Source organism: Lethenteron reissneri, chromosome 5 (assembly GCF_015708825.2).
Source record: "Lethenteron reissneri isolate LAM-NWPU_2019-01 chromosome 5, ASM1570882v1, whole genome shotgun sequence".
NCBI classification, from domain to species: domain Eukaryota; kingdom Metazoa; phylum Chordata; class Hyperoartia; order Petromyzontiformes; family Petromyzontidae; genus Lethenteron; species Lethenteron reissneri.
Window position 1 is genome coordinate 4854579 of NC_083783.1, and position 144179 is coordinate 4998757.

At 50.3% G+C, this 144179-nt stretch overlaps 1 protein-coding gene across 3 annotated transcripts; it reads right to left on the reverse strand.

The window, feature by feature from the left end:
• Positions 1 to 27309: 27309 nt before the first annotated feature.
• LOC133351532 (transcription cofactor vestigial-like protein 2) lies at positions 27310 to 90435 on the reverse strand. Of its 3 annotated transcripts, none has more exons than XM_061566833.1 (4): positions 89063 to 90435; positions 57459 to 57906; positions 34383 to 34949; positions 27310 to 32208 (listed from the first exon to the last, which is right to left on the reverse strand). In XM_061566833.1, exons 1-4 carry the CDS (start codon positions 89162 to 89164, stop codon positions 32168 to 32170), a joined length of 1158 nt encoding a protein of 385 aa, XP_061422817.1. In that variant the 5' UTR covers positions 89165 to 90435; the 3' UTR covers positions 27310 to 32167. The 3 variants fall into 3 exon arrangements, with proteins under 3 accessions (XP_061422817.1, XP_061422807.1, XP_061422824.1); XM_061566823.1 differs by having other exon boundaries at positions 27311 to 32208; positions 57438 to 57906; XM_061566840.1 differs by lacking the exon at positions 89063 to 90435 and adding an exon at positions 66029 to 66170 and having other exon boundaries at positions 27311 to 32208; positions 57438 to 57906.
• Positions 90436 to 144179: the final 53744 nt, after the last annotated feature.

Below are 144179 nucleotides of genomic sequence, written 5' to 3' on the forward strand. Positions count from 1 at the left end.
ACTCAACCACCACCACTCAACCACCACTTAACCACCACCACCACTCAACCACCACTCAACCACCACTCAACCACCACCACCACACAACCACCACAACCACCACCACCACGCTCCCTCTTTCCGCGTTTACCAACTTACTTCTCCCCATTCAACTACAAATGAACTCGTCCCACGCTGCACGCGCCGATGATTGTTAAACACGTCCCACGTGACGCGCTCAGCACATATCGCTGTCTGCGTTAATATCTAGCAGCCGAAACAAATTCATATTGATATCTCAGTGTGCGTGTACACGTGTTCTGTGTGTGTGGTGTGTACACGCATGTTCTCTGTCTGTATGCACATGTGTTCTCTGTCTGTGTGTGTACACGCTTTCCGTGTGTGTGTGTACACGTGTTCTCTGTCTGTGTGTACACGTGTTCTCTGTCTGTGGTGTGTACACGTGTTCTCAGTCTGTGTGTGTACACGTTTCTCTGTGTGTGTGTACACGTGTTCTCTGTCTGTCTGTCTGTGGTACACGTGTTCTCTGTCTGTGTGTGTACACGTGTTCTCTGTCTGTGTGTACACGCGTGTTCTCTGTCTGTTTGTGTACACGTGTTCTCTGTCTGTGTGTGTACACGTGTTCTCTGTCTGTGTGTGTACACGTGTTCTCTGTCTGTGTGTACACGCGTGTTCTCTGTCTGTTTGTGTACACGTGTTCTCTGTCTGTGTGTGTACACGTGTTCTCTGTCTGTGTGTGTTTACACGTGTTCTCTGTCTGTGTGTACACGCGTTCTCTGTCTGTGTGTGTACACGTGTTCTCTGTCTGTGTGTGTACACGTGTTCTCTGTCTGTGTGTGTGTACACGTGTTCTCTGTGTGTGTACACGTGTGCTCTGTCTGTGTGTACACGTGTTCTCAGTCTGTGTGTGTGTACACGTGTTCTCTGACTATGTGTGTACACGTGTTCTCTGTCTGTGTGTACACGTGTTCTCTGTCTGTGTGTACACGTGTTCTCTGTCTGTGTGTACACACGTGTTCTCTGTCTGTGTGTGTACACGTGTCTCTGTCTGTGTGTACACGTGTTCTCTGTCTGTGTACACGTGTTCTCTGTCTGTACACGTGTTCTCTATCTGTGTGTGTGTACAACGTGTTCTCTGTCTGTGTGTGTACACGTGTTCTCTGTATGTGTGTGTACACGTGGTCTCTGTCTGTGTGTGTACACGTGTTCCGTGTGTGTACACGTGTTCTCTGTCTGTGTGTGTACACGTGTTCTCTGTGTGTGTGTACACGCGTTCCGTGTGTGTTACACATGTTCTCTGTCTGTGTGTACACGTGTTCTCTGTCTGTGTGTGTACACGTGTTCTCTGTCTGTGTGTGTACACGCGTTCCGTGTGTGTGTACACGTGTTCTCTGTCTGTGTGTACACGTGTTCTCTGTCTGTGTGTGTGTACACGTGTTCTCTGTCTGTGTGTACACGTGTTCTCTGTCTGTGTGTGTGTACACGTGTTCTCTGTCTCTGTGTGTGTACACGTGTTTTCTGTCTCTGTGTTTGTACACGCGTTTCCGTGTCTGTGTGTACACGTGTTCTCTGTCTGTGGGTACACGTGTTCTCTGTCTGTGTGTGTGTACACGTGTTCTCCTTCTCTGTGTGTGTACACGTGTTCTCTAGTCTCTGTGTGTGTACACGGCGTTTCCGTGTCTGTGTGTACACGTGTTCTCTGTCTGTGTGTGTAAACGTGTTCTCTGTCTCTGTGTGTGTACACGTCTTTCTCTGTCTCTGTGTGTGTACACGCGTTCCGTGTCTGTGTGTACACGTGTTCTCTGTTTGTGTGTACACGTTTCTCTGTCTTGTGTGTGTACACGTGTTCTCTGTCTCTGTGTGTGTACACCGCGTTCCGTGTCTGTGTGTACACGTGTTCTCTGTCTGTGTGTACACGTGTTCTCTGTCTGTGTGTGTATACGTGTTCTCTGTCTGTGTGTGTTGTACACGCGTTCCGTGTGTGTGTGCACGTGTTCTCTGTATGTGTGTGTGTACACGCGTTTCCGTGTGTGTGTACACGTGTTCTCTGTCTGTGTGTGTGTACACGCGTTCCGTGTGTGTACACGTGTTCTCTGTCTGTGTGTGTGTACACGCGTTCCGTGTGTGTGTATACGTTGTTCTCTGTCTGTGTGTGTGTACACGCGTTCCGTGTGTGGTTACACGTGTTCTCTGTCTGTGTGTACACGTGTTCTCTGTCTGTGTGTGTACACGCGTTCCGTGTGTGTGTGTGCACGTGTTCTCTGTCTGTGTGGTGTGTACACGCGTTCCGTTGTGTGTACACGTGTTCTATGTCTGTGTGTGTGTACACGCGTTCCGTGTGTGTGTACACGTGTTCTCTGTCTGTGTGTACACACGTGTTCTCTGTGTGTACACGTGTTCTCTCTGTGTGTGTGTACACGTGTTCTCTGTGTGTGTGTACACGTGTTCTCTGTCTGTGTGTGTACACGCTTTCCGTGTGTGTACACGTGTTCTCTGTCTGTGTGTGTGTACACATGTTCTCTCTGTGTGTGTGTACACGTGTTCTCTGTCTGTTGTGTGTGTACACGCGTTCCGTGTGTGTGTACACGTGTTCTCTGTCTGTGTGTGTACCACGCGTTCCGTGTGTGTGTACCACGTGTTCTCTGTCTGTGTGTGTGTACACATGTTCTCTCTCTGTGTGTGTACACATGTTCTCTGTCTGTTTGTGTGTACACGCGTTCCGTGTGTGTGTACACGTGTTCTCTGTCTGTGTGTGTACACATGTTCTCTGTCTGTGTGTGTGTACACGTGTTCTGCTTGTGTGTACACGTGTTCTGCCTGTGGTACACGTGTTCTGTCTGTGTACACGTGTTCTCCTCTCTGTGTGTACACGTGTTCTCTGTGTGTGTGTGTGTACACGTTGTTCTCTGTGTATGTGTGTGTGTACACGTGTTCTTTGTGGTATGTGTGTGTGTACACGCGTTCTCTGTCGGTGTGTACACGTGTTCTGTCTGTGTACACGTGTTCTCTCTCTGTGTGTACACGTGTTCTCTGTGTATGTGTGTGTGTACACGTGTTCTCTGTGTATGTGTGTGTGTACACGTGTTCTCTGTGTATGTGTGTGTGTACACGTGTTCTCTGTCCGTGTGTGTGTACACGTGTTTCTCTCTCTGTGTGTGTGTACACGTGTTCTCTCTCTGTGTGTACACGTGTTCTTCTGTCTCTGTGTGTGTGTACACGCTGTACGACGTGACGCAGACAGCGTTAAATACTTAGCGCGTCACGTGGGGACGCGATTAACAATCAATCCGGCGCGTGCAGCCGTGGGACGTGTTTAAATTGGATTCGAAAGACTGCGAGCGTGGGTCGTGGTGGGTGGGGAAGACGCGAGGACTGACGTTTGGAATAACAAGAAAAACAAACCGACTTTAGGGCATCGTTTTTGACGGTTCGGGCCTGGTGGATCTGTCGGCGTGTTATGCTGCTGGTCTCGTATATACGGACCCAGAGCCGGTCCTCACCCCCCCTCCACCACCCCCAGCTTGTTTAATAACGCACGGACAGGCGCGTGTGAGTTAGTGAGTGCCCTAAGCGAGACGCGAGTTACAATGCCCACACAGAGAGAAATCTCTGGATATCATCACAGCCGTTGCCTCTAATCCTACACCCCCACCCCCTCCCCAAATACTCGCCCCCACCCTTCACAAGTCGTCTCACGCCAACACGCAACGCTCCAACAGCTGCCGACGCTGCTGCTGCTGCTGTTGGGGGCCTCTCCCGATGGGGGTTTGGCGAGTCGGACAAGGATGAGAGCGAGCGGGATTGGTGGGAATTTGGGGGTGCAATTGGGCGGTGCGTCGGGTAGCGGGGGAGCGGTGGTGCCGCGGTTGGCAGCGCGACGAACCCGTTCACGGGCGATTATCTGAGCCGGTCCTGGGCCTCCCCCCCTCTCCCCTAGGTCGACTCGGCCTCAAGACATCGCCACTTGGGGAGACAAAGGCGGCCGAGCGGTGGTGCCGGCCATCCACCCCCTCGTGTGCCGTGCCGGCCTTCGTAGGTGATACTCGCTAACAGCACTTGCCCCAGCAGTCTGTGAAGGCTACACGGTGTTGGATAGAGGGGAGGGTGGGTGAGGGGAGGGGGCTAGAGGGGTGGAGAGGGAATGTCAGGGGGAGGGGGGCGGTAGAGGGGGAATGTGGGGGGGGGTGAAGGGAATGAGCCGTCGTTGCTAAAGGGGAGAGTGGGGGGGGGGTGGTGGGGGGGGGATGGTGAGGGGGGGGCAGGTCGTACTTAGGGGGTGCTAACCGAATCAAATGTATATCCAATCAAGGTAATTTGAATTTAAATGCCCGCGTTTCCTCGTTCGTGCTGGAATGCACTCGGGTAAAAAGTCTGAAATAAAAGTTTAATTCATTGTTGCCGAGGGGGTGAGAGGGGGGGGGTGTGTGCAGGTGGGGGGGGGGAGGTCTGTGGCTTGGTCAGTGGGCTCGTAAATGAACGACGTCGGCTTCTTGACGAACTGCTCCGTCTGGCTCCGCCAACAGTTTGTTTGGATTGAGCCGCAGCGCGGGGGACGCGTGCGCATTGCGGGCGACGTCGAAGGGGGGCCCCGCGCGCCTCCTCGATGTGGCCACGTGGTCGCCTCTGGAGCGTGCGAAGGGGCGCGAGCCACTAGAGAGAGAGAGGGGGGGCTTGGGGGGACGTGGGGGGGGAGCGTGGAGGGGGGGGGCCGGTGGGGGGAGTGGGGGGGGGCGTGGTGGGGGAGCGTGGGGGGAGTGGGGGGGGGTGGGAGGGGGGGGGCGTGGGGGGAGTGTGGGGGGGCGTGGGGGGAGTGTGGGGGGAGTGTGGGGGGGTGGGGGGGGCGGGTGGGGGGGGCGTGGGGGGGGGCGGTGGGGGGGGCGCGTGGGGGGAGTGTGGGGGGAGTGGGAGGGGCGTGGGGGGGAGTGTGGGGGGGGGGTGGGGGGGTGAGAGCGTGGGGGGGGGGGTCGTGAGGGGGCGTGGGGGGTGTGGGGGGGGGGCATGGGGGGCGGGGGGGCATGGGGGGGGGGCGTAGGGGGAGCGTGGGGGGGGGGTGTGGGGGGGCGGCGGCGGGGGGAGCGTGGGGGGAGCATGGGGGGGGGTGAACGCGTTCGTGGCGTGCGTCTGCAAATATGCGCGGCTCCGCCCGGCGTGCGCCCTGCAGGTCGCCCTGGTGTGCGTGTGCGGTGATGCATCTGTGCGTGTGCCCTGCTGTGCGTGTGCCCTGCTGTGCGTGTGCCCTGGTGTGCGTGTGCCCTGGTGTGCGTGATCGTTGATGCATCTGTGCGTGTGCCCTGGTGTGCGTGTGCCCTGGTGTGCGTGATCGTTGATGCATCTGTGCGTGTGCCCTGGTGTGCGTGTGCCCTGGTGTGCGTGAGCGGTGATGCATCTGTGCGTGTGCCCTGGTGTGCGTGTGCCCTGGTGTACGTGTGCCCTGGTGTGCGTGTGCCCTGGTGTGCGTGAGCGAGGGAGACAAAGTCGGTTGGGCGTTGGTGCTGGCCGCCATCCACCCCCTCCTGTGCCGTTCCGGCCTTCATAGCTGTTCACTCACAGCACTTGCCCCAAGAACCTGCTATGCACTGTCAATGCATGTGTGCTGAGTTTGTTATGAGTGTGCTGCGTGTACTGCCTCCGATTAGCAAGGTTGGCTACGTCGGGTGCGAAAGAAGTTCAACATGCACACACACCCGCACCTCCGATCAGCACGGTTGCCTACGTGCCGTGTGCGTGCTGCGTGCTGTGTGCGTGCTGTGTGCGTGCTGTGTGCTGTGTGCGTGCTGCGTGCTGTGTGCGTGCTGTGTGCGTGCTGTGTGCTGTGTGCGTGCTGCGTGCTGTGTGCGTGCTGTGTGCGTGCTGCGTGCTGTGTGCGTGCTACGTGCTGCGTGCTGTGTGCTGTGTGCTGCGTGCTGTGTGCGTGCTGCGTGCTACGTTCTACGTGCTGTGTGCTGCGTGCGTGCTGTGTGCTGCGTGCTGTGTGCGTGCTGCGTGCTGTGTGCGTGCTGCGTGCTACGTGCTGTGTGCTGCGTGCTACGTGCTGCGTGCTGCGTGCTGTGTGCGTGCTGCGTGCTACGTGCTACGTGCTGCGTGCTGTGTGCTACGTGCTGCGTGCTACGTGCTACGTGCTGCGTGCTGTGTGCGTGCTGTGTGCGTGCTACGTGCTGTTTGCTACGTGCTGCGTGCTGTGTGCGTGCTTTGTGCGTGCTACGTGCTGCGTGCTACGTGCTACGTGCTGTGTGCGTGCTGTGTGCGTGCTACGTGCTGTTTGCTACGTGCTGCGTGCTGTGTGCGTGCTTTGTGCGTGCTACGTGCTGCGTGCTACGTGCTGCGTGCTGTGTGCGTGCTACGTGCTGTTTGCTACGTGCTGCGTGCTGTGTGCGTGCTGTGTGCGTGCTACGTGCTGCGTGCTACGTGCTGCGTGCTGTGTGCTGCGTGCTGTGTGCGTGCTGTGTGCGTGCTACGTGCTGTTTGCTACGTGCTGCGTGCTGTGTGCGTGCTGTGTGCGTGCTACGTGCTGCGTGCTGCGTGCTGTGTGCTGCATGCTGTGTGCGTGCTGTGTGCGTGCTACGTGCTGCGTGCTGTGTTCGTGCTGTGTGCGTGCTACGTGCTACGTGCTGCGTGCTGTGTGCATGCTACGTGCTACGTGCTACGTGGCTGCGTGCGCTTTGTCGAGAAACGCCAACGATTGTCCCGTGGGAGTTTTGAGACCCCAGCTGTTGCCTTGCTCTGCAGACTCTAAAGGTCGTGAGCAACACTCAAACCCCCCCCCCCCGCTCCCCCCCCATCTCAACCCCCCCTCTCAACCCCGCCCCCCCCAGCTTCCCCCCTATGTCAATCCCCTGCTCCCCCCCTCTCAATCCCCCCTCTCAACCTCCCCCCCCCACTCCCTCTCAACCCCCTCCGCTCCCCCCTCCCTCTCAACCCCCCCCTCAACCCCCCCCCGCCCGCCCCCCATCTCAAACCCCCCCAGCTCACCCCCCTATGTCATCCCCCGCTCCCCCCTCTCAAACCCCCCCCCCCGCTCCCCCTCCCTCTCAACCCCCCTCCTCAACCTCCCCACTACCCCCCCCATCTCAACCCCCCCCCTCTCTACCCCCCCCCCTCGCTCTCCCCCCCCCCTCTCAACCCCCCCCGCTCGCCCCCCCTATCAACTCCCCCCCCTCTTACCCACCCCCCCGACGAAGCCCACAAGAGCGACCCATTGTGTGCCCGTGTCACGGCCAAATTCACCGCCACCTGTTTTAGGCTCTTCCATTGACAGCCAGCGCCGTCTGACCCTCAACGAAGAAGCCAACGTGGATGAGGACATGCACGCCGAGTGCACATGCCAGACGTGCGACCACGTGGGTGTGTACGTCGTGGGTCGTGTGTGTATATCCGCGATTACAAAAAAATGCCAACGTGTCGTGCATATGTTTGTATGCTCTTCGCTACTCGCAGCACTTGCCCCTACATCATGCTAAAGGCTACCTGGGGGAGCTTTGTGTGTATTAGCATAGTTGGTTTTACTCGCTACTAACAGCACTTGCCTCTACATCTCTGCTAGGGGCTACTTGGGGGAGCTTTGTCTGTGTGTATATCATAGGTGGTGCTCCTCGCTGCTGACATCACTTGCCCCTGCGGTCTGTCAGAGGCTACCCGGGGGAGCTTTGTGTGCGCGAGTGTGTGCGCGTGTACGAGAGAAACAGCGTGTCTGGGGAGTCGGGACTTTAACCGTGACATTTCACGGACATATTCTAGCACAGAAATAACGGGGATCAGATTGCTTTTAAATTCCAGCCCCGCTTCTGTCCGCGAGCAGCAGCACAGATGGGCAAACACAACTGTTCGTGGCGAGCAGTGGGGTAAAGCGTGGGTAACGCCCCACCTCTTCTAAGACGTCTGACCAACGTGGAGGAGGAAGACGCCAACATGAGCGACCAAGAAATTGCAGGGCTGCGCCTTTAGCTTGTTGCTTTTTTTTTACAACTTAAGAAAAACGACGTTACGATCATCAACAGTCACTTGATCGGGGTCGTTTGGAGTGACGGGGTGATTGAACTACGCGGACGAGTGAGCGAGCGGCTGTGTGCGTAGGGGTCCTTTACATTTCCAAAGTATTTAAGTGGACATGCCTTGGGCTCAGAGGTCTGCAGACTAAGGCGTCAAGACTAAACAAATTACCGGACATCTGGCAGCATTTACGGGACGCGCTGAGCGCCTGCATGCTATCCGCCGACAGAACGGTGTCTGTGCCCATCTCTTCCGGACGTTAAGCCATCGCCTGGGTATGCAGGAGGTCGTGGGTTCGATCCCGACCCTGACGCCTGCTGCTGTATATTCGGAGTTTGCGTGTCTCTCTTTCATCATCATCATCACCTCGGTGGCTAGGAGATGTTAACTATTTTGCCCGGTGTACAGAAGGTCGTGGGTTCGATCCCGATCATGACGCCTGTTGTATATTTGGAGTTTGCGTGTCTATCTTTCATCATCATCATCATCATCACGGTGGCTAGGATATGTTAACTACCTCTCCCGGTGTACAGGAGGTCATTGGTTCTATCCCGACCCTGACGCCTGTTGTATATTCGGAGTTTGCGTGTTTCTCTTTCATCATCATCATCATCACGGTGGATAAATGTTAACTACCTCGCCTGGTGTACAGGACGTCGTGGGTTCGATCTCGACCCTGACGCCTGCTGTATGTTTTGAGTTTGCATGCTCCCTCTCTCTCTCTGTGGTCCCGTGGATTTAAATGAGAAAGAAAACCCTATCTTTAGTTTAGCAGGTCAGGCATCAGTTCGAGCTGCATAGCTCTTTTTCAGAAGCGACGTGACCACAAATGACAGCTCAGCGAAGTGGTTTGTCATCGTGTGGAAATGTATAGCAGCCAAATACTCCAAACGCGTGATGTTGATACGGAATGTGGAGGGAAAGCACGGAGGACCCAGAGAAAAATCCACGCGACCACGGGGAGAAAGATAGAGAGGGACACGAAAATATTCAGTAGCAGCAGCCATGCTCTATCCACTGCTAGATACAACCCTTCCTGGGGTCACCGGGATGACCCTACGTTGTAAGACTCCATCGCCAGCCATCAATGGTTCTCGCCATGGCGTCCTGGCCACGTGGACTTTGCATTTCTTAACAATCGAAGCGACATTTCTTGATTTGTGTTTGTGAGCACATCCCTAATGATCCCCTTTTCTGTTGCGGTGCGAATTGAATTCCAAGCATGATTCTCAGCGCACTTTCATGTTTTTTGTTCCATTTCCTTCGCCAATGTCAATATTTGCGATCCAAATAGTATGGCGGTTGATAATATGAGAAGCACATTTATCAGGTTCAGCTTTTTTTGTTGTTGCAAAAGGCGCTCCCTACCTGATCTCGCTCGAATATTTACGCCATCAACGTGTTCCCGGTCGGCCTTCAATTACGTTCCGAGGTATACATAAGCCACGTGTGTTCCAGTTTTGTCCAACATTTTTTCGCTTATTATTTTTGCATTTAACGTGTCTGGCAATGTGGACTTTATTCATAGGGACACGGGATAATTGTATTCTTTTGTTAATGTAAATAACAGTTCAGTTATTTTCCTCTCCATGTATCCTGTTTGATTAATTATAACAAAACTCATTTGAGTGTTCATAGGCCGAGCAATCGCCAGGGTAGCGAGATGTTAACTACCTCGCCTGGTATGCAGGAGGTCGTTGGTTCAATCCCGACCGTGATGCCTGCTGTATATTTGTAGTTTGCGTGTCTCTCTCCCGTGGTGAGATGTTAACTACCTCGCCTGGTATACAGGAGGTCGTTGGTTCAATCCCGACCCTGATGTCTGCTGTATATTTGTAGTATGCGTGTCTCTCTCTCCCGTGGTGAGATGTTGTCTACCTCGCCTGGTATACAGGAGGTCGTTGGTTCAATTCCGACCCTGATGCCTGCTGTATATTTGTAGTTTGCGTGTCTCTCTCTCCCGTGGAGAGATGTTAACTACCTCGCCTGGTATACAGGAGGTCGTTGGTTCAATCCCGACCCTGATGCCTGCTGTATATTTTGAGTTTGCGTGTCTCTCTCTCCCTTGGTGAGATGTTAACTACCTCGCCTGGTATACTAGGAGGTCGTTGGTTCAATCCCGACCCTGATGCCTGCTGTATATTTGTAGTTTGCGTGTCTCTCTCTCCCGTGGTGAGATGTTAACTACCTCGCCTGGTATACAGGAGGTCGTTGGTTCAATTCCGACCCTGATGCCTGCTGTATATTTGTAGTTTGCGTGTCTCTCTCTCCCGTGGAGAGATGTTAACTACCTCGCCTGGTATACAGGAGGTCGTTGGTTCAATCCCGACCCTGATGCCTGCTGTATATTTGTAGTTTGCGTGTCTCTCTCTCCCGTGGTGAGATGTTAACTACCTTGCCTGGTATACAGGAGGTGGTTGGTTCAATCCCGACCCTGATGCCTGCTGTATATTTGTAGTTTGCGTGTCTCTCTCTCCCGTGGTGAGATGTTAACTACCTCGCCTGGTATACAGGAGGTCGTTGGTTCAATCCCGACCCTGATGCCTGCTGTATATTTTGAGTTTGCGTGTCTCTCTCTCCCGTGGTGAGATGTTAACTACCTTGCCTGGTATACAGGAGGTGGTTGGTTCAATCCCGACCCTGATGCCTGCTGTATATTTTGAGTTTTCGTGTCTCTCTCTCCCTTGGTGAGATGTTAACTACCTCGCCTGGTATACAGGAGGTCGTTGGTTCAATCCCGACCCTGATGTCTGCTGTATATTTGTAGTTTGCGTGTCTCTCTCTCCCGTGGTGAGATGTTAACTACCTTGCCTGGTATACAGGAGGTCGTTGGTCCGGGTCCTCCGTGTTTTTCTTTTGCCTCCACATTTAGAATCAACATCACGCGTTTAGAGGTTTTGGTTGCTATACATTTCCACTCGACGATAAGCCAACATTGTCGAGCCATCATTTGCGATAGCCTGATCGCTTCTGGAAAAAAATATCTACATACATCAGTGGGCCTTTGCATGGTAAAATAATGTGATAATAGGTTTTTCCCCTTTTATCTGGCAACAAAACAGGTGTTAAGATGTTAAAACACCAAACTGAAACCTTTTACAAGGAATCTTGTCTGCATTAACCACAATGCTTGTGGTCAGAATGCAAAAAAAACACACTGATAATCTATGCATTGTCCTTGAAACTGATTGGTCCACACCAAAGACAGCTTTCTTTTGAGCGTCGTCTTTAACGGTGTTAGACCAGAGGATGCCAAAAGGCGTCATTTGACCACAAGCATTGTGGTTAATGCAGACATGATTCCTTGTAAAAGGTTTCAGTTTGGTGTTTTAACATCTTAACATCTGTTTTGTTGCCAGATAAAAGGGGAAAAATCTATTATCATATTTTGGTACTGGCAATGGAGGTCCCATGAAATAATTTCTGTGTTGTTTTTTTATCCTTTATATTAAGTTCACTTGCTTGCTTGCTTGCGCGCTTACGACCGTGCAAATCTTTCGGTCGTATTGATCCAATCGAGCTGACATTTTACACACAGACTCGTTGTGCGTGACAATTTATTTTCGTGAATTTTTTTTCCCACTTTTTAGGAAAAAAAAACATATTTAATTTTAAATACCAATGTGATAAAAATGAAACTCTTACTCAAGAAAAACAGAAATGAATAATAAAATAAAACAGATGCCACGCATATAAAGGATTTATAGTGAAAAACTTTGTTTTTACGGGTTAATTTTTTTAAGCACTTTTTCTTGTCTAGATCCTCCAATGCCTCGGTTCACAAGGCCTGGCGTTCAGGCAAGATGAGGGGGAGGGAGGGGGGGTGCGTTGGGGTAGGACTGGGTATGTGTGGGTCAGACGGTCAGTAAGCCAACTGACTAGGTAGCCGTGCAACTTGTTGTCCAAAAACAGAAGCAGGAACAAGCTGCATTGTTTAACAACAACATCAATGAAAAGCATGTATCAAGCGGCACGGTTGCAGAGAGTTTAAACTCCGTTCCGTTACTGCTACACGGGGCGGCGGGCTAATGGGGTCACACGGGTCAAATGACCCCCACTAGACAGACGAGAGGTCAAGATAAATATACTGAGCCTCACATCCTTTCCTCGTGTGTTATTTTGAATAGTTATAATGATACGATGCAGCACTTATGAAGTTGCTGTTTCAGTTACAAAAATATTTCTCGTACATTTTAATGAACATGTTACTGTAATTGATAACCACAAGGTTTTTTTTTAATGTTTTATATATTTCTACTGTCAATGTGAGCAAGATTTCGATGTTTCGGGCTACCTCGCCTTCCTCAGGAAATAATGAGGCTTACAAAGAAGCGAGCCCGGTCATCAATGTGTCTCATCAAGTCCATTCCTGCATACACACAAAGCGCTTGCCACAAATGAACCTCGCTGCTGCTCTCGTCAAGGAGTATGAGCCACCGTCACGTGAACTCCGCTCATCCCCGCAGCAGCAGCGGCTGCTTTTGGTTCGACAATATTTGCTGTCTTTTCTTGGATTTTCTGTTTGCACTTAGTCACATATTCACTTTAAGATGAACTTGAATCAGAGGCGGTGGTCATCGCATCGCGCAGCGCTTTCAGAGGCGCTCCTGCGGCCGTCTGGAACGTTCTTTCTTCCGATATGACGACTCCACTGGAACTATGCACTTTCAAACTCATTTCTTTAGAACTGCTTTTTTGTGTTTAGTTTGTTGACCTTCCCCCCGTAACTCCGATGAGCACGCTCGGCTACCTAGGGTGCAAACGAAGCTCAACAGACACACGCATGGATATAGGGAAATAGAGAGAGAGATAGATTAGTTTAACACGTAGTGAACTATTTGTCTTTTTGTCAACGTGACACTTTTTTACTGATTGGCCGTGTCGGGTGGTGGAGGGTTACGACACCTTTATAAATAACGCGATCTAAACCCAAAAACGTTGATTATGAAGAGAGAGATAGAGTCGGAGAGAGACAGGGAGAGACATGGTTGCAGATAGACAGGTATAGAGAGAGTCGGAGAGATACAGGGATAGTGGGAGATGGGTAGTCCGCGAGATAGTTATAGATAGATAGGGGTAGTGGGGAAATACACGAATGATGGGAGATACGAGTTATCAATTTGTCGAGAATAACCCAACCATCCAACTTCACCTGCCGAGACGACAACACGGATAGAGGAGTGAAAGATTGGAGATGGACAGGGATAGTGAGAGGAGATGATAAATAGATAGAGATAGAGAGTGGGAGATGTACAGAGAGAATGAGAGAGAAGGGGTGACAAAGTATGGAGGAGATGGTGAGATACAGAATCAGAATATGTATGAAGTTGCTTCTTTGCCCGTCCTAGGACGGAAGCTGTAATATTTACGAAATAATTGAGCAGAGTATAATTGTATCTTGTGTCAATTTAATAGCAGTGAATTTTGCACGAAAGTATGTCATCAAATAGTTCACTGCATTTCACTGTAGCACTGTATTAATGGCAGTGATTCTTGCACAAAACGAAGTCATTAAACACCTAACTTCATGTCACTGTAGCACTGCATATAAACTGACCTTTTAATTTGTTCAAATTCACTGCTCTGATACTTTATTCTCTTCTGCTTTCGGTTCGATGGGGATGAAATAAATTGGAAATCGATACAATATCTGGAAAATCACCGAGAAATGTCTATTTTACCATATGTAGAAGCATAAATTAGACTTACCCTTTGTCTCAAGTGCTGAAAAAATAAAGACACCAATTCCACTTTGTTGCTGCGTAGAATTATTTATTCGATTCACTTTCAATAAAGAAACGTCAAACTTAAAGCGAATTTACGAAAAAAAAAAATCGCTCAACCTTCTGCGTTGAGTGTAAAAATCCACCCGCTCATGAATATTCATGACAGGGGAGGTGCGGCATGTGGAGTGACGTCACGCGCGTTACACACAAACCGACATTCTTGGCTCATATGCATTATGCTCTTAGTTTTTTCGGTAAAGTCACGTAGGTAAAAAATGAAATAAAAATAAAATAATAATTTATTAATTTTAATTTCACTTTTTTACCTACGTGACTTTACCGAAAAAACCTAAGAGTATGAATCCTTGCAGTCACGAAAGCTTCAAATCTAGAATTAATATGTATTAATATGTATTAATTCTAGATTTGAAGCTTTGCGGAGTGGTAGCTCTTGCAATCTCTCATTTACTTGATACAGCTGTCGTGGCTGTGACGGTTCCACCTGAAGACGGAGGCTTGTGTTGCCTCCGAAACGTCGTGAATTTTTTTAATTTGTTTTATTTTACTTTTATTAATTTAAAATTTTTACCTACGTGACTTTACCGAAAAAACCTAAGCATATGTATTAATACTGGAGAAATCCGATTAGCGTTAAAGCTCTTTTTCACACATGTCCAAAGACCACCGAGGCATTAACTTGTTTTTCAGAAGCAACCTGGCCACAAATGAAAGCTCAACGAAGCCAAATACACCGAACCACATGTTGATTCTAAATGCGGAGGTAGAACATGCAAACTCCAAACATGCAGGCGTCAGGTCGGGTTCGAACCCACGCCCTCCTGCACACCAGGCGAGGTAGTTAGTTAGTTAAGGAGAGAGAAAACGAGAGAGAAAGAGTGGGTCTATGGTGGCTTTGGAACACAGATCTTGCTCCGCTCGTAAATAAATAAACAACAAGATCCAGTCTCAGTTGCGTGCACGCGTCTCGCTCCCTAGAGTCGGGCTCGGTTCTCCGTGGAATGATTGTGTGGGTAGACACACAACGCCGCACAGAAACAGACACTCGCCGTCACTGCTGTTGGTGGCCGTGAGCGGGAATCGAACTCGGGTGGCCGGGTTCGTAGCGCAGCGCGCTAACCGCTACACCGCCGCTCCCCATTACTTTGCGGGGATAAAGACAAATATTTCTCCGTGTAGCCTTGACAGACTGTTGGGGCAAAGTGCTGTTAGCGAGCTCCTATTAAGGCCGGAACGGTACACGAGGGGGTGGGTGGCCAGCACCACGCCCGACCGCCTTTGTCTCCCCAGTGGCGATGTTTACACACCAACCCGACTACTCATTTGAGGCTGTGTCGACCTAGGGGAGGCCCAGGATCGGTTCAAACGATCGTCAACCGGTGTTGGCCGTGAGCGGGAATCGAATTCGCGTGGCCGGGTTCGTAGCGCAGCGCGCTAATCACTGCGCCACCACTCCTCCACCCACGCGCACACACACACACGCGAGTAGCACACACACGCACACGCACGTACAGAGCCAGACACAACCGGGCGAGCGTCTACACTCATTTGCTCATTCTGCGCCGAGCTGGTGAAACTCCAGGAAAAGAAGAAAATATATCTCAGCTGTAGCAACAACATCCGAAGTGCCATCATCATCAACCACCGCCGCCACCACCGCCACCAACCCACTCTAAAACGAATTTTAAATTAATCATAGCAACGCGCGCGCAGAATATTTTTAGATGTTACGAGCGCTCGGCGCGCCGGTGATGTAATTGTCGGTGTTTTCGTTTAATGATTATGTGATGGTGCAGTGCAAATGAATGAATGGGAGATTTGGGGGGTGGTGGGGGGGTGGGTGAGCGGCTGGAGTGAAGGGGCGGGTGGGGGGGGGGGATTGCTGTGGATTCCCCATTTGGGGGATCGAGTCACCGAACGTATCCATGCGAGGAGCAAGGAGGACACATTTCTACGGCCTCACGGGGACAGACGCTGGTCTCGCACGGAGAGAGGCTTGGAAGTCAAACTCGCGGACTTAGCTACACACTCGCAAACAGTCCCAGAGAGACTCGCAGACTGACTAACAGACTCACACAGAATGTATATATTTACGCGATCTCACCCAACGAGCCTGTATTGTGGATAAAATTGGTCGCGAAAGCCTACACACGCGTTAAACTGACTCAGACATACTGACTTGCAGACTGACTCACACACATACTGCGTTTCTGCCTGCGTGACGAATCCGGCGACCTGAGTTCGATTCCCGTGAACGGTCAAAACCAGTGAAGATGACCTGGGCCTCCCCTAGGTTCACTCAGCCTGGTACAATGCGCAAACATCGCCACTAGGGAGACAAAGGCGGTCGGGTGTGGTGCTGACCAGCCAACACCTCGCGTGCCGTTCCGGCATTCATAGATGCGACTCGCGAACAGCACTTGCCCCAACAGCCTGTGTAGACTATACGGGGGATCTTCGTCTTTGTTTGTCCGCGGTCGGGTTTGACGCTGCACGTGGCCTTGTGCGGAACAGCTGGAACTGCGTGAGCAACGGCTATGCGCCCCACACAACCACCAACCACCAACAACTTATTTCCCCTACTAACCCTTTCTATGTACACACACCATACGCACACACTGTCCCATTCACTCACATACACTCACATACACTCACATACACTCACATACACTCACATACACACCAAAGACAAAGATCCCCGTAGAGCCTTAACAGACTGTAGGGGCAAGTGCTGTTAGAGAGCACCTATTTAGGCCAGAACGGTACACGAGGGGGTGGGTGGCCAGCACCACGCCCGACCGCCTTTGTCTCCCTAGTGGCAATGTTTACACACCGCACCAGGTACTCATTTGAGGCTGAGTCGACCTAGGGGAGGCCCCGGACCGGTTCAGATAATCGTCACTGATGTTGGCCGTGAGCGGGAATCAAACCCGGGTCGCCGGGTTCATAGCGCAGCGCGCTAACCGCTACACCACCGCTCCCCACACATACACACAGACACACTTAAACGCACTCACCCACAGCCACGACTCAGTTGCACCGCGCCCACAGACTCCTCCTCTGTGTCAGAAACAACTGGCGGCGTGTTTGGCAGTGGACAAGGGGCGGTGTGTGTGTGTGTGTTGGTGGGGCGAGGTTATGGGTTGTGGTGGTGGTGGTGGGGTTGGCGGTGTTGCATCCCAGCTGAGCCCAAATAGTACGACAGCTGTAACCGGACTGAGAACCCACGATGGCCAACACCCGAAATATGCAAGCGGCAAGCCGATTTGTAAGCGCGCTGTGCGGTGCGGTGCGGTAAATGCGGCCAGAGTTGCTGCCCAGAGGTGGATCTCGCAAACTTTCCCAACGGGCCGAGTGGGTTCAGGAATTCCGAACTTTTATAAATAGGGCCCTACGTAAGAAAAACAAACCAAAAATAAAGTGAACGCATTTTTTCTGGTAAATATCAAAGGGGGTTTGCCCGAAACGTCGCCTATTATAAAGGAAATATTTTTGACGAACTCCTTAAATAGACGTTTAGGATTCTGGACCTTGTTCATGTATTATGTGGAACTTCTTTCGCACCGTACGTAGCCAACCGTGCGAAACGGAGGTGCAGGAGAAGTGGGGCTATTACCGGATACGTCATCCTCTTGTGTATTTATGTCCGTGTACTCGATATACATATTCCTCTTAAAGCATTTTTTTTTCAATGTGAGTTATTGTTGTGTGTACTTGTACATCACTGCAGAGGCACATCTACAAACTTCCCAAGATAGGGTGGGCGTCTTAAAACCTCAAACTTTCAACATTGGACTCTGCATTTTATAAAGTACGGGGACTCACGAACTTTCAGAGATACGAACAAACGTGTCCGTGTGTCCAGTTGCAGCTGTTCGGATGGAGAATCGCGCAATAAATGGGGATGGTGGCATCTACATCTGCAGAATGTGAAGAACCAGTGACATCTACATCTGCAGAACGTGAATAACCAGTGGCATCTACATCTGCAGAAAGTGAAGAACCAGTGGCATATAAACCTATAGAACGTGAAAACCCAGTGGCATCTACATCTGCAGAACGTGAATAACCATTGGCATCTACATCTGCAGAACATGAAGAACCAGTGGCATCTACATCTGCAGAACGTGAAGAACCAGTGGCATCTACATCAGCAGAACGTGAAGAATCATTGGCATCTACATCTGCAGAACGTGAAGAATCATTGGCATCTACATTTGCAGAACATGAAGAACCAGTGGCCTCTACATCTGCAGAACGTGAAGAACCAGTGGCATCTACGTCTGCAGAACGTGAAGAATCATTGGCATCTACATCTGCAGAACGTGAAGAATCATTGGCATCTACATCTGCAGAACGTGAAGAATCATTGGCATCTACATTTGCAGAACGTGAAGAACCAGTGGCATCTACATCTGCAGAACGTGAAGAATCATTGGCATCTACATCTGCAGAACGTGAAGAACCAGTGGTATCTACATCTGCAGAACGTGAAGAACCAGTGGCATCTACATCTGCAGAACATGAAGAACCAGTTGCATCTACATGTGCAGAACGTGAAGAACCAGTAGCATCTACAGGAGATTATACAACTTTTAAAGGCATTCCCCGTGTTTAGTGTACATGTCGTACAACATGTTTGGACTTACAAACAAATCGACTTATGGACAGACCTCTGGAACCTACCTCGTTCGTAACGAGAGGAGTCTCTGTACTATATTATTATTCCTAAAAGTTTTGCTGGCTGGCAGGGAGGAAGAGACGGACTCTCACGTCGAAAGGACCATGCACCCAGCAACGACGCACTGCCCTAAATAAATATATAGAGTGGTGTCGATGGGTGAGTGAGTTGGTGAGAGGATGGTGGGAGTGTGTGAGTCCATGGTGAATGGATGGGTGAGTGGATGGATGGGTGGGGGAGAGAGTACATGGTGAGTGGGTGAGTGCATGGTGAGTTGGTGGGTGGGTGGAGGAGTGAGTGCATGTTGAATGGGTGGGTGGGAGGGTGAGTGAGTGGATGGGTGAATGGGTGGGTGGGTGGGTGGAGGAGTGAGTGCATGATGAGTGAGTGGGTGGGAGGGTGAGTGGATGGGTGGGTGAGTGAGTGAGTGAGTACATGGTGAGTGGGTGAGTCCATGGTGAATGGATGGGTGAGTGGATGGGTGGGGGATTGACTACATGGTGAGTGGGTGAGTGCATGGTGAGTGGGTGGGTGGGGGAGTGAGTGGATGTGTGGGTGAGTGAGTGGAATGGGTGAGTGAGTGGGTGGGTGGAGGAGTGAGTGCATGTTGAGTGGGTGGGTGGGAGGGTGAGTGGATGGGTGGGTGAGTGAGTGGATGGGTGGGGGATTGACTACATGGTGAGTGGGTGAGTGCATGGTGAGTGGGTGAGAGGGTGAGTGGATGGGTGGGTAAGTGAGTGGATGGGTGAATGGATGGGTGGGTGGGTGGAGGAGTGAGTGCATGGTGAGTGGGTGGGTGGGAGGGTGAGTGGATGGGTGGGTGGGTGAGTGGATTGGTGGGTGAGTGAGTGGATGGGTGGTTGGGGGAGTGAGTACATGGTGAGTGGGTGGTTCGGAGGGTGAGTGGATTGGTGGGTGAGTGAGTGGATGGGTGGGTGGGGGAGTGAGTACATGGTGAGTGGGTGGTTCGGAGGGTGAGTGGATTGGTGGGTGAGTGAGTGGATGGGTGGGTGGGGGAGTGAGTACATGGTGAGTGGGTGATTCGGAGGGTGAGTGGATTGGTGGGTGAGTGAGTGGATGGGTGGGTGGGGGAGTGAGTACATGGTGAGTGGGTGGTTCGGAGGGTGAGTGGATTGGTGGGTGAGTGAGTGGATGGGTGGGTGGGGGAGTGAGTACATGGTGAGTGGGTGGTTCGGAGGATGAGTGGATTGGTGGGTGAGTGAGTGGATGGATGAGCGGAAATTCACCAACTCTCAGACAAAGCCATTTGAATGGCTAAATCACTTGGAACCGAATCTCCCCAATAGTTGCTCTTCATTGGCCGTACGAAATCATCATCGCAACAACAACAAACAAGCAAAAAACAAACAACACATCTCAATAGCGTAACACCGCACATCATGCTTGCACGCATTACCTGCTGCGTTGCTGATGAGGCCCCACTCCTCCCCCCCGCCGCCCCTCCCCCTCTCCACCCCCCTCCCACCCCCCTCCCACCCCCCTCTCCACCCCCCTCCCACCCGTGCACATGGGGGTGCCGAAAGTATTCTCGCAGAGCCGGTCTGACGAAAACTATTAGGCAGGAAGGGAAGGAAAGAGATCTTCCGAGCGGTGACCCCCTGCTCTGACCCCGAGACCCGGTTAAGTAATCGGGGCAAATTGGCGTCGAAGGGGTCCGAGACGCGGCTGCGACGGATCGAGGTTTTCCCCGTTAGCGCCTTTACGGACGGCTACATTGAAACAATGATGATGGTGCATGTCGCCCCCACGTCTTTCTGCTAGCGCTACTGCTATAATAGCGTGATTGCTACCGCGCATGCATAGTTCGATGCATCTGTACGTGACTCATTGGGTCTCTGTATGAATGTTGAAGTTTATTTCAGGCCGCACGTAGCCAACAGCGCTTCTTTGTGAGTCCGCGTGAGTCTGTGAGTTTCGATGCACGCCGATGCTATTGTGGGTCTTGTGCAAGTTTGTGGCTTTCCAATGTGAGTCCGTTGGGGTCTGGGCCTCATCCATAAGTGGAGGAATTAAGGGGGTCTCGGTCTCACTGTGACTTCTGTGAAGTGCAGATCCATCACTCACACCGCCGATCATTGCCCAATCACGCACAATTTCGCAGGAGGCACAAATGGAATCCATCTGGCGACCCCAGATGCCATCGAGTGACTTCTACAAACTCATATTCTTAGGTTTTTTCGGTAAAGTCACGTAGGTAAAAACATTAAAAAGTAAAATAAAATAAAATAAAAATCACGACGTTTCGGAGGCAACACAAGCTTCCGTCTTCAGGTGGTGCCGTCACAGCCACGACAGCTGTATCAAGTAAATGAGAGATTGCATATGGTACCATATTAATAATAAGTATGCGGCCCTTGCCCCACCACCCTCTCCAGCCATTATATAAACGCAGTGGTAGCTCCTGCAATCTCTCATTTACTTGATACAGCTGTCGTGGCTGTGACGGTACCACCTGAAGACGGAAGCTTGTGTTGCCTCCGAAACGTCGTGATTTTTATTTTATTTTACTTTTTAATGTTTTTACCTACGTGACTTTACCGAAAAAAACCTAAGAATATTAATCATTGCAGTCACGAAAGCTTCAAATCTAGAATTTCTACAAACTCGTGACACACGCGCACAGTCGCAACAGACCGTAAGAATTCGCGCTCGTCGTCAGCACTCTCCTTCCGCGACGCGAGTGTCGTACGAAAGAACCTTGGCTTTTTTGTCGCGACACTTCAACGTGTCGTGTCTCTGATATCGCTGCTGGCTACTCTGCCCTTCCAGTGTTCAGAGGCCTGCTTAAGGCGCGGCTCCGGCTGGAGCACGCGTACCACACACATGCCGGTGATGTGCAGAGCGTCTTCTTCGAACGCTGGGGAGCCGGACAAGCCCCTCTCTGTACCAGCGTGGAACGGCACCCTCGTGGTGTTCACCTTCTGAAGCGCTCGCTCGTCACCGTGGCGTGCGCGATGACCACCACAACCACGTGACTTTTATTTCGTGTTGTGTGCCATAGCGCGGGGATTGATGCAGTAAATTTAGCTGTGACGGTCCCACCTGATGACGGAGACTTGTGTTGCCTCCGAAACGTCGTGATTTATTATATTATTTCTATTATTACTTTTATTATTTATTTTTATTTCACCTACGTGACTTTACCGAAAAAAACTAACAGTATGAATCCTTGCAGTCACGAAAGCTTCAAATCTAGAATGGATTTGTAGCGTTTACTTTCATTTGTTTGCTGGTGACTTTGTGTAATTCATATCGAAATCGCATCCAGTGTTGTTGCTGCTGGCGGCAATAAAATGTATTTAAAAGTCAAAGTCTGATATCGCTGCTACGGCATTGATTGTTAAAGCTGCTGCTGCTGCTGCTGCAGTCGCTCTGTCGTTGTCAACGCGTTGCCTCCTCGTGTCTCTCTCTCTCCGTCGGCGCTACGACTGATGACCGCCGTTGCTGGAGCCACTCTCTCTCTCGCTGTCGACGTGTCACCTCCCGTTTTCTCGCCGCTACCGCCGCTAGGTTCGCGTTATTAGCTCTGCTCGTCCACGATGGTCAGACGCCTTCGAGGAGGTGGGGGTTACCCACACGTTACCACCGCCGTACGCGTTCCTGCCGTCGACTGACTGCGGTTGTACCCATTCGTAATGCTGGATGGGAGTCAGAAACGGGATGGGGTGTTGTATTACATTACCTTTCTAAGTGTACTAGATTTCTAGATTTGAAGATTTCGTGACTGCAAGGATTCATACTCTTAGTTCTTTCGGTAAAGTCACGTAGGTAAAAAATGAAATTAAAATTAATGTGATTTTATTGTTTTATTGTTATTAATTTTAATTTCATTTTTTACCTACGTGACTTTACCGAAAGAACTAAGAGTATACTAGATTTGTGTTTCTATTTCATTTATACCTGATGATGATTGCTTGTGCTGCAATCGAAACGTCGTATGCTGGTATTTAATTTATTATTTTCTCTTTACACGTGACTTTACCGAAAGAACCAAAGAGTAATTCCTGCAGTCACGAAAGCTCCAAATTAAGTTTGGGGTGGAGGGGATTTACGAAACGTGTGCAGTGTCTCGCCTACCGCGCCGGGAGATCGAACAGGCGATATACAGATTGCAAGTCCCTGACCATGCCGCTTGTGTGAGGGTTAGGGTCGGCGGTGATTGGGTGCGATGCACTTGCGATTAGCACGGTTGGTGACGTACGGTGCGAAAGAAGTTCAGCGTGGGCACGTTGCACCATGGAATCATCCCCCATCCCGTGGAACGTAAACCTGGCCGACTTGAAGATCAACTGTGAACTCTATTAAACATGCACGCTCGCTCGCCAGGGTCAGGTTACGCTTTTCAAACACCAGTCACATTTTCCGAATATTAGGCTAAGCACAGCATTGGTTGATTGTGTGTGTGCGTGTCTGTAGTGTGGAGCATCGGTGTAGTGGTTAGCGCGCTGAGCTATGAACCTGGCGACGTGGATTCGATTCCCGCTCACGGCCAACGCAGCGAGGATTCTCTTGAGTCGGTTCTGGACCTCCAGCTAGGTCGACTCGGAATAAAATGAGTACCGGGTGCGGTGTGTAAAACATCGCCGCTCTAGGGAGACAAAGGCGGTCGGGCGTGGTTCTGACCACCCACCCCTTCTCGTGTGCCGTGCCGGCCTTTATTAACATCTAGCGGTGTGCGTGCGTGCGTGTCTTATTGTGTAACAAAATTAAGGGGTTTATAAACAGCTGACATTCACTACCTCATCAGCAGGGCCAGGTTTTCTTGAATCAGACGTTGGCATTTTGCTTCTCCACTTGGAGGAAGGAGGGCAAACCCGGAGGAGGAACCCGGAGAATAATCCACGCTGGGACCCCCACGGGGAGAGAGAGAGAACACGCTGGCTCCAAATATACAACAACAGGACAATCGCCAGGGTCCGGGATCGAACCCACGGCCCCGAATGAAATGGCATCTCCTCGCCACCGCGAAATGTTTGCGAGCATTTGCTGCGTAAAGTTTACGCATTCCGATCATCGCTCAGCCTCCGGGGGCTCTCCTGAAACCCTCGTCACGTGGCACAGTATCGCCACGTGCTATGAAGAAGGGCAGTTGCCCGAAACGTCGCCCGTCGTATACTTTTTCACCATTCATGGCAGTGTCAAAAATGTAAAGTATAAAATCGGCAGAGGACCTCAAAAAGTCCTGAGAACGGGACGTTCGAAAGAAGGCTCCCGCTCGCTTACCTCTTCCATATCATCATCATCATCATCCACCATCTCCTCCTCCTCCTTCCTCTTCTCTACACAAGGAGTGACCGACTTGAGCTCCGCTTGATTGGCCACTTTTTGTCGGCTGATGGATGAGACGGACGCAACCGGGAAATGATTGAATCAGCTTGCGCGCGCGGAAATCCTCTCGTCTCGGGTTGCTACGCCTCCCATTTAGCCCCCAATTTTTTTTTCTTGGTCATTTCCAGCGAGGAGAAGGGGGTGTGGGGGTAGGGAGGAAAGCCGGGAGGGAAGGAGGATGGGGGATTGAGGGGGTGGGTAGCTGTGTCGTGGCGCTGTCAGTGAACGAGTCTGATAGTTGACGTAGCGCAAACAGGTTCGGGAGTAAGTGACGGCGTGGTTATTACTGCACATGAAACGCTCGGAGTAGGTAATGTCAGAGGGCGAGCGCTCATTAAAAAAAAACGTCAAAACACACGCTCACTCACGCTCGCTCACACAGAGCGCGCGCTGTGAATGCAATAAATGTGCGTCCAGTGGTTGCCGGTTAATTAAATATTATAGTTGTACAAGGTTTTGATTACCGGACATCTGTTAAAAAAAGAGCTTTGATGCTAATCGGGTTCCACCGGCACGAATGAATGTGTTCTGATTCTAAAATATATTGGTAGTTTTGGTCACGTGATATGAATATAAACTACTTTGTATCGAGTAATTTATAAAACAGACTTTGTGTTCGTTCTCTGTCGACTGCCTTTAGGCGAGCGATAACACTGCAAACGCCAGCCGAGAATATGAATCTCTAGAAAGGTCCAGATGTATAAACATTCGTAGAGGGGTTAAAGGCATCGACAGGGTAACACCAACAATAGCACATTTAGCCGCCCACGTTTATAACGGGAAATAATCCAATTGTAATCTCATACGGAAATATTATAATTGTAAAAAATAAAATCTGCGCCAGCCGTAAAGCACGACACGGTGATAAGAGCAGTAGGGTCGGTCGCTATTACGGGCAGCAGATGTGGGGGGGTGGGGGGGGCAGCAATATGTATATTGTATGCGTGTTGTACATATGTGTGTATGTATGTTGTGTGTATATGTGTTGGATGTACATTGTATGTATGTGCGTTTTATGTGTGTTGTATGTATGTGTGTTGCATGTATGTTGTGTGTATGTGTTCTGTGTGTATGTTGTGTGTATGTGTGCTGTGTGTATGTTGTGTGTATATGTGTTGGATGCTTATTATATGTATGTGTGTTGTATGTGGGTTGTATGTATGTATTTGTGTTGTATGTGTGTTGTATGTGTGTTGTATGTTTGTGTGTTGTATGTATGTTGTGTGTATGTGTTCTGTGTGTATGCTGTGTGTATGTGTCGGGTGTATGTTGTGTGTATATGTGTTGGATGCTTATTATATGTATGTGTGGTGTATGTGGGTTGTATGTATGTATGTGTGTTGCATGTGTGTTGTATTTTTGTTGTATTTCTGTTGAACCTTTCTTCGCGCCGTACGTATCCAACTGCGCTAATCGGAGGTGCGGCGGAAGGACAGCAAACTAAAGCACAAAACACTAAAAAAATTAGTTGGTCAATCTCTATGATTTTAAAGTGCGAAGCTCCCCAGTGGCTTACTAATATCGGAATGAGGCAAGAGCGTTCCAGACGGCCGCAGAAGCAGCACATCAGAAAGCGCCGTTCGATGGCGAGCCAGGAGGAGGACAGGGGGGGGGGGGGCTCAAGATGAGCAGCAGGGAGAGAGAAGGGGGCAGCAGGAGGATCAGAAGGGGGGGCAGGATGGGGGAGCGGTGGTGCAGGATGGGGGAGGCGGTAGGGCGAGAAGGAATGACAGGGGCCGAGATGTCGGTGATGAGTTTTGTTCGTGGCGAATGTGTTCACATCGTTGGCTGTATTCGCGCACCCCTGCGAACGTAGCAGCATCAGCAGCAGCACCACCAATGTATTTGTGTATTTTATTACGATGGGGGTAGGGTAGGGTGGGGGGTGTTGGGGGTGGAGGGTACGCAATTGAACTGACAACTCCTGGCTTCGTCCACGAAACTTCATAACCCCACAGCGTGCACAGTCTGCTGCTCTTTGAAGTCCATTGACAGCCGTTCGAGGTCTTTCGGAGTGTACGTGTGTGTGTGTGCGTGCCTTTGTATGTCTGTGTGTGTGTGTATGTATGGGGAGCGGTAGTGTAACGGTTAGCGTATTGCGCTACGAACCTGGCGACCCGAGTTCGATTCCCGCCCACGGCAAACACCAGTGACGATTATCTGAACCGGTCCTGGGCCTCCCCTAGGTCGACTCAGCCTCAAATGAGTACCTGGTGCGGTATGTAAACATCGCCGATAGGGAGACAAAGGCGGTCGGGCGTGGCGCTGGCCACCTACCCCCTCGTGTACCGTTCCAGCCTTCATAGTTGCTCGCTAACAGCACTTGCCCCTACAGTCTGTTAAGGCTACACGGGGGATCTTTGTTTGGGGAGCGGTAGTGTAGCGGTTAGCGCATTGCGCTACGAACCTGGCGACCCGAGTTTGATTCCCGCTCACGGCCAACACCAGGGCCTCCCCTAGGTCGACTCAGCCTCAAATGGGCACCTGGTGCGGTGTGTGTCAATCGCCGCTGGGGAGACAAAGGCGGCCGGGTGTGGTACTGACCACCCACTCCCACGTGTGCCGTGCCGGCCTTCATAGGCACTCGTTAATAGCACTTGCCCCTACAGTCTGTTCAGGCTATATGGGGTGATCTTTGTTTTTTTGCGTATGTATGTGGAACTTCTTTCGCACCGTACGTAGCCAACCGTGCTGTGGGCATTTCTGAACGAAAGTGCACGAGATCTGAATTGAGTAAATGGAAGGTTTTTTTTTCTTTCTCCAGAACACATTACGCGAAGACTTACAACAATACTGTGCCCCCCTCCCCTCACTTCCCCCCCCCCTCCGCCCCCCAACCCACAGAAATGTGGTGAAGGAATTCCTAAATGTGAACAAAAAAAATGAAAGCGCTCGTGAGCTTGATGGTTAAGTTTCTAATTGTTCTGATCTGGGTCTCGCTAGAAAATGAAATAATGATGACGATGATTATTATTCGTAAATCAAACGTAATCGGCGACGTTTCGGGCAATGGCTCTTTTTCATGGCATACGCAATCAATAATAATCACACACACCGTCAGCAGAAAATTGCCGGGCCGCTCCCGAACATTTTTTTTTTATGCGCGTGACATTTTTTATGTTTCTACACGACGAAACGTCGGACAATTGAGGCACCCCTCGTTGTTCGACGTCGCAAGCGCGCGTCGTTGCCGTCTGGTGGTGGAGCCGTTTTGCCGACCCTCTCCCGGAGCGGCTCGGTGAGAGTCGAAAGCGGCCGTCGTGGCAACGATGGTCGGAGGGGTCGATTCATCTCTTTGCTCGGGTCACTGCGGGGTTGGTGATTTACGGCACGGATCTTCACGCGGATTCAACGGAACACGGCTGGAGACGCACGTGTTGATTCTGGGGGTTGGGGGGAGTCCGTAGCATTGATCGCGGGGGTCCGCGTCTCGTTCATACTGCCGGGGAGAGGTTGTGGGTGGTGGAGAGAGGGGGGTGGATCGGTGGTAGAGCGAGCGAATCGTTCTCAGCGGCAGGTTGTGAGATCAGATGCTGGGTGGGGGTGGGGGGAGTGGACGGTTGACTTAGATCATCATCCCGTCCGGGGTCGTTAAATTTGTTACCGCTTTGTTGGGAAGCGAAGAGTGGTTGTCCTACAGAGTATAGACTCGCTCCCGCCGTATGAATGTGGAATGCCCATCACTGGCTCTGCGGGGTTGTGAACGGGAGGTGGATCTTTTCACACCGAGTCTCAGGATACGCTTTTTCAGGAGGGTCCTGCTCCACCGACATGTTTGGCCAATGCGATGAATGAAACGTCGGCGTATGATATGGTACATATACACACTGTGTTCTTCGGCAGTGTTAATCCCAGGCGTATGACAGATAGTGATATGCCTGGCTGGTAAACGGGAAGGTATTACAATGCGTGCATACAATAAACAACAAAAAATAGAATTCGTCTGCCAACACGTGGACTCGATCAGCGGGCTCGCATGAAACAGAGTTGGCGCACAAAATTGTCCTCCGATCTTGCAAATCGTCCGCAGAATACCCACTTACATTTGTCACGAAAAGAAATCACACAAACTAACAACAATAATCAACATCAAACCCTCAGATGTTTTATTCAAACCACCTGGATTTTTTTTATTTTTCCTCTTTTATACAAAAAAAAATCACTCCCCGCCTCCACCCTCTCCCCGCTCCCACCCTTCCCCACAAACATGGCAGCAGTGTTATCATCATCATTTATCATCATCACCATCATCATTTATTACATTTGATACCACGTGCTCTCACGTGGCTCCCTCTGTGCACAGGCCCGCACCGCACGCGTTTGTCTCTCGTCCCCTCCATCATCTTCAATGTCTCGACGGGCAGAGAGATTCTTGCGACGAGACAATAACCCGGCGTTGCTCAGATCATTCGGACAATGCAAACAAAGACACATGCTACACCGGTCACGCGCGCGCGAAGCGTTGCAGAGACCGCGGGCGACGCGCGCGTAAATGAACAACACGTGGTTGTGAGCGTGGCTGATTGTCGCCTTCGACGTTACGGCTGCTGATGCCGATGGAGGTTTCGACAGCTGTCGCGTTCTACGTCGGCGTGGTTGATTAGGCAGCTGATCGCTGAGTCAGCAGTAGCGGGAGTGGTGGCATCATTGTCGCTGTGACGATGATGATGATGCTTCCGTATTTTATGAATCGGCGGAGCATTGAGTCTCTGTGCTCTACACTCCACGAGGGGAGAGCGTCTGACAGACCTGGTCTTCACCTGAGGACGGCTGCTTGCGTTGTGGCCGAAACGTCGTGAGAATTATTTTATTATGTTTTATTTTTATTATTTTATTACTTCCCTTCTACGTGACTTTACCGAAAGAACCAAGAAGATGGGTCTGTGTTTGTTCATGGGAGCGGTGGTGTCGCGGTTTGTGCGCTGCGCTACGACCCGGGATCGATTACCCGCTCACGGTCAACACCAGTGACGATTATCTGAACCGGTCCTGGACCTCCCCTAGGTCGACTCAACCTCAAATGAGTGCCTGGTGCGGTGTGTAAACATCGCCACTGGGGAAACAAAGGCGAACGCCCGTGGTGCCGATCACCCACCCCCTCGTGTGCTGTGCCGGGCTTCATAGGTGCTCGCTAACAGCACTTGCCCCTGTTAAGGCTATACGGGGGATCTTTGTCTTTGCTTGCGAGTGATTGTGTGTAAACGTGCGTGAGTGTCTGTGTGTGAGTGATTGTGTGTAAGCGTCTGCGTGTGTCTGTGTGTAAGCGTGTGTAATCGTGTGTGAGTGTCTGTGTGTAAGCGTGTGCGTGTGTCTGTGTGTGAGTGATTGTGTGTAAGCGTCTGTGTGTGTCTTTGTGCGTGAGTGCCTTTGCAGGCACAAAAAAGTCGGAGATCAGAATTACATAATCGCAAGAGCGTTCACGTATAGCTTCGGTTGTTTCAGAATCAGAGTATTTATTTATACTGGAGGAGGAATCCGATGAGCTATAAAGCTCTTTTTTCACAGATGTCCAGTCGGACAGAACCAGCTTGTGGAGGTGTTTGCGGCTAGCTGTACGAACTCTCTCGTTTACTGTGTGTTGTTCGGCACGATGTCCGACGGTTTTGCCTCCATCCAAATTCAGTTCCTGCAAGAAGCTACAGCGAAGTGAGTACGTGCACGTTGGACATTCCGATATTTTTTATTTTATTCTACCAGATAAGTCCCGGTGAACGACACGTTTCGTTTGCAGAAGCGACCTGGCCACAGATGATAGCTCAACGGAGTGGCTGATCACGTGGAAATGTCTAGCAGCCAAATATACTCTAAACGCGTGGTGTTGATTCCAAATGTGGAGGGAAACACCGGAGGACCCGGAGAAAAAAAAATCCAAGCGACCACGGAGAGAGAGAGAGACACGCAAACTCCAAATATACAGCAGCAGCCGTCAGGGTCAGAATCGAACCCACGACCTCCTGTATACCAAGGCGAGGTAGTTAACATCTCGCCACCGCGGCGCCCAATCACGCGTCAGAAATCACCCAAGGGGAGATCCGTGAGTGCTCGGATCCCCCTCGTCGTGGTTCGTGGTGGGTCTGGCACGTTCCAAGTGCAGCAGTCCCCTAAGTGTTCATGCTGTCGGTCACCGTGTCCTCGTTCCGTGCCTCGCGCTGCGTTTACGCGTGAACACGTTCGCTCTTTCCACCGCAGGCTTGTTTTGTGTGTTTTGTTAATTTCATTATAATAAAAAATTTTTTTTTTTACAAAACTGCGCCGCGTGACTTCGTGAGACGGAGCGAGTCCGGGGCTTGGAGTCAGAGTCGCGCATTTAACGAAGTTATAGGGCACCATCTCATCCTACCGTCACCTGACCTTACATAATCATCACCGTCACGTGACCTCACGTCATCCTCACTGTCACGTGACCTCACGTCATCCCACCGTCACGCGACCTCACGTAATTCCACCGTCACGTGACCTCACGTAATTACACCGTCACGTGACCTCACATCATCCTCACCGTCACGTGACCTCATATCATCCTCACCGTCACGTGACCTCACATCATCCTAACCGTCACGTGACCTCACATCACCCCACCGTCACGTGACCTCACATCATCCTCACCGTCACGTGACCTCACATCATCCTCACCGTCACGTGACCTCACATCATCCCACCGTCACGTGACTTCACATCATCCCACCGTCACGTGACTTCACATCATGTCACTGTCACGTGACCTCACATCATCCTCACCGTCACGTGACCTCACATCACCCCACCGTCACGTGACCTCACATCATCCTCACCGTCACGTGACCTCACATCATCCCGGCGTCACGTGACCTCACATCATCTCGGCGTCATCCGTTTCTCCGAGTCCAGACTTTTTATTCCACAATGCTGAACCCCCCCCCTTCCCCCCACCCCCCTTCCCCGCCCACGGACAGACCATATATTGCCCTGCATGTACGTTCCAGGGTCCCGGGACCCATGTCGCAGCAGCTGCAGCACCGAGTATGCGGAGACGGACGCCGCTGGTCCAACCGCGGTCCCAGGCTCGGCGCGTTTTGCCCACCACGTGGAGGAAGACGAACGCGGTCCCCGGTTCCTCGTGGCAGGCTGATGTTGACGACGCAATGCGAGTAGAAACGGACGGTTGTGATAATTGGTTCTTTACCCTTCTATCTGGCAACAAAACTGACACCTTTTTGCAAGGAGTCATGTTTGCATAGACCGCAATACCTGCAGTCATAATACAAACAAAAGAACATAACTCTGATAATGTGCACTGTCCCTGAAGTTGATTGGTCCACACCCGAGACAGCTTTCCTTCGAGCCTAGTCTCATATGGGTTGGACCAGATGACGCCAAAAGATAGAAGGGTAAAGAACCAATTATCATATTTTTACTGGCAAATGAGGTCCCCATAGTGGACGGCTGTGAGTTTACACCCGGCTGGGTTGATGAGCCAGATGGTTGCGGAGCCAGGATCTGGGCTCACCGTCGCCGCTGCGTGTACGTTCAACTTCTTTGACACCGTGCGTAGCCAACCGTGCTAATCGGAGGTGCGGTGACGATGATGATGGTGCCTCCTCCTCCTTCGTATTTGTGAATCGGGGGCATTGAGTCCATGTTCTACGCTCCGAAGTTCTGTTCTGGGTGTGGTAGTAACCATAGTCTCCCCACGCTGCCGGGATATTTTTCTTTTCCATCTGTGCATCATCAACATCCAGTATCCGCGTCGTCGTCATCATCATCATCATCATCTGCTGCTGCTGCTATGGCTCGCGTGCGGATGGGGCTACCCAAAGCTGTTCTCATTGACCGCCAGCCACGTCTCCACTGGCGTTTGTCCACGTGGCATGAGATGGGCAAAGTTAGTGGGGTGGGTGATGTGGCATTCCTGGCGTCCGCGTGGTCTTCATGAGCGCCAGGCTCCTTCCCTCCCGCCGCGTGCGCGTGCCGATCGGATTCATGAATTAATTGAACAAGACATCAATTGATTAATTAATGGGGGAGCGGTGGCGCAGCGGTTAGCGCGCCGCGTTACAATCCCCGGCGGCCACCCCCGCCCTCCCCCCCCCCCCCGATTCCGATTCGGCAATCACAGCCAACGACAGCGGGCGTTTGATATCTGAACGGGGCTGTGGGCAAACGGGGGTTCTCTTCTAGGTCGACTCAGAGTAAAAAAGAAGAAATGGGCGTCTGTTGATGCGGTGTGTAAACTTCAGCACTTGGGGGTCCACGGTCACGCAGACCTACCCCCTCGTGCGGCGTGCAGGCCTTAATGGGCGCTTGTTCACAGTACTTGCCCCAGCAGTCTATGGAGGCTACACGGGGGATCTGTGTCCCTGTTGCGGGGAGGTTGCGGGGGTGGGGGTCAGCAGTAGCCATCTATCCTTGAGGCTTGTCAACCGAACCATCAGCTCATGAGTGACGAGCTACAGAGCCCGTAGCGTCGAGCTGTGGAGACACCGCGTGCGCGGACGCACACATCACGCGCCGTTAGAGGTCTCGAATTATTTCACTCAACGTAACCGTCTCGTTGCGGAGGATATTGCTGACACGATAGACACGCAGGCGATGTCTCCGTCACGTCTCCGCGTCTCCATATGAACCGTCCACAGCATTGCGATGGACAGCAAAGTGGACAAAATGAAGCGTTGATAATTGTTTTTTTACCCTTTTATCTGGCAACAAAACTGACACCTTTTTTTACAAGGAGTCATGTTTGCATTGGCCACAATACCTGTGGTCGGAATGCAAAAAAAAACATAACTCTAATAATGTATGCACTGTCTTTGAAATTGATTGGTCCATACCCGAGACAGCTTTTCTTCGAGCCTAGTCTCACATAGTGTTGGACCAGATGACTCCAAAAAGCGCACAACTCAAAGCAAAAAAAAGTGTCAGTTTTGTTGCCAGATAAATGGGTAAAAAACAATTATCCTATTTTGCTACTGGCAAAGGAGGTTCCAATGGTGGATTATTAAGCGTTGTTAACCAGTGGCATCTTCAACTCCAGTAGATTATACAACATTGAATGTCATTCCCCCGTGTTTAGTGGACATGTTTGGAATCGACGGGAGCAAATTTGGACTTACGAACAAATCGACTTACGAACAGACCTCTGGAACCTATCTCGTTCGTAAGTAGAGGAATGCCTGTACTCTTTGGTTCTTTCGGTAAAGTCACGTAGGTAGAAGAATAAAATGAAACACAAAATAATATATCAGCAGTTCCACTGCTGGATTATTTTTTGCGCCTAAGGACGATCGAAACGTCGTGATATGTTAGTTTTGTCAAGGCGCCCCTTCCCCCCTCCAACCCAGCTTAAATATACGCTGTCAAGCCTGGTGGTGCCCATTCAGACGCTGTCTTCCAGACAGACCTGTTCTTCACCTGAGGACGGCTGCTTGCGTTGTGGCCGAAACGTCGTGAGAATTATTTTATTATGTATTGTTTTTATTATTTTATTATTTCCCTTCTACGTAACTTTACCGAAAGAACCAAGAAGATATTGGTTTTTGTTGTATTTTATTCTTCTACCTATGTGACTTTACCGAAAGAACCAAAGAGTATAGATTCTTGCAGTCACGAAAGCTTCAAATCAAGAAGGAATCCCTGTAGTCAAGTGTGTTTCTTTACACATCCCATCAGCCGAACGCACGGCCTTCTGGTAACGCGTAAATTCAGCAGCCATTGGTAACGATTCAAGGCAAGCTCTGGGGCTGGGTTCTCACATCCAGTGATTCATCAACGGCTGCGTTGGCAGTGGTGCACGAGCACAAATAACAAAGCAACAAAAACAACTCAACACGTTCATCAAAAACGTGATCTAACATATCTAATATGTGACGTTTCAGGCAATGACCCTCATTCATAGCGCACCATATTTTTCATTTAATCTTTTGTAACTTTGTATGAAACTTTTAAGGAAACTGATAGATGAAAGAATGTTCCTGTTGTTATTTGTAAATATAATAACTAATATTTCATTAACACGTTTGGTTATCCGCGTGCGATTGTAGCGGCAAAGGGGCCGTCCATAAATGACGTCACGCGATTTTGGACGATTTTTGACCCCCCCCCCCTCTCCTTCGTCACACGGCGTCACAAAAAGTCAGACCCCCCCTCAAATATGACGTCACAAAGCTCTGCTCCCCCCCCCAAAAAAAAAACATGCTTCAAATCGCTTTAAACTATTGTCATTGTAGTGCGTATTTAATACTCTGATGTTGTAGGAGAGAAAACATTTATTAAAAAGTCTATTTAATTAAGTAGAACGTGTTGAAATAATAAAATAATAAAAATAAAACATAATTAAATGTTAAAATAATGAAAATAAAACATAATGAAATGTTTTATTTTCATTATTTTATTATTTCCATTCTACGTGACTTTACCGAAAGAACCAAGAAGATGAATCCCTGCAGTCACGAAAGCTTTAAATCGAAATTGAAGCAGAACGTGTTGTCTACATTTATTTAAAATTGCGCATTTTGATGTGACGTCACATTTCTCAACCCCCACCCCCCCCTCGTGGCACATCGTCACAAATATCTGACAACCCCCCCCCCTTCCCCAGCTGCGTGACGTCATTTACGGCCGGTCCCAAAAGCCACTCACTCACTCACCGGCTTCCGCGTTCAAACTCTGCGCCACCTCCACGGGGCTGTGAGCGGCGAAGCCTGCCTGTCCCCACGGGCCTCCCACGGGGCTCTCCGAGGCTTTGCCGAGGTCGCACCCGGGACCCAAGGACGGTGGCAGCCTCGCCGGCCGCAGCGGCGGCGGCACCAGCAGAGGCCCGTAGACGGGGTCAAAAGGATGAGCGCCGGCCGAGTAGAGGTCGGACACCCCTCGCGAGTACGCGCCGGCTTGGCTCGACAGCGGGTAATGCCACGCAGCCGCCACCTCCTGCTGCTGCTGCACGAGGTGGTGGTGCGGGTGGTGCGGGTGGTGCGGGTGGTGCGGGTGGTGGTGCGGGTGATGGTGGGGGTGGTGCGGGTGGTGGTGGTGGTGGTGATGGTGGTGGTGGTGAGGGTGGTGGTGCATGCCCGGGTAGGGCTCCAGGGAGAATGCGAGGTCTGCTGGGTGAGCGCCCAGCGTCATGCCTGCTGCGGTGGCCGTGCCGTGGTGGTAAGTGCTGCTGCTCCAGAACGACGGAGGGAAATTCCTCTGGGTCATGGGAGAGAGGAGTCTGTCTGTGGTGGGGAGGTAAGTTGGAGGGGGGGGGGCACGGGGTGGGGGAGGTGATCAGTCAGTCACGGGACTTGGTATCCAACAATGTTCTTCGCTATTTTTATTTTTAAATCCTTTATATTAAGTTCACTTGCTTGCTTGCTTACGACCGTGCAAATCTTTCGGTCGTTTTTTAACCCACTTCCCGTGATCCAATCGAGCTAACATTTTGCACACAGACTCGTTGTGCGTGACAATTTATTTAATTACCAATTGCTTAATGGTGGCAGCCATCTCAAGCCAGAGGACGAGAGGACTCTAGCCGCCACGAAATAAAGGATTTATAGTGAAAAACTTTGTTTTTACGGGTTAATTTTTACCTGGTAAGGTCCACTGAGCGATGTAGGTCGTTTTCACAAGCGATCTGGTTATCACAAATGACAGCTCAATCACGTGGAAATGTATAGCAGCCGAATGCTCTAAACGCGTGTGGAGGGAACAACCGGTGGACCCGGAGAAACATTAACGCGAACGCGCGAAGAGACACGCAAACTCCAAATATACAGCAGGCGTCAGGGTTGGAATCGAACCCACGACCTCCTGTAGACCAGGCGAGGTAGTTAACATCTCCTAGCCACCGTGATGATGATGAGAGAGAGACACGCAAACTCCAAATATACAGCAGCAGGCGTCAGTGTCGGGATCGAACCCACGACCTCCTGTATACCAGGCGAGGTAGTTAACATCTAGCCACGGTGGTTAATGGGGGAGGTTAGTTTCTGCTATAATTCGCCACTCCAAGTGCGTAGGCATCAGCACATCAACGGGCCGATGCTCACATCTCCTTGACGAATGGAAACTTCAAGACGCAAGTTACAGCCGTGCGGTTGCAGCCATGCGAACCCAAATTATTCACCAGTAAGACCACAGAGACCCAGAGACACGCATAAATGCACATATGTATGTTGAACTTCTTTCGTACCGTACGTAGCCAACCGAACTAATCGGAGGTGCGTGGGAAGGACAGAAAACTAATCACAACAATCTATTCTGAGAAAATGTGTTTGTCAATCTCGATGATGATTTAAAAGTGCATAGCGCCCAGCGGTTTCCTAACATCGAAAGAAAGCGCGTTCCAGACGGCCGCAGAAGCGCATCTGAAAGCGCGCGATGCAGTGAGATACACAGAGTTACACGCGATTATGGTCATAACGCTCAAACTATGGACGCATATCGTAAAACCACTGCGCTCGTTCAACGGAGGAGCAGTATCAGCAAAACGACGCGAGCTCTCGATTTAAAGCTTTCGTGACTGCAGGGATTCATCTTCTTGGTTCTTTCGGTAAAGTCACGTAGAAGGGAAGTAATAAAATAATAAAAAGAAAACATAATAAAATTATTCTCACGACGTTTCGGCCAGAAGAAGGCTACTTGCGTTGTGGCCGAAACGTCGTGAGAATTATTTTATTATGTTTTATTTTTATAATTGTATTACTTCCCTTCTACGTGACTTTACCGAAAGAACCAAGAAGACGCGAACTCTCTCCCTCCGTCTCTCTCTGCGGAATCCCTTTCGTTGTGGCTAGCAGCAGCAGCAGCACCTCCGCATACGCAAGGACAGAACAGAACTTACAACACTTTGGGCAACGTTAATCATTGCCCGTTGTTTATTGTTAATCTCAGCCTCAACGGGCACACGTCATAATATTGAGAAGGGTGAACGTGCGTGTGCTCGCTTGGCGGTGGTCGTGATGGTGCTGGTGCTGGTGGTGACGATACGAGAAGCATCCGTGACATCAACGACATTTCCCAGAGTGATGTCTAAAAGCTTTAGACATCGCCTATGTGTTTCGGGTGATATGTAGCATACACAACGCCGTTGCGGGCGTTGTGTATACAGCAATAGATTCGGAGCATGCCACTCGGCGTGAATGTGTGTGCGTGCTCGCGTGTGCAAGTCCGTAGGTGCTGGCAACTCTCGCCCTCGTGTGCCGTGCCGGCCTTCACAGGTGCTACTCGCTAACAGCACTTGCCCCAACAGTCTGTTACAGGCTATACGGGGGTCTTTATCATTGTATGCGAGTAATGTGGATCTGTGGTGCAGTGGTTAGCGCACTGCGCTACGAACCCGGCGAGATGAGTTCGACGGTTCCCGCTGACGACAGCGGCGATCATATGAAACCCACTCCCGGGCCTCCCCTAGGTCGACTCGGCCTCAAACGAGTACCACTGCGCGCCTCCCCGCGTCTCGGCGCGTTACGGGCCGCTCGAGGATGGATGGTTGTCTGAGCTTGAAGCGCAAACATTGCCGTGACCGTGAACGCAAATTGTCGAAGGCGAAACGGGGGGCACGGTTTGTTTGTTAGTTTCCACAAAGTCGCGCGTGTGGTCAATGCGAACATGATTCCTTTGCAAAAAGTTTCAGTTTGTTGTTGTAACATCTTAACACAACTCGTGTTATAGTGCCAGAAAGGGTAACACCTCTATTGTTATAGAAACGGGGGATCTTTGTTGCCGAATTGTAGTAGCTACTACACGTGTAGCTATTACACGTGTAGCTGTTACACGTGTAGTAGCTACAACACGTGTAGTAGCTACTACACGTGTTGTAGCTACTTGTACTACTGGGATAATCCGGCACTGCAAGTAGAGTGTCTTACCTAGTCTCCGCTAGGTAGACTCTCCACTAGGTAGACTCGGCCTTAAAAAAAACGAGTGCCTGGTGAGTTGCGCGAGACAAAAGCGTCCGGGCGCGGTGACGACCACACAAACTTCAACTACCACCCGGGCAGTCATCGCAGGCGACACGGGGGAGGGGGGGTGGGGGTCGTGCCGTTGCCGTCGCCTCTGGGCGTGTGGTGGTGGTGGTGATGAATGCCGTGGCGTGCCTGCTGGTCGCTGCGATGTTTCATTCAAAACATCGCACGGTGAACTTCGCGGCTGCGGTTTCGTCACACGTGCGCACACACCCACACACGCACAGACGCACATACACACACACACACCCACACACACACCCACACACACACCCACACACAGACACACACACCCACACACCAACACACACACCCACACACACACAGACGCACACACCCACCCACACACACACACGCACATACCCACACACACCCACACACCCACACACACAGGCGCACACACCCACACACACACACCCACACACACACAGACGCACATACCCACACCCACACACCCACACACACACCCACACAACAACAACAACAACCGCCATTCGCCACTAAGTGGCGGTGACGTCACCACGACGCTTGTGCCAGGCCATGTGCACCTTGAGGCCACGTGAAGTGTCGAACGCCCGCTGGCAGGAGGTCACCGGGCAGACCCAGCAGGTGCCACGGGTCGACTGACTGAGATGACCGAGATGACTGAGATGACTGGCTGATGCACCACCTGTGCCCCTTACTGTGCCAACTTGCTGTGATTTAGCCACACACACCCACACACACACCCACACACACCCACACACACCTACACACACACACCCACACACACACCCACACACACACAGACGCACACAAGACAAAGATCCCCCTTATTAGCCCTTAGGGGCCGTCCATAAGTGACGTCACGCGATTTTGGACGATTTTTGACCCCCCCCCCCCTTTCGTCACACGGCGTCACAAAGTCAGACCCCCCCCTCTCAAAAATGACGTCACAAAGCTCTGCCCACCCCCCCAAAATAAAACATGCCTCAAAGCGCTTTAAACTATTGTCATTGTAGTGCGTATTTAATGTGGCGCTGCACTCTGATGTAGTAGGAGAAAACATTTATTAAAAAGTCTATTTAATTAAGTAGAACGTGTTGTCTATATTTATTTAAAGTTGCGCGTTTTGATGTGACGTCACATTTCTCAACGCCCCCCCCCCCTCAACACACATCGTCACAAATGTCTGACCCCCCCCCCCCTAGGTGCGTGACGTCATTTATGGACGGCCCCTTAACAGAGTGCTGTTGGCGAACAGCACTCTGTGAAGGCCGGAACAGCACGCGAGACGGTGGGTGGACAGCACCGCGCCCGGCCGCCTTTGTCTTCTCAAGCGCTGATATTTAAACGCCGCACTAGGTGCCCGTTTTTTCGGGCCGAGTGGACCTAGGGGAAGCCCAGGACCGGTTCAGATCACCGTCACTGGCGTTGGCCGTGAGCGGGAATCGAACTCGGGTCGCCGGGTTCGTAGCGTAGCAGCGCGCTACCCGCTACACTACCGATACGAAGACGAAGGCACGCACATACAGCACTGGTTTGCACACACAACCACAAGACATGTAAGTGCCTTTAGCTAACGCCCATCCGTCTTTGATTCCCCCAACCGTCTTTGTTTCCCCCAGGTATTCATTCAGTCGGCCGATGTTAACCGTCACCGGGAATCGAACTCGGTTCACCGAGTTCCTCACGCGGTACGCCAACCAAAGCGCCACCACTCCACCCCGAGAGGCACAGCCAACAAAAAAACAAAGACAAAGCCCCCCCCCCCCCCTCGATAGCCTTTAATACACTGTTCGCTCTCACTGGATTTTCTGTGGTGGTGGATGGTCGAGGCGTGCACGGACAGACACAACACGCAGACACAAAGACAAAGATCCCACCGTATAGCCTCAACAGACCGTTGGGGCAAGTGCTGTTGGCGAGCAGCGCCTATTAAGGCGGGCACGGCACGGGAGCGGGTTCGGTTTGATTCCCACCACAAAAACAACCGGGCCAAGCGGCGCCCTCTTGCGCAGAGGAATTCCGAGCCTCTGCGAGGCTTTCCTGGACAAATAAACGATTTAATGTGCGACTTATTCCAAACAGAATAAAATCAAACAAACGACGCGAAAGGACTCCACTTTTGCCAGCGCACGACTGGCATGCACCAGTGGATTGACATCGTAACCGTGTTAGAAAGATATGTGTATATATGTGTGTGTTATTGATAATCTCATTTGTTAACTTGAATCAGTAAGTTGGAGGACGCGGTCCGTTCGAACTGTGTCGTCTCATCCATGCGCCGCCACTACCGCAGGTCACAGAAACACACTCACTCGTCCACTTAGCCAACCACTCATTCGCCCACTCATTCGCCCACACATTTACACACTCGTTGAACGACTTATTCACCCACTTATTCACACACTCATTCACACGCTCATTCACACACTCATTCACACACTCATTCGCCCACTCATTCACCACACTGCAGGTCACATTCACTCAGAGACTCGCTCAACCAAAGACAAAGATCCCCCATATAGACTTAACAGACTGTTGGGGCAAGTACCGTTAGCGAGCACCTATGAAGGCCGGAATGGCACAAGAGGGGGTGGGTGGCCAGCTCCACGCCCGGCCGCCTTTGTCTCTCCAGTGGCGATGTTTACATATCACACCAGGTATTCATTTGAGGCTGAGTCGACCTAGGGGAGACCCCGGACCGATTCAGATAACCGTCACTGGTGTTGGCTGTGAGCGGGAATCGAACTCGGGTCGACAGGTTCTTAGTGCAGCGCTAACTGCTACACTACCGCTCCACTTACCCACCCACTTACTCACCCACCCACCTACGCACACACTCACTCACTCGCCCACCAAACACACTCACCCACCTACACACTCACTTACCCACCCACACACTCACTCACTCACCCAACCACACACTCACCCACTCACTCACCCACTCAGCGACCCACTCACTCACTCACTCACCCAGCCACACACTCACTCACTCACCGACCCTCTCACTCACTCACCCACACACCCACCCACTCACTCACACACCCACCCACACACTCACTCACCCACACACCCACACACTCACTCACACACACACTCACCCACTCACTCACTCACCCAGCCACACACTCACTCACCCACCCACTCACCCACTCACTCACCCACCCACTCAGTCTCTTTACTTCTTCCCTCGCATTGCTCCACTCTGGAATTCCCTCCTCCCACCACCACCACCATCGCGGTCTCAAGCTCTGGCGATAAATAACCTCGCCCAATCCAAGAACCGTGTTAATAACTCTCGTATATTACAACTTTAATAACAACGCTGTTTGTTACTGGCCGCTTGACATTGTGCGCATTTGTGCCCTGTGCTCAGAAATAGTGTATATATATTATGTATTAATATTTGACAACTACATTTCAGTACGAGAAGAGTGCGGTTTGTAAACATCAGCAGGAGAGGATCAAATTATGTTTTTCCCCGCACGTATTTCAACATACCATACGTTTTGTTACATCAAGTAGAGAGCACGGTGTACGTTTTACACACGCGATATTCAACTGGAGACGTTGACACTCTTTAAACTCAGGAATGCATCCCCCATGGCCAATCTGGAACCGAGGCAATGCCAACCACTAAGCTCAATTACATTAAACACATATATAAAAAAAATAAGTCAAACGTGCTAATTATACGAAGTGCTGCGCAATAATTACTGCAATCTTCACGGATTCCGAGCGTGAGAATGTATGGGCGGAGAGGTGACGATCATCGTAATTGTAGGTCGCGGCGTTGGCACTTGAATGCGTGCGTCGGACAAGCGAATCAAACTCGAAACCCTTCAGGCACCATCCACGCAGCTGGCAAGCGAGGCAATAGCATCCAGACGGATGATATTCGTGGGGGACACATGCGACGTTACGGTGCCACGGTGGTTGGAGATGTAAACTACCTTGCCTGGTATACAGGAGGTCGTGGGTTCAATCTCGACCCTGAATGCTGCTGCTGTATATTTGGAGTTTGCGTGTCTCTCTCTCTCTCATCATCATCACGATAGCTAGGAGATATTAACTACCTCGCCTGGTATACAGGAGGTCGTGGGTTCAATCTCGACCCTGAATGCTGCTGCTGTATATTTGGAGTTTGCGTGTCTCTCTCTCTCTCATCATCATCACGATAGCTAGGAGATATTAACTACCTCGCCTGGTATACAGGAGGTCGTGGGTTCAATCTCGACCCTGAATGCTGCTGCTGTATATTTGGAGTTTGCGTGTCTCTCTCTGTCTCATCATCATCATCACGGTGGCTAGGAGATGTTAACTACCTCGCCCGGTATACAGGAGGTCGTGGGTTCAATCTCGACCCTGAATGCTGCTGCTGTATATTTGGAGTTTGCGTGTCTCTCTCTGTCTCATCATCATCATCACGGTGGCTAGGAGATGTTAACTACCTCGCCTGGTATACAGGAGGTCGTGTGTTCAATCTCGACCCTGAAGGCTGCTGCAGTATATTTGGAGTTTGCGTGTCTCTCTCTCTCTCATCATCATCACGGTGGCTAGGAGATGTTAACTACCTCGCCCCACATACAGGAGGTCGTGAGCTCAATCTCGACCCTGAAGTCTGTTGCTGTATATTTGGAGTTTGCGTGTCTCTCTCCCACCATCATCATCATCATCACGGTGGCTAGGAGATGTTAACTACCTCGCCTGGTATACAGGAGGTCGTGTGTTCAATCTCGACCCTGAAGGCTGCTGCTGTATATTTGGAGTTTATGTGTCTCTCTCTCTCTCATCATCATCACGGTGGCTAGGAGATGTTAACTACCTCGCCCCGCATACAGGAGGTCGTGAGCTCAATCTCGACCCTGAAGTCTGTTGCTGTATATTTGGAGTTTGCGTGTCTCTCTCCCACCATCATCATCATCATCACGGTGGCTAGGAGATGTTAACTACCTCGCCTGGTATACAGAAGGTCGTGGGTTCAATCTCGACCCTGAAGCCTGCTGCTGTATATTTGGAGTTTATGTGTCTCTCTCTCTCTCATCATCATCACGGTGGCTAGGAGATGTTAACTACCTCGCCCCGCATACAGGAGGTCGTGAGCTCAATCTCGACCCTGAAGTCTGTTGCTGTATATTTGGAGTTTGCGTGTCTCTCTCCCACCATCATCATCATCATCACGGTGGCTAGGAGATGTTAACTACCTTGCCCGGTATACAGGAGGTCGTGGGTTCAATCTCGACCCTGAATGCTGCTGCTGTATATTTGGAGTTTGCGTGTCTCTCTCTGTCTCATCATCATCATCACGGTGGCTAGGAGATGTTAACTACCTCGCCTGGTATACAGAAGGTCGTGGGTTCAATCTCGACCCTGAAGCCTGCTGCTGTATATTTGGAGTTTATGTGTCTCTCTCTCTCTCATCATCATCACGGTAGCTAGGAGATATTAACTTCCTCGCCTGGTATACAGGAGGTCGTCGGTTCAATCTCGACCCTGAAGCCTGCTGCTGTATATTTGGAGTTTGCGTGTCTCTCTCTCTCTCATCATCATCACGGTGGCTAGGAGATGTTAACTACCTCGCCCCGCATACAGGAGGTCGTGAGCTCAATCTCGACCCTGAAGTCTGTTGCTGTATATTTGGAGTTTGCGTGTCTCTCTCCCACCATCATCATCATCATCATCACGGTGGCTAGGAGATGTTAACTACCTTGCCTGGTGTACAGGAGGTCGTGGGTTCAATCTCGACCCTGAAGGCTGCTGCTGTATATTTGGAGTTTGCGTGTTTCTCTCTCTGTCATCATCATCATCATCATCACGGTGGCTAGGAGATGTTAACTACCTCACCTGGTATAGAGGAGGTCGTGGGTTCAATCTCGACCCTGAAACCTGCTGCTGTATATTTGGAGTTTGCGTGTCTCTCTCTCTCTCTCTCATCATCATCATCACGGTGGCTAGGATATGTTAACTACTTCGCCCGATATACAGGAGGTTGTGCGTTTAATCCCGACCCTAACGCCTGCTGTATATTTGGAGTTTGCGTGTCTCTCTCTCATTATCATCACAGTGGCTAGGATATGTTAACTACCTCGCCCCGTATACAGGAGGTTGTGGGTTCAATCCAGACCCTAACGCCTGCTGTATATTTGGAGTTTGTGTGTCTCTCTCATCATCATCACAGTGGCTAGGAGATGTTAACTACCTCGCCCCGTATACAGGAGGTTGTGGGTTCAATCCTGACCCTGACGCCTGCTGTATATTTGGACTTTGCGTGTCTCTCTTCCCGTGGTCGCGTAGATTTTTCTCGGGGTCCTCCGGGTTTTCTCTCCGCATTTAGAATCAACGTCACGCGTTGAGAGTATTTGGTTGCTATAAATTTCCGCAGGATGATAAGCCACTTCGTTGAGCGATCATTTATGACGGCCAGGTCGCTTCTCAAAAACGATCTAAACAGCTCAGCGGGCCTTCCCTGGTAGAATAAATAGAATAGTTTTAGTTTTAAAACACGCACACGCGGACGAAATGAGCAGCATCGCGCAGAGAGTCACGGAGAGGCCAAATCTTAGATTTGAAGTTTCCGTGACTGCAAGGATTCATACTTTTTGGTTTTTTCGGTAAAGTCACGTAGGTAAAAAAATGTAAATAAATTAACTCACGACGTTTCGAAAGCAACACAAGCCTTTCGAAACGTCGTGAGTTAAATTTCGATTTAAAGCTTTCGTGACTGCAGGGATTCATCTTCTTGGTTCTTTTGGTAAAGTCACGTAGAAGGGAAGTAATAAAATAATAAAAATAAAATAATTCTCACGACGTTTCGGCCACAACGCAAGCAGCCGTCCTCAGGTGAAGACCAGGTCTGTAGGGGAGTCTTCACCTGAGGACGGCTGCTTGCGTTGTGGCCGAAACGTGAGAATTATTTTATCTTTATTATTTTATTACTTCCCTTCTACGTGCCTTCACCGAAAGAACCAAGGAATCGTGAGTTAATTTTTTTTAAATTACCTACGTAAAAAATATTGCTTTCATCTCAAGGAGTCCTGACATTCCGATGGATTTTAAAAAACCCAAATCCAGGGTCACAATTGACCAAAACCCGACGATGCCCAGAAACGCACCCCCCATTGGCACAGTTGGCAACGTACGGTGCGAAAAGAAGATCTACATACATACAACATAGATTTGAAGCTGTCGTGACTGCAAGGATTCATACTCTTAGGCTTTTTCGATAAAGTCACGTAGGTAAGCCCCTCCCCCCTTAACTTGTATTTAAGGGCTGGTCTTTTGGAATTTTCCTCACTTGATGCAGTCATTTTTGCTGTGACGGTCCCACCTGATGACGGAGACTTGTGTTGCCTCCGAAACGTCGTGATTTATTATTTTATTTCCATTATTACTTTTATTAACTTTTAATTTTATTTTTTACCTACGTGACTTTACCGAAAAAACCTAACAGTATACATACATACAATTATATCCTGTAGCGATGGAGTTTTGCTGTCGTCCAGAGAAATTGTATCCCCATGGGTGGCCTGTCATTCTGGCCAAAATTGCGATTAAGTTCCGGTTCTAATCGTACGCATCACAATGTGTGCAGGTGGACTTCATGCCGATGTCGAGATCTGCTGCTGGCCACTGCCGAGCCAAAAACACCAGTCCAAGTCGCCGTTCGTCAAGGACGGACACGCGGCAACGGCGCACGAGATCCATCGACTTCTGGACGGTAGCCGCGGCCACGGATAGAGTATATATATACAAGGACTGTTTTCTTGGAATTTCTCTCACTTGATACAGCAATCGTGCTGTGACGGTTCCACCTGAAGACGGAAGCTTGTGTTGCCTCCGAAACGTCGTTATTTTCATTTTATTTTACTTCTATTAATTTAAATTACATTTTTTTCACCTACGTGACTTTACCGAAAAAACCTAACAATATGAATCCTTGCAGTCACGAAAGCTTCAAATCTAGAACGAATAGAGATCAACAGGTCAGGTCGTCCTGGCATCGTGGCACAGTCCTCGCACCACGGCAGGCACCACCGCTCCTCAACGCCACGCCGTCCCCCCCACATCTGTTCACTCCGCCGCTCAATCACGCGTTCGATAAATCAGTCAGTTGTTCAATAAATCAGTCAGTGGGGCTCTCTATTTACGCGGACGGCCGACAGACTCGTTACAACAGACATCAATTTGAGCGGACGGGTTCGGAATTTGAGAGTGGCCAAGGAAGCCTGCTTGCCCCCCCAACCCCCCCCCCTCCCTCTCTCTCTCTCTCCAGAAAAGATGCGCGCCCACCCTGGCGTTTCTTAGGCACTCGCCATCGCTTTATTTTGACATTTATATGCGTAGATAAGATGTGTTACAAGACAGGCGAGCTCCGTGCGTGCGCGTGCGTGCCTGTGTGCGTGTGTGGGGGGGAGCGGTAGTGCAGCGGTTAGCGCGCTGCGCTATGAACCCGGAGACACGGGTTCGATTCCCGCTCACGGCCAACACCAGTGACGATTATCTGAACCGGTCCTGGGCCTCCCCTAGGTCGACTCAGCCTGCAATGAGTACCTGGTGCGGTGTGTAAACATTGCCACTGGGGAGACAAAGGCGGTCGGTCGTGGTGCTGGCCACCCACCCCCTCGTGTACCGTTCCGGCCTTCATAGGTGCTCGCTAACAGCACTTGCCCCTACAGTCTGTTAAGGCTATACGGGGGATCTTTGTCTTTTATCTTTGTGCCACATTTTCGAGGTGCTCGCGAGTAGCACTTGCCTCAACGGTATGTTGAGGCTACACGGGGGAGCTTTGTCTTTGCGTGTGCGAGTTATGGGGAGCGGTAGTGTAGCGGTTAGCGCGCTGCGCTGCGAATCCCGGCGATTCGAAATCGATTCTCGCTTGCGGCCAACACCGGTGACGATTATTCGGAACCAGTCTTGGGCCCCCCCCCCCCCCCCCCCACTAGGTCGACTTAGCCACGAGGAAGACAAAGGCGACCGGGTGTGGTGCTGGCCACCCACCCCCTCGTGTGCCGTGCTGGTCTTCCTAGGTGCTCGCGAACAGCACTTGCCCCAACAGTCTGTTACGAGGCTACACGGGGGGTCTTTATCATTGTATGCGAGTAATGTGGATCTGTGGCGCAGTGGTTAGCGCACTGACGACGATTCCCGCTGACGACAGTGGCGATCATCCGAAACCCGCTCCCGGGCCTCCCCTAGGTCGACTCGGCCTCAAACGAGTACCACTGCGCGCCTCCCCGCGTCTCGGCGCGTTACGGGCCGCTCGAGGATGGATGGTTGTCTGAGCTTGAAGCGCAAACATTGCCGTGACCGTGAACGCAAATCGGGAGAACGTGACACATTGACAATTGGGCGGGTCACAAGAAACCAACACGTTGGTGAAATTTAGCTGCATACACTGCATTGTTGTGTGTGCGTGTGCTGTATGTTGAACTTCTTTCGCGCCGTACGCAGCCAGTCGCGCTAATCGGAGGAGCCGCGGGGGGAAAGGCAACAAACTGAACACCAAAAGCAGCTCTGCAGAAATGCGTTTTCAGTCGAGATGATTTTAAAAGCGCGCGGCTCCAGCGGCCTCCTATTGTCGGAGGGAAGAACGTTCCAGACGGCCGCGGAAACAGCGCATCTGAAAGCACCGCGCGATGTCGTTGTCCACCGTCTCTGTTCGACGGTAAACCAAAAGCTGCTGCGGCTGCTGTGAGGATGATGATAGGAGTTCCTGTGATGATGGTGGTTTACTCTGCCTTAGCGGGGGAGCGGTGGCGCAGCGGTTTGCGCTCCGCGCTAGGAATCCCGAAGAAACGAGATCGATTCTCGCTCTCCACCAACAACACCCAGTGACGATTATCTGAACCGGTCCCGGGCCTCCCCTAGGTCGACTCAGCATGAAGGCGAGTACCTGGTGCGGTGTGTAAAAAAAAATCAGAACTAGGGAGACAAAGGCGGCCAGGCGTGGTGCTGACCACCCACCCCCCGTGTCTCAATAGGTGCTGCTCGCTCACAGCACTTACCCCAACAGTCTATTAAGGTTAAATGGGAGTTCTTCGTCTCTTGTGTATATGCGTGTGTCTAAACAAATGTCAACACACTTCTTCGTACGTTCTGGTGAACGTGTGTTTTACTGTATTCCTACACACGTGTAAGCACAACACATCACTCGTGTGTCCGTTGTGCCTGGGGGTGTATACTCTATAAATCTTTCCGCGCTTAAAACACAAATCACTTATAGTGCATGGCGTTGTGTGCATTTGTATATGTGTGTGTGTATATTGGAACACTTTCCCCAACAGTCTGTTAAGGCTACACGGGGGATCTTTGTCGTCGTGTGTGGGGGAGCGGTGGCGCAGTGGTTAGCACCCTGTGCCACGAACCCGCTCACGGCCAACACCAGCGACGATTATCTGAAGCGGTCATGGGGCGTCGCCTGGGTCGACTCAGCCTCAAATGAGGCTCCCTGGTGCGGTGTTTAAACATCGCCACTGGGGAGCCGAATGCGGTCTGGCGAGCTGATGGCCACCTAACCCCCTGTGGGACGCGACCGCACGATAAACGGCACTTTTCCCCAACAGTCCGTCAAGGCTACACGGGTGATCTTTGCCTTTGCTCCTCTGTCCGTGTGTATTTATAGGCGCTCACGATTCGCCTTGCCCGGGTCGCGTTTCCCTGTCAAACAAATATCATTACCCCGCGTTCCCACCGCGGCGTTCTCCCCGTGCGCGATATGCATCCTAACACAACCGCTCACGAAGACAAAGAAGCCCCGTGTAGCCTCAGCAGACTGTTGGGGCTGCAAGTGCTGTTCGGCCAAGCACCTTTTGAAGGCCGACACGTGACACTCGCTGGGTTTGGGTGGGCAACGTCACGCGCGCGCGCCCGGCCGCCTTTGTCTCCCTAGTGGCCATGTCTTACGCATGGCACCAGGTACCCGGTTATGATGTTTACGCAGGTACTGATTTGTTTGTGCAGCTTACTCGTTTAAGGCCGAGATCGCCGTTACTGCTGTCAAGCGTGGCCGGGTGTCGAACTCGGGTGGCCGCGTTCGCAGGGGATGTGCGCTAACAGCTTGTATTTTTTTTCTATATATATACTTGAATATACCTACTGCACATTCGTTAAACTATACCGCTACACGCACACACACATACAAAAGCAAAGATCTTCCGCATAGCCTTTAACAGACTGTTGGGGCAAGTGCTGTAAGCGTGCACCTAGGAAGCTCGGAACGGGACACGGTGGGGGGGAGGGGTTGACCAGTACCACGCCCGGCCGCCTTTGTCTCCCCTGTGACGATGTTCACACATCGTACCAAGCACCCGTTAAGGTTGAGTCGATCTAGGAGATACACGGGACTCGTTCACTGGTGGTAGTCGTGGCCGGGAAGTCAACTCGGGTATGCCCAGGATCATATCGCATTGCGCTAACCACTGCGCCACCGCTCCACCGATATGGCTTGCACCATCTTCCAGACATCACCGGGACATCGTCCATCACGATCAGTGGCGCGTTACGAAAGCGTCACGTGCGTTTGGAAGTTACGGGGCGAAAAATTTGACGACGCGTAGGGTTATAGTCAGCAATGCAACTCGACGCATTCGTCAAACACACCGTGGCCTGAAAAAAAAAAGAATACATGTAAAATTTCGATTTAAAGCTTTCGTGACTGCAGGGATTCATCTTCTTGGTTCTTTCGGTAAAGTCACGTAGGAGGAAAATAATAAAATAATATAAATATAAAACAATAAAATTTCTCTGCAACACAAGCAATCATCATCAGGTGATGATCATCACCTGATGATGATTGCTTGTGTTGCAGTCGAAACGTAGTGAGAATTTATATTGTTTTATATTTATATTATTTTATTATTTCCCTTCTACGTGACTTTACCGAAAGAACCAAGAATATGAATACCTGCAGTCACGAAAGCTTTAAATCAAAATTTTATTGCCGCGTTGTTTACGTGACAAACCTTACTGGCCGTGTCGGGTGGTGGAGGGATACGGCACATTTATCGTTAGGTGATCTAACCCAAACACCTTTATTGTGCTAAGTTACTATATTAGTATAAATATTAACATCGTTATAACGATGTTACTATTTACGACTAGTTTTCTTTTCTTTTTACCCGGTAAGGCCCCAAATGAGCCATGTAGCTGTTTTTCGGCAGCAATCTGGCTATCACAAACAATGGCTTATCACTTGGTAATGTATCGTAGGCGAATACTCTGAACGCGTGTTACTAAATGTGGAGGGGAAAAACCGGACTACGGACAGAGAGAGACACGCAAACTCCAAATATACAGCAGCAGGCGTCAGGGTTGGAATCGAACACACGACCTCCTGCATACCAGGCGAGGTAGTTAACATATCATAGCTACCGTGATGATGATGATGATGAAAGAGACACGCAAACTCCAAATATACAGCAGCAGGCGTCAGGGTTGGAATCAAACCCACGACCTCCTGCATACCAGGCGAGGTAGTTAACATCTTCTAGCCACAGTGATGATGATGATGAGAGAGAGACACGCAAACTCCAAATATACAGCAGTAGGCGTCAGAGTTGGAATCGAACCCACGACCTCCTGTACACCAGGCGAGGTAGTTAACATCTCATAACCACCGTGGCGCCCCTATATATACCGCGTTCGCTAGCTGTGCGATATTCATTGAGGACCCTGCTGTACCTGTTCTCGGTAGTATCGACGTTTCTAGTTGTTGTTGTTGTTGCTGTTGTGGTTGTTGTTGTACTCAAGCAGCCCCACGGATCCCCCGTGTAAAATATCCGGGCAACAGCTGACTCAACGGGACCGTTATCCGCGTAACAAAGTAAAATAAACGTCGAATGAAAGTAATTGAAGCAAATGCATCATGATTTAATAACTATGAGTAACAATCGGCGAATGCTGCCAGAGAGGCAATGAACATTTGGACGACAGTGTGTTAGTATTGAACAACAACGACGATGATGATTCATTGATTATTTACTGCGCTTTGACGGATAGAGACCCTCCCTACGTGTGCCTCAGCAACGCTGCTTGAGTAAAATCTCAATTCTTCAGTGGTTCTCGACCTTCTGGGCCTCATCAGCAGTGCAGAGTCGGGCTCGCAATGACTGCTGGGTGAGCAGATGTTATGGTTATGATTGTTGTTCTTATTATGACTATTGGCAAGCGGGCTCCGCGTTAGATACGGGACTCAAGGCGATGAGTTTGTGAGTGAATCCTCCCAGTGGGGGAAGGGGGGGGGAAAGGGAAGAGGGGGGGGGGGGGAGACCCCCCCACACACTCCGCACGTAACCACCGCCCCCGCCCCCCTCGCCCGCACCAACGAGCAGGAGAACTATGACCTCTGAGTGTCGTATTTATTGGAACAAACATCGGAACATTCCGCGGCTTGATGGACGCAAGGTGCCAGATCCCTCGTGCGCATCGCCAGCGGGCGCAGCGTCCGTGACCACCATCATCACCACCATCATCACCACCATCATCACCACCACCACCACCATCATCACCACCATCACCACCACCACCACCACCATCATCATTACCACCACCACCACCATCACCACCACCACCACCATCATCACCACCATCACCACCACCACCACCATCATCACCAACGCCACTACCATCACCACCGTCACCACCACCACCATCACCACCACCACCACCATCACCATCATCACCATCACCACCATCATCACCATCACCACCACCGCCACCACCACTACCACCACCACCACCACCATCATCACCACCACCACCACCACCGCCACCACCGTCACCACCATCACCACCACCATCATCACCACCATCATCATCACCACCACCACCACCACCACCACTGCCACCACCACCATCACCACCACCATCACAACCATCACCACCATCATCATCACCACCATCACCACCATCACCACCATCACCACCACCATCACCACCGCCATCGCCACCACCATCACCACCACCATCACCACCACCATCACCACCACCATCGCCACCACCATCACCACCACCCCCACCTCCACCACCATCACCACCATCACCACCACCATCATCACCATCACCACCATCACCACCACAACCATCACCACCGCCACCACCACCACCACCATCACCACCGCCATCACCACCACCACCACAACCACCACCACCACCACCATCATCACCATCATCATTACCACCACCACCACCATCACCACCACCACCGCCACCGTCACCACCATCACCACCACCACCGCCACCACCACCACCGCCACCACCGTCACCACCATCACCACCATCACCATCACAACCATCATCACCATCATCATTACCACCACCACCATCACCACCACCACCGCCACCGTCACCACCATCACCACCACCACCGCCACCACCACCACCGCCACCACCGTCACCACCATCACCACCATCACCATCACCACCATCGCCACTATCACCACCATCACCACCACCACCACCGCCACCACCGCCACCACCATCACCACCGCCACCACCACCACCGCCACCACCACCACCGCCATCACCACCGCCACCACCACCTCCACCACCGCTACCATCACCACCGCCACCACCATCACCGCCACCACCATCACCACCGCCACCATTACCACCATCACCGCCACCGCCACCACCACCGCCACCACCACCACACCCGCCGCGCACGTCCGCGATTGCAAGCTAAGCGGTGTTCAGCCTGGTTAGTAACCTAGATGGGTGACCGATTGGGGAACGGCGCCCATGGTGCGTTTCCGAGACTTGAGCTGCGCTTTGTAGATTAAAAAAAAACCTCAAATAAATCAAATGTTTTTAATATAAAATCCAACGCGCCAATAATAATAATAATGATAATTGGGGGCAGCTTGTGAGTAACCCAGAGATTACACATCTATAGTCCAGCCACGATCTATCCACTGCTGGACGAAGGTCCCCCGAGGCCCCTGTGAGCAATAGATGATGATGATGATGATTGTTATTGTTGTTGTTGTGCCACTGTAGCGGCACCCTCGTGGTTCCGTCTCCGCGGTGAAGGGCGTGGCTCTCCCTCCTTTGGCTGCCGCTCCGTGGCGAGGCTCGACGTGGGGGTCAACGTGACGTGGGGGTCAATGTGACGTGGGGGTCAATGTGAGGGGGGGTCAATGTGAGGGGGGGTCAATGTGCGGGGGGGGTCAACGTGACGTGGGGGTCAATGTGAGGGGGGGTCAATGTGAGGGGGGGTCAATGTGAGGGGGGGTCAATGTGACGTGGGGGTCAATGTGACGTGGGGGTCAATGTGAGGGGGGTCAATGTGACGTGGGGGTCAATGTGAGGGGGGGTCAATGTGAGGGGGGGTCAATGTGAGGGGGGGTCAATGTGACGTGGGGGTCAATGTGAGGGGGGGTCAACGTGACGTGGGGGTCAATGTGAGGGGGGGTCAATGTGACGTGGGGGTCAATGTGAGGGGGGGTCAATGTGACGTGGGGTCAATGTGACGTGGGGGTCAATGTGACGTGGGGGTCAATGTGAGGGGGGGTCAATGTGAGGGGGGGGCAATGTGACGTGGGGGTCAATGTGACGTGGGGGTCAATGTGAGGGGGGGTCAATGTGAGGGGGGGACAATGTGACGTGGGGGGCAATGTGACGTGGGGGTCAATGTGACGTGGGGGTCAATGTGAGGGGGGGTCAATGTGACGTGGGGGTCAATGTGACGTGGGGGTCAATGTGAGGGGGGGTCAATGTGAGGGGGGGTCAATGTGAGGGGGGGTCAATGTGACGTGGGGGTCAATGTGAGGGGGGGTCAATGTGAGGGGGGGTCAATGTGAGGGGGGGTCAATGTGACGTGGGGGTCAATGGGAGGGGGGGTCAACGTGACGTGGGGGTCAATGTGAGGGGGGGTCAATGTGCGGGGGGGGTCAACGTGAGGGGGGGTCAACGTGAGGGGGGGTCAACGTGACGTGGGGGTCAATGTGAAGGGGGGGTCAATGTGAGGGGGGGGCAATGTGAGGGGGGGTCAATGTGAGGGGGAGTCAATGTGACGTGGGGGTCAATGTGAGGGGGGGTCAATGTGAGGGGGGGTCAATGTGACGTGGGGGTCAATGTGACGTGGGGGTCAATGTGACGTGGGGGTCAATGTGAGGGGGGGTCAATGTGACGTGGGGGTCAATGTGACGGGGGGGCCAATGCGAGGGGGGGTCAATGTGAGGGGGGTCAATGTGAGGGGGGTCAATGTGACGTGGGGGTCAATGTGAGAGGGGGTCAATGTGAGGGGGGGTCAATGTGAGGGGGGGTCAATGTGACGTGGGGGTCAATGTGACGTGGGGGTCAATGTGAGGGGGGTCAATGTGAGGGGGGTCAATGTGAGGGGGGGTCAATGTGAGGGGGGGTCAATGTGAGAGGGGGTCAATGTGAGGGGGGGTCAATGTGAGGGGGGGTCAATGTGAGAGGGGGTCAATGTGAGGGGGGTCAATGTGAGGGGGGGTCAACGTGACGGGGGGTCAATGTGACGTGGGGGTCAATGTGAGGGGGGGTCAATGTGACGTGGGGGTCAATGTGAGGGGGGGTCAATGTGAGGGGGGGTCAATGTGAGGGGGGGTCAATGTGCGGGGGGGGTCAATGTGAGGGGGGGTCAACGTGACGTGGGGGTTAATGTGAGGGGGGGTCAATGTGAGGGGGGGTCAATGTGAGGGGGGGTCAATGTGAGGGGGGGTCAATGTGAGGGGGGGTCAACGTGACGTGCCCGAAACCCGCGTGTGCCCTCCAAGCCGCGTCTTCCTCCTCCTTCTCCCCGTGCATGAACGACCGTAATCTCAGATTTGTTTCACTTAAATGAACATCATCTAGTTCGCCTTCAAGCCACACTTGTTTAAAATGACAAGCGGCAGGAGAAGTCACGTACTGAGACGAGTGTGTGTGTGTATATATAAATGTCGATGGGAGTTTTTTGCGAGTATCAAAATGATGAGAAGTCAAGAATAGGTTTTAGCCATTCTGGTAATAACACAGGAAAGTGGTGAGATGTTCAAACACCAAATTGATACCTTTTGCAAGGCATCAAGTCTGCATTGACCACACACACTGCTCGTGGCTAAACATACAATACAGTACGAATCACATACCTGCATTTCCTATAAATATGCTAAATTCCTCATGATATGCATATTCTTTTGTTAAGGCTCCCCCTTTCTTCCCCCCTTCCAACCCAGCTTATATATATGCTCCAAGCACGTGTGCTGTTTCATTCAGACGCTGTCGCCTCGACAGACCTGGTTTTCACCTGAGGACAGCTGCTTGCGTTGTGACCGAAACGTCGTGAGAATTATTTTATAATGTTTTATTTTTTTATTTTTTTATTACTTCCCTTCTACGTGACTTTACCGAAAGAACCAAGAAGAAAAAAAACATGCTCTGATAATCTACGAGCATCTGTCATTGAAACTGATTGTCCTACACCAGGGGCAGCCTTCTTCATGGACTTGTTCTCACCATCAGCGTGAGACCAGAGGTCGCAAAAAGGCAAACAGCACCATGACAATGCGAGCATCAGCACACCGATAGCTCGGGTCGAGGAGTTATATTTAGCACGCGTTAATATACTCTTGGGTCTTTCAGAAAAGTCACGTAGATAGAATAAAATTAACCCGTAAAAACAAAGTTTTTCACTATAAATCCTTTATATGCTTGGCATCGGGGCAGCTAGAGTCCTCTCGTCCTCTGGCTTGAGATGGCTGCCACCTATGGGTCAGATGATTGTCTGGCAGCATTAAACAATTGGTAATTAAATATTTTAAAAAAATTCCCTAAACAGTGTAAAATTTTCACGGAAATGCATTGTCACACACAACGAGTCTATGTGCAAAATGTCAGCTCTATTGGATCACGGGACGTAGGGTTAAACAACGACCGAAAGATTTGCACGGTCGTAAGCACGCAAGCACGCAAGCAAGCAAGCAAGCGAACTTAATATAAATTATTTAAAAGAGTAAAATAATATTATTTTATTAAAAAGAATAAAATAATATTATTCTATTAATAAAAAAATAAAAAGTAAAAATTCCATTATCTTTCTATCTACGTAGATATGTATGTTGTATATATACACACTGAAGTATATTATATAAACATTACATTAAGATCTAACGCGACCGGGGAGAATTCCTTTGGGCACTTCTCGCCTCTCGCACAAAGACAAAGATGCCCGTACAGCCTCCACAGACTGCTGAGGCAAGTGCCGTTAGTGAGCACGGCACACGAGCGGGGGGTGGGTGACCCCGACCGCTTTTGTCTCCCCGGTGCGGACGTTTGCACCCCGGGGCCCAGCCAGGTGGCTCATTGAATGCTGAGTCGACCTAAGCGAGGGCCCAAGGAATCGGTGTCGGCTTGTTCGTCGCACCGATGTTGGCCGTGACCCTGAATCCGAACCCCTCCCCCCCCCCTCTGGGAGCTTCGTCAACGCCCTGGCGCTAACCGTTGCGCCACCGCTCCCCCGGCACGTGGAGGTAGGTAATTGTACCCTTTGTACCGGTTAAAAGGGTAAAGGTAAAGATGTCGACATGCCAAGGGGTAAGGGTAAAGGGTAGGGTAAAAGGTAGGCTCGTTGCTTTTAACCTTTTACCTTACCTGCTAAAGGGTAGAAGGTCGGGTAGAGTGAATTGTATTGTGGTAAGGTAAAGGGTAGGGTAAATGTAGGCTCGTTGTTTTTACACTTTTACCTTTACCTTGCCGAGGCCTACGTGGAGGGGAGCGGCGGGGGCGTTGTTATGCAAGTGATAGCGCGCGTCTGTGGGCCAACCGTGTCTGTGATTGCAATTATTCATTGGTACTAATTTGAAAGGCCACGTGAAGTGTTTCTGGCCGCCGTTGCCGCGAGAGATTGCGTGACCGCGTGGTCTCGTTAAGCGACGCACGTGAGCGAGTGATGTGGCAGAGTCGACAAGCCGTGGGGTTCCTTATTCCCCAACCACTCACACCTCGTCCGGCTCCGCTCCGTTCATTCAGGAGCTCGGACAGCGTTACCTATTTGCTAAATCAGCGAACGGATTTCATCGACGATTTGCGTTCACGATTCGTGCACCAATTCTCACCGTCAGCGTGCTTGAGAATCGATTTCTCAAAAGTAAAAACTAATAAATGTACGCTCGCCACGTGTCCCCTTTGCAGGCGATTGAACAGATAAACAACAACAACCAACATGACCAACAATTTAACACGTAGGCTTTCGCGACCAATATTATTCTTAATATAGGTTTTTGGGTCAGATCGCGTTATTTATAAATGTGTCGTAACCCTCCACCACCCGACACGGCCAATCAGTAAAAAATGTGTCACTTTTTCAAAGGACAATTAATTCACTTCTTTAGCCCACCGGTGTGCTGAAGAGAGAATCAACAGCATTTTTTAATTTGAGTAGCGCGACGTTTCGCTGATAATTACAAAATAATATTATTTTATAGTCCAACAATCAGCATAACCAACAACAACCAACATAACCAACAACCAACATAACCAACAACAACCAACAACAACCACCAACAACCACCAACAACAACCAACAACAACCAACAACCAACAACCACCACCACCAACAACAACCAACAACAACCAACAACCACCACCAACAACAACAACCAACATAACCAACAACAACCAACAGCAACCACCAAAAACAACCAACAACAACCAACATAACCAACACTCAACATAACCAACAACAACCACCAACAACCACCAACAACAACCAACCACCAACAACAACCACCAACAACAACCAACAACCACCAACACAACCACCCCACGCACCTTTCCATGCGCGCCGCTCACCGCGCTCCGCCTGCTCGGCTCCCGGCGTCGACGCCCGCGTCCCCGTCGCCGCGGGGGGCTGCTGGCTGAGCGCGCGGCTGAAGTGCTCGTCCACTTCGCTGGCGATGTCCCCGCGGAAGTAGGTGAGCAGCAGGCAGCGAGAGGTGAGGTACTGCGCCGCGGGCACTCGCTCCTTGTCGTGCCGCTGCTGCTGCTGATGATGATGAGACGCGTCTCCCGATGCTGACGAAGCCGCTGCTGCTGCTGTTGTTGTTGTTGTCGCAGCTGTTGTTGTTGTTGCTGTCTCCTCGTCTGTGCCGCCTTCCTCGGGGTCTGCTCGGTCACCGCCGCCTCTCGCCGCGTGCCGGCTGCCCTCGGGCGGCGGGGGCTGCCCTTCGAGCGGGGCGCTGCTGCCCGCGTTGATGCCCTCGAACAAGTCGTTCATCTTGCCCGGGAAGAGCTGCAGCTTCTGTGGTGGTGGTGGCGGTGTGTTGTGGTGGTGGTGGTGGCGGTGGCGGTGGTGGCGGTGGTGGTGGCGGTGGTGGCGGTGGTGGTGGTGGTGGCGGTGGTGGTGGTGGCGGTGGAGGAGGCGGTGGTGGGTGGTGGTGGCGGTGTGTGGTGGTGGCGGTGTGTGGTGGTGGTGGCGGTGGTGGCGGTGGTGGTGGCAGGTGGCGGTGGTGGCGGTGGTGGTGGCGGGGGTGGCGGTGGTGGCGGTGGCGGTGTGTGGTGGTGGTGGTGGTGGCGGTGGTGGCGGTGGCGGCGGTGGCGGTGGCGGCGGTGGCGGCGGTGGAGGTGGTGGTGGTGGCGGTGGTGGCGGTGGAGGATGTTCGAGATACGGACAGACACAACACACGGACACGTGAGACAAAGACACCCCCTTACTGCTACAGCCAACACCACACCCGGCCGTCTTTATCTCCCCGGTGGCGATTATTTTTGCGTGTTTTTTTTTACACCGCACCAGGTACTCATTTGAGGCTGAGTTGACCTAAGGTTCAGATAATCGTCACCGGTGTTGGGCGTGAGCTGGAATCGAACTCGGGTCGCCGGGTTCATAGCGCACCGCGCTCACCGCGCAGAGACATAAGCACAGGGACACAGAGAGACACACACACAGACAAAAAGACAAAGATCCCCCGTATAGCCTGCAACAGACTGTTGGGGCAAGTGCTGTTAGCGAGCACATGTGAAGGTCGGCACGGCACACGAAGGGATCGGTGATCAGCACCACGCCCGGCCGCCTTTGTCTCACCAGTGGCGATGATTACACACCGCACCAGATACTCATTTGAGTATTTGGCTTTAACCAAAAGACTCATAGAATAAATGAATTATAATTAAATAATTATTTGATTATGGAATTCGTGACCAAACATTTGCAATGTAGCAGCACCCTCCTTCAAAAGAAGTCTTGAGACTCGGCGATGCTTTCCCACACGAAGGGCAACGGGTGGTATTCGTTACGTAGTGTGGGTGAAAGAAGGCGGATTGACGTGACTTTAGAAGGAACGTCATCGTTTGGAAGATGTGGAGTGGCCGGTTCACTCATACGCGGGGTGGTGCACTGCTCGCTGCGAGAGTGATCCGCTTGCTGGATCGTTCGAGGTGGTGGTGACGGCCTCAGCGTTTTGGGGGAGGAGGCTTCCATCGAGCAGTGGATTGACCATGGCTACTGACTATGATGATTATGATTGAAAGTTACGATTTGGACACGTGTGCAGGATTGACGACAACGAGACGTTTTAGAAGCGTGTTCTTCAGACAAATGGAAGGAGGCAGGCGGCGAGAGAGAAAGAGCTCACGGAGAACGGCTCGACCAAGACGACATCATGAAGAGATCGGTGCCACAAAGATGTGCGGCCACTGCTGGAGCCGTATCGGCACCAAGGCAGAGGAAAGTGAAAACTTATGACGAAATGTGCAGGGGACAGCTACGGTGGCTATCTGCCCATGGATCGTGGTGATGATGATGATGATCAGCAACCTACGTCGTCAAGCAAAGTGTTTGTTGTTCAACGTAGAAGGATCTCCCAACAAAGGCAAATATTCCCCGTATAGCCTGAACGGACTGTTGGGGCAAGTGCAGTTAGCGAGCACCTATGAAGGCCGGCACGGCACGCGAGGGGGTAGGTGGCCAACACCACGCCCGGCCGCCTTTGTCTCCCCAGTGGCGATGCTTACACACCACACCAGGTACTCATTTGAGGCTGAGTCGACCTAGGGGAGGCCCAGGACCGGTTTAGATAATCGTCACCGGTGTTGGCCGTGAGCGGGGGATCGAACTCTGGTCGCCGGGTTCGTAGTGCAGCGCGCTAACCACTACACCACCGCTCCCCACACACGGGCACACACTCACAGTCACACATGTTCTGCCAGTCTTTGCGACTTTACAAAGAAAGAATTCGTCTTCAATATGCGACTAAAGCCACACTCGCGCAGCACGTGCAACGGCGTGACTGCTCCTGGGGAGCGGTGGCGCTGTGGTTAGCGCTGCACTGCACTACGAACCGGGCGACCCCTTTACTGTGATGCCCAGCCACCGCTCACCAGAGTGAGCACTGCCCCGGCTGCCCCCTCTTCGACTTTGTTAACTATTCACAAAAGTTTTGTTATACAACAACAACAGTGTGTGCGTGTTGTTTAAGCGGAAGATGCGGTGTCATCGCGTGTTTGCTCTGGAGATGTCACTCGATATGCAGGACGCATCACCACCACCCTACCCAACTCCCTTCCCCCACCACCACCACTACTCCCCTTGCGAACGGGACGTCTCCACTTCCAGGGGGGATTATGATCCAAGTGAATGAAACATGTTAATGAGCAGGACAGAATAAACACGCGCTCGTGTCGTTTTTTTTTTCTAAACTCGTGTAGCCGCGATTCGGGGGTCAAGCTACAATCGTATGCGGGTTGTCCACTTATCTGTTTTGTGGTTTATGTTCTCAGCAACGGCACCGAATCATTATTCTGTGTTGTGTATTGTTATATAATTGTGCGTTTGAACTGCCCCAACCCCTCCCCCATAGCGTAGAGAGGCGGGGTTCCTTGTCTATAACAAAGACAAAGATCCCCCGTGTAGCCTTAACAGACTTTTGGGGGTAAGTTCCGGTACCGAGCACTTTTGAAGACCGGCACGGCACACGAGGGGGTGTGGGTGGCCAGAACCACCCCCGGCCGCCTTTGTCTCCCCAGTGGCGATTTTTTGCACACCATTTGAGGTTGAGTCAACCTAGAGGAGGCCCAGAATCGGTTTTAGATAAACGTCACCGGTGTTGGTCGTGAGCGGGAAGCGAACACGGGTCACCGGGTTCGTAGCGCTAACCACTACACTACCGCTCCCCAATCACACACACACTCACACACGCACTCAGAGACGCGCGCGCACACAACAACCGCCATTCGTCACTAAGTGGCGGTGACGTCACCACGACGCTTGTGCCAGGCTATGTGCACCTTGAGGCCACACACACACTCACACACGCACGCACGCACACTCACACGCGCACTCACACACGCGCGCACACACACTCACACACGCACGCACACACACACGCACGCACACACTCACACACGCACACACACACTCATACACGCACACTCACACACGCACACACACTCACACACACTCACACACGCACGCACACACACTCACACACGCACACACACACTCACACACTCACACGCGCATACTCTCACACGCGCACTCACACACGCGCGCACACACACACGCACACGCACGCGCACACACTCACACACGCGCGCACACACACTCACACACGCACGCACACACTCACACACGCACACTCACACACGCACACACACTCACACACACTCACACACACACACACGCGCGCACACACACTCACACACTCGCACACTCACACACTCGCACACGCACACACGCGCACACGCACACACGCGCGCACACACACGCGCACTCACACACGCGCGCACACACTCACGCACACACTCACACACGCACGCACACACTCACACACGCACACCATGCATCTCGAACCTGCAAGTTACCAGCATTGACCCAAGCGAAGCCGAACGCTGCCGCTGATGAGACACTCTGAGTGTGTGTAACCGCTCCAGAGTGTTTTGCTCGTTTTGAATCAATGCTGCTCCAATTACGCCCTCTGAGGATGCCGTGCGTGCATGCTGATGGGATGTGTAAGACTTTTACCTTTGACGTGGAGAGACATGATTTATTTATGTAACTGTAGTATCATCAACAACGACGATTGTTAGAAGTCATGCAGTATATGATTATATAATCGATTTGTATAAGTACACATTTGAATTTTTATGAAGACAAAGATCCCCCGTGTAGCCTTCACAGACTGTTGGGGCAAGTGCTGTTAGCGAGTAGCGCTTGTGAAGGCCGACACTGTCATACGCGCCTTTGTCTCTCCAGCGGCGATGTGTTTACACACCGCACCAGGTATTCATTTTAGGCTGAGTCGACCTAGGGGAGGCTCAGTACTGGTTCAGATAATCATCACCTGGTGTTCGTGTTGGCCCTAATTGGGAATTGAACTCGGGTCGCCGGGTTCGTAGTGCAGCGCAAAAATGCAGTGTCAAAGACAAAGATACACCATATAGCCTTAACATGCTTCTGGGGCAAGTGCAATGAAAGACAAATATCTCTCACTGCCATGTGATTCAACAATCGATCTCCACCAACACGCGATTGGGGGAGGCCTTCATCCAGCAGTGGATAGAGCACGACCGACAATGACAATGATGATGATGATCCTAATTGTATTCCGTAAGTACGTGCACACAGTCCGCTATTAAATGTTAAGACAATGCATCTTCACACACGTTGTGTTAATACACCATGTACATATAAATATACATATATACATGCCCATGCCGGCATGTTGTACGTTGCTAAAGACGCGTTTCTAGGCTGTGGATTAGTGCACACGCATTACCGTACAAGCGGTCGTTACTCCACGTGGCGTTTTCTTTTTGCCGGCAGCGTGCGCTACAGGGAGGATTTGCGGTCAGATTATCACTGCAGGATATGTAGACTGTCTGCATATGCCGTGCGGTTTATATATATATATACACGTGTGAATATACGGACAATACCTCGGTTTACGTCGGGGGATGCGTTCCTGAAAGGTGCCATGACGAACAACGAAACGACGTAAGTCGAAGCGACTTAAGGTATCGTGCGTGGTGGAGGTGAAGGCTGAAGAGACGACGGATAACGAGAACGGAGGGACGGGCGATGCTGTCAGCGACGTAAGTGTGGGGTCGAGGCGTCGGTGTTGGTAGTAAAGTGAACAAAGTGGCGACGTATTCGCGAAACGACGTAAGAGAGGGAGACGAAACTCGGGGTTTTAACCCGACTGTTTACCAGCGAACACGAATCAAACGTATGTTCTGTATCTCCACATACATGCCATGAAATTACGACGTATTCAACACCGTCAGCTCTTCTTCTTTGGTTCTTTCGGTAAAGTCACGTAGAAAGAAATTAATAAAATAATAAAAATAAAACATATTAAAATAATTCTCACGACGTTTCGGCCACAACGCAAGTAGCCGTCTTCAGGTGAAGACCAGGTCTGTCAAGGAGACAGACAGTCAAGGAGACAGACCTGTTCTTCACCTGAAGACGCCTACTTGCGGTGTCGTGATAATTATTTTATAATGTTTTATTTTTATTATTTTATTTATTTATTTCTACGTGACTTTACCGAAAGAACCAAGAAGATGAATCCCTGCAGTCACGAAAGCTTTAAACCGTCAGCTCTGTTGCATTTCCAATGCGATGTTGTCAAGTGAGAAACACCTGGGGCCGTTTCGACTCTCCGGGGTCTCATCAGCAATTGGTTACTGGTAGCGGCACTCCGGATAAACTACGGGACCCCGTGCGAGGCGATACACTAACACACACGTGGGTACACTAACACACACGTAGGTACACTAACACACACGTGTATTGATACGTCGGGAGGCACGATGGGTTTTATATATATATTCCAAGTTAAAACATCACGAGTTTATGTAATGTAGCGTGTATGTATATAAATTGTGTATGTTATCGTATACATATTCTTGGTTCTTTCGGTAAAGTCACGTAGAAGGGAAATAAATAAAAAGAAAACATAATACAATAATTATATTAGTATGTTTTATTTTTATTATTTTATTATTTCCCTTCTACGTGACTTTACCGAAAGAACCAAGAAGATGAATCCCTGCAGTCACGAAAGCTTTAAATCGAAATTTAGCGTATACATGTAGGTGAAACACCGTTGTAGTAGTAGACAACACGGTCTGGATGTCAATGTAGCACAATGTGTTTTGCATAGAGTCTTTAACAGACTGTTGGCGCAAGCGCTGTTAGCGAGTAGCCCCTATGGAAAGCCGAGGCGACACACGAGGGGGTGGAGGTAGCCAGCACCACGACCGGCCGCCTTTTCTCTTCACCAGAGGTGATGTTCACACACCGCACCAGCTACTCGTTTTAAGGCTGAGTCGACCTCGGGGAGACCCGGGCGCTTGTTCAGATATGTGTCAATTGACGGTGACCACGAGCGGGTAGCTGCGTTCGTAGCGCACTGTGCTAACCACTACACCACCGCTCCACACTCTTGCAGAGAACAAAGACACGCACGCACGCACGCTGTTTACTCGAAGACGCGGATATCATTGAGCGGACTTTATCCGCTTTTTATCGGCTTGAGAGTCACGCTCCGCGGCGGGCGAATTACTCGGTCCACCGCGAGACGGGGAAAGTTCGTGGCTTTCGGACTGCGCCGGCCCCATGAGTTGGATCCCATCAGCAGCCTCGGGCGGCGTGGGTAATATATGGGTAGGCCAAATTGAAACATCGACAGGATAGAACTTGATTTGGAGCTTTCGTGACTGCAGGAATTCATCTTTGGTTCTTTCGGTAAAGTCACGTAGAAAGAGATAACGTACTAAATTAAATAATAACATACGACGTTTCGATTGCAACCACAAGCAGTCCTCGTCAGGTACGAATGTAAGATAAAATAAACCTCGTAAATCTTCTTGGTTCTTTCGGTAAAGTCACGTAGAAGGGAAATAATAAAATAATAAAAATAAAACATCATAAAATAGTTTTATTTTTATTATTTAATTATTTCCATTCTACGTGACTTTACCGAAAGAACCAAGAAGATGAATTCCTGCAGTCACGAAAACTTTAAATCGAAATTAAACCTAGTAAACTTAGAAATATAACGCAATACAACACAGAGTCGGCTAACACAACAGTCAACACCCTACCTGGTTGATTACGTTCTTCCAAAGATTGCTACATTTGAGAGAGAGACAAAACACAGCACCCGAGACACACAGACAGACACAAGCACAGAGAGATAACACAGAGACACACAGAGAGAAACACACACATAACAATCTTTGGAAGAACGTAATCAAGCAGGTAGGGTATTGACTGTTATGTTAGCCGACTATCTGTGTTGTATTGCATTATAAAGTTTACTAGGTTTTGTTTTCTCTTCCATTTGTACCTGATGATGATTGCGCGTGTTGCAATCGAAACGTCGTATGCTATTATTTAATTTAGTATTTTCTCTTTCTGCGTGACTTTACCGAAAGAACCAAAGAGTAATCGACACGATAGTCGTAAACACCGGTCAACAAAAAAAAAAATTCTGGCCTGGACTATTGCAGACTAATTTCAGGGCGCTGATTCCAAATCTGATCTCAGATTTGCTCTATCACATCTCATTTTTATGCTATCGGCATACCCCATTCTCATTGATTGTACCCGAAATTAACTCTGTCACTTATGATTGTAAGTTGTTGCGAGTCAGTGACTGCATTAGTGTTAAAATATAGTGCTGTATTTTTAGGATAGTGTGTTTATAATATCATTTTATGTAGATATCCACATTTATTTAATATTTTTCTTCTGCAGTTTTTATTGAAAATGCAATATTTGATATCTCAAAAACCTGATGTGGTAGACAAAAACTGATGCCAGATTTGAAATCAGAAACCCAAAATTACCTTAATACCGTTGGAATACCTTATGCCAGAAAAAGTGTGTTGACCAGATTTGGAATCAGCACCCCAAAATTACCTTAAAACCGTGGCATTGGCACATTGCGAACATCGGCGACGTTTCGCGTAACGACCCTCGCTTCCAAACTTTCGGGTGTTCGTTGGTGCACGACGCAAAGCCGCCAATGTGTGTGTTTCGTGTCAGCTGCCTAATCTTTCGAGAACACCGTCAGAGATGACACGTTCTCATAAACTAATGCGCTTATTCACAATCGCCGTCACTCCGTAGAGCAACACCACAGAGTCAATGAACGTGTGACAACGAACAGGGTTATTCATCCAGCAGTGGAGCGACAGAGGGCCCGTGCGTTATCCCCTACGGAAACATCATCAACGCGCACTGCCCTCATGCCCTCGATAGATTCTGTGCCGACTTCCCGCAATGCTGGAGACATCTGCGATCGGCGATGACGACAATTTCACAACAACCACCACCATCATCATCATCACCAGCCTTGATCTATCCACTGATGGATGAACGCCTCCCCCCTTCCCCCCCTCACACGCCCCACCTCTCACGATCTCGCGATCCACAAAACGTCGCGTTGGGCTCCTGCTGCTGCTGCTGGCGCGCGAGTTCATTTCATCGCTCCGTCTCCACAGTGGACGTCCTTTGCCTCGCCGTGCGCTGTCGCCCAGGCACCTTTCGTCTGCTGTTCCATCGTGAGTCTCGACGACCCCCTCCTCCTTTCTCCCCCATTACCCCACTGCCCCCCCCCCCACCCCACTAGCCATCGTCCCTAACTAGTGACTGCATCCTTCCATCCCCAAGTGCCGCTGAAAATCGTCGGTGGCCAAAACCACGACGCAGATGTCGAATCTTCTAAGCTCTCGCTCGCTCGTCTCCCTCTCTCTCCCTCTCTCTCTCTCCCTCTCTCACTCTCTACCCCTCTCTCTATCTCTCCCTCTCCTCTCCCTCCCCTCTCTCTCTCTCTTTCTCTCCCTGTGGAATCGCCGCGTTCCCGCAGCCCGCTCACGTAACCATCTAAATTTAACGCGATGGCGCACGGGACTCGTCGGTTATAATTCAGGGTATAATTAATTTGTTGTCACAAGGGAGCGGTGGGGGGGAGAGGATCGCGTTGCAACGGCGATTCAATTCCGAAAGCAGTTAGAACCCGAGGACGCCGCACAGACGAGAGAGCCGGTGAGAGAACGAGAGAGAGCTGGAGAACGAGAAAAGGAGTAAAAAGAAAAGAAAGCGAGAGGGAGAGCGAAATGGGGTAGAGAGATAGGGGGGCAGAGATGGGGGGGGGGGGATTTTTACATAAAGCAAAGATGTAAAAACAAAAAACAAAAAAAACTAAATGATGAACGAAGCAAAGTGCCGACTATACCGAGCATCTTCTTGCTTCCTCTGATCGTAAAGAAAAAAGAGAGAGAACGAGAGAGAGAGAGAGAGGAGGCCGTGTGCTCGGTGGCAGAAGACGGGGAGCTCTGCATGCAGTTATGAGCTACCCGTCGGAGGCCGTGGGACTGCGAGAAGGGCTGCGTGCAGATGCAGCACTTGTCGTAGTTACGTTTTTTTTTTTTACAAATATGTTAATAGAAAACAGGGGGAACATAGAGTAGGTAGAGAGGGGGTAGAGAGAGAAGGGGGGGGTAGAGAGAGGGGGTAGAGAGAGAAGGGGGGGGGGGGGTAGAGAGAGTGAGAAGGTGTAAGAAGGAGGAAAGCAGAGCTTGACATCTTTTGTGAGAAATCTTTCATTTAAAAAGGGGGGAGGGGCACATAAAGCAAAGCATTGAAAAAAAACAAAAAACGAAATGATGAACGAAACAAAGTTCCGACTACACCGGGGCATCTTCTTGCTTCCTCTGATCGTATAAAAAGAGAAAGAGAGAGAGAGAGCGAGTGAGAAATCTGGCATCGAGCGAGTGGCGATGCTGATACGGGACAGGCAGACGCGATGTCACCTCTACACCATTACTAAAAACATAAAATATTTTTCTTGTTTCACCAGGGAATGCCCCACTGAGCAAAATATATATTTTCAAAAGCGACCTGGCTATCACAAGTGCTAGGTCACCGAAGTGGCTTATCATGTGGAAATGAATAGCGGCCCAAGCCTCGAAATAACATGACGTTGATTCAAAATGTGGAGGGGAAAACCACAGGACCCGGAGAAAAATCGACGCGACCACGGGGAGAGAGAAGAGAGAGAGACACGCAAACTCGAAACATACAGCAGGCGCCAGGGTCGCGATGGAACCCACGACCTCCTGCACACCATTGGTCACCAACTTGACCGGAAGACCTGAATCCAAACATTTGATGATGTTGTTGTTATAAAGGTGCAGCCCTGCAATTGCTGCCCTACACGGCGCTGCTGTTGGATCGGGGCCTCCGCTTAGAGGCGAACTCGAGAAGGATGTTCAGTCAACGCTGCCACGTAGCACAGACGCGTTGTAAGGACTGGGTGTTGCCCACACTTTACCCCGCCACACCTGACGTGTCTACCTATGTGTCGACCGACTTACATGTGTGTGTGCGTTGGACTTCTTTCGCACCGTACGTAGCCAACCGTGCTAATCGGAGGTGCGGGACTGCCTTTCTCTCTATATAACCTCAATATATATACAACAACATTATATGCTCGCTGGTTCTGTACAGCGTCTGGAGATGCGGTCACATTTAGACCCGGCCGCTATATCAATCCACATGACGTTGTAAATTGCAATGGTATCGTGAGATGTTGTCGATGATGCCTGTGATGATGCCGATGACGACGACTACAATGCACGCCTATGCATTGTATACTCTAGATATCGTTGTTCGGCTGGAGAGAGGTTGGTGGGTAGGATTGAATAAATGTGTCCCCATTGATTCACCAGCCGCGCATCGGGAGATGGAATCGAACCGGCGAACCCTGCGGGTTGCGAGTCCACGGAGCTCACCGCGATCCTACGGTAGAAGCCCCATCACATTGGGCATTCGCAGTGGGTTTCATTGGCCTATACAAGAGGCACCGTTAATCTAGATTTGAAGCTTTCGTGACCGCAGGGACCCATACTCTTTGGTTCTTTCGGTAAAGTCACGTAGGTAGAAAATAAAATAAATCACAAGCGTCGCTTGTGCTGCGCCCGAAACGTCGTGTTTGATTTTATTTTATACCTACGTGACTTTACCGAAAGAACCAAGGAGTACGAATACACCATCTTCATCACCATCACCACCATCAGCACCTCCCATCGTCATCGATGATAATAATTCTCATTTGCGATTCATCTCGAGGCGCCAGGACAGATTGGGTGGGGGGGGGCATTTTTAGGTAATTGTTCGGCAAGGGAGAGTCATCGCCGTAGAGCTGCCACCACACACAACGCACCATTGGTAACTTTCATCCTTACCTGCTGCGTCGTGTCGATGGTTCAATGTCAACGTGCGATTGTATGGAGGGACTACTGCTGCAGTGTGGCGTTAGCTAGGGGTGGTCTCGGGCTGTTCTGTTGTTGTTGTTTTTGCTGCCTTGCCCAATATTGATGGATTGGACTTTCTAATAAAAGTACAATTTTTATTTTATTTTACTTGCTTACCATGTAATCACTCATACCGTGTTTTTTTTATATGTTTGCTGCTGTAACTTGCTGACCCTACTCGTACTGGACATCTGTGGAAAAAGTAGCATCGTAGCCATATCGGATTCCGCCTCCATCGGCATGAATAAAGATTGTGATCGTGAACTCGACTGAGAGGCGAGGCCGTGACTAGGAGATGAATAAAGATTGTGATCGTGAACTCGACTAAGAGGCGAGGCTGTGACTGGGAGATTGACCGAGGCAAGCGCGCGGGACTGCCCCGGGACGGTTCTCCCAATATCCTCTTCATTGATACGTTTGCTATGAAGAAGGGTCGTTGCCCGACACGTCCCCCATGAAAATGTGCTCTTTCGAAGGCACGCACGCGGTGATGATGTCGTTGTTGTTGTTGAAGAACGTGTTGAGTTTGTTGTTGTTGTTGTTCTTGATTGTGCACCGCTGCCAACGTAGCAGTAAAATCGCGAGAATAATTAGTTTTGGGCGCTTAAGTTTCGATCGACTTTGCTCGTGGAGGCTTTGGGATTTACACCAAACCGCAAAGAATTCTAAACACGCGTAAACCCCTCGCTAATTGTCAAAGCGAAACTACACGAACTCTCTACCGCGAAGCCCTCCGTGGCTACGCAGACCCCGACGCTGACATTGAGGTCCTGAACCATTTTTTGCAGCCTTACGCAAGAAGAGAATGGGCTGAAAACCAGCTTGATATGTAGAGGACCGCAGAGCGTGGGAAAATCGTTGGGAGCGCTGGCTGCTGCATTACAGCTTTGTCTGTGGTCCCTCGGCGATTGTGAGAGATGCAGTTTGCACGAGAGGCGATGACAGCGATATATATTATATGAATGCCTAAACATTATCATCATCTTGTTATTTTGGTCCCGTGTGACTTCGGAAGAAGCATGCAGCGAGCCACGTTTCAACATCATTTTAATAATAATTGGTGTTGGTGGTGGATCGAGGGTGGTGGAATCGTGACTTTATCCACGAGGTGAGCGGCATCTTCTCAGCGTTTTGGCAGAAGACTTCCACCCTGGAACTTCCACCCTGGCCTGGATCTCCCGCCGTGGAGCTCATGGACCACAACCCCCGACTAAACCTCCTCGACCATTTCGCGATCCCTCATAGGAAGCCGCTGGGAGCTATGCACTTTTTGGTAAAACATTTAGGTAGAAAGGTCATCTTTTTAGGACTGCTTTTTGTGTGTTAGTTAGTTAGTTGTCCCTGCCCCGCACTTCCGATTAACACGGTTGGCTACGTACGGTGCGAAAGAAGTTTAATGTACCGTACGTATATACATAAGCCGCATTATCCGCACACAAACCATAGCTTGCGGAAGCAGCAGCAGCAGATGGGGGTACTGGATGATGATGATGATACTCAAATGGGAAATAAAATAAAAACTCTCCGGGCAGTGTGCCGTAGACTGTAGGTCACCACCCAGAAGAGAACCACGTTGAGTGGAACACGGAGACTCAACGTCCCGATTCACAAACACGGAGGAGGAGGAGGCATCATCACCGCAGCAGCGACGATGCACCACCCGGCTACTCTTGACTCCGCAATCATCAACCACCTCGATTGCAACCGTCGTACGAAGGAGATGAATGCATCTTAGCCGTTGCGTACAATGACGGGGCTTTAAGAAAATTGCGTTTTTGTAAAAAAATCCCTCTGCGCTACACGGCCTCGCGATTTGGATTGGCGCAGTGTGACGAGTGGAGAATGCGATCAGCCGTTCTGTCTCGGTGGATGACGTACGGCACGAAGGAGATCGGTGGCAGAGAGGCGACGCACGCGGCCCCTGGTAGAGTTCTCAGAGACCTCCCGCTGGACGCAGAACTCGCAACCGAGAGCGTGAGAGCTCCTCCTGGGCTGTGATCGAACCTCACGAGACAGACACCCAGACGCGAGGAGCGCCACTCCACAGGAATTAACTTCCCCTGTACATTAGGAAGCACTGCTCATAGACTCAACACTGCCCATAGACTCCACACTGCCCATAGACTCAACATTGCCCATAGACTCAACACTACCCACAGACGTGCACTGCCCATAGACTCAGCACTGCCCATAGACTCAACACTACCCACAGACTCCGCACTGCCCATAGACTCAACACTGCCCATAGAGTCGTCACTGCCCATAGACTCAGCACTGCCCATAGACTCAGCACTGCCCATAGACTCAACACTGCCCATAGACTCAACACTGCCCATAGACTCAGCACTGCCCATAGACTCAACACTGCCCATAGACTCAGCACTGCCCATAGACTCCGCACTGCCCATAGACTCAACACTGCCCACAGACTGAGCACTGCCCATAGACTCAGCACTGCCCATAGACTCAACACTGCCCATAGACGCAGCACTGCCCATAGACTCAACACTGCCCATAGACTCGTCACTGCCCATAGACTCACTCAACACTGCCCATAGACTCAACACTGCCCATAGACTCAACACTGCCCATAGACTCAACACTGCCCATAGACTCAACACTGCCCATAGACTCAGCACTACCATAGACTCAACACTACCCCTGGACTCAACACTGCCCATAGACTCAGCACTGCCCATAGACTCAGCACTGCCCATAGACTCAACACTGCCCATAGACTCAACACTGCCCATAGACTCAACACTGCCCATAGACTCAACACTGCCCATAGACTCAACACTGCCCCTGTACATGAAGCAATCCCCCTCTGTAACCCTCTTTCGTTCCTCTCTCGTCAAGCCTCGCCACCTGTTCTCCATCATCACGGTGGCTATGAGATGTTAACTACCTCGCCTGGTATACAGGAGGCCGCGGGTTCGATCCCGACCCTGACGCCTGCTCTATATTTGGAGTTTGCGGTGTCTCTCCCCGCTTGATCGCGTTGATTTTTCTCCGGGTTCGCCCCCCCTCCCGCCTCCACATTTAGAGTCAACATCATCACGCGTTTAGAATATATTGGCTGCTACAAATTTCCACACGATGACGATACGCAACTTCGTTGGCGCGACCGTTGTGACCAGGTGGCTTCTGGCAAAAAGAGCAACGCAGCATAGCTCAGTGGGCCCTTCGCCTGGTCAAAGAAAAACATTTATGGAAATAGTATGCCCAAGGGCTCGCATTACTCGCGGTTGTGTTCAAGCTGCAACAACCAGCAAGCGTTACAAATGATAATTCGCCCAAGCACGCGAATCACAAATGCGCTCAATGGCGTAATGGTTTACAGGCACGCGTGCCCGCAAAGTGACGCTATTATAATCGCAGCGGCGGTGTCGGCAAATGTGCTTCAAGAGTTGAGTGCCCAGTGTCGAGATTGTTCTACTGCTGCTGCTGCACGCCACGATTTAGAGGCTCAGTCAACCATTCTACACAACAAAGACTCATTTCCTGGCAGCGATTTCAGCCGCATCATCTCTACATAATAAAAAGGCTCAGTCCCTTTAACACGCACCTTTACATCATCCGCAACAAGTTTACACAACAAAGGCTCATTCTTAACAGCGTGCTTCAGCCGCACCGAACCTCACAAAAATAATATTCAGGGCCTACCTTGGCTCCTTCCACTCTCAACCAGTATATATACAAATACTGTTTCTTGGAATTTCTCTCACTTGATACAGCTATCGTGCTGTGACGGTTCCATCTGAAGACGGAAGCTTGTGTTGCCTCCGAAACGTCGTGATTTATTTTTTATTTTTATTTTACTTTTATTAATTTAAATTTTTCACCTACGTGTCTTTACCAAAAAAAATCTAAGAATAAGAGAGAGAGAGAGTTCGTGCAATATTTAGCTGTCTTTTCTTGGATTTTCTGTTTGCACACAGTCACTTTAAGATGTTTTCTTGTTCGTGTTTTTGTTTTTTTGTTTGTTGCGGTTGCACCCGATTCAAGAGACGAATGGCTCACAGGGCTACACCTCGTACATGAAACTTGAAACTTGTGTTGCTGTTCCACCTCCTGCTTCGTTCAAGGAGCGCAGGCCGCAGTTGTTTTAGGATATGGGTCCATACTCTGGGTTGCATGGCCCACAAGCGTACGATCACGACGCGTCTTTAATGTATCTCTACGGACCGCTGTTTAACGAATCTCGAAGAAATGCTTTTTCCATAATAGAGGCGTTTTGGGTTAGATCGCGTAAATATATGAATGTGTCGTTAAACCCGCCACCACCCGACACGGCCAATTAGCAAGGTTTGTCACGTAAACAGAACGTGGCTAATTCGTTACTAGTAGAGCAACACCGGTGTGTTGGAAAGTAAATACACATCATTTACTATTCGAGTACGACGTTTCGCCAGTAGTTGCAACTAGCATCATCAGGCGACAGCCAGATTTGTGGCGGGTTTAACGGCACATTTATATATTTACGCGATCTAACAAAAAAACACCTGTATTATGGATAATATTCATCGCAAAAGCCTTCCACGTGTTACACGACTTGCTTCTTGTTGTCCTTACCCTGCACCTTCGATTAGCGCAGTCGTTTACGTACGGTGCGAAAAAAGTTCAACATGCATACATATCTATGTATCTCTATGGGTCTGTGTGTATCTCCATGGGTCTCTATGTATCTTCATCTATATCTATGTGACTCTGTCTCTTTACGGATGTACTCTTTGGTCAATAGTTTGGGTTGCATGTCCATCATTGCACGACTGTGGCTCGTGTCTTTAAATTGGCAGTCATGAGAATATTTTCAATTTATAAAGCGCCCTTAAACAATCGTTCTCAGGGCAAGCATCGGCCTGCTGGTGATATCCTGATGTGGTTGATGGTGGTGAGTGAGTTGGTGAGTGAGTGAATTGGTGAGTGAGTGAGTTGGTGAGTGAGCGAGTTGGTGAGTGAGTAAATTGGTGAGTGAGCGAGTTGGTGAGTGAGTGAGTTGGTGAGTGAGTGAGTGAGTTGGTGAGTGAGTCGATTGGTGAGTGAATGAGTGAGTTGGTGAGTGAGCGAGTTGGTGAGTGAGTGGGTTTGTGAGTGAGTTGGTGAGTGAGTGAGTTGGTGAGTGAGTGAATTGGTGAGTGAGTTAGTTGGTGAATGAGTGAGTTGGTGAGTGAGTTGGTGAGTGAGTGAATTGGTGAGTGAGTTGGTGAGTGAGTGAGTTGGTGAGTGAGTGAGTTAGTTTGTGAGTGAGTGAGTGAGTTGGTGAGTGAGCGAGTTGGTGAGTGAGTGGGTTTGTGAGTGAGTGAGTGAGTGGGTTTGTGAGTGAGTGAGTTGGTGAGTGAGTGACTTGGTGAGTGAGTTGGTGAGTGAGTGAGTTGGTGAGTCAGTGAGTGGGTTTGTGAGTGAGTGAGTTAGTTGGTGAGTGAGTGAGTTGGTGAGTCAGTGAGTGGGTTTGTGAGTGAGTTGGTGAGTGAGTTGATGGTTACAGCAGTGTCTTCGAGGAAGAATTGTCAAGCTCGGAGGAGGTTGCAGTTTCGATTCCGACCCTGACGGCTGCTGCTGTATATTTGGAGTTTGCGTCTCTCTCTCTCCCCGTGGTCGCGTGGATGTTTTTCTTCTATAGCTTCTCCGGTTTTTCCCTCCACATTTAAAAAGCACGCATTGAGCGTTTTAAGATGATTTAGACGATTTTGCTCCCATGAATGTCCGCATGATAACCCACTTTTTTTTAAAACTATCTCTAGTGGCAAGCTCGCTTCTGAAAAACCAGTTAATGCCTCAGTGGGCTTTGCCTGGTGGGATGACATGTTTTAGTTTCATTCGTCTGTCTTTGGGTCATTTGTTTACCTTTCTTGTACCTTTGCACTCCTCTCGTGTTTCTGTATTGTGAGTTATTGTGACGCTCTTACCCGTCCCTACTAGACATCTGTGAAAAGAGAAGCTTCATCGCTCAGCGGATTCCTTGTCCAGTCTAAATACATTTTCCATTCTACGTGACTTTACCGAAAGAACCAAGAAGATGAATCCCTGCAGTCACGAAAGCTTTAAATTAAAATTTTATTACGTTTTATTTTTATTATTTTATTACTTCCCTTCTACGTGACTTTACCGAAAGAACCAAGAAGATGAATCCCTGCAGTCACAAAAGCTTTAAATTAAAATTTTATTATGTTTTATTTTTATTATTTTATTACTTCCCTTCTACGTGACTTTACCGAAAGAACCAAGAAGATGAATCCCTGCAGTCACGAAAGCTTTAAATCGAAAAATACATTTTCTGAGTCTGATGTTTGAACCTCTAACGAGGCGTTCATTTCTGGACGTCCACGTAGAGTTCCACACTCAGCGTTCTTCACGAACTGCGTGGTCAGATTCTGGGATGGTGACCGCAAGGGAAACCCAGACAGGGGGGAATCGAGACTTGAATCGGTAGCGACACGATTGAGGCCTTTGTTGATGAGCAAGGAGGTTCGTCGCTGGCAAGGGCAGCGTGTAAACCCGCCTGTGTCCGAGTGAGCTTCAATTCACCATCCGTGCGGATGCCTCGTGCACGCAACCCACAGCCAGCCACGCTCATCGGAAGGTGTACAGCAACACTCAACAAGGCAACTCAAGTCGTCATTCGCACTGCTCTCATAGAACAACAAATATCACGTGCCATGAAGAAGGGTCATTGCCCGAAACGTCGACGGTTTTGTGTATATATACATGTTAATTTTGTATTGGATCGTGTGTGATTGTGCCTCGCTTGTGTGGTGAGCGTTCTGCATCGTTTCAACTCAAACGCTTTGAGATTAATGGAGCATTCCCCTTTTTTCAAACAAATCTACCGCTGCATGGTAGACCTCATCCGTGCGCCGTGTCGGGTCGTACGTGACGATCGTTTGGCATCCTTCACCAAACGTGTTGGGCAGCGCGGGCAGGGGTGGTGGCAATGCGGACGGCGGAGTGGACTAAACAGCTGTATATAACATATTTCGCGGCCACGGATCTTAGCCGTGGTCGGTAATTGAAACTCAGCATCGCCCGGTTTGAGATGAAGACAGCAAGCGCGCTAACCGCTGCGCCACCGCTCCCCCACTCGCCCCACAGGGCTCAAAGATGTTGACGCATTCATCCACCTGCCCCGGACCCGGGAGGGCTCCCTCGCGGAGGGGACCTCTCCACTCTCGGCGGGGTGCGTGAGAGTGAGCGAGCGAGCCATACATCAAGGTGCGTAAGTTAGTAAGCGATTGAGTGGGTGAGTGAGTGAGTGTGAGTGAGTGAGTCATACATCAAGGTGCGTGAGTGAGAGTGCGTGAGTGAGAGACAGAGTGAGTGAGAGTGCGTGAGTGAGTGGGTGAGTGAGTGTGAGTGAGTGGGTGAGTGGGTGAGTGAGTGGGTGAGTGAGTGGGTGAGTGGGTGAGTGAGTGAGAGTGCGTGAGAGTGTGTGAGTGAGTGAGAGTGCGTGAGTGAGTGAGTGGGTGAGTGAGTCATACATCAAGGTGAGTGAGTGGGTGAGTGAGTGAGTGGGTGAGTGGGTGAGTGAGTGGGTGAGTGAGTGAGTGAGTCATACATCAAGGTGAGTGAGTGAGTGAGTGGGTGAGTGAGTGAGTCATACATCAAGGTGAGTGAGTGACAGTGCACGCAACGCCGTCGCTATTGCTCCGTGCGCACAAAGACAAAGATCCACCTCCACCGTATAGCCTCCAACAGATGTTTAGGGCAAGTGGTGTTAGCGAGTAGCACCTGTGAAGGCCGGCACGGCGCACGAGGGGGTGGGTGGCCAGCACCACGCCCGGCCGCCTTTGTCTCCCCAGTGGCAATGCTTACACACCGCACCAGGTACTCATTTGAGGCTGAGTCGACCTATGGGAGTCCCAAAACCGGTTCAGAGAATCGTTACTCGTGTTGGCCGTGAGCTGCAAACGAACTCGGGTCGCTGGGTTCGATGCGCAGCGTAGCGCTAACCACTGCGCCATCATTCCTTACTTACAAAACTGCAAAGATCCCCCTTATAGCCTGTAACAAACTGTAGGGGCAAGTGCTGTTAGCGAGCACCTATGAAGGCCAGAACGGCACACGAGGGGGTGGGTGGCCAGCACCACGCCCGGCCGCCTTTGTCTCCCCAGTGGCGATGTTTACACACCGCACCAGGTACTCATTTGAGGTTGAGTCGACCTAGAAGAGGCCCAGGACCGGTTCACATAATAATCGTCACTGATTTTGGCCGTGAGCGGGAATCGAACTCGGGTCGCCAGATTCGTAGCGCAGCACGCTAACCGCTGCACTACCGCTCCCCTAACTTACACACACACACAGCCGCATCTTTGAGACGAGTGCTTTAGATTATTCATTTCATCATCATCATCATCGTGGTGGTGATGAATGTGGCGGTGTGTTGTGAGTGATTATGATGTATTTGATGGTGATGATGATGTACCCATCGTCTCGGAGTTTCTTCCTCCTCCCACCCATCCGTGCTGTCCCCTGTTCAAGTCTGACTGACTGCCTCTTACATAGAGACCCATAGACTCACATAGAGACCCATAGACTCACATAGAGACTCATAGACTCACACAAAGACCCATAGACTCACACAGAGACCCATAGACTCACATAGAGAACCATAGACTCACATAGAGACCCATAGACTCACACAAAGACCCATAGACTCACACAGAGACCCATAGACTCACACAAAGACCCATAGACTCACATAGAGACCCATAGACTCACACAGAGACCCATTGACTCACATAGAGACCCATAGACTCACATAGAGACCCAAAGACTCACATAGAGACCCATAGACTCACATAGAGACACATAGACTCACACAGAGGCCCAATGACTCACATAGAGACCCACAGACTCACATAGAGACCCATAAACTCACATAGAGACCCATATACTCACATAGAGATCCATTGACTCACATAGAGACCCATAGACTCTCATAGAGTCCCATAGACTCACATAGAGACCCATAGACTCACATAGGGACCCATAGACTCACATAGCGATCCATTGACTAACATAGAGAACCATAGACTCACATAGACACCCAAAAACTCACACAGAGACCCATAGACTCACATAGAGATCCATTGACTCACATAGAGAACCATAGACTCACATAGAGTCCCATAGACTCACATAGAGACCCATAGACTCGCATAGAGACCCATAGACTCACATAGAGTCCCATAGACTCACATAGAGACCCATAGACTCACATAGAGCCCCATATACTCGCATAGAGACCCATAGAGACCCATAGACTCACAAAGAAACCCATAGACTCACATTGAGTCCCATAGACTCACATTAAGACCCATAGACTCACATAGAGAACCATCGACTCACACAGAGTCCCATAGACTCACACAGAGACCCATTGACTCACATAGAAAACAGACCCATTGACTCACATAGAGGCCCATAGACTCACATAGAGACCCATATACTCACACAGAGTCCCATAGACTCACATAGAGACCCACTGACTCACACATCTGCGCATGTATGTTGAACTTATTTTGCACCGTACCTAGCCAACCGTGCTAATCGGAGGTACCGGACTGCCTTTCTCTCGATATAACCTCTATATATATACACAACATTATATGCCCGCTGGTTCTGTACAGCGTCTGGAGATGCGGTCACATTTAGACCTGGCCGCTATATCAATCCACATTGCGTAGTAAATTTCAATGGTATCGTGAGACGTTGTCGATGATGCCTGTGATGATGCCGATGACGACGGCTACACGATGATCACGATGATGATATGATGACTGGACGATTCTGATGACGATTATTCCACTGGAGGTGGTGCTGATGATTACCACGGCGGGTTTGCTATGAATAATCATGATGATGATGATGAAAGTTGCCAAGATGACGATGTCCGTCTGTCCGTCTGGATACACCGCTGAGTAAGAGGAAGCGGTTTGACTCGCTTAAATTAGACCCTCGAGGAAGGAATATCTGCCTACCTCTGTCTCTTTCTGCCTCTCTCTGTCTCTTTCTGTCTCTCTGCATGTCTCTCTGTCTCTCTCAGAAAAAAAGATGCTGGAGGGTGACACTGACGGCTGCTCTGCGCTTCCAGTGTTCAGGGGCCTGTTTAAGGCGCGGCTCCGGCTGGAGCGCGCGTACCACACACATGTCGGTGATGTGTGGAGCGTATTTTTCGAACGCTGGGGAGCCGGACAAGCCCCTCTCTGTACCAGCGTGGACGGCACCCTCGTGGTGTTCACCTTCTGAAGCGCTCGCTCGTCACCGTGGCGTGCGCGATGACCACCACCACGTGACTTTTCTTTCGTGTTGTGTGCGGTGCATTTAGCGCCACAGCGTGTGGATTTGTAGCGTTTATTTTCATTTGTTTTCTGGTGACTTTGTGTATTTCATATCGAAGTCGCCTCCAGTGCTGTTGCTGCTGGCGGCAATAAAAGTTGTTTAAAAGTCAAAAAGTCTCTGTATCTCACTCTCTGTCTCTCTCTGTCTCTCTCTGTCTCTCTGCCTCTCTCTGTCTCTGTCTCTCTCTGTCTTTCTCGCCTCTCTCTTTCGCGATGAAGAAGGGACACTTCCCGAAACGTCGCCTATCACGTATACACATACCCCCCCCCCCCCCCATTAAAGGCAACACTGCGATTGACCAATGTGTTCCGTTTGTCTCGCCTGTATTGTGATTATAAACCGCTGCCGACCAAGTAAGAGCATCACGAACACAAATTCGAGTTTTCTTCCACATCTACGTTGCTGGCGCCTCTTGTTCTTTCGTGAAATTAGATTTTTTTTTCTAAAATAAGAATTATTATTTTAATAATTATTATTTTAATAATTCTTATTATTTTAATAATTCTTATTAATCTAAATTAGATTTTTTTTTCTAAAAGAAGAATTATTAAAAAAATTATTTTAATAATTCTTATTATAAACAATTGTTATTATTGTTCAACGACAATGTTGTTGTTGTTATTCGCGTGTGTTCCGTGTGCAACCCTTTAAACGCTTCGGTTTGTCAGCTGTGTAATATTCCTTTACGCAGTTCGTGCAGGACCCCTTCTCTGTGATATCGACCTCTGTGTCCTCTGTGTCCTCTTTGTATTGCTGCTGCTGCTGTCGCTGCTTCGCTCACGAATCCCCTGCGTCAAATAGCCGGGCAGCCGCTGGCTTAACGGGCCCATCGTCCGCACTACAACAACAATAACAACAAAGACTGAAGATTTATCCCCAGCGACTCTTCCCACCTCGCTCGGATTTTTGGTTCCACCAAAAATCATGATAGATGCGTGTCCTCCTACTCCTCTTGCTGCTGCTTCTTCTCTTCCTCTACATCTTACCGGTCCATCCCCCCCCCCCCTCGCGTCTCCCCACTTCTCGGCGCATTCGTGGCGTGCGAGAGGAATGGTTTCGCTTCTTCGAGCTGAAAGTGCAAATGCTTCGTCGCGATTGTGAACGCCAATTGCGAGAAAGTGACGCGTCTACAACGGGCGGGACGCAAGCAGCAAACGCGCCGCTTGCATTTGGCCGTACGTAACCGCATTGGTATGGATGTACGGACTGTATGCTGGACTTCTTTCGCACCATACTTATCCAACCTTCGCTAATCCCAGGCGCGGGGAAGGACAACAAACTAAGCACTAAAAAATCAGTTCTGAAAAGATGACTTTTCAATCCGTACGATTTTGAAGGGCACCGCTGCAGTGGTTTCATAATTTCAGGAAAGAAGATCGTTCCAGATGGCCACAGAGCGCACGTCGTTACGAACCCCCAGCGTTCCGAGGTCTTTCGATTCCCGCTCACGGCCAACACCAGTGACGGATTATCTGAACCGAGGTCGACTCAGCCTCAAATGAGTACCTGGGTGCAGTGTATAAACATTGTCGACTAGGGAGACAAAGGCGGCCGGGCGTGGTGTTGGCCACCCACCCCCTCGTGTGCCGTGCCGGCCTTCATAGGTCCCCACTAAAAGCACTTGCCCCAACAGTTTGTTAAGGCTATACGGGGGGATCTTTGTCTTTGTGCACTTGCATGCATTTTCGCATGTGTTGTATGTATATCCATGATGTTGTGTATCTCGTAAGCATTTACATATATTTGGTATGTGTTTATGTATGTAAATGTGTACGTGTTGTTACGTACGTGTGTGGTATGCGGCTGTATGCATTCGCTCGCAGCAGTCGACCCAAGGTCTAAACGTAAATATTTATTGGTAAGAATTCACGCACGCGTACGATATGCGTGCGTTTTGTAAAATACGTGTGCGTTCACATGCTTGTGTTTTTATTTAATTTCGTATATTATTATTTTCGTGACTTGCATGCGTTTCTCAACGTACGTTTATACATCTCTGCGGGGAGCGGTGGTGTAAGCGGTTAGCGCGCTGCGCTACGAGCCCAGCCACCGTCTCCTAGGTCGACTCAGCCTCAAATGAGCACCCGGGCCGGTATCTGAACATCGCCGCAGGGGAGACAAAGGCGGCCGGGCGTGGTGCTGGCCACCCACAGGCACTCATAGGTCCTTGCTAACAGCACTTGCCCCAACAGTCTTGGGGATCTTTGTCTTTGCATTCATTTGTATAGATGGATTAGTATATTGGTCGATATTGGCATAGATTATTCGTACGCATGAATGTTTGCTCATTATGTATTCGTATGTATTTGCGCGTGTGTGTGTTTTATATGTTTAATGTGTATGTCTTTGGATGTATGTATCCCATTGCATTTGTAAGTATATATCTGTATATTTTGCACGGATATGTGTTTGTATGCGTATATGTATGAATATACATGCACAGATATTTCTAAGTACATATCTATATATATATATATATATGTGCTTGTATATATGTAATTATACGTGGATATCTGTGTACTTGCACATGTATTTCTGTACCCGTATGTCGACTCAGCCTCAAATGAGTACCCGGTGCGGTGTGTAATCATCGCCACTGGGGAGACAAAGGCGGCCGGGCGTGGTGCTGGCCACCCACCCCCTCGTGTGCTATTCTGGCATTCATAGGTGCTCGCTAACAGCACTTGCCCCAACAGTCTGTTAAGGCTATACGGGGGATCTTTGTCTTGTTCGGCATACGTATGTACTTACATGCATATATATATTGCTTTGTACGTATGTACTTTCATGCATCTGTTCCTATTTTCCCGTACGTATTTGCATGTAATTGTATTTAACACTGATGCCCGTAAACTGCCTTTGCTGAGATCATATCCACCGCCAACCGGCTCGATAATGAAACTAACAATTATATTTTGTAGCATTTTAATATTGCACAAGAGGTCTAAGATTGTTTTTTTTAAGATGTCACATGAATGTGTTTATATATATACAGACACACACGCATGTATTACACAGTAATTGCTAATCCGTGGATTAATGAACCATATGTGAACCGACTATTACGTGCATAACTTTGCGAAATTATCTAATATCTATTATTAGCCACCTGTCGTCAGATAGTTGCCGATAAATGTTTCTTAACAACTTGATGCTTATATCGATGGCGATGATCATTTACCGCCCCGTGTCAATGCACTGCTGAACGAAGGCCGCCCCGCCTCGCTGAGTCGATCATGGGGGTTCTAATATATCTGACCATACTTCACCATTTTATGCAGTGTTACTTAGGAGGGTTGGGACCCAGGATGGCATTAGATACAACTCAACCACCGATAAATGTGCCGTATCCCTCCACCACCCGACACGGCCAGTAAGGTTTGTCACGTAAACAACGCGGCAATTAAATTTTCATTTAAAGCTTTCGTGACTGCAGGGATTCATCTTCTTGGTTCTTTCGGTAAAGTCACGTAGAAGGGAAATAATAAAATAATAAAAACATAATAAAATACAATTCTCACGACGTTTCGGCCACAACGCAAGCAGCCGTCCTCAGTTGAAGAACAGAACTTCAGACGCTGTCTTTCCGACAGACCTGTTCTTCACCTGAGGACGGCTGCTTGCGTTGTGACCGCAACGTCGTGAGAATTGTATTTTATTATGTTTTATTTTTTATTATTTTATTCTTTCCCTTCTACGTGACTTTACCGAAAGAACCAAGAAGATGAACTTCTGCGTCTTGATGTACGGCCGACGACGATGTAGATGAAGAGCACCGACTGCAATGTCACATTGGTGGTGGTCAAAACCCAAACAACTGCTTCAGCAGCAGCAGCAGCAAGCCGAGTCGTGTGTCGCTGCAATATCTCCTTTTTCGTAGTTTGTATTGCACTACAGTCTCTGTTCTGGATGACCCACGGTTATAGCACACTGCGACTAGAGAGTTTTACATCTTACAAGGTATCCCGCATCTACTGCTGCCGTGGTTTTGTGCAGCAGATGCGGTTTAGGGTGGACCGCGAGCCTCTTGGGAGATCAAAGAACCCCTCGCATCGTCGTCTGTGCCGGGAGGTTAGTAGCGCAGTGCGCTAACCGTTGCGCCACCGCTCTCTTCCTTCTTTTGTTTCATTGTCTCCCAACACCGTACACAATCGCGACTGGATTGAGGTCAATTCCAATTTGTGTTCTCGAAGGGCTGCGAACGGTCACATTGGATGCAGTGATAAGCCGTGCCTATCCGTAATATAACCGCAAACATCTGAAAACCAATCCGTTCAAATACGGACTTTTTATGTAAATATGTGTAAGTGTAGATTTGAAGTTTTCGTGACTGCAGGGATCCATACTCTTTGGTTCTTTCGGTAAAGTCACGGAGGTATAAAACTAAATAAATTAAGCAAAAAACATTTTTTCTTGCTGTGGGTTTCCCACCTGATGATGATTGCTTGTGTTGCACTCGAAACGTCGTGATTTAATTTATTTTATTTGATACCTACGTGACTTTACCGAAAGAACCAACGAGTATGTGTAAGTGTGTAAACACTTAGATGTAAAATCGTCATCAACAGTAAAATCAAAGCATGCAGATTCTAACTTGCATTGAATCATGAGTGGGTTGGGTGCTCATCTTCCAGTAGTGGAAATTCCACATTCCCGAGTCTATCCATAGTTATTAGCCTCGTAACAAAAATTACATTTTATTTTTCCTTTAACTTTGTTTTCCTTTTGAAAATATTACTGGGGTGGCCCTCACAGTATCTGTATCCCAGGTGCCTACGACATCTTAATCCGGCCATGGATTGAGGGATGATTTGATGAGTCGATCCCACCAAACCGGATTGGAACTCGCAACCTTCCCGGATGACGTTCGCTCGCTCCATCTCCTGCTGCGCTCTGCCTGGTGGATCCGTAATCGGTAAACCGAGTAATTCGCCGACTCGTGAGCTCTGATGCCGAAGCCGATAAGAAAGCGAGTCCAATATCGGTATTGATAATTATTGCCCTTGATGGTCTACATATTTGTTAACTGTAATTAGTTCTGTGTACATTTTATACATCTAAATTGCGATCTATTTATATAGAGTTACCGTATTATGCAGATTACAAGACGCTCCGAAAAGTAGCACGCAGTCAAAAGCTTGTGCCCGATGTCAATGAACTCGTACGGACATCGTCACAGGCGAACGCACTCACACACGCACACCCCACTCACTGAAACACGCACACCCTCACACTCACTCACACACGCACACTCACACACTCACTCACGCACACTCACACTCACTCACACACTCACTCACACACGCACACACATACACGCACACAACAAAGATCCCCCGTATAGCCTGAACAGACTGTAGGGGCAAGTGCTGTTAGCGAGCACCTATGAAGGCCGGAACGGTACACGAGGGGGTGGCTGGCCAGCACCACGCCCGACCGCCTTTGTCTCCCTAGTGGCGATGTTTACACACCGCACCAGGTACTCATTTAAGGATGAGTCGACCTAGGGGATGCCCAGGACCGGTTCATATAATCGTCACTGGTGTTAGCCGTGAGCGGGAATCGAACCCGGGTCGCCAGGTTCATAGCGCAGCGCGCTAACCGCTACACTACCGCTCCCCACACTCACTCAAACACGCACACTCACACACGCACACCACACTCACTCAAACACGCACACGCTCACACATGCACACTCACTTACACACACGCACATTCACACATACACACGCACACTCAGTAACCCACACATGCGCGCACTCACACACTTACTCACAAGCACACTAACTTAAACACGCAGACTCACACACGCACACACTCACACACGCACACTAACATACGCACACCCCACTCACTGAAACACGCAGACTCACTTACACACACTCACTTATACACACACTCACACACACACGCACACTAACTTACACACACACGCGCGCACTCACACACTTACTCACACGCGCACACAAAGACAAAGATCCTCTGTATAGCCTGTAAACAGACTGTTGGGGCAAGTGCTGATAGCGAGCACCTATGAAGGCCGGCACGGCACAGGATGGGGTGGCTGGCAAGCACCACGCTTGGCCGCCTTTGTCTCCCTCGTGGTGATAGTTATACATCGCACCAGGTACCCATTTTAGGCTGAGTCGACCTAGGGGAGGGCCAGGACTGGTTCAGATAATCGTCACTGGTGTTGGCCGTGAGCATGAATCGAACTCCGGTCGCCGGGTTCATAGCGCTAACCACTACACTACCGCTCCCCACTCACACACGCACTCACACACGCGCGCACACACACTCACACACGCACACACGCACACTCACACACGCACGCACACGCACTCACAAACTCACACACGCGCCGACTCGCACACGTGTGCACACACGCACACACACTCACACACGCACTCACACACTCACACACACTCACACACACTCACACACGCACACACACACACACTCACACACGCACACTCACACGCACACTCACACACACACACTCACACACGCGCGCACTCACAGACAAACACTCACACACGCTCTCACACACTCACACACACACTCACACATACACACGCACTCACACACACGCACACCTACCGGATTATAAGACGCAGCCCGTGCGGAACACAAGCCTGCAGGGCGACTGGAGTGGCGGATAAAGCGGACTACAAAGTCATTTCATCAACATAAACGCGATTACATATTTATATTTTTGTTAAGTGATTCGGGAACGTTATTGTATTGCCGGGAGCGGCGTCGTTGTGGTTGGCACAATGCACTCTGAATCCGTTCGATTCCCGATCACGGCTAACATCAGTGGCGAGTGATCCTCTGTAGCGATTCCATCGAGGTACCGTTACATCCTTCAGCAACCCGCATTGACCAGCGTGGTGAAGTATGGTCGAACAATCCCCAGGCCTTCATCCAACATTGGGCATCGTTAATGTAGCTATGCAAACAATCCTACTCGTGTATACGTATAAGGCGCCGTGTCTGAACATAATAACCCATAGTTTGCAATGAGATGTACGACTTACATGTATTTATAATACATGTAAAGGTTATACATTATGTAATATACTCATGCACAAGTGCCATATACACAGCGTTCAGACTGCTATATCGTCAAAGTCTATGCATATCTACATAATCATTAATTATACATGGAGTTGTTTGTATTTGATATGTGCCGTGTTTGTGTCTGTGTATACATATATACACTTATTTAGTCGTTACGTAAATCCAATGCTGGATTTATGGGGGAGCGAGGGGGCAATTCGACCATACTTCACCACTCTGGGCCAGTTGCACGTTCGTGAACAGAAATCGATTTTAATAAGCTCCCCTCTGATTATTATTATTGGCCATAAGAGCAACCTATAACACCTGTTATGCATCCAGGAGCGATCCAGGACTCCAACCCGGCTTCGCTTTCGAGATCACGAGCCTATTACGCGGAGTGAATTGCTCATATGCGGGATATTTATATAAACAGGTCCCTACAAATAAACATCAAAGTCGCTCTGTGGTGGAAATTCCACGTTGCTGTGACGGTGCCCATGAAAAAAAACATACACAACCACTAATGACGTCTACGTGCACTGTGAGTTACTGTGGGTTGCACAGACCGTAGATATCCGCGGCAGTTGTGCACGTACGTTGAACTTCTTTTGCACCGTACGTAGCCAACTGCTCTAATCGGAGGTGCGGGGGGAAGGACAACAGACTACACGCGCACAAAAAAATATACAGCTCTAAAAGAAATGAGTGTCCAACCCAGATGATTTAAAAGTGCACGGCTCCAGCGGATTTCTAATATCGGACGGGATTTTTTTGTTGTTGTGTTTAACGTCAAGAACTTTGTCCTCTAAAATTAATGAGTGTCCAACCCAGATGATTTCAAAGTGCACGGCTCCAGCGGATTTCTAATATCGGACGGGATTTTTTTGTTGTTGTGTTTAACGTCAAGAACTTTGTCCTCTAAAATTAATGAGTGTCCAACCCAGATGATTTCAAAGTGCACGGCTCCAGCGGATTTCTCATATCGGACGGAGTTTTTGTTTTTTACGTCAAGTGCTTTGTTCTCTGTTTTATTCGCGTAAACCCTAAGGGTAGCCGTGGCACGCCAGCGTTCCCGTGAGCGAGTCCCGCCTACCCCTGCAAGCGCTGAAGAGCATCAAGACACGAGCACGCTTACCCTGGCCACCCGAGTTCACGCCGAGTTACACAGAATCAAGTTGAAACGTGACCATGGCTGCTGCTGCTGCTGATGATGATGATCTTCTCATGAAGAACTCGAGATGGGAGACCATCATCGAGCAGTGGATTGACAACGCGCCTGGCAGTGTGCTTGTGCGTGTACTCTAATGATATTAACTGGGTGAAGAGCTAAGTTGCTACATGACTGCTGCACTTAATAGACATCAGGGTGCAACAGTAGGGTGGCAGTCGCCTCCGTATCACTCTTCTATCGCAACTACTGCTGCTGCTGTGACTATCGTTCCCATTAACTTCGCTCGTTGGTTCCTCCTCCATCCACGGCGAAGATTCGGTCGGTCTCTGTCAGACGCTGAATTGGTTCGACTCTCATCGACACTGCAGGCCATAACAACACGCTCACGCACCCGCTCACCAACTCACTCACTCACGAACTCAACCACGAACTCACTCACTCATTCACGCACACGCTCACCCACCCACTCACTCACCCACTTGCTCACCCACTTACCCACCCACTCACGAGCTCACTCACCCACTCACCCACCAATTCACCCACTCACTAATTAACTAACTCACTCACCCATCATCTGCCAAGCTCTTATCACAAATGGCTAATTTCAAGAAAAAATATTAACTGTGAGAGTGCTGTTTGTAGCCTTTGTCTCCCCAGTGCTGATGTTTACACAGCGCAACAGGTTCTCAATTGAGGCTGAGTTGACCTAGGGGAGGCCCAAGACCGGTTCAAATACTCGTCACTGATGTTGGTGGCCTTGAGCGGAAATTGAACTTGGGTCATTGCCGGGTCCATAACACGGCGCACTAACCACTGCGCCACCGCTCTCCACAATACATGTGCACACCCGTACAAAGACAAAGATCCCCCGTATAGCTTGAGTAGACTGGTGGGGCAAGTGCTGTTAGCGAGCACCTATGAATGCCGGCAGGGCGCACAATGGGGGGGTGGGTGGCCAGCACCACGCGCGGCCGCCTTTGTCTCCCGAGTGGCGATGTTTTCACACCGCACCAGGTACTCGTTTCAGGCTGAGTCGACCTAGGGGAGGCCCATGACCGGTTCAGATAATCGTCACTGGTGTTGGCCGTGAGCGGGAATCGAACGCAGGTCTCCAGGTTCATATCGCAGCGTAGCGCTACCTGCTACACTACCGCTCCCACACATACTCACACAGACACACACACAAAAATCCCCCGTATAGCCTTAACAGACTGTAGGGGCAAGTGCTGTTAGCGAGCACCTATGAAGGCCAGAACGGTACACGAGGGGATGGGTGGCCAGCACCACGCCAGACCGCCTTTGTCTCCCCAGTGGCGATATTTTCACACCGCACCGGGTACTCATTTCAGACTGAGTCGACCTAGGGGAGGCCCAGGACCGGTTTTGATAATCGTCACTGGTGTTGGCCGTGAGCGGGAATCGAACAGGTTCATAGCGCAGCGTAGCGCTAACCGCTACACTACCGCTCTCACACATACTCACACAGACACACGCACTCACACAGACGCACACAGACTCACACACGCGCACGTGAGTGAGTGACGCCTCCTACCTGTGCGGCGTGAGGGTACGAGGAGTAGGCGGCCGATGCTGCGCTGAGGTAGGCGCGGGCCGGCGGCCCGTACGCATGGTACATCACATCGAGACAACTCATTACTCCGCTCAGCGACTCAGACACTGGCGGAGCGAGATGCGCGGGGGGGGGGGGGAGAGAGAGACGTGACCCCCCTTCCACGCAGAACTCAGCTTCTGTCTCTGTGTGCCCCCCCCCCCCCCCCACGACAAAGGCCCGCGACTTAATCACCCCTCTCAACTTCGCTCCCCTACTCTGGAGCCGCGGAGAGTTTTCAATCGATCGCCCCGTTCCTCACGAGGGTCGGGTCCAGTGCTGTCCTGTTGTGGAAAGAGCGCGATGGGTCTAGTAGTAGTAGTCTTAATACTAAAGAACGTCTCCTTAATTGGAAACTCCTAAGTGGCAAGGAGCAGCGTCTTAATGATGATGAGTTCTGTTCGTCGAAGAGGCGGCGTTTTTCACTGTAATTAACGGAGGTGTTTTCGATCGCGGATGCGAAGTCCTTGAACTGCAGGAGTGGTGGTGGTGGTGGTGGGGGAGTGTTTACGGCGCGATCCTGCCAACTTCACGCGCGAAGCGCAAAAACAACACCAGCCGAAACAGCGACTTCGAATTGGCAGGAGTAAGTCGGCTTAGATGACGGCGGCGATGTCTTCCTAAGATCTTCAACGGACAATCGACAACAACAAAAAGAAAATCATTCCGCGAGGAATGTCGTCTTCTAATTACAGGATGGTCGCTAATTGCTCGAGTGGGAAAATCTTCCAAATTCTGGGCGGCGGTGGGGGTTGGTGGTGGTGGTGGATTGAAGCGTCGGACCCGTCGCGCTCGCTGCCTTCAAATTCCAAGCCCGTGACGTCTTCTAATTAGGCGACGTGGCCACGAGCTGCCTAATTGCTCCAAACAAAAACAAACAGTTGACGTTGTCGTTGTTGTTGTCGTTGTTGTTGTTGTTGTCGTTGTTGTCCCTCTCTGTCTCATCGCCTTCGTCGCGAGTTCCGTGACTCCTTCTCCCGCACGCGTTGAGCTCCAAAAATAACAAAAAAATAAAAAATGCGCGCGGCTCCAGCAAGAGAAGATGCACGCGCTCTGTGTAACAACGACGACGGCAAGGATGATGCTGATAGACACTACGGACCCTTAAAAATGGATGTATCGATGGACGAGTTCGAACGCGCGTTCTCTCCGTGCGGACGGATCGATTTACGGGTCCCGCGGTTCCTCGCCCGCGCCGTCTCCACTGCGGGGTCCGTGCGTCTCTCGATCGCGTGTCCGTCTCGCTGCCTCTCGCGTCTTGTGCCCGAGGCAGCGGCAGCAGCAGCGACGTAGGCCGACGGACGCACTCACCACCACCCCGTCGCCCGCATTCCCTCCCTCCCTGCCTCCGCTGCCTCTCCTCCCCTCTCACCCCTCTTCCTCCCCCTTCCCTCCCTCCCTCCACATACCCTCTCACATCGCACAAGCCTCACCCTGTCCAACAGCGCACACACACACACCACCATCATCACCACCTCTCACCCAACCACGCGCGGGCCAGACCAACCAACCATGCCGACAGAAATCGGCCACCCCCCCCCACCGCCCGCCCCCCGCCCCCCTCTCAATCCGGCACCGCTCCTCCGCCTCCTCCTGGCGGCTGCTGCTGCTCACCGCAAGGAATGCTTCGCAATGCATCGATTCTACGTGCGGGTGAGTACGGACCGTGTTGTTGTTGCTGATCAAAGGGGTGACACGGGGGTGGAGGGGGGTGGTTGCTTTGCTCAAACCAATGTGGACATGGAGGGGGTGTAGATGGGGAAGGGGGGGGGGGTCTTAGCCCCCCCCCCATAACCCCCTCCCTCCCCCCCTCCCACGCAGGCCGCTCATCTCCTCACCCCACCGTCACCCATCTCATTCTCTTTCGCAGTGGATGGGTGCAGTCTCTGATTACAATCCACTCTGTCTCTGGCCTATCTGTCTGTATATATACTAAAAAGAAGGGGCATTGCCCGAAACGTTGACCTTTGTACTGTTAATGTCACGGTGTGTTTCGTTGCCAAACGCGTTGATCCGTTTGAGTTTGCGTTGTCAAATTGTCTTCGCGTCCCACCGCCAAAGCAGCCGCAGCATCGGTGGCCTCGAACCCATCGAGTTTGGGTTCGATACCCACTCGTCGTTCCCGTCTCTGGGTCTCGTGGAGACGGTGACCGGCAGTTCTTGTTCGAGCAAAGCGAACTCTGGACAGGTTCCAGCAGCAGCAGCAGCAGCAGCAGCAGCAGCAGCAGCAGCAGCAGCAGCAGCAGCAGCAGCAGCAGCAGCAGCAGCAGCAGCAGCAGCAGCAGCAGCAGCAGCAGCAGCAGCAGCAGCAGCAGCAGCAGCAGCAGCAGCAGCGGCAGCGGCAGCAGCGGCAGCAGCAGCAGCAGCAGCAGCCAGACTCTGCTGATGAACACTGGAAGGGCGAAACCACTCCAGCGTTTGCCTGCTTAAAAACAAAAAATCAGCTTCATAACAAATATTGATCTGGACATCCGATGACTAATGAAGGGACGAGGTTTTACTTATCACAACTCTAGATCTACACTCTTGCTTAGTTTAAAATTATATATATTTCGGTGCAACGTTGAACAAACTTTACGGGGCACACATGTCCAAACACGTGGATTAGACCCCCCTCCCCTCCTCTCCCACATGCAACACAGAGCTGTTTGACAGTGCGTGTTCATTCACATCCAGCTTTGTGCGGGGTTAGCACTGACGACCCTTGCATGATCGTAGCCGGAAGCGAGCGTGGTCGCATCGAATGCGAGTGCTCTGTTATTTGCTCCACGCTGTGTTCTAAGTCAGCCAACACAAGCTGCTGAAGTCCGTATTGTTAGCGAGCAGCACATCTATGAAAGTCCTCCACTGCGTACAAAGGGGTGGGTGGGCCAGCACCAACGCCCGGCCGCCTTTGTCTCCCCAGTGGCGATGCTTACACACCGCACCAGGTACTCATTTGAGGTTGAGTCGACCTAGGGGAGGCCCAGGACCGGTTCAGACAATCGTCAGTGGGGTTGGCCGTGAGCGGGAAATCGAACCCGGGTGGCCGGGTTCGTAGCGCTAACCGCTGCACCACCGCTCCCCACTACACACACGCACATTGCACACAGCTTTACACGAGAGAGGCACGCGTATTTGGGCCCCACTACACACACCCCCCTCCCCCTGGTTCACTTCTCCAAGAGGCGTTTTATTTTAATGCCGTGATAAGTCGGAGGACCTGGTTTGGTGGGGTGCGGGCACACAAGCCTCTCGCGTCGCGGGACCGAACGGGGCCCAGGGAGTTCCCGCGGGGCCCAGGGAATGCCCCCAGGGCCCAGGGAATGCCCCCAGGGCCCAGGGAATGCCCCCAGGGCCCAGGGAGTGCCCGCGACACTCAGCGTGAGCGGCCCGTGACAGAGCCCAGAGCGCAAGCGCTCAAAGCTCAGAGGCGCCCCCAACTCCGAGTGAGCTAATTCTATTAGCGCGCCGACGCGCGCCCCTCGTATAAACACGTCGACCAGAAGTTGGGGGGCGAGGGGGGGGTTGGTGTAATGTATTTATAGGCATGCTGAGCATGTGTGTATTTATAGGGGAGGGGAGGAGCGGTGGCGCAGTGGTTAGCGCGCTGCGCTACGATTCCGGCGATTTCACGCGTATATACGTGTACCCATGGTGATACAACGATATTAAAAAAAAATCCTTATACATGTAAATAGTTGTACAATTAAACAAATGATTTTGTGATGCTGCTGCTGCTGCTTTGGCAGCGGTGCACAAGCACTGTCAACGAAAATAAGCTCAATACATGACGGTTATATATATTTATATATTTTATTGAAGTCACGATTTTGTTGACGTGACAAGACTATTGAGATGTTTCAATCGTTGTATAATGGTTATTTTGAAAAATATATATTTGTCATTCAATCAACAGTACCGTACTATGCTGATGATGATGATGGTGGTGATGGTGATGAATCCAGACATCCTTCAAAACGTGAATATGCGCTATTACAACGGCAGGACTCGTATGAGCGATATGCGAAAAAACATCATTTGTTTTTGAAACGAAATCAACAATGTGACGGTGGAGGCAGTCGCCCTCCAGCAACAACGCAGTAGCAACGCTCACAACAACGAGCGGATTCACCGGGCGGTGAAAAAGCAGCGAGGCGACACAGTGGGGATGAGCGCAGGTGGAGCATCTTCCTGTCACCTCAGTGAGTCTTCTTGCTCTGCCCGTGTCTTGCGTGCCAGTCCGATATTTCTCGGTCAGTGAATATATATGTGTGTGTGTGGCACAAGATGTTAACTCCCTCGCCTGGTATGCATGAGGTCGTGGGCTCGATCCCGACTCTGGCACCTATATATTTGGAGTTTGCGTGTTCTCCCTGAGGTCGCCAAGATGTTTATTTGGGTTCTCCTATTTTGTTCCTCTAAATTTAAAATCAACATCATCCGTTCAGAGTATTTGGCAGCAATACATTTCCACGCGATGACACACTTCGTTAAAGTATTATCTGTGGCCAGGTCGTTTCAGAAAAATAATTACATAGCTCAGTGAGCCATAACTGGTGAAATAAAAAAAAACATATTTTTAGTATAAATCACGGTGAGTTAATATATCTCGGTCAGTTAACCCGTAGCAAACCTGGCGGGTCTGTCCGGTCACCGTCCTGCTAGCAGCGAGCCTTGGTCACTTCACGTGGCATTTTCATGGTGCACCTAGTCTGGCACAAAAGGGCCGTGATTACGTTACATCCACACAGTTCCACAGTGGTAAGTGGCGGTAGCTGTACATGCGTATGGGTGTGTGTATGTTTGTATGCAGTAGTGGTCGTGTCGCGTGTGGAGGAGGCTCGTGAAGGACGCTACTGGGCAGTTGGAGGCAGTGGCCCTCCAACAACAACGGAGGGCGGAGGAGCGACGCTCACAACAACGAGCGGAGCGCCGGGTGGCTAAAGCACAGCAAGTTGGCACAGTAGGGGGCACAGGTGGTGCATCAGCCAGTCATCTCAGTCATCTCACCCGTGGCACCTGGGTCTTCCCCGTGACCTCCTGCCAGCGGGCGTTCGACACTTCACGTGGCCTCAAGGTGCACATAGCCTGGCACAAGCGTCGTGGTGACGTCACCGCCACTTAGTGGCGAATGGCGGTTGTTGTTGTAGCGGTTAGCGCGCTACACTACGAACCTGGCGACCCGAGTTCGATTCCACAGGCAACACGAGTGGCGATTATTTGAACCGGTCCTGGGCCTCCCCTAGGTAGACTCAACTTCAAATGAATACCTGGTGCGGTGTGTAAACATCGCTACTTGGGAGACAAAGGCGGCCGGGCGTGGTGTTGGCCACCCACCCTCGTCGTGTGCGATGCCTGCCTTCATAGGTGCTCCTTAACAGCACTTGCCCCAAAAGTCTGGTAAGGCTACACGGGGGATCTTTGTCTTTGTTTCGTGACACACGTATCTTGCAGAGTGTGTACACACAAGACCCAAGAACTCAACGAGACGTGCGGACGAGGGAAGTCTGACCGCTAGTGCTTTGCTTGAGCACGCACGCTCACCAGGAATGTCGCGCAACAGTTCCTTATTTATATTTAGAATTTATTATTATGATTATTATATTTTCTGAGCCGTTAATTATGACGATGACAATGATGGTGAAATTACAGTCCTTAGTCAATCCACTGCTAGATGAATGCCTCCTTGCCCCGCTGCACGTGTCGGATCGTTTGACCATACTTCACCACGCTGGTCATTGTGGGGGGGGGGGGGGGGGTATTGGAAGGTCGTGGCAAAGAATCAGGGCCGGTTCAGACGTTGTTCTCCCGCTGACGTTAGCCGTGGCTGTGAGTCGAACTGGCGTGGTCAGACTCGTTGCAGCTTGACATCGCCTCCGCACCGCCGCTCACATCTTCAACAGACATATAAGGGAGAAAGAGCGCGTCATATAATCCTAAAAAATACGACGGGACCGGCCTCACCGATGCTCGGGGCTCGTTCGCAGGAGGCTCCTGCTCCACTGGGATGTTGGGCTAACTCGCTGTTTATTATTGCGTGTGCTTTGCTTCGTGCGTGTGTGTGTGTCTGTGTGTGTGTCTGTGCGTGTGTGTCTGTGTGTGTCTGTGTGTCTGTGCGTGTGTGTCTGTGTGTGTGTGTACACGTGTGTGTGTGGGGAGCGGTAGTGTAGCGGTTAGCGCGCTGCGCTATGAACCCGGCGATCCGGCTTTGATTCCCGCTCGCGGCCAACACCAGTGACGAATATCTGAACCGGTCCTGGGCCTCCCATAGGTCGACTCAGCCTTAAAACGAGTACCTGGTGTAATGTGTAAACATCGCCACTGGGGAGACAAAGGCGGTCGGGCGTGGTGCTGGCCACCCAACCCCCCCCCCCCCCTCGTGTACCGTTCCGACCTTCATAGGTGCTCGCTAACAGCACTTGCCCCTACAGTCTGTCAAGGCTACACGGGGGGGGGGGGGAGGGGATCTTTGTCTTTGTTTTTTTTCGCGAGCAGAGATCTGCTGCGCGACTCGAAGTTCCGCACCGACGGATGGACGAGGCGCTTTTATATTCACGCGACTCGCTCCAGCGAGCGCGTCGCATAGCGCTGCGTCAAACCTGTACACACACGGGGCGCGTCACGGCCAAGTAATTACTTGACCACAGAGCCTTTGAGGGAGGTTTATGTGCTTAGAATTCGACATACGCGCGTGTGCGTGCGTGCGCGCGGAGCGGTGGCGCAGCGGTTAGCGCGCTGCTCGATGAACCCGGCCACCCGATTCTAGATTTGAAGCTTTCGTGACTGCAAGGATTCATATTCTTAAGTTTTTTCGGTAAAGTCACGTAGGTAAAAAAAATAAAATTAAAATTAATAAAAGTAAAATAAAATAATAAAAATCACGACGTTTCGGAGGCAACACAAGCAACCGTCGTCAGGTGGAACCGTCACAGCACGCTTGCTGTATCAAGTAAATGAGAGATTCCAAGAGATACTACCCCGTATATATATACTGGTTGAGGGGGGGATGAGCAAGTACAGGCCACCCAAGTTCGATTCCCGCTCACGGCCAACGCCGGTGACGATTATCTGAACCGGTCCTGGGCCTCCGCTAGAGCGACTCAGCCTCAAATGAGTACCTGGTGCGGTGTGTAGGCATCGCCACTGGGGAGACAAAGGCGGCCGGGCGTGGTGTTGCCAACCCACCCCCCATCGTGTGCCGTGCCGGCCTTCATAGGTGCTGCTCGCTAACAGCACTTGCCCCAACAGTCTGTTGAGGCTACACGGGGATCTTTGTCTTTTGCCCGTGTGGGGTGCGGTGGCGCATTTGTTAAGATTACATTTCTCTTCTACGGAAAGCATCTTCGGTAATTGCATGAACCGGTCGTTGGGCCCTCCTCTAGGTCGACTCAGCCTTAAAACGGTATCAAACTGCGGTGTAAAAAACCACACCCGTCAGTAAGGGGGAGACAAAGGCGGGCGAGGCTTGTGCTTTGGCCAAACCACCCCCTCACCAACAGCACTTGCCCCAACAGTCTGTTGAGGCTACTCGCTGGGGGGGGGGATCTTTGTCTCTGATGTTCATAATCAAGGGCGATCCATTTATAGACACCCCACTCAAATAACAAGGGGACCTTGCAGACAAGGCAACGTGCTCATCGTTATTATGATTTCACAGCCCCCCCCCCCCCCCCCCCAAAACACACGTCTCCCGCCAAATCTCAATGCGCCGCGTCAATGTTTGTGTCACTCTCCTCCGTAAAAACCACACCGAGCCATCGCTCTCGCAACATTCCAGAAATTGTTGAGAATCAAAGAGGGTCGCTCGAAATTGATGGGGTATCTGTAAACGGATCACGCTGTCCGCATGTTGAGTATTCACGGCGCAGTTTACTTGCTACGGAGATACATTGGGACGTCGCGTGTTGCATGCGATTATGGAATTAAAATAAACAGAACATTTTTAATTTAAAGCTTTCGTGACTGCAGGTATTCATATTCTTGGTTCTTTCGGTAAAATCACGTAGAAGGGATAAGAAAATAAATATAAACCCATGTTTTTATATATTTAAAATAAAAATATAAAAAAAATTTTAAAATGTATTTTTATTATTTTGTTGTTTCCCTTCTACGTGATTTTACAGAAAGAACCAAGAATATAAACAGAACTTGTCATGAATATTGTTATTATAAACACGAGCAAATAGACAATATAGGTGTTCATCTATAGAGGGGAATAATACGTGTTGTGGATGTGTGTATACACATGCATACATATACAAGTATATATATTTGCGTTTGTATAACGGTAGTCATATAGCTGTAAGAATGCGTCGTGTAGCGGTTAGCGCGCTGCGCTACAAACCCGGCGCCACGGGTTTGATTCCCGCTCACGGCCAACACCAGCGACGATTATTTGAACCGGTCCCGGGCCTCCCCTAGGTCGACTCAGCCTCAAATTAGTACCTGGTGCGGTGTGTAAGCATTGCCACTGGGGAGACAAAGGCGGTCGGGCGTGGTGCTGGCCACCCACCCCATTGTGTACCGTTCCGGCCTTCATAGGTGCTCGCTAACAGCACTTGCCCCTACAGTCTGTTCAGGCTATATGGGAGATCTATGTCTTTGTATTGACATCCATGTAAAGATCCGTGTGTCCTTACAGACCTGTGCACACCTATATAGATATATAACTATGTGTGTGTGTGTATATATCTTTGTGTTCATCCCTTTGTGTATAACAAAATCACAATCTTTATTTAGGCCGGATGAATCCGATGAGCTATTAAGTTCTTTTTCACAGATGTCCAGTAGGATAGGCCAGATAAGCAACCGGTCCTAGGCCTCCCCTAGGTAGACTCAGCCTCAAATGATACGATGAGTAAACATCGCCACGAGGGAGACAAAGGCGGCCGGGCATAGTTTTGGCCACCCACCCCTACTCGCTAACAGTACTTGCCCCAAACGGTCTGCCAAAGGCTATAGGGGAATCTTTGTGCTTGTTTTTTTGCGTGTGTGTAAACCTATAAGTATAATCCTTTGTGTATACACATTTTACTCGTGCGTATATGTATGTACCTGTGTGTGTATATATATTATGCGTGTGTAAAGTATGCGTGTGTGTATACGGTAGCGTAGTGGTTAGCACGCAGCGCTACGAACCTGGAGACCCGGGTTCGATTCCTGCTCACGGTCCCAACAGCAGTGAAGATTATCTGAACCGGTCCTGGGGTACCCCTATGTTGACTCAGCCTCAAATAAGTACCTGGTGCGGTGTGCGAACATTGCCACTGGGGAGACAAAGGCGGCCGGGCGTGGTGTTGGCCACCGACCCCCTCGTGTGCTGTGCTGGCCTCTTCATAGTTGCTAGATAACAGCACTTGCCCCAACAGTCTGTTAAGGCTATACGGGGGATCATTGTCTTTGTTTGTATATTGTTTTATACTTGTGTATGTATTTGTGTGCTTGTGTGTGTGTGTAGTCCACCTGTGCCGTGCCGGCCTTCATAGGTGCTCGCGAACAGCACTTTCCCCAACAATCTGTTCAGGATATACGGGGGACCTTTATCTTTTTGTATAGACCGACGATATTTGGGATGTTTGGCCATGAATTCCGTGTTGTGATGAAGGTTTGGCGCCGTGTCGGAGGATAAAAGCGGAGAAAACCTACGATAAGATACGAGGGGATATCATTCATCATTCCCCACAGATAGATTCAAGAATCCACTGTCCTCCATTGGCATGTTTGGCCATGAATTCCGCGAGTGATGGAGAGTTTGGCGTCGCGTTGGATGAGAAGAGCGGACAATCCCTGGAGACAACCTACGATAAGATACGAGGGGATATCATTCATCACTCCCCACAGATAGATTCAAGAATCCACTGTCCTCCATTAGAATGTTTGGCCATGAATTCCGCGAGTGATGGAGAGTTTGGCGTCGCGTTGGATGAGAAGAGCAGACAACCCCTGGAGACAACCTACGATAAGATACGAGGGGATATCACTCATCACTCCCCACAGATAGATTCAAGAATCCACTGTCCTCCATTAGAATGTTTGGCCATGAATTCCGCGAGTGATGGAGAGTTTAGCGTTGCGTTGGATGAGAAGAGCGGACAATCCCTAGAGACAAACCCGGAACGTGCTGCTGTGTAAAACAGCGGTGTCACTCGGCACTGCCAAGTCCTGAACGAAACTTCGAATCTGCAACACGTGGCAAGTCCCCCCAGCGGTGATGGCGACGTTGATGGTGGTGACAACGCATTTGGCCTTGATCACTTGAATATATCGTGGAAATATTTCACATCTTGTTCATTCGGCTGTCTGCTGAACGAGAGATACACGGCTCACACGCGGGGGCACACGTCCTCGGATGATAAACCTCTGAAACGTCTTCATTGGCTGGTGCCAACCGAGACGCGACAATGCTTTGCTCGCGAGATCGGATAAGGATCGGCGGGGTCTCTCACCTGGTGAAGCAGGTGAGAGAAGCGCTCCTATCCCTCGGGTGTTTTCAGCAAAAGAGAGAGACACCCTGTCATTACGCTTGGCACATCGATACGAGAGCGTGTTCAACCGAGCCGGTAAATCATTGTTAGATTGGCACCTGGGCTGACACGAGAGGCAGCAAGGTGTGTGCTTGAGAGGTGGGTATGAAGGATCGCGTTATAATTACGTACCGGGTTCCCTCCGCATTCTGCGGTGGTAGTAATAGATGTAGTAGTAGTAGGAGACCTAGTAGTAGATGTAGTAGTAGTAGGAGATGTAGTAGTAGTAGATGTAGTAGTAGTAGGAGATGTAGTAGTAGATGTAGTAGTAGATGTAGTAGTAGATGATGTAGTAGTAGTAGTAGGAGATCTAGTAGTAGATGTAGTAGTAGTAGATGTAGTAGATGTAGTAGTCACGTAGAAGGGAAGTAATAAAATAATAAAAAGAAAACATAATAATAATTATTTTATTATGTTTTATTTTTATTATTTTATTATTTCCCTTCTACGTGACTTTACCGAAAGAACCAAGAAGACGAATCCCTGCAGTCACGAAAGCTTTAAATCGAAATTTAGATGTAGTAGTAGATGTATTAGTAGTAGATGTAGTAATAGTAGATGTAGTAGTAGTTGATGTAGTAGTAGTAGGAGATCTAGTAATAGTAGATGTAGTAGTAGATGTAGTAATAGTAGATGTAGTAGTAGTAGATGTAGTAGTTGATGTAGTAGTAGTAGATGTAGTAGTAGATGTATTAGTAGTAGATGTAGTAATAGTAGATGTAGTAGTAGTTGATGTAGTAGTAGTAGGAGATCTAGTAATAGTAGATGTAGTAGTAGATGTAGTAATAGTAGATGTAGTAGTAGTAGATGTAGTAGTAGATGTAGTAGTAGATGTAGTAGTAGATGTAGTAATAGTAGATGTAGTAGTAGTAGATGTAGTAGTAGTAGTAGATGTAGTAGTAGATGTAGTAGTAGTAGGAGATCTAGTAGTAGTAGTTGATGTAGTAGTAGATGTAGTAGTAGATGTAGTAGTAGTAGATGCGTTCTAAAAAAAATTACACAACAAATCGAATCCGCACGAGGAGGACAGCTGTCTGCGGAGTAGCGCACACAGTACACACACAGTACACACAGTACACACGGGAAAAACACAGTACACACCGTACACAGAGTACACACACAATACACACACGGTACACACACAGTACACACGGTACGCACAGTACACACACAGTACACACACAGTACACACAGTACACACATCTACGTGTGACGTACCACCACTTCTACATGTGACGTATCAGCACATCTACGTGTGACGTATCAGCACTTCTACGTGTGACATATCACCACTTCTACGTATCAGCGCATCTACATGTGACGTATCAGCACTTCTACATGTGACGTATCAGCACTTCTACATGTGACGTATCAGCACTTCTACGTGTGACGTATCAGCACTTCTACGTGTGACGTATCAGCACATCTACATGTGACATATCAGCACTTCTACATGTGACGTATCAGCACATCTACGTGTGACGTATCAGCACATCTACGTGTGACGTATCAGCACTTCTACATGTGACGTATCAGCACATCTACGTGTGACGTATCAGCACATCTACGTGTGACGTATCAGCACTTCTATGTATCAGCACATCCACGTGCTACGTATCAGCGCTTCTACGTGTGACGTATCAGCACTTCTACGTATCAGCACATCTACGTGTGACGTATCAGCACATCTACGTGTGATGTATCAGCACTTCTACGTGTGACGTATCAGCACATCTACGTGTGACGTATCAGCACTTCTACGTGTGACGTATCAGCACTTCTACGTGTGACGTATCAGCACTTCTACATGTGACGTATCAGTACTTCTACGTGTGACGTGGCAGCACATCTACGTGTGACGTAGCAGCACATCTACGTGTGACATATCAGCACTTCTACGTGTGACGTAGCAGCACATCTACGTGTGACGTAGCAGCACATCTACGTATCAGCACTTCTATATGTGACGTATCAGTACTTCTACGTGTGACGTATCAGCATTTCTACGTGTGACGTAGCAGCACATCTCCGCCTGCCCTGGGAGTCGGGGCGGTGGAGAGAGAGGGGGCTGAGGGTATAGGGGTCCCTCCGCGTTATCTCCGAACACGAAACCCAGAGTGGACTTGTGCGAACGACAATGAGACGATAAGACTTGTTTTGTTTTTTGTTTTTCTTCTTAGCTGACCGGATTCCCTTTTTTTCCGACTTCGGACCGACAACACGGTCCGCCCGTGTTTGACTTCAGCCCCGTGCAAAGCATCGTAATGGATGTACGTGTGTGTGTGTGTTGTGTGTGTTGTGTGTGTGTTGTGTGTTGTTGTGTCGTGTGTTGTGTGTGTGATGTGTGTGTGATGTGTGTGTGTTGTGTGTGTGATGTGTGTGTGTGTGTTGTCTGTGTGTTGTGTGTGTGGTGTGTGTTGTTTTTGTGTTGTGTGTATGTTGTGTGTGTGATGTGTGTGTGTTGTGTGTGTGTTGTGTGTGTGATGTGTGTGTGTGTGTTGTCTGTGTGTTGTGTGTGTGATGTGTCTGTGATGTGTGTGTGATGTGTGTGTGATGTGTGTGATGTGTGTGTGATTGTTGTGTGTTTTGTGTGTGTTGTGTCTGTGTTGTGTCTGTGTGTTGTGTGTGTTGTGTCTGTGTGTTGTGTGTGTCGTGTGTGTGTTGTTTGTGTGTGTTGTGTGTGTGTTGTTTGTGTGTGTTGTGTGCGTGATGTGTGTGTGTATTGTGTGTGTTGTGTGCGTGTGTTGTGTGTGTGTTGTGTGTATGTCACTGTGTGTGTGTGTTGTGTGTGTGGGGAGCGGTGGTGTAGCGGTCAGCGCGCTGCGCTACGAACCCAGCAGCCCGAGTTCGATCCCCGCTCACGGCCAACACCAGTGACAATTATCTGAACCGGTCCTGGGCCTCCCCTAGGTCGACTCAGCCTCAAATGAGTAGCTGGTTCGGTGCGTCGACATCGCCACTAGGGAGACAAAGGCGGCTGGGCGTGGTGTTGGCCACCCATACACTCGTGTGCCGTGCTGGCCTTCATAGGTGCTCGCTAACAGCACTTGCCCCAATAGTCTATTAAGGCTGTATGGGGGATCTTTTTTTATCTTTCTTGTATGTATGTTATATGGATTTATGTTGAACTTCTTTCGCACCGTACGCAGCCATCCTTGATAATCGATTATGCAAAAGCGCTTAGCTCCCAGTGGCTTTTATCGTCTCGCCAGCGATGTTCATCCGTGTGTCCATATAACAGTTGCTCTTACCCCATAGGCCACCGCTCCCTGTAATAAAAACTTAATTTAAATGAACGATCTTTAAGTTCCGTGATACAACGCAACAACATCTTGTTAGCTCAGTGACCGAGCAGCCTTCCCGACTTACGTTGCCAGGATGTATTAAAACACGCGCGGGTTTCGCCCATGTGGTCGCTCATCAGCAGAGTGAGCGGTTTTGCCAAGGCAAAAACACAAATTCACATTTGTATATATGAGAGCGCAGTTAACGTCGTATGTCCACTGATAATAAGATAATTTCGATACGATCATATTGATAATATATTATCGATAAGATAATATCGATGAGATCATATTGATAATATATTATCGATAAGATAATATTGATTTCAATTGGCGCTTAATACCGGGATTCATACGTAATATAAAGGTATGCAATTCATGCTTCGGATACCGTATATGACATGTCCTAAAGAAGAGTAGTGGGCCGAAACGACGAAACGTGTATTGTTTTTTCTTCTCTGATAATTTATATATTTTACAATTAATTACAAGCAATGCCCCCCATATGTAACACATATACGTACATGAATGCAGCATCCGTACGTAACCGTTCATGAATAGCATACATAGGCGCATACATAATCCATTCAGAACGTATTGTGTGCATACCTAACACAGGCAAACGTGCTTAATTGAAATCCTAAAATATATTTCACAAAACACAGAGACAAAGATCCCCCGTGTAGCCTTTAACGGACTGTTGGGGCAAGTGCTGTTAGCGAGCACCTATGAAGGCCGGCACGGTACACGAGGGGTGGGTGGCCAACACCACGCCCGGCCGCCTTTGTCTCCCCAGCGGTGATGTTTACACACCAAACCCGGTGCTCGTTAGAGGCCGAGTCAACCTAGGGGAGGCCCAGGGCTCGTTAAGTTAATCGTCAGTGGTGTTGACCGTGAGCGGTTTCTTAGCGCAGCGCGCTAAATGCTGCACCACCGCTCCCCACAAATGCTAACAAACGCATAAAAACAAACAAACACACATACATGACACAGTATACGTGAATACAGAGGTACACATGTTTCTTTATACATGCTGCATAAAACAAATACGAAATTACGTTTACGTGATTGTATTGTCCCTGGGATAAATACAACTCTACTTGTAAAATTACAATGTTCTAGTAAATTTCGATGTAAAGCTTTCGTGACTGCAGGGATTCATATTATTGGTTCTTTGGGTAAAGTCACGTAGAAGGGAAAAATAATAAAATAATAAAAATCAAACGTGACTTTATCGAAAGAACCAAGAATATAATGTTCTAGTATTCAAATAATTTACGCCTATAATCACCGTCAGAAAGCCACCAAACGCAGTGACCATCGCTAGCGCTTCTCTTTGGAGGCTCCATCACACACATACAAAGACAAAGATCTTCCGTAAAGCCTTAGTATACGTTTGGAACAAGTGCTGTTAGCGAACACCTATGAAGACCGGTACGTCACACGAGGGGGTGGGTGGCCAAACGCCCGGCCGCCTTTGCCTCCCCAGTTGGCGATGTTTACACACCGCACCAGGCACTCATTTGAGGCTGAGTCGACCTAGGAGAGGCCCAGTACCGGTTCAGAGAATCGTCACCGGTGTTGGCCGTGAGCGGGAATGGAATTCGGATCGCCGGGTTCGTAGCGCAGCGCAGCGCTAATCGCTGCACCACCGCTCCTCGCACACAAAACCTACACTCGCTTTCGTGTGTTTAGTTTGCTGTCCTCCGCCCCAGCACCTCCGATTTAGCACAGTCGACTACGTACGGTGCTAAAGAAGTTCAACGCGCATACATGCACGTAGCCAGGCACACGCATGCACGCTTGGAGAGACGGGCTGGGGCGAGATGGGACATGGAAGGGGTTGAGAGAGAAGGAGGAGGAGGAGGTGGGGGGGGTGGTGTGAAGGGAGGGGAGGGGAGCTAACGAGCAAGGTGTCGTTTTTCGTGTCGCTCCTGACACCCCGTGATCGATGAGGCTGCTCCTTCAGCGCAATTGCGACCGTGCTGAGCCACGGTGTTTACCTCGCTTCCGCGGCCCGGGGCTCACTTACTGGGGGTGCGGGATGGCGTGGGGGTTGGCGGGGGAGGGGAAGATCGCAGAGGCGGAGTTGAGGGGGGAGGAGGGAGAGATGATGGCTCTCAAGCAGGGGGCTGACCAGGGCTGTCATCCATCAGAAGATCTGTCAGGGTGCGCCCATGCAGTGCCACGCAACCGCGCAGAACCCGCGAGCAATTCATTAGAGGCGCGCGTCTTTAAATAGAGACGAGTGCGCATGCGACACAGAAAGGTCTGTCAGTGGAAAAGGTTGACGGTGATGTTCCATAACGCGCGTTCATGTTTCATCTCTTTATCTTCTTCCGTACGGCCGACGATGTAGATGCAGAGCGGGGCGACTACAATTTCACATTCGTGGTGGTCAAAGCACAGAGAACCGCTTCAGTAGCAGCAGCAGGAGCAGCAAGCGGAGTCGTGTGTCCCTGCGATGTCTCCTCCTTCGTAGTTTGTTGATCGGGAGGCATTTGGGTCGTTACGCGTTGCACTACGGCCTCTCTTCTGGATGACCACAATCACGGCACACTGCTACTGGAGAGTTTTACATCTTGTTCATATTCTGAGGTTTTTTCCGGTAAAGTCACGTAGGTAAAAAATTAAAATTAATAAAAGTAAAATACATCTACTGCTGCCATGGTTTTGGCAGTGGATGCGGTTAAGGATGGACCATGACCTTCGTGGAAGACCAAAATCCGGGATGTTATATACTTAGTCTCACCGCGTGATCCACGTGTGGGTTGTTGTTGTTTGTGATTAATCACCACTGGTCAACGCGTTATTTAAAAAGACAAACAAACATCGAACGAGGGCTTCACAATCTAGACACTCGCCTTTTTAAACTTGCTTTTACTTAAGATTAATTAAAATAGTTTTTTTTTTAATATGCCTTCGATAGTAATTCATTATATTGCAATTTTATTTTGCATGGAATTTGCTTTTATTCTTCTTGTGATTTAGTCTATTGACATTTGTTTTATCTGTACATCACTTTAAATGGCATCCTTTTACACGAAATAGTGCTATGATTGACGGTGCCACCATACAATAATAGATTCAGTTTGCTTGATTTGTGACACAATGATGCTGCCGTTTATCCAGCGGCAATTTCTCACGGCAGATCCGTAGTGCGATTAATCGCAGGGATAACAACATTTTTCATTTCACAGGATCACCCAAACTCTAGTCTTCGCGAGACCCCCCAGATGATGATGACAGTGACAACAGCGTCACAAAGACAATGATACAATTACCACAGCGTGCAGTTACCATAGAGTACAATGACCATTGCACACGATGACCATAGATGACAAAAATAGAGGTTTGCTATGGATAGGCGTTCCTTGTACTCTCTAGAGCACGGATTCCCGTACTCGGACCGCCACCTATAAGCTCGGTCTTTCCGCGTTCACCAATTTTTCTCCTCCCCAATCAAATACAAATTAACTCGTTTCACGCCGCACGCGCCCGATGGTTGTTAAACACGTCCCACGTGACGCGCTCAGCAATTCACGCGGCCTGCGGAACGGGGAACGCGTGTACACACACACACAGAACACGTACACACGTGTACACGTCACGGGATACACGTGTACACTTACACACACGTGTACACACACACACAGAACACGTACACACGTGTACACGTCACGGGATACACGTGTACACTTACACACACGTGTACACACACACACAGAACACGTACACACGTGTACACGTCACGGGATACACGTGTACACTTACACACACGTGTACATACACACACGGAACACGTGTACACACACACACGGAACACGTGTACACAACACGGGATACACGTACACACACACAGAACGCGTGTACACACACACACAGAACACGTACACACGTGTACACATCACGGGATACACGTACACACACACGCGGAACACGTGTACACACGCACAGAACACGTACACACGTGTACACGTCACGGGATACACGTGTACACTTACACACACGTGTACATACACACACGGAACACGTGTACACACACACACGGAACACGTGTACACAACACGGGATACACGTACACACACAGAACACGTGTACACACACGCACACGTGTACACACGCACACGGAACACGTGTACACACACACACGGAACACGTGTACACATCACGGGATACACGTACACACACACAGGACACGTGTACACATACACACACGTGTACACACACACAGAACACGTGTACACACACGCACACGTGTACACACACACGCGGAACACGTGTACACATCACGGGATACACGTACACACACAGCACACGTGTACACACACGCACACGTGTACACACACGCACACGGAACACGTGTACACACACGCACACGAAACACGTGTACACACACGGGATAGGTAGCCACACGCACACGCACTGATATCCATCACGATCTTAATTTCAATCTGCTCTCTGTTAAGGCAGACCGCGTTAATCGTTCAGCGCACTGCGTGCGATGTGTTTACCAATCATCGGACGCGTTCAGCGTGGAACGAGTTCATCTATAAATGAATGTGGGAGAATACATTGGTGCACGCGGAAAGACTGAGCGTGGTGATGGGACGGGGTGGGGGGGGGCGACTGGAGTTTGTAACGCTCTGCTCGACATTGATCCCACACGTCCCATTGCACTCAGTACACCACGTGACTCAGATTCCAAAAAACACAGGATCAGATGGTACTATCCTTTGTGCAAGCACTTCCAAGAGTTCATGAACAGTGAGCCTGGTGAAATTTGGGGAGCGCATCGTCAGTAGTGAACCTTTGGTTCTTAGGGTGTTTCGGCCTTTCATACTATACACCCTCCCCAAAGGCGGCCAGCGACAGGGTGATCAATCCTACGCTTGCGTCCCATTCCCAATTAGTCATAGGAGTTGCCTTGTTGGGACTTTGCATGGCAGGGGCGTCCTCCTCCCTGAGTCAAGCATTGTTGACTGCATACCTTACGAACATTTGACTAACGAACTTTCAGAGATACGAAAAAACCAGTCCGCATGTCCAGTTGTCTGTTCGGACCCCGAGTCGTAAGTGCAATCACTGCGCAACAGATGGCGATGGTGGCATCTACATCTGCAGAACGCGACGAATCAGTGGCATCTACATCTACAGGAGATTGTACAGCTTTCAAAGCCATTCCCCGTGTTTAATGCACACGCCGTAAAACGCGTTTGGAATCGACAGGAGTAAAGTTGAACTTATACTATGAGACATCTCCTTTACCAGTGGCAAAATATAGTAATAGGTTTTCACCCTTTCAACTGGTACAAAAACTGACACCTTTATACAAGGCATCATGTTTGCAATAACCACAACACAAGCAGTAAAAATGCATTTTTACAACAAATGTGTTGTGGTTATTGCAAACATGATGCCTTGTATAAAGGTGTCAGTTTTTGTACCAGTTGAAAGGGTAAAAACATATTACTGTAAAGTTGAACTTACCAACAAATCGACTTACGAACAGACCTCTGGAACCTAAATCGTTCGTAAGCAGAGGAGATATATTCACCACTCTCATGCTCTAGCTCAACTGTTATTTGCCTGCCAATGCGTCGTTCGTGTCGCCCAACGGCAACTCGATTCTTCCCGTGCCTAGAAAAAACACCGCTCATTCCCGACGCTGAGAAATCTCGCGCGCAAAACTGCACGTGCGCCAGAGCTCGCAATCGGGTACCCGATACCCGTACCCTACCCGATACCCGGCTACCCGTACCCAGCTGGGTACGGGTACCCGTTTGCGACCCTGGTGCGGCCGGGTACGGGTACGGGTAAGGAATCAAAACCCACTATGGGGACCTCATTTGCCAGTGAGACTAGGCTCGAAGGAAAGCTGTCTCGGGTGTGGACCAATCAACTTCAAGGACAGTGCACATTATCAGAGTTATGTCTTTTGTTTGTATTTATGACTGCAGGTATTGCGGTCTATGCAAACATGACTCCTTGTAAAAAGGTGTCAGTTTTGTTGCCAGATAGAAGGGTAAAGAATCAAAACCCGTTTGCGACCTCTGACGTGCGCTCTCGAACCCGCGCGTATCCGTTCCGAATTGCTTCACTGGCATTCCACGACGCGTGAGATGAGGTCGCGCATGTCTCGAGATGCCGATGTAGTAGCCGTTGTGTGTGTGTGTGTGTCTCTGTGTGTGCGCGTGTGTCATAGGCCTTCATAGGTGCTCGCTAACAGCAGTTGCTACGACAGTATGGTGAGGCTATACGGGGGATCTTTGTCTTTGTGTGTCGTAGTGTAGCGGTTCGCTACAAACTCGACCACCCGAGTTCGATTCCCGCTCATGGCAAACACCGATGACGATTGTCTGAACCGGTCATGGGCCTTCCCTAGGTCTACTCAGCCTCAAATGAGTATCCTGGTACGGTGTGTAAAAACATCGGCACTGGGGAGACAAAGGCGGCCGGGCGTAGTGCTGGCCACCCACTCCTTCGTGCGCCGTGCCAGCCTTCATAGGTGCTCGCTAACAGCACTTGCCCCTACAGTCTGTGAAGGCTGTACAGGGGATCTTTGTCTTTCTACTCTTAGTTTTTTTCACTAAAGTCACGTAGGTAAAAATAAATAATAATAATAATAATAATAAAAATAATAGAACTAATAATAGAAATAAAATTAAAATTCACGACGTTTCGGAGGCAACACAAGTCTCCGTCATCAGGTGGGACCGTCACAGCTAGATTTACTGTATCAAGTGCGTAAATCTAGCTGTGACGGTCCCACCTGATGACGGAGACTTGTGTTGCCTCCCAAACGTCGTGATTTATAATTTTATTTCTATTATTTTATTTTTACATTTTTACCTACGTGACTTTACCGAAAGAACCATGAATCCTTGCAGTCACGAAAGCTTCAAATCGAGAACGATCTTTGTCTTTGTTTCGTGTCACAGTGGAGAAGCACAGCGTGATGGACCTGCCAGTCGTCTCGGTGAGTCAACCCAACACCACCCGCGTCTGTCCCGTGACAGACCCAGTGGCCGCCGACCTGTATTAAATTCCGCTTGCCCGATCGAACGCATTGGAAGGTCGCACTCGAACCATCATCACGCGAACTCCCGCTGGGCCATCGAACAAAGGCGGTGGTCACCGCATCGCGCGTTTTCAGATGCGCTTCTGCGTCCGTCTGGAAAGCTCTTCCTTCCGACATTAGGAAGCTACTGGCGCAAGTTTAAATCATTTAGATGGAACCCTCATTTGTTTAGAACTGCTTGTGTTTAGTTTGTTGTCCTTTCCCCGCACCTCCGATTTGCACGGTTGCCTTAGTACGGTGCGATAGAAGTTCAACGTACATTGCATACGTGACCTTCCTCCCGCCAGCGGCGAGCCTTCGACGCTTCACGTGACGGTCTCAAGGTGCACCTAGCCTGGCACAAGCGCCGTGGTTGTTGTTGTTGAATCACCGGTCCCGTGAATCTTCATCTATGCCCCACTTTCCTTCTCTGAGCGTCTGCCGCGAGATTTGGAGACATCTCCTCCACGATATTCAATGCGTATCCAGAAGTTGTGCAAAGTGTTTGCTTGTCTTGAAGCAATACTGCTGAATTTACGCACTCCCAGAAGGCCGTGGGTGCGGCTGATGAGATAAGTACAAAATAATAAATATTTTTTAAAAAAACTTCTTTAAAAGCACGCTTTTATGAAATGTACTAAAAAGTTATGGAAGAACTCCACGACTTTTGGAAGTGGCCCCGAAGCTTGCCACAACGTAAGGGACAGTGGATTACAGCCAACGTTAGTTGAGCATGGACAATTAGACCCAAGCCGAAACATAACATATAAAAAAGTATGTTTAAAAATATGTATTTTTATTTTGTATGATAGAATATAGTATTGTCATCAGTATGACACGAGTATACCAAGTTTGAAGTAGATACCACATTGGGAAGTGGGTTAAAATTGAGTTACAAGATTTGAGGATACAACAACAACGACAACAACAACATACAGAGTGAGATAAATAAAAACGTGTGATAATCAAAAAAGGACATTTAATTATTTAAGACCACCACACACAGGCCTTCAATAGGTGCTCGCTATCAGCACTTGCCCCAACAGTCTGTGTCAGCATTTACACTATGAGATCTCTTTTACCAGTGGCAAAATATAGTAGTAGGTTTTTACCCTTTCAAACTGGTTCAAAACATAGTGTAAATGCTTACCCCGAGCTCTCAATACTCTGATAGTGCGCTGTCTTTGAGTTGTACGCCTTCTGGTGTCATCTGGTCCAACACCAATGGGGACTAGGCTCTAAAGAAAGCCGTCTCGGGTGTGGACCAATCAACTTCAAGGACAGTGCATATTATTATCATTATCAGAGATGCTTCTTTATGTTTGCTTGTTTGACTACTTGTGTTGTGGTTATTGCAAACATGATACCTTGAATAAAGGTGTCAGTTTTGTACCAGTTTAAAAGGGTAAAAACCTACTATTATAGTCTGTGTCAGCCTATATGGAAAGGGGGGGTGTGACTTTGTGTTATACATCTTAAATGTGATTACCTCGGTTGTAAGTGTCGCGCTTTCATGCGTGTCCAAATATTTTGTAGACGACTTGTCCAAATATTTCTGGTCGTGTTCACGCCGCTGTAATTTATACGCGTGCATATGAGTGACAGAATGAACTTTCCTATTCAAAGGTTATCTTGCTATATATATACGATACGCACACCCACACACACGCAATCGTGTAGTAGATCAAAAAGCAATTACGTGTCGGCCGAAACGTTGAATCTTTAAATATTTCTAGCTATATATTTTAACTTCATTTATCTATATATATCGGGACGGTGACTTGGCAAGCCTACACCCTTTACCAGGCAGCACCGATTAATCTGGTGAAGTATGGTGAAGCACCCCCCCCCCCACCCCCCCCCACGGCCAACTCGGTGTGGTGGGCAGGCATTCATCCAGCAGTGGATCGAAAATTGTATTACCAACACGTGCGGTGTATGTTAACGCTGCTCCAGAGACAACTAACCACACACAATCATGGTGAATATTCAACGTTCATCTTCTTGGTTCTTTCGGTAAAGTCACGTAGAAGGGAATTATTAAAATAATAAAAAATAATTATGTTTAATTTGTATTATTTTATTACTTCCCTTCTACGTGACTTTACCAAAAGAACCAATAAGATGAATCCCTGCAGTCACGAAAGCTTTAAATCAAAATTCAACGTTCAGTTTTATATTTCACGTACGATTTTGTATACTGTTTCCATTGCGTATTGCATACTGCGTATAACGCGTGTTTCAATTCATCCGTAAGAAAGAGACAAACGTCTACGCGTTGTATTAGTGATGACTGCGTGTGTTGCCCGCGGGACCAATAAAATCGGGAACAAAGTTGAATCGTGAATTCCTAATCGAGGCAGCGTCATTGTTTACTGCTCCTATTGTTTCACTCGTGCCGTCACGCCGCGTGGCGCCCACGGGGGGAGGAGGTCCCTTTGGAAGTCTATAGCGAGAGATTCGCGTTGTCGACTACCGCGTGCAGCAGCAGGGAGAGAGAGAGAGATGTGTGTCACACGGCGGCAGGTTTCAAAATTGTCAAAAGATGTCAGAATAATCGCGATCTTTATTTCGAGTGGGGGAGGGTATCCGATTAGCTGCGAAGTTCGTTTGCCACCACCCCACAGATGTCCAGTAGGGGCGGGTCAAAGTCACAACAACAAACAATAAAGAAAACACGATAGGAGTCGAAAATAAAGGAAATGGGGAGCGGTGGTGTAGCGGTTAGCGCGCTGCGCTATGAACCTGGCGACTCGGGTTCGATTCCCGCTCACGGCCAACACCGGTGACGATTATCTCAACCGATCCCGGGCCTCTCCTAGGTCGACTCAGCCTTAAATGAGTACCTGGTGCGGTGTGTAAACATCGTCACTAGGGAGACAAAGGCGGCCGGGCGTGGTGTTGGCCACGCACCCCTCGTGTGCCGTTCTGGCCTTCATAGGTGCTCGCTAACAGCACTTGCCCCAACAGTCTGTTACAGGCTATACAGGGGACCTTTGTCTTTCCCGCTCACGGCCACACCGGTGACGATGATCTCCTATCTGGACCGGTCCTGGGCCTCCCCTAAGTCGACTCAGCCTCACATAAGTACAGCACCCGATGCTGTGCGTACACATTAGCACTGGGGAGACAAAGGCGGCCGGGCGTGGTGCTGCCCCCACCCTCCTCTCCTCCCGCGCATGCCATGTTGGCCTTCATAGGTTCCCGTTCAAACAGAACTTGCCCCAATCGTGTGCTGAGGCTATAGGGGGGAAGAAGGGGCATCTTTATCTTTGCCTTTGCACACGAACGCTCTCGATCACACACACACATCGCGCAGAAGACACGCGTTGCAGGTGAGATCAACAGAAATCCGCAGAAGTTCCCGACTCTCTCCCTCCCTCTCTCTGTCTCTCGATCTCTGGCGATGATGGCATGCTCACTCGGGGCGATGAGACACGGATGCGATGCACGTGACACCTGCAAGGGATGGAACAATCGCCGCTCTGTTTCCAGAGCGCCGATGATCCGTCGACGTCGCTTCATTTCGTTTGTCGAAAATCGCGCGCGGCTGTTATGGAATCCCACCGGGTCACGGCTCGCCGTCGTAAACAGGGAAACCCTCGGAGCCCGCACGAGGGTTCGATTCGGGGCCACGGCGGCTAACGTCAGTGGCGAGTTGAGCGAGGCCTCCATCCAGCAGTGGATTGATTAAAGATTCGACAACTCACATCGATTGCGTAATTGAGACCGCGGACGAACAGAGCGGAAGACCTCGCGGACGTTCAGAGCAAACACCTCGTTCTAGACATCGCACCTCCGCTAGGATTTTTGCATTCCTCATCCTCCGTCTCAAAGACACTGGTGTACCCATCAACTCACTCGCTCACCAACTCACTCGCTCACCAACTCACTCGCTCACCAACTCACTCGCTCAGCAATTCACTCGCTCACCAACTCACTCGATCACCAACTTACCAACTCATCAACTCACTCGCTCGCCAACTCACTCGCTCACCAACTCACTCGCTCACCAACTCACTCGCTCAGCAATTCACTCGCTCACCAACTCACCCACTCACCAACTCACCCACTCATCAACTCACTCGCTCGCCAACTCACTCGCTCACCAACTCACTCGCTCACCAACTCACTCGCTCAGCAATTCACTCGCTCACCAACTCACCCACTCACCAACTCACCCACTCATCAACTCACTCGCTCGCCAACTCACTCGCTCACCAACTCACTCGCTCACCAACTCATTCGCTCACCAACTCACCCGCTCACCAACTCACTCGCTCACCAACTTACTCACCAACTCACTCGCTCACCAACTCACCCGCTCACCAACTCACTCACTCACCAAATCACTCACTCAGCAACTCACTCGCTCACCAACTCACTCGCTCAGAAACTGACTCGCTCACCAACTCACTCGATCACCAACTTATCAACTCATTAACCAACTCACTCACCAAATCACTCGCTCACCAACTCACTCGCTCACCAACTCACTCGCTCAGCAACTCACTCGCTCACCAACTCACTCGCTCGCCAACTCACTCGCTCACCAACTCACCCACCAACTCACTCGCTCCCCAACTCACTCGCTCACCAACTCGCCCGCTCACCAACTCACTTGCTCAGCAACTCACTCGCTCACCAACTCACTCACCAACTCACTCACCAACTCACTCACTCACCAACCCACTCGCTCACCAACTCACTCGCCAACTCACTCGCGCACCAACTCACTCGCTCACCAACCCGCTCACCAACTCAATCACCAACTCACCCGCTCACCAACTCACACGCTCACCAACTCACTCACTCACCAACTCATTCACCAACCCACTCACCAACTCAATCACTCATCAACTCACTCACCAACTCACTCACCAACTCACTCGCTCACCAACTCACCCGCTCACCAACTCACTCACTCACCAACTCACTCACCAACTCACTCACCAACCCACTCACTAACTCTCTCACTCATCAACTCACTCACCAACTCACTCACTGATGTAACCATCAATCGCATCAGGACATCAACAGCACCGCATCTTCTTCATGAATGGAAAATCAAAGGCAACGGCAGTGTGACTGTGGCCATGCAACTCGAACTACGTACCCATGGAAATACAGAGAGGTACGTAGAGATACACAGAGACCCACAGGGATTCACAGAAACCCATGGAGATACAGAGAGGCACATAGAGATACACGGAGACCCACGGGGATTCACAGAAACTCATGGAGATCCGTATATGCCTATAAAAACACGCAGAGACACACTAAAGCCAAGCTACAGCAGTGTGATGTTGGCCCTGCAACCCAGACTATGGACCCATATCCTACACCACTGTGGTCTGCGTGCTTTCAACCGAAGAGGAGGAAAAGCGAAACGACACGAACTCTCTCCTCTCTCTGCTGCAGCCCTCTCGCCGTGGCGAGCCGCAGCAGATCTCGACATTGGCACGGAGCTGCTGAACCACATTGCCGCTGCCATCATGCACAAGATAAGAATATCAGCATGCGTGTGTGTTGAATTTATTTCGGACTATACCTAGCCAACCGCGCTAATCGGAGGTGCGGGAGAAGGACAACAAACTAAACACTAACAGGCAGTTCTAAAGAAATTCATTTTCAATCTAGACCTAAAAGCTGCGCGGCTCCAATGGCTTCCTAACATCGGAGACAAGAGCGTTCCAGACGGCCGCAGCAGCGCATCTGAAAGCGCCGCTGCGATGATGACGAGCGGAGTCGGCGACGTCGACTACGATGACGCTTTACGCTTCTTGACGAGGATGAGCGGCGAGGCGTCGTGGTTCGTCTGGCGGCGCAGCTCATCGACGCGGACTGCATTCGCGTTCGTTCGGCAACCGGGAAAATCGTCCGTTTCGCAATCGCGCGAAGAAGCCGCTGGCGTGCGTTTCTCGTGGCCGGTGGCATTGCAAAGGGGTGCGGACGATCACGAAGGTTGATCTAAGATTCGGGAGATACGATCCGTCTGAACGACAGTTGCCGTCGCGTTAAATCTTCTTCTTCCTAGCGTTGATCCCGCTGTGGCGCAGGGTCCGCTTTTCGGCATTGTCTTCTCCATTTGGCTCGGTCCATGGCATCTTCAGGGGATGCGTTGACCGTCTTTATGTCTTCCTTTATTCGATCCATCATCCATCGCTTCTTCGGACGTCCGCGTGGACGGCGGCCCTCTGGCTCAATACGCACGGCAGTCTTGGCCACTGATGACTCTTCACTTCGCATCACATGGCCGTACCACCGAAGCCTTGCCTCAAGCATCTTGTCCGCAATGCCGTCGCGTTAAATAAAATGCGTAAAAAGTCGGCGCGTGCGTAATTTTACTGGCAGGTGAGGGTCACGCGCGCGGAGGAGGATTTCGTTCGAGGGGAACGGACGCGGAGTCTACGCTCGTGACATTCGGCGCGACGTTTCGTGGATGTCGCACAAGTTCGATCGACGGAAGACGACAACATTCCAAGAAACCCCCAACACGGGGCGCTGTGTCGCGTGTCGCCGCGTATCGCTGCTGCGTCGTGGCGACGGCGCCGGAGCGGTGAGGCGGCGGTTAGCACGCGGCGCTTCGTGGAACCCGCTGATCCAAGTTCTAATGTCAGTGGCGAAGAGTGATTATCCGAACCGGATCCGTGCGCCGCTATTATCGATGCGCGCGCGAAACCGGCGTAGTGAAGTATGGTCAAAAATATAAAAATAAAAAAGTAACCCACGACCGTACGAGGCCTTTTCATTCAGCAGCGGATTGACGTGGGCCTTTGTTGCGCGATTATTGCGCGGTGTCAAAAGTTACAACGCGGATTTCCGTCGCGGGTACAATGACCGTCGGCACTTATTCTGTTGGGTCCAGGCCTCGTGGTGGTAGCTTTAAGCCGACGACTGTTGTCATTCAGCCCTCCAGCAAACGACACGATTCCTCACCTTTACAAAGATAGTATTGTAAACTAAGAGGGATTTTTTTATTTTATTTTACCCGGTAAGGCTCACGGAACAATACAGATTTTTTTTTCAGAAGCGACCTGGCCACAAATGATAGCTCACAAATGTATAGCAGTCACATTCTCTAAACGCGTGACGCTGATTCTAAATGTGGAGAGAAAGACCGTTGGACCTGGAGAAAAAAAAATCACGGCAAACTCCAAAATAATAGTGTATACGTAACGATGATCAATGCGATGGGATGACGACGATGTAATGATGAAGCTTGTGATGGTGATGATAACGACGAGAATGGATGTGACAATTAATGATGATTACGATCGGTGTGATAGATATGATGATGCGAGTTAATTCGGCGATGATGATGATGATGAGAGAGCTATGGATGACGATAATAATGATGGTTGTGATGAATGTCTTGATGATGTTGATGATGATGAAGATTAGTGTAAAAGATACGATGATGATGATGGCGATGATAATGAAAGTGGAGTGAATGATGCTGCTGCTGCTAATGATGATGATGATGATTTTTAAATTGTAGAGCAGTGGATGATGTTAATAAAATGATGATGATGATGACCTTGTGTGCTGACAATAAAAGCAAGAATGATGTTGGTAAGGAGGATTGCGGTGATGATGAAGGTGCAGTGATTAATGATGATGACGATGGTGACAGTGATGAGTGTGTTACGGATGAATATGATGACGCCTTTGGCGAAACACCTGGGGAGCGCGAATGCCACGTGATGAATGAGAACGCGGCACTCCAAACACAAAGGCAAAGACAAATTGCCCCCATATAACTCTTCACAGATTGTTGGGGCAAGTGCTGTAAGCGAGCATCCATGAAGGTCGGCACGGCACAAAAGGGGGGTGGGGTGGACAGCCTTTGTCACTAGGAATTCATTTGAGGCTGAGTCGACCTCGGGGAGGCCCAGGACCGGTCCAGATAATCGCCACTGGTGTTGGTCGTGAGCGGGAATCGAACTCGGGTCGCCGGGTTCGTAGCGCAGCGCGCTAACGACTGATTCCAACCTACACGCTTACACACACACACGTACACACACACACGTACACACACACACGAACACACACACGTAAACACACACACGTACACACACACACGTACACACATACGTACACACACACACACACGTGCACACACACACACACACGTACACACACACGTACACACACACACACGTACACACACATGTACACACACACACGTACACACACACATGTACACACACATACGTACACACACACGTACACACACACACACACGAACACACACACGTGCACACACACACGAACACACACACGTAAACACACACACGTACACACACGGACACACACACACGTACACACAGACACACATACGTACACACACACGTACACACACACGTACACACACACGCGGACACACACACGTACACACACGTACACACACACGTGTGCACACACACACACACCCACACACATACACGTACACACACGTACACACACACACACACGTACACACACGCGTACACACACACGGACACGCACACACGTACACACACACGTACACACACACACGGACACACACACGGACACACACACGTACACACACACGCACACACACACACGTGCAGACACACACACGGACACACACGTACACACACACATGTACACACACACGTACACACACACACGTGTACACACACACACGTACACACACACACATACACACACACACGCTGGCCCTCACCTTGGTGGTGGTTCTGAGTCCGCGTGAAACCGAAGAGGTCCCTGGTCACGCGACGCGCTTCTTCGTCTTCATCAGCGACACCTCGCGGCTCCACTCCGACGACATCAGAGATCGTTCGGCTCGCAACGACAACAACAACAACAGCAACGACAACAACAACAACAACAAATCTCATTGAACCACTCGCTAAACGTAACGTCGTTAAGAGCGCACGCTTTTAAAACAACAAACAAAAAACCTCAAATGGAATGCCGGTCAACTCTCCCTCCCCTCCCCCCGCCAGGATGAGGAGTGGATGGAGGGGGCGGGTTAAGGCGGGCAGGGGGGGGTAAGGGGGGGGCAAGGGGGGGGGGGGAAGGGGGGGGGAAAGGGGGGGCAAGGGGGGGCATGGGGGGGGGGAAGGGCGGGGACTTGGAGGGGGCGCAGAGAAAGTGGGGGCCGAGTTCAAACAACCTGACGACTCGTGGAGCTGGGAGCCATCTCGATTCCAGTACTGCTCCTGGGGTTATGGTCAGGGAAGGCGGATGCGAAGGAGGGGGATGGAGAGGAGTGGATTTGGTGGATTGGGGGGCTTGGTGGAGTGGGGGGGGGGCAGAGGAACAGGTTCCCTTGAGCTTCCACAGCCTGACGACTCGTGGAGCTGGAATCTACTCGAGTCCAGGACTGCTACTGAGTCCCAAGGGCAACCTGAGTTTACTACGTGGTTGGCTTCCGTGACCAATATCATCCTCTTGATAGTGAAGTAAAACGTCGAAAGTACAGGATATGCACACGAAGCGCTATGCAGATGAAGGGCCGTTGCCTGAACCGTCGCCTGTTTTATTAAACAAATATAATGTTAGCATTGTTTTTACCAACCTCGCTGACCAGTGTGGGGAAGTATGGTCAAACAACTGGCAAGGAACCCACATGACATTCGTGGCGTGAAGCCTTCACCAAACATGGGATTGATAAGGAGGGGTGGGGGAACGCATGTGATAGCCCACCATCACCATCGCCACCATCACAATCACCACCATCATCACCATCGCCACCATCGCGGGGGGGGGGCGGGGGGGGGGGCGGGGGGGGCACCAAGAGGGGTGTGGGGTCGGGGGCGCGATCCCCCCTTAGCCCCTCCCCGGCCCCCACCTCCGCCACTCACTGCCCACCTGTTGACCGACTGGACATTTGCGGGGGAAAACGATCTTTATAGCGCATCGGATTCCTCCGGTGTAAATACATCTTCTCATTCTGATTCTGACCTTCACGCGATGCCCACGTCGCGACTCTAACACGAGTTCACAGGCCGGATCTATTAACTCTTTGGTTCTTTCGGTAAAGTCACGTATAAAGATAAAATAATAAATTAAATAATAGCATACGACGTTTCGATTGCAACACAAACAATCATCATCAGGTATAAATGAAATAGCAACAAAAAAATCTAACCAGAAAACTATAGACAGACATATAAGCAGACAGATATCACCAAGATATATAGAGAGAGAGTAACACAGGCACAGAGAGGGAGATCGTCTCTGTGGCGAGGCCTTAAATAATTCCTGCAGTCACGAAAGCTCCAAATTAAGATAGGATCTATTAACTTATTACAACTTTTAAATTTAGTTGTTTTTGTTCCACCAGGTAAGGTCACTGCTGAGCTACATAGAGAGCTATTTTTTTTAAATCAGAAGCGAGATCAAGCCCCGCACTCTTGGAGAGAAGCCAGCTACGGCGGATGGCGTCGTCTGCTCAGGACGCCGAACGGAAGATTCACCGCAGGGGAGGGGTTCGAAATGACCACCTCCTCCAGGCAGAAGAGGCCAGAGGCTGCGCTGGAAAGGCCGGGGATGGGGGTCGCCTGGGCCTCGGAGAGAGCGGCGATGCGGCAGCCACGGGGTGATGCCACGGGGTGATGCCGCGGGTGATGCCGTGGGTGATTCCACGGGTGATGCCGCGGGTGATGCCGCGGGGTGATTCCACGGGTGATTCCACGGGTGATTCCACGGGTGATGCCGCGGGTGACGCCGCGGGTGACGCCGCGGGGTGATGCCGCTGGGCGGTGGGACAGGGCAGAGTTGGCAGAAGGCCACGGTGGAGTCGCTGCCCCACCGCGACCCGATTCACTTCGATATCGATTGATTGAGATCACCTCTGACTACGAGGGACTCGGAGAAACGGTGCCACTTATCGATGCATCTCAGGTCAGAACAGCGCGAGACAAAGTCACCTCCCCCCCCCACCCCCCGCGTATGGGAGCACAGACGAACCCCTCGTTAAAGTCGTATCGCAAATACGTCGTCACGTCGTTAATGTCGCTACGCTGATTTGCGTCGCCTCGACCCCACACTGACGTCGCTAGCAGTGTCGTCCTCCGCCCTTTCTCGTAATCTGTCGCCTCTCCGTCTTCGCCTCCTCCACCACCATCACGGTGGCTAGGGGATGTTAACTACCTCGCCTGTTATACAGGAGGTCGTGGGTTCGACCTCGACCCTGACGCCTGCTGTACATTTGAAGTTTGCGTGTCTCTCTCTCTCTCATCATCATCACGGTGACTAGGAGATGTTAACTCCCTCGCCTGGTATACAGCAGGTCGTGAGTTCGATCCCGACCCTGACGCCTGCTGCTGTATATTTGGAGTTTGCGTGTCTCTCTCTCAGCATCATCATCACGGTGGCTAGGAGATGTTAACTCCCTCGCCTGCTATACAGGAGGTCGTGGGTTCGATCCCGACCCTGACGCCTGCTGTATATTTGGAGTTTGCGTGTCTCTCTCTCTCTCATCATCACCACGGTGGCTATGAGATGTTAACTCTCTCGCCTGGTATACAGGAGGTCGTGAGTTCGATCCCGACCCTGACGCCTGCTGTATATTTGGAGTTGGCGTGTCTCTCTCTCATCATCATTATCACGGTGGCTAGGAGATGTTAACTCCCTCGCCTGATATACAGGACGTCGTGGGTTCGATCCCGACCCTGACGCCTGCTGTATATTTGGAGTTTGCGTGTCTCTCTCTCTCTCATCATAATCACGGTGGCTAGGAGATGTTAACTACCTCGCCTGGTATACAGGAGGTCGTGGGTTCGATACAGACCCTGACGCCTGCTGTATATTTGGAGTTTGCGTGTCTCTCTCTCTCTCATCATAATCACGGTGGCTAGGAGATGTTAACTACCTCGCCTGGTATGCAGGAGGTCGTGGGTTCGATCCCGACCCTGACGCCTGCTGCATATTTGGAGTTTGCGTGTCTCTCTCTCTCTCATCATAATCACGGTGGCTAGGAGATGTTAACTACCTCGCCTGGTATACAGGAGGTCGTGGGTTCGATCCAGACCCTGACGCCTGCTGCTGTATATTTGGAGTTTGCGTGTCTCTCTCTCTCTCTCATCATAATCACGGTGGCTAGGAGATGTTAACTACCTCGCCTGGTATACAGGAGGTCGTGGGTTCGATCCCGACCCTGACGCCTGCTGCTGTATATTTGGAGTTTGCATGCCTCTCTCTCCCCCTGTGGTCGTGTGGATTTTTCTCTGGGACCTCCGGGTTTTCCCTCCACATTTAGAATAAAAAAATGACGCATTTAGAGTAGTCAGCTGCTAATACATTTCCACGTGATAAGCCGCTTCGTTGAGCTGTCATTTGGGGCCAGGTCGCTTCTGAATGAGAACTAAAAAACTCAGTAAAAAAAAACAATACTTTCGTTTGAGAGGCTGCTCTTAGAGAGCTCCTCTCTAAAGGGTATTTGACTCATCTTCTTGATTCTTTCGGTAAAGTCACGTAGAAGGGAAATAATAAAATAATAACAATAAAACGTAATAAAATACAATTCTCACGACGTTTCGGCCACAACGCAAGCAGCCGTCCTCAGGTGAAGACCAGGTCTGTCGGAAAGAACAGGTCTGTCGGAAAGACCTGTTCTTCACCTGAGGACGGCTGCTTGCGTTGTGGCCGAAACGTCGTGAGAATTGTATTTTATTATGTTTTATTTTTATTCTTTTATTATTTCCCTTCTACGTGACTTTACCGAAAGAACCAAGAAGATGAATCCCTGCAGTCACGAAAGCTTTAAATCGGTATTTGACTCTTTAATACGTGGCAGGCTTTCGCGACCAATATCATCCATTATAGAGGTTTTTTTCTGGGTTAGATCGCGTAACTATATAACTGCACGTGTGGTAAATGTTAAGTTGGGCAAAGAGGACGAATAATCAGCACGAGACTAAGAGAACATCAGAGAAATGTTAAATTATCCCAAATACAACTGTCAGCAGTAGCAGAACACGCGTGTCAACACGGACACTCAATAGATTTTTGATAATGTTGAAGTTCTGTGCAAAACTAGCTACTACTGGCCAAGACTAATTAGATAATCTATAGAAATTGAAATAAATAAAAATAACTTGATCGTTCGGATAGCTACCGCCTTAGTGCTGCGTGGAAGCGAATCATCTAATAAAACATTGTTTAAATGCGTGCCTACAAGGGTCAGCTTACTTCAATAGGGATTACCGTTGGTAGGGCTATTTTAATAAACACAATAGACAGGAAGGACAAGTTCCAAAGGCTCGCATAATGCACACGCATAATGTACGTTGCCTCAGTAATCCCCCATACCCCCATCATTGTTCAAGAGCGCAGAAGGGTGATCACACATCTACGCCTCTATATAAGGAACGCAACAGGTGGACTTCTCCACAAATCTGTCTGTCGCCTGATAAAGCTGGTTGTAATAACTGCCGAAACGTCGTACTCAGATTGTAAATGTTGTGGCTTGGCTTTCCAACACACCGGTTAGTGCTGGACTAGTATACTACACTATACACTACACTATACACTACACTATACACTACTACACTATACACTACTACACTATACACTACTACACTATACACTACTACACTATACACTACACACTAGTGCTGTACTAGTATACTACACTATACACTACACTACTACACACTACACTATACATTACACACTAGTGCTGTACTAGTGACGAATTGGCCACGCTCTGTTTACGTGACAACCCTTACGAGTTGGCTGTGTCGGGTGGTGGCGGGTTTTAACGACACATTTACATATCTACGCGATCTAACCCCAATAAAACCTCTATTATGGAACCGCTATTATATTTGACTATCGTTTGTCTCAGGCCTCTCTGCAATCAGTAGCCACCTACTCTGAGCCTGACACTCGATTCGTCTAGCCCGCCTTCATTGATGCACGCTAGCAGCACTTGCTCCACCAGCCTCACAAAGCCTATACGGGGAAGCTTTGTCTTTGTCTGGGTGTGAGCGTGGAGAGCGCCGCTCACGGCCAACACCAGTGACGATCATTTGAACCGATCCTACGTCTGTGTGTCTGGGTGTGTCTGTGTGTGTCTGTGTGTGTCTGTGTGTGGGGAGCGGTAGTGTAGCGGTTAGCGCGCTGCGCTATGAACCCGGCGACACGGGTTCGATTCCCGCTCACAGCCAACACCCAGTGACGATGATCTCAACCGGTCCCGGGCCTCCCCTAAGGTCGACTCAGCCTCAAATGAGTACCGTTCCGGCCTTCATAGGTGCTCGCTAACAGCACTTGCCCCAACAGTCTGTTAAGGCTATATGGGGGATCTTTGTATTTTTTTTGTGTGTGTCTGTGTGTGTGTCTGTGTGTGTGTCTCTGCCCCGTGACCTCCTGCCAGCGGGCGTTCGACACTTCACGTGGCCTCAAGGTGCACTTGGCCTGGCACAAGCGTCGTGGTGACGTCACCGCCACTTAGTGGCGAATGGCGGTTGTTGTTGTTGTATGTCTCTGTCTGTCTGCGTGTCTGTCTGTGTTTGTGTGTGCCTGTGTGTGTAGGTGTGTCTCTGTGTGTGTGTCTGTGTGTGTGTCTGTGTGTGTGTCTCTGTGTGTGTGTGTCTGTGTGTGTGTCTGTGTGTGTGTCTGTGTGTGTGTCAGTGTGTGTGTCTGTCTGTGTGTGTGTTTGTCTGTGTGTCTGTGTGTGTGTCTGTGTCTGTGTGTGTCTGTGTGTGTGTCTGTGTGTGTCTTTCTCTCTGGCGTGACTGATGGCGGAAACCCAAACAGGTCCGTCCAGGTTTGCGCACCTCTTCTCGCGCCCCAATGTTTACCTTTGCCCCGTCTGGGTGTGTGGTTTCCTTCTCGGAATGTGAAACAAATGGCTGGTAACTTGTAACAATATCACCTTCCGACAGATCCCTCCCCCCCTCGCCCATACCTCTAACCCCTCCCTCCCTCCTCCTCCTCCTCCTCCCACCCTGCCTCCACACACCTCCACCACGATCCCTCTCAATCACCCCTTACCTGCATCCCTCTCACCCACTCACTCCAACCTCCATCTCTCTGACCCACTCCTCCCCGTGCCCGCTGTTAAATCGTGTGCAACTAAGACAAGCAATTTGTCTTTGTCTCTGCTCTGCTCTCCTCTCTCTCTCTCTCGTTCTCTCGTTCTCTCGCTCTCTCTCTTGCGTGTCCGTTTCTTTTTGCTTGTGTTTGTTTATTTGATTTAAATATTCCGACAGGATGCCCCGCGGCTTTTGTTGAAACCAGTCGGACACACTCACCCACACACTCTCACACACACTCACGGACTCACGCACTCACACGCTCTCACACACACTCACGGACTCACGCACTCACACGCTCTCACACACACTCACGGACTCACGCACTCACACGCTCTCACACACACTCACGGACTCACACACCCACACGCTCTCACACACACTCACGGACTCACGCACTCACACGCTCTCACACACACTCACGGACTCACGCACTCACACGCTCTCACACACACTCACGGACTCACGCACTCACACGCTCGCACACACACTCACGGACTCACGCACTCACACGCTCTCACACACACTCACGGACTCACGCACTCACACGCTCTCACACACACTCACGGACTCACGCACTCACACGCTCTCACACACACTCACGGACTCACGCACTCACACGCTCTCACACACACTCACGGACTCACTCACACACACACTCTCACACACACTCACGGACTCACGCACTCACACGCCCTCACACACACTCACGGACTCACGCACCCACACACTCTCACACACACTCACGGACTCACGCACTCACACGCTCTCACACACACTCACGGACTCACGCACTCACACGCTCTCACACACACTCACGGACTCACGCACTCACACGCTCTCACACACACTCACGGACTCACGCACTCACACACTCTCACACACACTCACGGACTCACGCACTCACACGCCGGGTAACTAAACGCGATGGAGTGTAAAGGTGTTGGGTGGAGAGTTGGGTGTGCTGGCATTAAGAGACAGACAGACGTACAGATAGACACACTGACGGATAGACATACAGACAGCTAGACATACATACACATAGATGGACTACAGATAGATTGATATACATACATACAGATAGATAGACATACAAAGATCGATAGACGTAGATACATAGAGAGATAGACAGTTAGACGTACAGGTTGACAGACAGATAGACATGCAGATATACACACAGACATACAGACATGTAGACATACTGATAGATAAGCATTCGCATATATACATATGAACATAAACACAATACAAATATCCCCCGCATAGCCTTAACAGAATGTTGGGGCAAGTGCTGTTAGCGAGCGCCTATGAAAGCCGGCACAGCACACAAGGGGATGGATGGCCAGCACCACGCCCGGCAGCCTTTGTCTCCCCAGTGGCGATGTTTACACACCGCACCAGGTACTCATTTGAGGCTGAGTCGACCTAGGGGAGGCCCCGGACCGGTTCACATAATCGTCACTGGTGTTGGCCGTGAGCGGGAATCGAACTCGTGTCGCCAGGTTCATAGCGCAGCGTAGCACTAATCGCTTACACCACCGCTCCCCAAGATTATAAGCACATAGAGGCAGGGACAGATCGATAGACAAAATTACTCGGATGCACTGAGCGGAACCACAGGGAAGCCAACAATTGCCGAAGCTCTGCCGTCCTCTGTGTATACTTGCCGTGGTGGTGTCGGCCAATGAATGTTCGCATCAGCTGCAGTGTCCTGCGCAGTCCGCCACGAGGTGGCGCCATCGATCCCCACTCCACCATCGTCATCAGACCCATCGATTACCACTCCACCATCGTCATCAGACCCATTGATTACCACTCCACCATCGTCATCAGACCCATCGATTCTCACTCCCCATCATCATCAGACCCATCGATCTCCACTCCCCATCATCATCAGTACCATCGATCCCCACTCCACCATCATCATCTGTCCCATCGATCCCCACTCCACATTCATCATCAGACCCATCGATCTCCACTCTCCATCATCATCAGTCCCATCGATCACCACTCTCTATCATCATCAGCCCCATCGATCCCCACTACACCATCATCATCAGCCCCATCGATCACCACTCCACCATCATCATCAGTCCCATCGATCTCCACTCCCCATCATCATCAGACCCATCGATCACCACTCCACCATCATCATCAGACCCATCGATCACCACTCCACCATCATCATCAAACCCATCGATCCCCACTCCACCATCATCATCAGACCCATCGATCCCCACTCCACCATCATCATCAGTCTCATCGATCTCCACTCCACCATCATCATCAGACCCATCGATCCCCACTCCACCATCATCATCAAACCCATCGATCTCCACTCCCCATCATCATCAGTCTCATCGATCTCCACTCCACCATCATCATCAGCCCCATCGATCACCACTCTCCATCATCATCAGTCTCATCGATCTCCACTCTCCATCATCATCAGCCCCATCGATCTCCACTCCACCATCATCATCAGTGCCATCGATCTCCACTCCCCATCATCATCAGTCTCATCGATCTCCACTCCCCATCATCATCAGCCCCATCGATCCCCACTCCATCATCATCATCATCAGTCCCATCAATCTCCACTCTCCATCATCATCAGTCTCATCGATCTCCACTCCCCATCATCATCAGTCCCATCGATCTCCACTCCCCATCATCATCAGCCCCATCGATCCCCACTACACCATCATCATCAGCCCCATCGATCACCACTCCACCATCATCATCAGTCCCATCGATCTCCACTCCCCATCATCATCAGACCCATCGATCACCACTCCACCATCATCATCAGACCCATCGATCACCACTCCACCATCATCATCAAACCCATCGATCCCCACTCCACCATCATCATCAGACCCATCGATCCCCACTCCACCATCATCATCAGTCTCATCGATCTCCACTCCACCATCATCATCAGACCCATCGATCCCCACTCCACCATCATCATCAAACCCATCGATCTCCACTCCCCATCATCATCAGTCTCATCGATCTCCACTCCACCATCATCATCAGCCCCATCGATCACCACTCACCATCATCATCAGTCCCATCGATCTCCACTCCCAATCATCATCGGTCTCATCGATCTCCACTCCACCATCATCATCAGCCCCATCGATCCCCACTCCCTATCATCATCAGACCCATCGATCCCCACTCCACCATCATCATCAGACCCATCGATCTCCACTCCACCATCATCATCAGTCCCATCGATCCCCACTCCACCATCATCATCAGTCTCATCGATCTCCACTCCACCATCATCATCAGACCCATCGATCTCCACTCCCTATCATCATCAGCCCTATCGATCACCACTCTCCATCATCATCAGCCCCATCGATCACCACTCTCTATCATCATCAGACCCATCGATCACCACTCCACCATCATCATCAGCCCCATCGATCTCCACTCCCCATCATCATCAGCCCCATCCATCCCCACTACACCATCATCATCAGACCCATCGATCCCCACTCCACCATCATCATCAGACCCATCGATCCCCACTCCACCATCATCATCAGTCTCATCGATCTCCACTCCACCATCATCATCAGACCCATCGATCCCCACTCCACCATCATCATCAAACCCATCGATCTCCACTTCCCATCATCATCAGTCTCATCGATCTCCACTCCACCATCATCATCAGCCCCATCGATCACCACTCACCATCATCATCAGTCCCATCGATCTCCACTCCCCATCATCATCAGTCTCATCGATCTCCACTTCACCATCATCATCAGCCCCATCGATCTCCACTCCCCATCATCATCAGCCCCATCCATCCCCACTACACCATCATCATCAGCCCCATCGATCACCACTCCACCATCATCATCAGTCCCATCGATCTCCACTCCCCATCATCATCAGTCCCATCGATCCCCACTCCACCATCATCATCAGACCCATCGATCCCCACTCCACCATCATCATCAGACCCATCGATCCCCACTCCACCATCATCATCAGTCTCATCGATCTCCACTCCACCATCATCATCAGACCCATCGATCCCCACTCCACCATCATCATCAAACCCATCGATCTCCACTCCCCATCATCATCAGTCTCATTGATCTCCACTCCACCATCATCATCAGCCCCATCGATCACCACTCACCATCATCATCAGTCCCATCGATCTCCACTCCCCATCATCATCAGTCTCATCGATCTCCACTCCACCATCATCATCAGCCCCATCGATCCCCACTCCCTATCATCATCAGACCCATCGATCCCCACTCCACCATCATCATCAGACCCATCGATCTCCACTCCACCATCATCATCAGTCCCATCGATCCCCACTCCACCATCATCATCAGCCCCATCGATCTCCACTCCACCATCATCATCAGACCCATCGATCTCCACTCCCCATCATCATCAGCCCTATCGATCACCACTCTCCATCATCATCAGCCCCATCGATCATCACTCTCTATCATCATCAGACCCATCGATCACCACTCCACCATCATCATCAGCCCCATCGATCTCCACTCCACCATCATCATCAGTCCCATCGATCTCCACTCTCCATCATCATCAGACCCATCGATCCCCACTCCACCATCATCATCAGCCCCATCGATCTCCACTCCACCATCATCATCAGTCCCATCGATCTCCACTCTCCATCATCATCAGACCCATCGATCCCCACTCCACCATCATCATCAGACCCATCGATCCCCACTCCCCATCATCATCAGCCCCATCGATCCCCACTCCACCATCATCATCAGACCCATCGATCCCCACTCCACCATCATCATCAGACCCATCGATCCCCACTCCACCATCATCATCAGACCCATCGATCCCCACTCCACCATCATCATCAGCCCCATCGATCTCCACTCCACCATCTTCATCATCAGTCCCATCGATCTCCACTCCCCATCATCAGTCCCATCGATCACCACTCACCATCACCATCATCATCAGTCGCATTGATCCCTACTCCACCATCATCATCAGCCCCATCGATCTCCACTCCCCATCATCATCAGACCCATCGGTCACCACTCACCATCATCATCAGTCCCATCGATCCCCACTCCTCATCGTCATCAGCCCCATCGATTCTCTGCTTGTCTCCCGCTGACCATGAACCCCAGCTCGAGTCTACGTGACGATAATCACTCCAACAAAACGCCGTGATCGACAAACGTACGACTACAAGAAGCCCCAAATCAAGGCTGTTGTCCCTGGTGTAGGCGAATCACGTTCAAAGACAACGCAATATATAATCAGAGCATGTTTGTTTGCATGTTCACTGCAAGTATTGTGTGTGGTCAAGGCAGTAACTTGAGTCCGTGCAAACACGCTTTCTATTTGATGTTTGAACATCTGAACACAACAGCTGTTGTATTGCCAGAGAAGGGTTAAACCTCTTCCTGTCTTTTCGTCCGTCGCTACTTGTGTGTACAGACCTGCTGTGAATCTTCCAAGCGTCAACGTTGACACGCTGATGAATGCAATATCATGCAACACACGGCTAGTGGAAACGAATCACGTCCTACCGTGATTAACAACAATAGCAACAACAACAACCACAACAACAACCGCCACTCAGTGGTTTTGACGTAATCACGCCGCTTGTGCCAGGTTAAGGGCACCTTGATCGATCAAACGCATCCCCCGAAAGATTGTCCACCCGCAATGACTTTTCACGCAGGGTGAAGTCCACCATCATCAACATCATCAGTATCCATGATCATTCAATCCTCTACTGGGATTAATGCCTCACCGAGCCAGCTGTAATTTTCAGGATCCTGCGATGCGACAATCCACGCAGCACCTACACAAGACTCCATCTCATTATTACATCTCCACGGCGGACGTCGTTTCGGTATTGTCACATTCCTTGGCTGCCGCTCCGTTGCTTAGTCTCAAACACCTCAACCATCACCCCATCCTAACCATTGTCCCATCCCAACCATCATCCCGTCTCCACCATCATCACATCCCAACCATCATCACATCCCAACCATCATCCCATCCCAATCATCATCCCATCCTAAACATCATCCTGTCCTAAACATCATCCCACCTCAACCACCGTTCCATCTCAACCATCATCCCACCTTAACCATCATCCCAACTTAACCATCGCCCCGTCTCAACCATCGTCCCATCCCAACCATCATGCCATCCCAACCATCATCCCATCCCAACCATCATCCCAACTCAACCATCATCCCATCTCCACCATCATCCCATCTCAACCATCGCCCCATCCCAACCATCATCCCATCTCAACCATCATCCCATTTCAACCATCATCCCATCCCAACCATCATCCCATCTCAACCATCATCCCATTTCAACCATCATCCCATCTCAACCATCATCCCATCTCAACCATCATCCCATTTCAACCATCATCCCATCCCAACCATCATCCCATCTCAACCATCATCCCATTTCAACCATCATCCCATCTCAACCATCATCCCATCTCAACCACCGTTCCATCCCAACCATCATCCCATCCCAACCATCATCCCATCTCAACCATCATCCCATCTCAACCACCGTTCCATCCCAACCATCATCCCATCCCAACCATCATCCCGTCTCCACTATCACCCCATCTTAAACATCATCCCATCTCAACCACCATCCCATCCCAACCATCATCCCGTCTCCACTATCACCCCAACTTAACCATCATCCCATCTCAACCATCATCCCAACTCAACCATCGCCCGTCTCAACCGCCGTCTCTTCTAGCCTGACGTATCCCACCCCAGCCCACTCACGTTTCTAAAACAGTCACTGCGACGATGTCTCGAACTGGCGGATGTCCCCTAATCCCACGCTATTCTCGACCATCGTCCATCATCAACCCTTCTTAGCGGCGTGTCCTGAAACGGCGCATTCAGGGATTGGGATCGGCATACAGGGATTTGGGGGTCCCCCATTTGGGGTCCACCTCACAGGCCCTCCCTCCCTCTCTCTCTCTCCCTTATCCCCTCCCCCCTACCACCATACTAATTCCCCCACGCTCACTCGCACACACACACACGCACGCACGCCCTAATGGCCATCACTTTGTATCGTTTTAAAAAGCGCAGCTGCTCCCGACTTCAAAGTGTCCGAGGCGGAAAACAACACTCTTTGGCCGTGAGAATGTGGCAGCGTCTCGGGTGGTGCACACGCGGTCGAAGAGGAGGTGGAAGGGGTGAGAGTTGGTGGTGGGGTGGGGTGGGTGGGAGTAGGGGCTGTGGGTAGGGGGGAGAGGGAGTAGTGGTGGTGGGGGGGGTGGTTAGGTATACGTGGAACACACCTGGCCAGGATTTAGCCTCGCGCAAATGAATAGCGCTTTTGCGCCGATGTTATTCCAGATATTTAGGTGAGCGGGCTGAGAGGGGTGGTAGTGGTGGGGGGTAGGGGTGAGAGGTGTGGGGGGAGGGTGGGTGGGTGGGTTAAAGGGGGAGGGGGTAGAGACATCGCAGCGAGAAGGAGGAGGAGGAAGGGAAGCAGAGTGGAAGGGATTGGAGTGTGGGACGCATCGTGTCTCTGAGCCGTTGACAGCTAAGTCCAGGGGTGGTGTCATCACCTGGGGAGAGCGGTGGAAGAGAGCCGAGCGAGGTGGGAGGGGTGTGGGGGGTGGACAGGGGGCAACGGGAGATGTGTGGGGAAGGGGGGGGCAGTGAAAGGGGGGCAGAGATGTGATGTGGATAGGTGAGGGTGAACGCGCTCTGCCGGCCTTCATAGGTGCTGCTCGCTAACAGCACTTGCCCCAACAGGCTGGTGAAGGCTACACGGGGGATCTTTGTACTTTTTTTCTCGTGAAACTCGGACGACGAATGGAATGTGTGAACGTGTGAATTAAAAAAAGGATGCGTGAATGTCGTCAGCTCTCCCGATGCTTTGTCGGATTGTACCGGGTGTTGTTTGGCACGATGTGTTTCCGACAATGACCCCCAGCACACGGAGTCGAAACGTCGGACATCAGAGACAAAAATCCCCCGTGTAGCCTTTAACGGACTGTTGGGGCAAGTGCTGTTAGCGAGCAACCTATGAAGGCCGACACGGCACACGACGGGGTGGGTGGCCAGCACCACGCCCGACCGCCTTTGTCTTCCCGGTGGCGATGTTTACACACCGCACCAGGTACTCATTCGAGGCTGAGTCGACCTAGGAGAGGCCCAAGACCGGTTCAGACAATCGTCACCGGTGTTGGCCGTGAGCGGGAATCGAACTCGGGTCGCCAAGTTCGAAGAACAGCGCGCGAACCGCTCCCCAACACACACACGCACACACAAAGACAAAGATCCCCCGTATAGCCTGTAACAGACTGTTGGAGCAAGTGCTGACAGACACGGACACACACACTCACAGACACGCCCGTGTGAATTGCCACGCGGGTCAGAGGTCACCGTGGTCAGCCGAGATTGCGTGCGAGAGAGAGAGCCGCGCGAAGTCCCGGGAAGGATTTGTTCCGAGGGGTCACGGGGTCACGGGGTCAAATCCCTACAGTTTGACCCCTCCATTAATCGGGATCCCCACCCCCCTCCCCCGCGGCAGGTCCTGGACCGTGATTGTGTGTTGTTGTTGTTGCTGTTCTTTAAACAAAGCCAGAGTCCCCGAGAGCGCTGGCCTACAATTGGGCCAATTACCGTGTGATGGTCTTACCTAATGTCAGGTTATCTGATTTCCAGCTTTCATGCAATCGGGTGGTTGACTACGAGTGTCAACACGCGGGGCGATTGTCAATTGTCGACCAATTATAGCGGCTCGCGTGTCTCTGTGTGTGTCTGTGTGTGTGTCTGTGTGTGTGTCTGTGTGCGCGTGTGTGTGTGTCTGTGTGTGTGTATGTATGTGTATGTGTGTGAGTCTGTGTGTGTATGTGTGTGTCTGTGTGCGCGTGTGTGTGTCTGTGTGTGTCTGTGTGCGCGTGTGTGTCTGTGAGTGTGTCTGTCTGTGTCTGTGTGTGTCTGTGTGTGTGTCTGTCTGTCTGTCTGTGTTTGTGTGTGTGTATGTGTGTGAGTGTCTGTCTGTGTCTGTGCGTGTGTCTGTGTGTGTGTGTATGTTGTGTATGTATGTGTGTATGTGTGTGTGTCTGTGTGTGTGTATGTGTGTGTGTCTGTGTGTATGTGTGTGTCTGTGTGCTCATTCAGAAGAGGAGTTGGAGACGCTGCTGCTGAGACTGGAGCGTGCCACCAAGAGGTGGGGCCTTACCATCAGCCCCACCAAAACTAAGCACCTGCCTGGGTATTTTGTACCATCGGACACTCCACCCCCACAACTCCCAATTGGTGATGGGGCAGTTGTGGAGAGAGTGGAGAGTTTCCCATACCTGGGCAGTGTGCTTATGACCGGCTCCAGTCTATCAGCAGAGGTCTCACTCCGAATCAGTCGAGCGGCAATATCTTTTCATCGGTTGCGTAACGCTGTGTGGAAGCTACCTGGTCTGTCGCTCCGCACGAAGCTTCAGGTCTTCTCGGCCACGGTCATTCCCTCCCTTCTCTACGCTTGCGAGACGTGGACCCCCCTGGTGGAGCATCTTCGCCGGTTGGAAACATTTAGGCTGGCCTGCCTACGATCCATCCTGGGTTTAACCAGGCTGGATTGTGTGAGGAGCTCACAAATCCTTGAAAGATCTGGGCAAAGTCCCATCAGTGAGCTCCTCCGGCAGGCAAGGCTGCGTTGGCTGGGTCATGTAGCCCGCATGCCCAGCCACCGCATGCCTAAACAGCTTTTGTTCGGCCGGATCGAGGGGGCTAGACGGGCGCGGCACGGGCTGGAGAAGAGATGGAGTGATGTGGTACAGGAGGACGTGGAGCTGAGTGGACTTGCCGATGACTGGTACCAGCGGTGTCAAGATCGGCCTCAGTGGAGGAGGCTCGTGAAGGACGCTACTGGGCAGTTGGAGGCAGTCGCCCTCCAACAACAACGGAGGGCGGAGGAGCGACGCTCACAACAACGAGCGGAGCGCCGGGTGGCTAAAGCACAGCAAGTTGGCACAGTAGGGGGCACAGGTGGTGCATCAGCCAGTCATCTCGGTCATCTCGGTCAGTCGACCCGTGGCACCTGGGTCTGCCCCGTGACCTCCTGCCAGCGGGCTTTCGACACTTCACGTGGCCTCAAGGTGCACTTGGCCTGGCACAAGCATCGTGGTGACCTCACCGCCACTTAGTGGCGAATGGCGGTTGTTGTTGTTGTTGTCTGTGTGTGTGGGGGGAGCGGTAGTGTAGCGGTCCGCTGCGCTGCGCTACAAACCCGGCGACTCGAGTTCGATATCCGCTCACGGCCAACACCAATGACGATTATCTAAAACGGTCCTGGGCCTTCTCTGAGTCGACTCAGCGTCGATTTCGTGCCTAGGGTAGTATATAAACATCGCCACTAGGGAGACAAAGGCGGCCGGGCGTGGTTCTGGCCACCCACCCTCTCGCGTGCCGTGCCGGCCTTCATAGGTGCTACTCGCGAGTGACACTTTCCCCCAGAAGTCAGTGGGGGTTATACGGGGGATCTTTATGAACGGGGAGCGGTAGCGTAGCGGTTAGCTGCGCTGCTCCTGCGAACCGGGCAACCCGAGTTCGATTCCCGCCCATGGTCACATAAATCGGCAATTTGATAATGGATCATAGCAGCGGCTTCGAAAACACCGACACTGCGTGTTGAGCACACACTCAAGACTACCACGCCAACATCACGCTTTGCGATGTCACTGCTTGACCACGTGACTATTTCATACATTTGTGGAACTGTGTCGGGTGGTGGAGGGGACTTACAGACGCAGACTTATATCATTGCACGTGCCCCCCACCCCACCCCCCCAATTAATTAAGGATAACGTAAATTGTTTACGCCACTTAAAAATCACCTTTTTAAACTGGCCTTTAACCCCCTTCCTCCCCCCAAATCAGGAGTCGGCAAAACCAGAATCACAAATAAGAGTCGGGTTTTTTATTATTCGGTAAGAAAAATAACCCCCCCCCCTCCACCCCCTTCAATATTTCAAGAGCCGCAATGCCGCTGTGCGTTGAACACGAGACGGTGGCGGCCATTACTAAATGACGTCACGTGACGCGGCTCGTTCAAGAGCCACCGCGTGCCGCTCTCGATCCACACAGTGTTGTCGAGCCCTGCCCTCGACTTTTGCGGCCGTTTGCCCTGCAGAGGGTCTGACTATTTGCTGGCCTTCCATACACGTGGCGCTTTTGATGAAACGCGTCTCTTACAGATGTAAATTATGACAGTCACCGTTATCATAATCATTCAAATTAACACGTGGTCTTTCGCGAATAATATCATTCATAATACAGGACTTTTTTGGGCGGGGAGGGGCGGGTTTAGATCGCGTAAATATATAAATGTGTCGTTAAACCCGCCACCACCCGACACAGTCAACTAGTAAGGTTTGTCACGTAAACAGAACGTGCCAAATCATAGCTAGTACAGCACACCGGTGTGTTGGAGAGCCAAGCCACTGTAATTGTAAATGTTGTGGATTTGCTCTCCAACACACAACCTGTGTGCTGTATTAGTAACGAATTGGCACGCTCTGTTTACGTTACAAACCTGACTAATTGGCTGTGTCGGGTGGTGGAGGATTCAACGACACATTTATATATTTACGCGATCTAACCCTAAAAAAAATCCCAATGTGCAATGCATAGAAAGCAGGAAACTAAAACAGAACCAAGGCAACCAACCAAACTCGAGGGGCAATGCCGCTTTAAAGAGATGGGGTTTCAAGGCAGACTTAAATATATCTACCGACTGATCGCCTGATTTCCAGTGGCAAGGCGTTCCATAGCGCGGGTGCCACGCTAACAAAATCACCGATCGCCAACAGAGCAGAGCCTAGACCCTGGGAGTGTTGAGCAGTTGGAGGTCAGCAGATCTTAAGAACCTTGATGAAAAATATTAGTAGTGGTAGAAACCTCCTAGTTACACCAGCCCACAGGGGATTATTGTGTCCGTCGTGCAGGGAGGGGCTGGGTGGGGAGGGTAGGGTGGGGAGGGGCTGGGTGGGGAGGGTGGGGAGTGGCTGGGTGGGGAGGGTGGGGAGGGGCTGGGTGGGGAGGGTGGGGAGGGGCTGGGTGGGGCTGGGTGGGGCTGGGTGGGGAGGGGTTGGTCACCCCGTGGTGCCCTTATAAAACTCAACGTTTAACCTACTTACGCCGGCTTGTGCCCGCCCTCACAGTCGGGCATATTTGCGGAATACACCACGCCGCCGTTGACCCTGGCCATTGCCCGAGCAACCCAACGTTCCTACCAGCTCCCTCCGCAGGAATGTGTTGTATCATCATCATCATCATCATCAATGTTTTGTCTCTCAAAATAATAGTTTGAGGCAGCAACTAGACTCCGCACTGGGTGGGTGTGAACATCTAACACAGCACAATGCTTGGTGCACCTCCGATTTGCACGGTTGGCTACGTACGGTGCGAAAGAAGTTCAATGTACATATGCTGCTGCTGCTACTGCGTTGGCAGCGTGGACAAGAACGCATGAACAAACACCTCCACACATTCCTCAACAACACCACCACCCGCGTGGCCTTTCCATGAATCAAAACAAAAGAGGCGACGTTTCGGGACACTGGCCCTTCTTCACAGCACTTAATACAGACTACATCGTGAAATCGGGAGTTCGTCTCGAAGTGGAAAATGTGAAAAATGTGAATCAGTTATTTTTTTACGTAATTTAATTCTCATCAGGCCCCGTGGTATATAACGTTTGTGAGTGAATAACCGAGTGAGCGATCGAGCCAGTGAGTGAATAACCGAGTGAGTGAGTGAGTAACCAAGTGAGTGAGTGAGCCAGTGAGTGCGTGGGTGAGTAACCGAGTGAGTGAGTCAGGGAGTCAGTTCGTGAGTGATTAACCGAGTGAGTGAGTAAGCCATTGAGTGCGTGATTGAGTTACCGAATGAGTGAGGCAATTAGTGAGTGCGTGAGTTACCGAGTGAGTGAATGAGTAAGCGATCTAGCCATTCGGTGAGTGCGTGAGTGAGTTACCAAGTGAGTGAGTGAGCCAGTGAGTGAGTGCGTGAGTTACCGAGTGAGTGAGCGTAAGCGAGCGAGCGAGCGAGCCAGTCAGTGAGTGCGTGAGTTACTGAGTGAGTGAGTGAGCCAGTGAGTGAGTGAGGTACTGAGTGAGTGAGCCAGTGAGTGAGTGCGTGAGTTACCGAGTGAGTGAGTGAGCCAGTGAGTGAGTGAGTGAGGTACTGAGTGAGTGAGCCAGTCAGTGAGTGCGTGCGAGAGTTACTGAGTGAGTGAGTGAGCCAGTGAGTGAGTGAGTGAGGTACTGAGTGAGTGAGCCAGTGAGTTAGTGCGTGAGTTACCGAGTGAGTGAGTAAGCGAGCGAGCGAGCCAGTCAGTGAGTGCGTGCGTGAGTTACCGAGTGAGTGAGTGAGCCAGTGACTGAGTGCGTGAGTTACCGAGTGAGTGAGTCAGTGAGTGCGTGAGTGAGTTACCAAGCGAGTTAGTTAGGGTTGAGGCTGTTATCTGGGACACTGCGAGACCGCGGTGTAGAATTCCCAAGCCGTCCCGAGCCGGTGAACTCCGCGCGTAATTACAGGCCGCGTCTCGCCGCCACGTGGGATATGTTAATAGGATCAGCCGCGGCGTGTCGCACCCTCCCAGGGCTCTCCTCGGAGCGCTGGGAGGCACAGTTCGTTTCCCAACACCGGTGTTTATGCGACCTCAAAGGTTAGAACGGGTCGCTCTGGGGCAATTCGCTAAGAACTTTTGATGTGTTTCGATTTAAAGCTTTCGTGACTGCAGGGATTCATCTTCTTGGTTCTTACGGTAAAGTCACGTAGAAAGGAAATAATAAAATAATAAAAAATAAATATAATAAAATACAATTTTCACGACGTTTAGGCCTCAACGCAAGCAGCCGTCCTCAGGTGAAGAACAGGTCTGTTGGACGCTGTCTTTCCGACGGACCTGTTCTTCACCTGAGGACGGCTGCTTGCGTTGTGGCCGAAACGTCGTGAGAATTGTATTTTATTATGTTTTATTTTTCTTATTTTCTTATTTCCCTTTTACGTGACTTGACCGAAAGAACCAAGAAGATTTTGATGTGTTGTTGTTGTTTTTGCTTTGTTTTTTTCTTCCAATTGAGCACGTCTGCCGAGGAGATGAAGCAATGGAATCAGCCCGTCTTGTTCAGCTGCGAGGTGGATCGTTACGTCCCTGGGTCGTGGAAGTCTGCGGCGGATTGGGTGGCGGAGACCTTCATCCAGCAGTGGAGTGAATGTGGCTGATGGTGGAGATTGACGCTTAACGATTGCCTTCTGCTGCTCGTCATCCCCGTGTAAGCGCTCGGCGTGGTAGGCATCGTGATCAGTGTTCTTTGGTTCCTTCGGTAAAGGCACGTAGGTACAAAGTAAAATTAATCACGACGTTTCGGGCGCTACACAAGCGTCCGTCCGAAACGTCGCAATTTACTTTTTTTTATACCTACGCGACTTTACCGAAAGATTCTAGATTTGAAGTTTTCGTGACTGCAAGGATTCATACTCTTTGTTTTTTTCGGTAAAGTCACGTAGGTAAAACAACCAATAAAATGAAATAAATGAAAACATCTTCTTGGTTCTTTCGGTAAAGTCAGGTAGAAGGGAAATAATAAAATAATAAAAATAAAACATAATAAAATAATATAATAATATAATATAATAAAACAATTATCGTGAATTATTTTACCTGAGGACTGCTGCTTGCGTTGTGGCCGAAACGTCGTGAGAATTGTATTTTATTGTTTTATTTGTATTATTTTATTATTTCCCTTCTACGTGACTTTACCGAAAGAACCAAGAAGATGAATCCCTGCAGTCACGAAAGCTTTAAATCGAAATTTAAATGAAAACAACTAAATTAAATCACGACGTTTCGGAGGCAACACAAGCTTCCTTCATCAGGTGTAAAAAAAAGGCACAGCAAACGAACTACCTAAAGAACCAAGGAGTATGGATTCCTGCAGTCACGAAAGCTTCAAATCAAGATCGTGATCAGTGTTTTGAAAGCCGCCCTCCTATAATATTAAGAAGCCGATGGGGACTATGACACTTTAAAACCATCTAGATTTAAATCTAACTTCTTTATAATTGTGTTGTGTTGTGTGTGTGTTTTTGATAATAGTTTTTTTACCCTTCTACCCTGGCAACAAAACAAACACCTTTTTTTTTTTACAAGGAGTCATGTTTGCATAGACCACAATACCTGCAGTCATAATGCAAACAAAAAACATAACTCTGATAATGTATGACGTCATCTGGTCCAACCCATGTGAGACTAGGCTCTAAGGAAAGCTGTCTCGGGTGTGGACCAATCAACTTCAAGAACAGTGCATACATTATCTGAGTTATGTTTTTTGTTTACATTATGACTGCAGGTATTGTGGTATATGCAAACATGACTCCTTGTAAAAAAAGGTGTCAGTTTTGTTGCCAGATAGAAGGGTAAAACATTTTTTATCATATTTTTTACTGGCAAATGAGGTTCCAATGGTGTAAATGCTTACCCGAGCTCTCATACTCTGATGGTGCATTGTCTTTGAGTTGTGCGCCTTTTGGCGTCATCTGGTCCAACACCATGTGAGACTAGACTCTAAGGAAAGCTGTCTCGGGTGTGGACCAATCAACTTCAAGGACAGTGCATACATTATCAGAGTTATGTTTTTTTTGCATTACGACTGCAGGTATTGTGGTCTATGCAAACATGACTCCTTGTAAAAAAACGGTGTCAGTTTTGTTGCCAGATAGAAGGGTAAAAAAAATAATTATCATATTTTTTACTGGCAAATGAGGTTCCAATGGTGTGTGTTTTTGGTTTGTTATCCTTCCCCCTGCACCTCCGATAAGCACGGTTGGCTACGTATGGTGCGAAAGAAGTTCAACACACACACACGCACACAACTCAACACGTTGTTTTACCACCGACAATCTCTTGCCGGATGACGGGGTGAAGACGCGAACCCAGGACCGGTTCTGATGTCACTCGCCACTGACGTTAGCCGTGAGTGGGAATCGAACTCGCGTTGCCGGGATCATAACGCAGTGCGCTCCACCACTGCTCCACCACCAGCTCCACCACCAGCCCCACCACCAGCCCCACCACCAGCCCCACCACCCCAAACCCCTTCACCCAGTACAGCCTTAAATGGGTGGCCGGTGCGGTGAGCGAACGTCGGACACGAGTGAGACAAAGACGGTCGCGATGTGGTACAGTCCGTACCACCTCCTCGTAAGTTGTTCCGACCTTAATAGGCGCTCGCTAACCGAACTTGGAGGGAAGCGTTGTCGTTGTGTTTGTGTGTAGTGGGGAGCGGTGGTGGAGCGGTTAGCGCGCTGCGCTATGAACCCGGCGACCCGGGTTCGATTCCCGCTCACGGCCAACACCGGTAACGATTATCGATTGTCTGAACCGGTCCTGGGCCTCCCCTAGGTCGACTCAGCCTCAAATGAGTACCCGGTGCGATGTGTAAACATCGCCACTGGGGAGACAAAGGCGGTCGGGCGTGTAACTGGCCACCCATCCCATCGTGTACCGTTCTGGCCTTCATAGGTGCTCGCTAACAGCACTTTCCCCTACAGTCTGTAAAGGCTATACGGGGGATCTTTGTCTTTGCCTTTTTGTGTGTGTGGGGTGTGCATGTCACCGCGTGTGTGTGTGTGTTCGACACTTCACGTGGCCTCCACGTGCACATAGCCTGGCACAAGCGTCGTGGTGACGTCACCGCCACTGAGTGGCGAATGGCGGTTGTTGTTGTTGTGTGAGAGTTTACGTGCATCTGTGTTGTTATTCGTATTTGTGCGTGTGTGGGTGAGTCTTGGTTCGACACTGACCTGCCCAGACTGGGATATCTGTGAAAAAACAGCTTTGTAGCGCATCGGATTCCTCCAAAGTAAATACATATTCTGATTCTGCGTTTGTGTGCATGCGAATATTTGAAGCGGTCCTGGGCCTCCTCTAGGTCGACTCAGCCTCAAACGAGTACCCGGTGCTATGGTGTAAACAACACCACGAGGGAGACAAAGGCGGTCGGGCATAGTGTCGACCACCCACCCCCTTGCGTGCCGCGTCGGCCTTAATAGGTGCTCGCTAACAGCAACTGACATTCCGTGAAAGGCTAAAGGGAGTTGACCTTTGTCTTTGTGTGAATGAAAGTTGTTGCTGGTGGTGGTGGGGGGGGGGCGGGATACATCAATGTCATAAAAATGAAAAAAGAAGAAAAAAAACCTCAAGGACACAGGAGCACACGAGGATAACAAGAGAAATAATTATATAATCGCACGATTTTTTTAATTATTCACGAAGACTGACAGTGCCCCCCCCCCAGCTCGCTGGAGGCCACGTGGTTGTGCGCGCGCGTGCCCCCGGGAGAAAGCGCACTTGATGGGAAGCAGACACGGACTATTAATTGATAAAGATAATCGATTTTAAATGTAATCGATTTTCAAATAAGTTGACTAAGCAGCCCCGCGCGTCCTTGTTGCCTCGCTCACTCCCTCCCCCCTCCTTCCAGACCTGCCAGCAAAACTTGTGTTCAAGGAAATTATTGTTATCAATCGGGTTTTCATATCGATTCTCTTTGGGGTGGTTGAAAATGGAGTTTAGGGCTCTCCATCTGAGTATATAGATCCCCACGTGACTATGTGACTCTCCATATGAATCTATGGCCTCGCCGTGAGTTATGGCTCCCTGTGTGAATCTATAGGTCTCTGTGTGCGTGTATATGTCTCTGTGTGGGTTTATCGCCCTCTCCGTGAGTCTGTGGCTCACCGTGTGAGTCTATGGCTCTCCCCGTGTGAATCTATAGGTCTCCGTGTGAGTCTATGGCTCTCCATATGAGTATATGGCTCTCCATATGAGTCTATGGCTCTCCACGTGAGTCTATAGGTCTCCGTGTGAGTCTATGGCTCTCCATATGAGTCTATGGCTCTCCATATGAGTCTATGGCTCTCCACGTGAGTCTATAGGTCTCCGTGTGAGTCTATGGCTCTCCATATGAGTATATGGCTCTCCATATGAGTCTATGGCTCTCCACGTGAGTCTATAGGTCTCCGTGTGAGTCTATGGCTCTCCATATGAGTCTATGGCTCTCCGTGTGAATATATAGGTCTCCGTGTGAGTCTGGTCACCCCGTGGTGCCATTATAAAACTCAATGTTCAACCTACTCACGCCGGCTTGTGCCCGCCCTCACAGTCGGGCATATTTGCGGAATACACCACGCCGCCGTTGACCCTGCAGGCCATTGACCGAGCAACCCAACGTTCCTACCAGCTCCCTCCGCAGGAATGTGTTTTGTGGATTGGGGTATTGAGTTGTTTCGCGTTGTGCTAAGGTTCTTCTGGATGAACACAGTGATGGCACAATGCTACTGGGGAGTTCTGAAGTTTCAGATGCGAGTCACGGTGGACAATGAGCTTCGTGGGCGATTCGCCTTCTTTCGTATGGATTCACAGCAGAAGATTCAAGATGCAATTTTAGATTTGGTATCCACTCGGTCGTCTGTTCAGATGCAGAGTGGAAACTCGTCTGTTCCTCCTTTAAAGGAGTGAAGGCAGCAGCTGTAATCCAGGTTTTTTTTTTGTAAATATATAAATGTGTCGTTAAACCCGCCACCACCCGACACAGCCAATTTTGTAAGGTTTGCCACATAAACAGAACGTGGCCAATTTGTTACGAGTTCAGCACTAGTGTATAGTGTAGTGTGTAGTGTATCGTGTGGTGCATAGTGTATAATGTAGTGTATAGCGTAGTACACTAGTACAGCACAGCTGTGTGTTGGAGAACAAAGCCACAGACATTTACAGTCTGAGTACGACGTTTCGCCAGTAATTACAACCGGCATCATCAGGCGGCGGCCAGATTGTGTGTGTTTAACGACACGAGGCACCAGGCCGTTCACAATGAGCGGGGATCCTTGGTCGCACTTTGCAGGATGCCGAAATATCCGATGCGCCGTCTGTGCATCGGGTGGACCGCATCAGCCACGTGGCCCGGTCCCTGATTCGGTTGATGGTTGACGATCGGCAGGCGGCAGTGCCGGATTAAGCTAGTGCGGGAACTGAAGCATATGTTATAAAGGGGCCATAAATGTGTAAAAGAACACGTAAATATTAAAACACGATTTTTTTTACTTG

Coding starts and splice junctions, on each gene's coding strand:
- LOC133351532 (XM_061566823.1), bottom strand. CDS start 89,164: ATGAGTTGTCTCGATGTGATGTACCATGCGTACGGGCCGCCGGCCCGC. Junction 57,907..89,062: donor CGTACCCTCACGCCGCACAG/GTAGGAGGCGTC, acceptor CCACCACCACAG/AAGCTGCAGCTCTTCCCGGG. Junction 34,950..57,437: donor TGAGCGGCGCGCATGGAAAG/GTGCGTGGGGTG, acceptor TCCCCACCACAG/ACAGACTCCTCTCTCCCATG.